This window comes from Neofelis nebulosa, chromosome 5 (assembly GCF_028018385.1).
Source record: "Neofelis nebulosa isolate mNeoNeb1 chromosome 5, mNeoNeb1.pri, whole genome shotgun sequence".
NCBI classification, from domain to species: Eukaryota; Metazoa; Chordata; class Mammalia; order Carnivora; family Felidae; genus Neofelis; species Neofelis nebulosa.
Genome location: NC_080786.1, coordinates 140,575,695 through 140,719,873, shown reverse-complemented (window position 1 = coordinate 140,719,873; position 144,179 = coordinate 140,575,695). Strand labels below are relative to the sequence as shown.

At 40.2% G+C, this 144,179-nt stretch overlaps 3 protein-coding genes across 7 annotated transcripts; 1 reads left to right on the top strand and 2 right to left on the bottom strand.

Annotated features, from left to right (window-relative positions):
- Nucleotides 1–23,559: 23,559 nt before the first annotated feature.
- On the bottom strand, nt 23,560–65,228 carry GABPA (GA binding protein transcription factor subunit alpha). Of its 2 annotated transcripts, none has more exons than XM_058731795.1 (10): nt 65,117–65,228; nt 57,756–57,858; nt 55,047–55,191; nt 50,923–51,007; nt 47,078–47,323; nt 37,447–37,641; nt 32,721–32,774; nt 31,645–31,785; nt 31,217–31,409; nt 23,560–27,174 (listed from the first exon to the last, which is right to left on the bottom strand). In XM_058731795.1, the coding sequence occupies exons 2-10, from the start codon at nt 57,830–57,832 to the stop codon at nt 26,946–26,948; spliced, it is 1,365 nt and encodes a 454-aa protein (XP_058587778.1). In that variant the 5' UTR covers nt 57,833–57,858; nt 65,117–65,228; the 3' UTR covers nt 23,560–26,945. The 2 variants fall into 2 exon arrangements, with proteins under 2 accessions (XP_058587778.1, XP_058587777.1); XM_058731794.1 differs by lacking the exon at nt 65,117–65,228 and adding an exon at nt 64,607–64,768.
- ATP5PF (ATP synthase peripheral stalk subunit F6) lies at nt 65,081–75,019 on the top strand. Of its 2 annotated transcripts, none has more exons than XM_058731797.1 (4): nt 65,081–65,198; nt 69,387–69,563; nt 74,157–74,281; nt 74,835–75,019. In XM_058731797.1, exons 2-4 carry the CDS (start codon nt 69,400–69,402, stop codon nt 74,870–74,872), a joined length of 327 nt encoding a protein of 108 aa, XP_058587780.1. In that variant the 5' UTR covers nt 65,081–65,198; nt 69,387–69,399; the 3' UTR covers nt 74,873–75,019. The 2 variants fall into 2 exon arrangements, with proteins under 2 accessions (XP_058587780.1, XP_058587781.1); XM_058731798.1 differs by lacking the exon at nt 65,081–65,198 and adding an exon at nt 65,204–65,331.
- Nucleotides 75,020–79,376: 4,357 nt separating this feature from the next.
- Nucleotides 79,377–141,137, bottom strand: JAM2 (junctional adhesion molecule 2). Of its 3 annotated transcripts, XR_009262271.1 has the most exons (11): nt 140,576–141,137; nt 106,482–106,547; nt 100,587–100,694; nt 98,180–98,332; nt 96,311–96,513; nt 94,352–94,451; nt 88,129–88,236; nt 86,194–86,209; nt 85,701–85,844; nt 83,534–83,576; nt 79,377–81,463 (listed from the first exon to the last, which is right to left on the bottom strand). XR_009262271.1 is itself a non-coding variant. In XM_058731793.1 (10 exons), exons 1-10 carry the CDS (start codon nt 140,640–140,642, stop codon nt 81,431–81,433), a joined length of 897 nt encoding a protein of 298 aa, XP_058587776.1. In that variant the 5' UTR covers nt 140,643–141,137; the 3' UTR covers nt 79,377–81,430. The 3 variants fall into 3 exon arrangements, 2 of the variants coding, with proteins under 2 accessions (XP_058587776.1, XP_058587775.1); XM_058731793.1 differs by lacking the exon at nt 85,701–85,844; XM_058731792.1 differs by lacking the exon at nt 86,194–86,209.
- Between the last annotated feature and the right edge of the window lie 3,042 nt (nt 141,138–144,179).

Below are 144,179 nucleotides of genomic sequence, written 5' to 3'. Positions count from 1 at the left end.
CTGGAAATTTTTCTGTTGAAGGCCGGACGTTATGTATCAGGTAATAAGACCTAAGTTATAAGGCTTTACAATGCGTTTTTTTTTTTTTTTCAACATTTTTTTTTTTTTTTTTTTTTTTTTTTTTATTTATTTTTGGGACAGAGAGAGACAGAGCATGAACGGGGGAGGGGCAGAGAGAGAGGGAGACACAGAATCGGAAACAGGCTCCAGGCTCCGAGCCATCAGCCCAGAGCCTGACGCGGGGCTCAAACTCACGGACCGCGAGATCGTGACCTGGCTGAAGTCGGACGCTTAACCGACTGCGCCACCCAGGCGCCCCATACAATGCGTTTTTTTAATGTTAATTTAAGAAATCGGGCTGCGTTTACTGTAACTGTAGGTGCTAATGGCTTCAGACTCCTCTAGTGTCCGTGTTTTTGTCTCCCCTGTTGATTTTGCGACCCCTTAAGAACTACTCCGTAGCCTGCAGCCTGCAGTTTTTTATTTTCTAAGAAAAGAATCAAAAGGAAATGCGAGGAATCAAAGACATTGTAACAGCAGTCCACTATTATGATACCTGAGCAGTGTCGGTGTGGTGATAAGGTGTGGGGGGCAGAGACGCATTCTTTAATCTCTGGATTAAATCCCAGCATTTCTGTCGGTCTCTGGGCTGTGACCTTCACAAACGTTTCTTATCTTCCCTCCTTAAGGGAGAAGTCTGGTGGTGGGTAGAGTGGCAGAGATGCCCTTCCCCAGTGGAGATAATGCTCTGGGGAAGTCTATTCCACAGAGTTCTCCTTTGTTATGGAGAATGCTCTGGGCCGTTTACAAAGGCTATTCTTTCTCTCCACTCGAGTCAGAGGGGATCTTTCCTGGCTCTTCATCATGAGAAGGTGATGGGACTCCTGAGGTAAAATGTAGGGAGGTTTTAGGGGGCACCTGGGTGGCTCAGTGGGTTAAGCATCCAATTTTGGCTCAGGTCATGATCTCTCAGTCCGTGAGTTCAAGCCCCACATTGGGCTCTGTGCTGACAGCTCAGAGCCTGGAGCCTGCCTCCGATTCTGTGTCTCCCTCTCTCTCTCTCTGCCCCTCCCCTGCTTGCGTTCTGTCTCTCTCTCAAAAATAAATAAACATTATTATTATTATTATTATTATTTTTAATGTAGGAAAGTCTTCGGTAAAATGTAGGAAAGGCCCCTTTTAGACTGGGCCTCAGGGGTTTCCAACCCTCAAGCTAAATCATCTGCAGCCTTCAGGAGTTGATCAAACTTGCGAGTTAAGTCTTCCTACTAGTTTATAGTTCCACCAAGTTTTGTTCCTTTTAAGCAGGTATTGGCGGTGACTCTGAATACAACTTGCCTCTCCACACTCTGCGTGGCCCTTCATCCACCCTGTAACTTCAACTCTCTGATGGAGCCAAGAAAAGCTGTGGCTTTTCAGTTTGTTCAGCCTTTTCTCATTGTGAACCCAGGAATGTCAACTTTCAAGCTCTTTACACGTTGGAACCGAAACCAGAAGGTCTCCAGGTATTTAATTTTCATTTTTCCATGCTAAATTCAAGAAGAAGATGCTGTGAATGTGACATAATATTCCCACCGTCGAGATTTATTCCCAAGTATAGGTAGAGATATTTTCAACTCGCTCTCGTGCCGTATCCAAAAAGAAGCATAAATATATCGTATCATATCAGAATGCACCGTTTTAGGCCAAGAATTTCATGCTCCCAGTGATTTGTTGATGTGACCGTCACATTTAGACTGCCACCACCATGCCAAAGGCTGTAGTGTTTTCTTTCCTCTCTGTGTTGAGTATCATTTGCTGAGGAAGTTTTTATGCATATGCTGACAGCTCTTAGCGTCATGAAATACTTTTGTGTGTTTTGTTAAGCTTTTTCCTACTGTGATGTAAAACCTTATTGTTACATCTCTTGTTTCATTTTCTGTGAACTTGGAAACTTAAAACTCCTTGTCTCATTGGAAAACAGACCCCGGAATTTTAAGACTTGAAAGAATTGGAACTGGTAATAAGGTACAACATTTACAGAAGCACCAACGACATCCGATGATTGAAATAAACAATATTTTGATGCAATGTTTTTTTTGTTTTTGTTTTTTTATTTATTTTTGAGACAGAGAGAGACAGAGCATGAACGGGGAGGGTCAGAGAGAGGGAGACACAGAATCCGAAACAGGCTCCAGGCTCTGAGCTGTCAGCACAGAGCCTGACGCGGGGCTCGAACTCACGGACCGCGAGATCATAACCTGAGCCGAAGTCGGCCACCCAACCGACTGAGCCACCCAGGCGCCCCGATGCAATGTTTTTTTAATGAATACAAAAAAATCCACGATGAACAAAATATAAAAAGTTTTAAATCACATCAAGACATCCGTGTCTTGTCTAACGATGGCAAAGCCTTCACACGTGGGGCAAGGGCAGAACCAGCTCTTTGTTTTCTCATTGCACAGTTGAGACAGGTTGCAGTCTTTAGTAAGACTTTACTCAAGGTTCAGGGTTATAGAAAGTCATTTCAATGCAATGGACAACAGTTTTCTTTTAGCTCTCAATGGATACTGCGGCTGCCAGAGCCCCTCGGACAAGAGTCACCCTTGTTGGATGCCTTGACCCAACGTGCATGGAGACAGGGAGTCTCATTCTCTGCTAGAGTACCCTTGAGCTGGTCTCCTGACGTTAGCATCCCATCCTACCAGCAGAAAACCCATACAACGGAGCCAGACTCCATCCACTTCCCCGCTGAGTCTTCCTCTAGATGGGTTTACATCCCAAGCCAATCTAACCCTGAATTATCAGTTTCCATTCCCTCCTGTAGAATGCACTTCTTCCTGGGATAATTAACGTGAGAATATCCCTTGCCTACAGGGCTTTAGATTTGTCATAGGGCCTCTGTAGGGAATTAACGTCAGAACACATGAGTACAACATCAGAACGTGTCTCCAAATATGGATGATTCTGTTTCAACAGCTCTGCAAACAGCAGTTCAGCAGCATAGTCTGGGCTGAATTCCATCCGGGCTGTTACTTCCCTCTTTGTGCGAGATGAAGACGGGGCTTCCCAGGGTTTTCACCAACATCACGTCTCAGCTCCTGATCACTGGCGAACAATTTCTCAAATGACAGAAGCAACAACACACACACACGTCCATAAAAACGAGTAGCAAATCATAGGCGTGTGCAGTTAAATTCAAGCAGAGAAATGTGATACACTGTCTACAAGTGCCCCCCTGTCTTAATTCCTCCCCCCACCACCCCCTCTCTTTCAATTATATTACACAGACCCTTCTACATCTTTAGGCGTTCCTTTTTGGTTTACGGTATCTGCTTAATCTACCCCTAGCCAAATAATCCCTTCTGGCGGTTTCCCCAGAATGGAGGCCTCGGTATATATTTAGATCTTCACTTCCTGCAATGTGTCTGCCAGTGTGATTAAGGTTTTGAAATACCACATTTTATTTATTTTTTTTTAAATTTTTTTTAACGTTTTTTTATTTATTTTTGAGACAGAGAGAGACAGAGCATGAACGGGGGAGGGGCAGAGAGAGAGGGAGACACAGAATCCGAAGCAGGCTCCAGGCTCTGAGCCATCAGCCCAGAGCCCGACGCGGGGCTCGAACTCATGGACCGCGAGATGGTGACCTGAGCTGAAGTCGGACGCTCAACCGACTGAGCCACCCAGGCGCCCCTGAAATACCACATTTTAGTTAGAGCACCACATTACAATTACTTTGTTCTCAGGGAGCCTGGGTGTCTCAGCTGGTTGAGCGTCCAACTCTTGATTTTGGTCAGGTCACGATCCCAGAGTCATGGGATTGAGCCCCGCATCAAGCCCCATGTTGTGAGCATGGAGCCTACTTAAGATTCTCTCTCTCTCTCTCTCTCTCTCTCTCTCTCTCTCTCTCTCCCTATCTCCCTCTCTAAAAAACCCAAAAAACAAAAACCAAAAATAAACCCACAATTACTTTGTTCTCTCTTCTGGCAGATCAGCATCAGTCACTAATAAAGATGTCAAGATTTTGCTGGTCCTAAAAACAAGGACATATCTATAAATGTTTGCTTTTAAAGTTGATTGTATTTAGTTTAAAGAATACTCCTTTATTCCTTGATTATTCTTTGAATAAAAAATTTTAATGTTTATTTATTTTTAAAAGAGAGAGAGAGAGAGAGAGACAGAGCATGGCAGGGGGCGGGGTGAGGGGAGGTAGAGAGAAGGGGAGACACAGAATCCAAAGCAGGCTCCAGGCTCTGAGCCGTCAGCATGGAGCCCAGTGTGGGGCTTGAACTCACAGACCATGGGATCATGACCTGAGCTGAAGTTGGACGCTTAACTGACTGAGCCACACAGGGGCCCCTATTCCTTGACTGTTCTTTAATAATGAATCTTTTATTAATTAAGAAATTATTTAACACTTAATCATTTATTACTGATTTATTATTTATTCTTTTTTCCCCGCTAATAAATTATTTCCTTTATTAAATTACGATAATAGTGAAGGGGAGCAGAATATACCATCCCAAAATATGCCACTTTGGCGTGATGGTTATTACAAATTAAAGTTACTTGAGAAATTGTCAGTGCAAAGACACTCTGACAATCCTTTGTCCCCCTGAGAGCAGGAAATAGATCTCCCCTCTGAAAGGTACCCACCCGCCCTCCCTGTACCCGGAGGGTAGAAGTCATTCTTATCATCAGAGGTAGACTTTAGGACTGAGAAGTCTGTGTAAGCAAACTTTGTTACTTCCTCACTAATTTACCACTCCAAGCCCAAATCCCTTTGTGTTGTCAATTCTTCACGCATTTATTGGGGTTTTGTGTGTGTGTGTGTGTGTGTGTGTGTATCTAAAAGAACATCAACTTCCTGCTGTGGTCACGTTTTTAGTCCCATATTTTTCTGGGGGCTCTCACATGTATGAAAATTACATCTGGCTTTTTTCCTGTTAAGCTGTCTTACTTCAATTTAATGATTAGGCCATCCAAAGAACCTAGAAAGGAAGAAAGGAAAACTTTTCCTTCCCTACAATATCATGTGTTGGTATTTTTAGACTCCTGACTTGGCCAAATGAAATGTCTGAAGCCGTGTGTCATCCACCTGGGATTACTGGTTTGTGGGTTTGTTCACCTTGTTTGCTGTGGGCTCGGCTATGTATCCCCACCCATTCATAGGCTGACCACTAGTCCTTCAAAATAAGGAGGATAGAATTTAGTCCTTCAAAATTTTAGTCTTTCAAAATAATACCTTTAAGGAGGTAGTTAAGTTAAACCGAGGTTATTAAAATGAAACCTGACCCAATATGACTGGTGTCCTCATGAGAGATTAGGACACAGACATGCAGACGTATAAAGGGAAGACTGTGCGAAGACACAGACAAGATGGCCATCCATCCGCCAAGAAGAGAGAGTCCTCAGAAGAATCCAACTCTGCTGACACACTGATCTTGGACTTCCAGCCTCCAGAACTGTAAATTAAATGTTTATGATACGAGAAGATAGGACTCATTAGGCAGAGAAGGAAAGGTTAGGACCTGAGGTCCCTGGGTGGGAAAAAAACACACACTTGGGAACAAGGCTGGGAGGGTCTGACCACAGCAAACCCCCTCCCGTGTATTAACGCAGCCCTAGCAAAATGAGATATTATTGTTTGTATTGTTTTTGTAATTTTATCCTACCATGAAATCTCAATCCTAGAGTCATTTCAATTTATTAGGGGGCAGTTTGGTAAGGGTATCACAAATGCTTCTTTTATACTGCTAGCACAAACAGACATTTAATCAAAATTTGTTGAAACCTACAGATACAGAGGAAATTCTCAGAAAGATCAGTGGGAAATTCTGGATTAAGAAAATAGCTCACCTGACTTCGGCTCAGGTCATGATCTCGCAGCTCGTGGGTTGGAGCCCGCGTGAGGCTCTGTGCTGACAGCTCAGAGCCAAGAGCCTGCTTCGGATTTTGTGTCTCCCTCTCTCTCTGCCCCTCCCCTGCTCACGATCCGTGTGTCTCTGTCTCTCAAAAATAAATCAACATTAAAAAAAAAAATACTTAAACACAGTTCCAACAGACAAATTGGCAACTGTCAGGCTACGAATACTAAACCCAAACTTGAAAAACGAGATTCATTTGGACAAAATTTGCTTTACAAGGACTATTTTCTTTCTAGATTTTATTCTGTGAACAGGAATCATCATTTCCTCTCATCTCTTTCCCATTCTCCACTTCACCTTTGTCATTATGACTGTCCCTCTTCCTTGGATTTTTCTCTCCTCCTCCATGTGATTAAGTTACTTCAGAGATCTTTTTCTAGGAACAAACTGTGTGTTCCTAGTATAATAGGAAAAGATAGGATTCAGTAGGCACAGAGGGAAAGATGTGGACCCGAGTTCCCTGGGTGGGAAAAAGCACACATTTGGGAACAATGCTGGGAGGGCCTGACAACAGCAAACCCCCTCTGGTGTAAGTTGCCTCTTAAGAATGTAACAGACCCCACAAACTCCCCCTCAGGTTTCCCTCAGGAATGTGACGAAAGACCTAACTAAAAATAAGTAGTTGACCGTAAAACATATGACCCACAAGGAACGATATGGCCACCCTTCGTGCAATGAAAATGAGCCAATCAGGAATGGACAACTCAGCACTTAGAGTTTTCCAGTCGATAAGGGTAAAACCTGAGAAGGAACAAGAGGGAAGGGAAGGTGGGGGGAGGGGGCAACCAGAACCTTATAAAACAAAGGCCTTTGCCTATAGTCCATGGGCATTCACTTTTGAATGTCCCTGCTCAGCAAAGAGAGCTTTCATACTATTCTTACTTTCTAATCTTACTCAATGACACTTTTTCCTGCTGCTTATTTTACTCTTTGTCCAGCTCTTTATTCTCTGAAACAGCAAGACAACGAATCCCGGGTATTGAGGTAAAAAAAATCTGACAATACTAGGAATCCCATTCAAGGTCCACATGTTAGAGTAGGCAGTTTAGGTTCTACGAGGATACGTGGAGGCCAGCAAAGGGGAAGTCACAGCCAGCTATGGGGAAAGTCACAGGCCTGTCCTGGTGGCACTCCACAGGAAGCCAATCACACCAGAGGGGCCTAAGATAGCGCCTGCCATGACAGGAAATCCCTGACCAAATAAGGAAGAACAGGCAGGAGACTCTGTTTCCAAGAAATCTCCACCTTGTGTGATGAGTATTTCACCTCCTAGCTAACTGTTAGAAGATAGAAACCCAAACCCCAGGGCACACAGCTCGAGGGCTCTCTCAAACTCACCCACTCTCTTATCTCTCTTATCTCCAGAGTGTACTTTTGCTTTCTTAAGCTTTCCTGTTTGTGTTGCTTATTTGTTGTGCTGTCTGTCCTGAATTCTTTCCCTTTTTTTAAAAAATTGTTTTAACAGGTATTTATTTTTGAGAGAGAGACACACACAGAGTGCAAGCGGGGGAGAAGCAGAGAGAGGGAGACATAGAACCCAAAGCAGGCTCCAGGCTCTGAGCTGTCAGCACAGAGCCTGACAAGGGGCTCAAACGCATGAACTGTGACATCATGACCTGAGCCAAAGTCGGACGTTTAACCGACTGAACCATCCAGGCGCGCCTGTCCTGAATTGTTTCTTATGACACCAAGAACCTTCTGCAACATTTTTTGGGCTGAGCAGAGTCAAGACCCTGGGGCCTAGAGTCTCCCTAGTTCACCAGCAATACGCTTGTAATCAAGTCCTAGTCAAGGGCATGAAAACCCTAGTCACCTATGTGGCTTTCAATCCATCTCATTGTTTCAGTGCCTGTTTTGTTTTTTGTTTTTTTAATAATTTATTATTTATTTATTTATTTATTTATTATTTTTATTTATTTTATTTTTATTTATTGATTTATTTTTATTATTTAATCTTACCCGCGGACCACTAGATCATGAGCTGAAGTCAGATGCTTAACCAACTAAGCCACCCAGGCGCCCCTCAGTGCCTGTTTTTAGAATACCTATGAGGGATTTAAGACACTGATTTTCTCCCATCTCTGCATCTGAGGACGGAGTGCCTTCCACATAAATCCCTGCCCCAGGCCTTCCCCTGAGGGCTATGACTTTACCAACAGAGGACTTCAGCAGGCAAAGCTGTGGATGACAAGGAAGGGCCACACCATCCCGACTTTCTCCAGCAGAATTCCACATACAGGCTGCGCTCCATGATCGTCATCATTACCGATTCATAAGATTTAAAACAGGAAAAGCAATTCTTAGTTGATGTGTTCAGTTCTGGCTTTACTACCAATGACATCTCGCAGTCTTGCCTTGAATTTCCTTCAGCATTGCAAAAACCACTGTCTTCACTGGGGTGGAGTAAATTGAATCTTTTTTTGTTTCTTTTCCAAATTGAATCTTAAACAGGTTCAGTTTCCTACTTTTGGACAGAAAGAAAACAATAAACCCAAACTTTTAAAAACCACACACACACACACACACACAAGAATAGCTATTCTTGTAAACAAGGCAAGATGCAACTTATTGTTGTCTTAATTGGAAAAACCACCTTTCACCTCAAGCATGACAACAGGAAATGGTCTAAAATGAGAATCTCCTTGAAAATCAAGGTCCCGTAAAGGCAGGTTTCGTCACGGAAAACATTCGTGTGACCTCGGCTCCCGCACTTTCCACTTGCGAATATCACAATATGCTCTGTGGGGAGTGTTAATGGATACATCTGTTTGCCTCCTTGCACAGCTGAATCGTGTCTGAAAACAGACATGTTCTTCCCATTTCAGAAAAATACCCAGTGAATGCTCGCTGATGAACGGTGGTGAGTTATGTAAGTTCCTTTACCTTGTCACTTAACACTGACACTGAGAGATGCAGGTGCCCCCAGACAGCTGCTGGAACTTAAGGACCTATTACTTACTTTGGAGCCATAAAGCGCCCAGGCAGTCATTTTTATCCCGAACTTCTGTTGATTTTCAGACACTCGGAATCATTACCACTCCTTTTAATAAACAAGGCTGTGCTGGCTTCCGACTTCCTTGGTTATCTGTCCTGTGGTCCTGCAGGGGACGGAGACACTATCCCAGACCATTGCCAGAAATACAGCCTTAAGGGGTCCATTTCCTTCTTTCTAAAGAGCATAGAAGCCGCAGTAAAGGGTGTAACCTGCTACCTCAATGCTTCTCTGCTTCGGTGGCAAAGATTTACCTGCTCGGTCATCACAAAGAGAAGCCGGTTCAGCAGCTTCCAAACTCATTACAGCTTTGTTCCTTATTTGCTGACTCAGATAAGATCAGACAAATGCTTCCCAAGAACTGAATTCTGATGTTTTGCCCCTCTCCCCATCCTCATTTTAGCAAATTTACCAAAATATACGCCTCCTCTTGGTTCAGTCACATTATTAGGTTTGTATTCTCTCCTCTCTACTGCTGTTACGCCAGATGTTTCAGATACCTTTGCCACAGTGACATCAACTGGAAATAGTTGGAACTGGACCCTCTAAGCATCACAGAAACCCCCAAATTCATATTTTTTCCTATCTTACTTAGAAATACTACTCACAAAAAAGTACTTCTCAAATAATCTCCGTATAAGTACCACAAAAAGAATCTCCACTGTTTTTCAAAAAAGGACTTTTCAAATTCCAATGTAAATAATAAAAATTATTTTTTATTACTATAAAAACGACCATGAGAACGAACTAGTCCATATTTTTGGCTCGCAACCTTGAGAAAACATACTAGCAATAATGAGTGATTTTATTTTATTTTTTAAATGTTTATTTTTTTTTATTTTAAGACAGAGAGAGCACAAGCAGGGGAGGGGTAGAGAGAAAGGAAGAGAGAATCCCAAGCAGGTTCTGGGCTGTCAGCGCAGAGCCTGACATGGGGCTTAAATTCACAAAACCGGGAGATCATGACCTGAGCAGAGATCAAGAGTTGGACCCAAACTGACTGATTCACCCGAGATGACTGATTTTTTTTTTAAATATAATTTGTTGTCAAATTGGCTTCCATACAACACCCAGTGCTCATCCCAACAGGTGCCCTCCTCAGTGCCCCCAAGATGAGTGATTCTTAAGCTCACCCTCATATTTTAAAAAAAGTAGAATTATACAAATTAGATGGCAATTAATACTTTTGGATAACTTTATATAATAGTCATTTATTATTAGGCAAACGTAATTTTGAAATCAGATTATAATAAAGTATCAACAATGCAAGAGAGCTACAAATATACATACATCTTGGGTCTTCTTGGTCTCCCAGGAATCTGCAACACAACTAGATAAAATCATTTACGGTGCAACTGGATAAAACCCACAAAATATAGGCTCTGTTAAGTGCCATAAAAGAATGCTAAAGTAATTTCTTTTTTTTTAGTGCTTGTTCATTTTTGAGAGTAAGAGCCTGAGTGGGGGAGGGGCAGAGAACGGGGAACAGAGGATCCAAAGCGGGCTCTGAGCTGACAGCAGTGAGCTGATGTGGGGCTGGAACTCACCAACCCTGAGATCATGACCTGAGCCAGAGTCAGACCCTCAACTGACTAAGCCAACCAGGAGCCCCAGAATGCTAAAAATAATTTAAAAGAAGAAAATCAATGGGAATGCAAACTGGTGAAGCCACTGTGGAAAACAGTATGGAGGTTCCTCAAAAAATTAAAAATAGAACTACCCTATGACCCAGCAATTGCACTACTAGGCATTTATCCAAGGGATACAGGTGTGCTGTTTCAAAGGGGTACATGCACCCCCATGTTTATAGCAGCGCTATCAACAGTAGCCAAAGTATGGAAAGAGCCCAAATGTCCATTGACGGATGAATGGATAAAGAAGATGTGGTGTGTAATACAATGGAGTATTACTCAGCAATCAAAAAAAATGAAATCTTGCCATTTGCAACTATGTGGATGGAACTAGAAGGTATTTTGCTAAGCAAAATTAGTCAGTCAGGAAAAGACAAATATGTGACTGGGACAAAACAGAAGAGACTCTTAAATATGGAGAACTAACAGAGGGTTACTGGAGGGGTTGTGGGAGGGGGGATGGGGCTAAATGGGTAAGGGGCTTTAAGGAATCTACTCCTGAAATCATTGTTGCACTATATGCTAACTAACTTAGATGTAAATTTTAAAAAAATAAATTAAATAAAAATTTAAAAAATAATAAAAGAAGAAAATCAATTAGCATTTTTACTTGGAATTTGAGGGCTAAGGTTTTTTGTTTTTTGTTTTTGTTTTTGTTTTCAATAATGTAATGAAGCAATGCTTTATTATGTTTAATTCCTGCTGGTATCTTTTTAATTTTTTTTAATGTTTATTTATTTGAGACAGAGAGCCCAGGCGGGGAAGGGGCTGAAAGAGAGGAGGACGGAGGATCTGAAAGCAGGCTGCATGCTGATACCGGCCAGCCCGGTGCAGGGCTCGAACTCACAACCGCGAGATCATGACCTGAGCTGAAGTCTGACGCTCAACCGACTGAGCCACCTGGCTGCCCCCTTACTGGTAATCTTGAACTTCATCCTGGAACGAGGCTTGCTTTTCAAGCTTTGTTATCTGGGACCAGGGCAAACCTAAGTAGCTAGCCTGAGAACTCCACTCCTGGATGAATTGAATTCCACCTCTATCTGGTGGAAGCACGTATGGCTGTATGTGAGCTCCTGTAGGGGGGCTCTCTCCTGGCCGTGGGGAGTCCCACATATGGGAGACCTGCCATTGTGCTCTGCACACTCCGGCTGCCTTGGCTTCCCGCTCTTCTCTCTCTGGGCTCCATGTCCCCCCACTGCGAGCTGCACGCTGGACTCAGTCCGTGCAGTAAACCGGGCCATCGTAGGGCTCATCTCATTTGAGCCCTCATCTCATTTCCTTCCCTGAGGATCCTGGTTCTGTGCTGCCTGGTTTTCAATGTCTGAAAAAGGTTTTACATTCCCCCACCCCCTGGTTTTGCATATGTTTATGGAGGGAAGATAGATCCAGTCCCGTGTCTTAGTCCATTTGGGCTGCCATAACAAAGGACCTCAGACTGGGTGGCTTCTAAACAACAAAAATTCATTCCTGAAGTTCTGGAGGCTGTAATTCCAAGATCAGGTGCCAGCAGGGCAGGGGGAGGGCCCTCTTCCAGACTGTCTTCACGTGCTGGAGGGTCCAGCGAGCTCTCTCTCAGGCCTCAGGTAGGTTATTAATCTCATTCATGGGGGCTCCTCCCTCATGACCTTCACCTCCTAATCTCATCACCTTGGGTCGTAGGATTTCAACACGTGAATTTCTGGAGGACTCAGACATTACCTCTTACTCCATTTTGACCGTGATTGAAAGTGCGAGTACAGTGATATAGTTTTAATGTAGAAAATGTGGAATATACAAATTTTTAAAAGTCATAATTCTCTCACCTAGAGATAACAAATGTTTGTATTTTAGTGAATTACTTAAACGTCATACACAGATATACTCAAATGTAGACACACACAAACACAATGTCAGCGGGGAGGCTTTCCACTCTTGAAGATTCAGTTACGTTTCTTGGCGGATTTGGTGCCTCCAAATCTACCTATTCAGTCCATTTGTACTGGAGACAGAATTGTGCAGGTGCAAGCAGGGGATAGTGAAGGGTATACAGCAAGGCCAACATCTTAGAATTCCACATTTGGAATCCATCTTGCTAAGAGATTCTGCAACTCAACCTTCCCAGACACCACACTCAGCTTTCCTCTTCTCCCTTATTTTCTGGGTCAACAGGAACAAAATTTTATCTTTTTTTCTTTTCTTTTTTTTTTTTTTTTCATTTTTTTTAGAGAGAGGGAGCTCGAGTGGGGGAAAGGAGCAGAGGGAGAAAGAGAGAGAATCTTAAGCAGGCTGCACGCTCAGCACAGAGCCCGAAGAGGGTCTCGATCTTACAACCCTGAGATCATGACTTGAGCCGAAATTAAGAGTCGGAGGCTCAACCGACTGAGCCACCTAGGCTCCCCCCCAAATTTTATCCTCATGTGGAACAGTTCAGCTCTCCTCAAACCCTACTTGTAGGCTCAGTTCTAGGTTTTCTTTCACATGCCCAAAGTCATGAAGATTCTGAAGAGAGTAAAAAGGTCTGGTGAGGAACAATATCCACATTTCTTAAAAGTTAGCTGTAGTGTAAATATCACATATACGTAAATGTACATGATTTACATATATAGCTGACCCTTGAATAATGTGGGTTTGGGGCGCCTGGGTGGCTCAGTCAGTTAAGCATCCAACTTCAGCTCAGGTCATGATCTCACAGTTTGTGAGTTCGAGCCCCACGTTGAGCTCTGTGCTGACAGCTCAGAGCCTAGAGCCTGCTTCGGATTCTGTGTCTCCCTCTCTCTCTGCCCCTCCCCTGCTTGTATGCTCTCTTTCTCTCTCTCTCAGAAATAATAAATAAACAAAGTTTATAAAAAAAAAAAAACAACAATGTGGGTTCGAACTGCATGGGTCCACTTATGCATGGGTTTTTTTCAGTAAATACAGTACAGTATTTTAAATGTAATTTCTCTTCCTTATGACTTTCTTAGTAACATCTTTAGTTTAGCTTCCTTTATTGTGAGAATACAGTATATGATACATATACAAATTATGTATTAATTGACTGCTTATGTTATCAGTAAGACTCTTGGTCAACAGCAGGCTGTAGTAAATATTTGAGGACTCAAAAGTTACACCAAGCCCTGCCTTTTTCAAGGGCCAACTGTACAGATGTACATATACCTCAAAGTGAAATATTTGAGTAGTAGGTCCTAACCTGTTTTCCCCCTTAATAAAATGTGCTTCATTTGCCCTATAATACGTAATGTCAGGTGTTTGTTTGTTTGTTTTGTTTTGTTTTGTTTTGTTTTGTTTTGTTTTTGAGAGAGAGAGGGAGGAAGAGGGAAAGAGAGAATCTTAAGCAGGCGGGCTCCATGCTTAAGCCCAGGACCCCAGGATCATAACCCTGGGATGGTCCTGGTCACTCAGGACCCCGGGATCATAACCAGAGCCAAAGTCAAGAGTTGGGCCCTCAACTTGACTGACCTACCCAGGTGCTCCATGCAGTATCATTAAGTTTTTTTAAATTTTTAAATTATTATTTATTTATTTATTTGAGAGAGAGAGAGCGCACCAGCAGGGGAGGGGTAGAGAAAGAGGGAGAGAGAGAATCCCAAGCAGACTCTGGGCTGTCAGCACAGAGCCCAATCCGGGGCTCGAACTGACAAACCTGTGAAATCATGATCTGAGCCAAAAGAAATCAAGAGTAGAACACTCAACCTACTGAGTCACCCAGACGCCCCTATGTAGCATCATTGTAAAAAAATTTTAATGGAGTGTATGTAACATTATGTTAATTTCAGGTGCAGAACATGATTCAATATTTGTACGTATTGCAAAGTGATCACCACAATGTCTCATCAACATTTGTCACCACACACAGTTACAAATTTTTTTCTCTCTTGTGATGAGAACTTTTGTGATACATTTCGTTAACAACTTTAAGATGTGCAACACAATATTAACTATAGTGGCCATGCTACGCATTGCTTCACAATGACTTACTTGTTTTGTAACTCAAAACTTGTATCTTTTGATCCCCATCACCAGTTTGACCACCCCTCACCCCCTGCCTCTGGCAACCACTAATCTGTATCTATGAGCTCGTTTCTTAGGGTTTTTGCTTTTGTTTTGTTTTTACATTTTTTAATTTTTAAATTTATTTTTCGGATTCCACACGTACATGAGATCATACGGTATTTGTCTTCATCATTTTTTGCAGATTGAATTTTTATGGGTTTCCATAATAAATGTAAACAGTACCCTTCTGAGAAATGTGGGTTATTTATAAATTTTTATAATTATAAAAAGACCGTAATAAATATTCGAAATTAAACAACATATTTTAAAACTGCCAAGGGTGCAAAGAGGAAATCATAAGAGAAGTTAGAATATATTTGAACTGAATTATAATGAAACTATAATGTTCTAAAATTTGTGTGATGCAGATAAAGCTGTGTTTAGGAGAAATGTTCAGCTTTATTTTTATTTTTTATTTTTTAGAGAGAGAGAGCATGAGCAGAGGGGTTGCTAAGAGATTCTGCAACTCAGAGGGAGAGAGAGAGAGAGAGAGAGAGAGGAAGAGTGAGAGAGAGACAGAGAGAATCTTAAGAGGGTTCCATGCTCAGTGCATAGAGCCCAACTTGGGGCTCGATCCCACAACCCTGGGATCATGACCTGAGCCAAAACCAAGAGTTGGATGCTCAAACGACTGAGCCACACAGGCACCCCAAGCTTTAAATATTTATGGTAAAAAAGTAATTAGTGTGTAAAATCAATAGACATAAGTTTCCATTCTAATAAACCAAAAGAGTATGATTATATTAAATCCAGACAAGAAGGAAAGCAATAAAGGTAAGAGTAATACATCAGTAAAGTAGAAAATAAATAGTAGAGAAAATTAATCAAGCCACAAAAATGATTCTTTGACAAGATTAATAATATTGACAAATCTCTAGTAACACCAGCCAAGAGAAAAGAGACAAACCCAGATTACCAATAACAAGAATGCAAGCAAGGTTATCACTATAGATTCTATAGACATTCAAAGAAAAATAGTATCTTTATGCCAACAATTTGACAACGTAGATGAAATTGACAAATTTCCTGAAGAAAAGATCAGCTTATCCTAAGTGACTCAAGATGAAATAAAAAATCTTAATTTTGCTAAGTGAAATAAGTCAGTCAGAGAAAGACAAATATTGTATGATTCCACTCATATGTGGAAGTTAAGAAACAAAACAAATGAACAAATGAAAAAGAGAGAGAGAGAGAGAGAGAGAGACCAGAAACCAACTCTTAACTATAGAGAGAAAGCTGATGGTTACCAGCAGAGGGGAAGTGGGAGGGGGGGTTGGGTGGGATAGGTGTTGGGGATTAAGAGTACACTTACCATGATGGACACTGAGGAAAGATGTATAGTATTATTGAATCACTACATGGTACATCTCATGTTAACTGTACTGGAATTAAAATCATAAACTTAATGTCTTCTCACAAAGACAACTCCAGGGCTAGATGATTTCAGTGGTGAATTCTATCAAATATTTAAGGAAGAAGTAATATCAATATTATCCAGAATTTAGAGAAGAAGGAAACCCTTTCAACTTATTTTATGGGGTCAGGATAAAATGGATAACCCAAGTCTGACAAGAAAATAATATTACAGGTGCATATCGTTATAGTTATAGAAACCGCCCCCCCGCAAAAAAAAAAAAAAAAAAACCAAAAAACCCTCAACAAAATACTAGTAAATTCAATACAGCAATGTATCAAAATGATGATATATCAGGATTATATAGTGGGATTAATTCCAGGAAAGCCAGATTGGTTTAACATTAAAAAAATTATTCAATATAACTTACCATATTAGAAGAGGCTCTTCCTGAAATCCACATTGAGTGTTAGGGGCTTGGACAATGGGGTTAGTAGTAGTGGGGGTGCAAGAGAGGGGATGGACGATATTAGTGATCAAATATTTACTGATAGATTGGATGTAAGAATGAGAAAAACAGAGGAATCAGGAAAATTTTGAGTCCTTCCTTTTGAGCAGTTGAGTGGATTGGGGTGCTATGTACTGAGAAGGGAAAAACTGAGCAGAAGTGAGTTGGAGAATTAAAACTCTCTCTTTTTTTTGACCCACAGTAAAGCCTTGGATTGTGAAGAACTTGTTCTGCAAGTGCTCCACAAGACAAGCAAACATTTCTAATGCCTTTTAACTTGATAAACAAGTGATGTCCTGCAATATGAATATTGTGTGATGCTGAACGTCACATGATCACAACTGAACTAACGGTTCTTCTCTCTCTCTCTCTCTCTCTCACGCACGCGTTGCGGGATTGTGGGTGATTGTTTCCCATGCTTGGATGCTCGGTCTCAGGCCGTGGGGTTTGGCAGAAATCAGTGATTTTTCAGAACGTTGGAAGGTGCCCGCAACTGGCACTGGCCAAGCCCCTATGGACAGTCCTTCGCTTTTCCATACAAGAGTAAGCTTAGGAATGCTTTGCTTCATTCTAGGTCAGGCTGCCTGCAGATAGAGACACTTTCCTCTGCTGCCTCATTGCCAGTTACATGAAATACAATATATGACAAGAGCTTATTAACACTGTACATGTAGTCAATGTCCATGCGAGCGTATACAATGGTCCCCATGCAGAAAAAGGTTGAAAAGAAAGGTGGTAAGAAGAAGGAGATGAGTAGAGTGGACGTTAAGAAGGAGATCACCAAGAAGCACGAACGAGGTATGTGAGTGGCTGAAATTGCAAGATTTTATAAGAAGTCTGCGTCTGTCTCTCATCTGCAGAGGAGGAGGAAAAGAAGGAGGAGGAATCCCTCATTTCAAATGAGATAATGGAGATGTGTTAAATGTGGAAAATAGTGCAAAATTTTGCAGAAAATCACCACCCGAATAAGGCTGTAGCATTGTGAGAGATGAATCTGTTTAACCACAATGCGATGTCACATTTCCGCGAAATCCTCAAAAGGAGGCAAACAAGTGCCATTGGATAGGTTCCTTGTTAAAGTTGTACAGAAAGAAGAAGATTCCATTGAGCCAATAGCAGGGATTCCCTTAGTGATAGTGAAAGTCATTCCACACAATAACCCTCCTCTCTCTTGTCTCCCTCACACCAGCCACAAAGGTTTTCAAAGGTAAATACAGGTGAATTTATTTTTCTTTACATTTTGTATTTTCTTCATTATTTTGTATTATATTACAGGATTGTAATCATTTTTATATGACTGTTTTTGGGTTCTGGAATGAATCATCTGAGTTTCCATTATTTCTTATGGGGAAATTTGCTTTGATATACAAGCGTTTTGGAATACAAGCATGTTTCTGGAACGAATTATGCTCACAGACCAAGGTTTTACTGTATTTAGATTAAAATGTTCTATTATATGTCCTTGTCAGCAGATGAAGATATTATTCTTGGATTCTGAGAGAGGTCAAGTGTAGATAATTGACATTTACTATCGCATAGATGGCTTAGATGGAAACGAAAGTATGTTTGAGGAGGAGAGAATGACCAATTCAGGACAATAAAGAACAATAAGATTTTTGACAGGCAGAGAACTGGGAAGAAAAGAAGGACAAAAAGAAAAAGCAGGTCAATTAGAACAGGGTGAAGAAATACTGTCCCTATCCACACTCCACCTCAAAAGAGACACTAAATTGATCTAGTTATCAGCTTTTGGGGAATAGAGAAAATATAGGAAGATTTACTCCAGGAAACTAGTATCCTGATTCTGGAGTAAAGATGTCTAAAGCACAACATTCACTCCTGATTTCTGGGATGCTTTTTAGTAGGCTGAGATAATCATTGACACTCAGAAGGAGTGAACACGGCTTCTGGCTTCCACGGTGTATCTCATTTACTCTGAATGGGTCCCACAAGGTGATACAAGTTCAACTACTTCTCATCTGAGAGAGAACACTCAGGATCATTCTGTTTCAAAGATTTTGCCAATGACTTGAAAACCAAATAGCCAAAGGACATTCCGATATCATCGCAAAGTGAAAATGTAGAAAATAACCTTACTTTTATTTTTCTTTGGGAAGATACGTGGCATTATTTATTTCTCAACAGGGATGAGAGGAGATCATTTTTACTCAGGAAATAAATAGGAGAGAATGTTTTCCCCAGCAGTATGAAAGTTTATCCAGTACATATCAGGGAATATGTCAGCCCTAAATCCACCCAGCTGAAAGATTTCACCTCTGAAAGCCTTTTGACTTCCTGTTTGCTAAATTCTCCTGAAACTTAACTGCTCTCAGACTTCACTGCTTTGCTTCGTTTGGTTCTCAGAATTTGACAAGAACTTGTCATAAGAATTTTGCTTGACAGCTGCTTTTTTTCAGCTTGTGGAACAAGAAAGGTGAGGATGAATTTTGAGTCCCTGAATAATGTCTTAGCAGGATGGGAATCCTGCCATTTCTGGAACTCGACACCAAAAATTTTGACTTAAAAAATACAATACCGCAGATTTGTCTAATCATCCCCTCTTTGCTTTTTTTTAAATTCCATTTCTTTTTTTTTTTTTTTTAATGTTTTTATTTATTTTTGAGACAGAGAGAGACAGAGCATGAGCAGGGGAGGGGCAGAGAGAGAGGGAGACACAGAATCCGAAGCAGGCTCCAGGCTCTGAGCTGTCAGCACAGAGCCTGATGCGGGGCTCGAACTCACAAACCACAAGATCATGACCTGATCCGAAGTTGGACGCTTAACCGACTTGAGCCATCCAGGCGCCCCCCGGAAAAAAAAATTTTTTTTAAGTGGATATGTACCTTAATCTTTTTCATTTTGTTTTTCTAACAATTCAGTTTTTAACTTCGTTGAGGTGTAATTTAGGTATCCTCATGCCTGCCATTTTATTTATTTATTTTTTTTTAATTTTTTTTTTTAACGTTTATTTATTTTTGAGACAGAGAGAGACAGAGCATGAACAGGGGAGGGGCAGAGAGAGAGGGAGACACAGAATCGGAAGCAGGCTCCAGGCTCTGAGCGGTCGGCACAGAGCCCGACGCGGGGCTCGAACTCACGGACTGTGAGATCGTGACCTGAGCTGAAGTCGGACGCCTAACCGACTGAGCCACCCAGGTGCCCCATGCCTGCCATTTTAAATGTACATTTAAATGAGTTTTTGGAGGGGCGCCTGGGTGGCTCAGTCGGTTAAGTGTCCGACTTCGGCTCAGGTCACGATCTCGCGGTCCGTGAGGTCACGATCTCGCGGTCCGTGAGGTCACGATCTCGCGGTCCGTGAGTTCGAGCCCCACGTCGGGCTCTGGGCTGATGGCTCAGAGCCTGGAGCCTGCTTCCGATTCTGTGTCTCCCTCTCTCTCTGCCTCTCCCCGTTCATGCTCTGTCTCTCTCTGTCTCAGAAATAATAAAATAAACATAAAAAAAAAAAATGAGTTTTTGGCAAATTTTTCCAGCCGTGGAATCATTGACAAAACATAATGTAGGGATATATTCATCACCCCTCAAAATTTCATTGTGCCCAATAAAGTTACCCTCATCCCCAGCCCTAGGTGGCCACTGATCTGCCTTCTGTCCTTAGAGATGAGATACTCCTTTCCTAGAGGGGCTCAGTTCTTTTTATTGCTGTCTGGGTATTCCACAATTTATTCAGTTCCCTGTCGACAGGCATTTGGATTGTTCACAGTTTGGGGCCATTATGAATAAAGTGCTGTAAACACGAGTATACAGTCCTTCAATAGGTATTCTGTTTAGATAACCGTTTCTGTTAGGTAAACACCTAGGATTGGAATTGCTGGCTTGGGACAAAAATGTGTCTACCTTTCCCAAAGAAGTGTGCTAGTTTACATTTTCACCAGCAATGTGCATACTTTCCACGGGGCCCATGCCACCGCCAGCACTTGGTGTCGTGAGACTTTTTAAATTTTCGACAATTTTAGCTTTCATACGCTTTGCTGGATGTGTGTATATCATTTTTTTTTTGGCGAAGTATTTGTTGAAACCTGTTGGCCATGAACTCTTATTAGGAGTTCTATAGTTTTGTGAAATAAGAACTTTGTAAGATTATGTTTTGCAATTATTTTTCCCAGTCTGTGTTTTGCCTTTTAAAATGATCTATCAAAAAACTGAGGTTTCAACAAACGGTGATGCAGTTGATTTTGCTGACCTAAAAAAAAAAAAATTATTTATTTTGAGAGAAACAGAGACAGGGAGAGAGGGAGCGAGAACCCCAAGCAGGCTCTGCCGTGTGACACAGAGCCTGATATATGACTTGAAATCAGGAACCGTGAGTTCATGACCTGAGTGGAAGCGGGACGCTTCAACTCCTGAGCCACCAGGTGCCCGATTTTACTGACTTTTTAATGCTTTTGCTTTTTCTATCTTATCTAAGAAATCTTTACCCCAAGATCATGAAAATTTCGTTTTATGTTTTAGAGTCTTGGTCTTTATATTTAGGTTGACGATCTGTTTCTTTATCCATCTGATGTTTACGTGTGATACGAGGTAGGGAGTGACACTCATTCTTCTCCATAAACATATCCAGTGTTCCAACATTTGTCGAAAAGACCATCCTTTCCCTATTGAATTACCTTGGCACCTTTGCTAAAAAATCAATTAACTATCTACATGTGAGTCTTTTTCTGGACTCTATTCTGTTCATTGGTCGTGTCTATTCCTATTTCAACACCACATCTTAATTACTGTAGCTTTTTTTTAAGTTTAGCAACATAAAACATTTTTTTTTTATTTATTTTTTTTTTTTTTAGAGAAAGGGAGTGAGAGCGGGAGAAAGAGACAGACAGACACAGAGAGACAGTGAGAGACAGAATCTTCAGTAGGCCCCACGCTCAGTGAAGAGCTTGACTTGGGACTCGATCCCACAACCCCGGGATCACAACCTGAGCGAAATCAAGAGTAGGATGCTCAACTGACTGAGCCACCCAGGCACCCCGAAGTGTGGTGTTAAATAGCAAATCTTTACATAATGCCACTACTCTAATTTCTTCTCAAAATTATTTTGGCTATTCTGGGTCATTTGCACTTACAAATAAATTTCACCATCAGCTCGTTTACAAAAAAAGACTCCTAGAATTTTGAGTTGAATTGCACTATTTATACACCAACTTAGGGACAGTTAACATTTACAAAATTAAGACTTCCAATTCACAATTACGGTATACCTCTCCATTCAGATTTTCATTAGTTTCTTAGCAGTTTCTGTGGTTTTCGTTGGATGAGTCTTGCACAAATTTTGTTACATTTGTCCCTAATTATTTCATGTTTTCAAAATACTATTGTAAATGGTAACTTTTAAATTTCAATTTCCAATTATTTGTTGGTAGCATGTAGAAATAACATTGAGTTTTGTACATTGACCTGGTACCATACCTTACTAAATTCATTGATTAATTCTAGTTGTTTTCATTAATTCTAATTGTTGTGGTGGTGGTTTTATAGTTCATTTTGAGAGAGGGAGAGAGAATCCCAAGCAGGCTCCGCACTATCAGGGTTCAATCCCAAGAACGGTGAGGTCATGACCTGAGCTGAAGTCGGATGCTAAACTGTCACCAAGGAGCCTCTAACTGTAGTTGTTTTGTTGTTGTTTTTTTTTAAAATCGGTATGCTTTCTCTTATTTTACAGGCTCTATCTCTTTGCCTTTTCACAAATCTTAGAAGGAAGACAAACTATTATGTATGAGGTTAGCATAAACCTGCAGCTGCAGGTTTTTCAGAGATATTGTATCAGGTTAAGGAAGTTCTCAATTCTAGTTTGTTCAGTTTTTATCAGGAGCAGATGTGAAATTTTACTGGATACTCTTCCTGCCTCTATTGAGATGATCAGGTTTGTCCCCCTGTATTGTGTAATATGGTGAGTTACATGGAATTATTAAATTCTTCTTGTGATTCGTTTTTCAAAAAAACATTTATATTGTGGTAAAGTAGACAATTTACCGTCTTGCCCACATGTCTGTGTACAGTTTGGTAATGTTAAGTATATTCATTCTTGTGTAACCAATATCCAGAAATTTTTCGTCTTACAAAGCTAAAAATTTATACCCTTTAAACAATTTCCCATGTCCTCCACCCCTCTACTCATGCATCTGAGAGTTTTATGTAAGAGTTTCGGTCTCTGACACACTGGAAATAAAAAAGTGGTCCTTCACCAGAGGTTTTTAAAATCAGTCTAAGTTAGTATTTTAAATCAGTTTGCTAGTAGTAAAAAACCTTTTAAACAAGTGGTTGGCTTGCAAATGAAGCTTTCGAGTCATACACACACACACACAAAGCCAGTGTTTTGAGAGAACAAATGCACCTAATTTTCCGATTATTTTCATGACTTCAAGCTTAGTAAAATTAGATTGTGTTTTAAAGCAGTTCATTTCACCAAGCCGTAATTTTTGAAGCATGTCAGAGTTTGGCTTGACCATAAATAACATACAGCACGTTTTTCCCTGAATCCTTTGATTCCGTATACTCTGGTCCTGGCTGAAGTGTCTTGTTGTTACACAGGCAACATAAACAGGTAATTCTTTTTAGTTTAAAAAAAAAAAATGGCTTACCGAGAACCTCTACCTGAAGAATCATTGGCTTGCCTTTTGACAATTACTAACACTCAGTGTCACCATTTCTTCTGTTGCTGTTCTAAACCAGTTTGGCTCTGTGGATGTGATTTCATCTATTTTCTCATGAAGACTAAACTCTAGGGGCATCTGAGTGGCTCCGTCGGTTGAGCAGCCGACTCAGGCTCAGGTCACGATCTCCTGGTTCGTGAGTTTGAGCCCGGCATCTGGCTGTGCACTGACAGCTGATGGTGTGGAGCCTGCTTGGGATTCTCTCTGCCCCTCCTCCTCCCCCACTCCTGCTCTTTCTCTCTCTCAAAATAACTAAATGAATAAACTTAAAAAATAAAGACTAAACTGTAACATCTAATTTTAGTTGTGGAGTCAGTTCTTCTCAAATCGATAGTTAAGTACATGGGACTCATGCACAATACAGCAGATGTAGACGGTCATATTTTCCTCCAACCCAATATTCCAGGAATTTGACAACCATTTTTTTTTTATGCAGGGAAAAAAACTTCCAAAAACACAGAAATATACTGTATAATAGTTTTATTTTTCTCATATTACTATTTTTACATTTTATGCACAAATATTTTATCTGAGTAAAAATAGAAAATAACTGTTTTATGTAAAATTACAAAAAAAATAAAACCCACAAAGAAATACATAATTGTTATTATGACCGTATAAGTGTCTTTATTTAAAGAGTAAAAATGTAGGCAAAAATCCTCCTTCCTTTTACAAAAGACTGAGAATATTTTTTTTTTTCTGGCAGCAAGTGAAATATCACTGAAATATCAATATTTTTACACCTTCTAGATGTGAAGACATCAAGTTAGTCACAGGTTGTTTGGTAATTATGAATCTTAAAACATTTTTGTGCTATTTCAAAGATACACTAGTTCTTTTTAAAAGGCGGTAGCATAAAACAATGAGTATGGAAAACAGCTGACCTCACCCAAAGTGATGGGAGGTACAGCCCTTGAAAGGAGTATCATACTCGAGTGTCCCCATTAATCGGGAGAGAAAAACAAGTACTTAACGGACACGGATGCACACACGCGAACATGTCGAGCCGGTCATTCCACGTGAAGGTCAACCACATGGCATTTCTGTTTAATGGGTCTGACTTTCCAGTATCAACACGCATTTTCCAACTTCGGGCTAGGTATGCATGAAAGTTGGCTCAGGGAGAACCTCATGCGGAAAACAAGTTTTAAAACAAAAACGGGCATTTCCTTATTTTTGTACTTAGAGGGTAGGAAAGATGGCCAATGATTCTTTCTTCCTTTAAGTATACTGTAAATTCTCCTATGGAAAATTTATTCATAAGAACAGCAAGGAGTGAATAACATGAATTCTATTTTCTCTTACGACACAAGTTATCTTTCAATAAAAGAAGAGACTACCTGGCTTTCTGATGATTTGTAACCTCAACACGGACGATGGGAACAATTTAGTATGTAAGTTGAGAAAAAGTCACTCGAGTTTCTTGACTCCACTGGGGAAATGAGTCTCATGACTTCACCTATGTTACAGTATACGAAGTGATGATGACAGGTGAAGAAGAAAGAAATAGCACCTGATCCTGTAGGAGAATGATCCTTGTTCAAGTGATAATGGGGAATAAAAACCGCCAAAGGAAGAAAAATGGGTAGGATGTATTTTTAAAAAAAAAAAAAGGAACCTGAGGACTTAGAGAAAAGAAGCAATAGTTTGACTTTAGGATCTAAAAGAACGTGGGTGTTCCTTGCCTTAAAATACACATACACAGATAATTGCAACATAGAGGAAGTCTGTCATCTTTGCTAAAACTTTAAAATAATGTCTCCGCAAAAGCATTTTAAATGTTAAAGTCAAAACTTTTAAGTTGCTGATAATATACCAGAAGAGTAAACTTTTTCATGGTTTTACAACTATAAGCAACGGGTCAACTCTCCAGACCAGAAGATGGGGCAAAACCTTTTTAGTGATCTATTTCTTACGTGAACCTGGAGCTCCTATACAGGACTTCCTGCTGTCATTCTACTCAGATACTCTTACAGTCGCCGTGCCCAAATTAAACTAATAGTTTGTCAGTCTCTTCTGTATGTGTTTATAAAAAGGTAAAAATAGAAGCTACAAGTTTTATTTTTTTCCGGCATCTACCGGGGGGCCTTAAATGACTTGATAATATAAAGGGACCGACATTACGCAGTCCTCCAGCCACAGCACTTCAAGTCACGATCTGAGGTGACCGGAAAAGAAGATCCTTCCTCTCCTGCTTGTTCCTAAATTCGCCTCCTGCTACGGCTCAACACAAACGACCATCTGGTTCTGGTGGCAGCGACTGCTAGCGATGCCTCCTCGACTCACTGCCACCGCCTTTCCTCCGGGTTAGACAAAAGCATCAGCTGAGCTTTTACAAAGCTGTTCAGGGAGATGGCCATAAAGGAAATGATGAGGGAGAAGGTGCATAAAGAAATATCTGAGAATCAATCTCCTGCTCTAAGAGGATTAAAAAGCTCTCTGCCAGTATCTCCTTTCATGATTCATGTTATCGCAGCCTTAAAACAAAAAACAAAAAGAAAAAAAGAAAGGAAACCAAGCAAAAAAGAAAGACATTTCTAGTGATTTCTGTTTAGTGTTGGATTGTGATGACGTTTTCATAGATATGGGGATCATTTAATTAAAAAATTTTTTTAAATGAGGTATTGTCTTTTAAGATACATTTCCTTTTGAATATCATCATGTATTCATATATGTGTACAGTTATACATACAACAAAATGGTCAATTGGACATGTATACAGATATATGGGTACTCACACATATATAATATTCAAAAGGAAAAAGTTAAATAGATGAGAAATTTGGTTTTGAGAGAAGACTTGCCTATACTGGAGGTCAGAATTTCCTTTTAAATGTACTGGCAGCTAGTTTGTTGTCGTCTCAAAAGGTAAGGTTAACTGCAGACTGATTTCAAGGCTTCCTTTGATCAGAAACACAATGCTCTATAAGCTGCTTTTGCATAATACACCTGCAGGCAGAATAGGCAATGAAAACAAAGAAACAAAGCAAGCCATACCAAACCAAACTAAACCACACTTTTATTTTCTGGCTGAGGTATACCTTTCCGGTTTTTTCAATCTCTGACAGGAAAAACAGAGATCATTTCAGGATTTTTGTAATAGTTGGTTTATTAGAATTAAATGCCTCTCTTAAAATAATTTAAATCCTGGCCTGACATTATGAATAATCTATACAGAAAATCCTTAAAATTAGCTGGAGTTAAGCCAGATTTCAACCTGGATCTCCTTCTTCGGCAGTGCTCTTCTGCCAGTCGACTTCTTATTGTCCTTTGCTTGCAAATATATAAACTATTTTAATAACTTGATGCTCTCAGTTTAGTAACTTATTAATATTATAGTTTTATTTGATATGAATATTTTAGCTCTGCTTGATTAGATGAAACAGGCACACATGCTGTAGCTGTGAAAAATTCCACTTTCTGGTTCTATGTAAAGCAACATCTAAAGCAGCAGAGAGGGGAAACAGTTATATTTTCAAAAATAGTTAAGCCAGACTGTTTCCTGGAGATACTTCATTCACTCTTCATCCTCAGATGCTACTGGCTATTTTTGGTAGGGCTAGACATTAATACTGACCAGTTTAGCTTTCCTGACTGTTACCAAACTATCCCACAATGAGCCTGACTTCACGCTGAAGACATTGTGGTGATCCTTAACATACACGTATTCTAAAATATATGCTTCAAAGTAAAAAGATCCAAATTCACAAGAGTATGAAACATTTATAAAAAAATCATGCATCAGATTGTACAGTCTAGAAATAAAAGAAGATTCAAATTCAGTAATAAAGGTAAGAGCAACACTTGCTCTAACGTTTAAGAAAGACCTTGGGCTCCCAGAAGGTCCGGGCTCAATTATCCTTTTCCGTTTGCAGAGAAGCAGTGGCCAGGGCGACCGCCGTGACCGGCTGGGCAATCCCGTGAAGCTGCATCTTCGCCAGTTTCTTCTGTTCACACTCCGTGACCAAGCGGTTCAACTCTGCCGCACTGTATCCGATAAGAGTCTTCAAGTCACAGACAAACTTGTACACAAATCTCTTGCCTTGGACTTTACAAATCATGTCCCCATCATAATAATACCTTTAAAAAGAGAAGGACACATTGGGACCATGTAAAAAATACAGAATTGGGACTTCTTACTTACGGTATTTCACAGATTCTTCCATAAACAGGAGCCGGGTAGAGTGTTGCGTCTACCCCAACAGCAATTAACATTGAAGTTACGGTCCAAGCAAACTTCAAAACACGACTTACTAAAATTTCAATGCTCAACAACACATTTCCACAATTACGATAAAATACTACTTTAAAAACAGACAATGTTAAACAAAACAAAAAACCGTGGGAGTGGTCACAGAACCTAAGAACAAGGGCCTGGAGTCAGAATGTCAAGATTCAAAACCCAGCGTCTCTACTTAACTACCTTTGTGATTTTGTGACCACAGAACTACCTTTGTGATTTTGTGACCACAGGAAAGCCAAATTTTCTCTAAGTTGTTTTTGTTTTTTAAAGTAGGCTCTGCACCCAATGGGGGGCTTGAACTCATGACCCTGAGATCCTAGAGTTGGATGTTGTACTGACTGAGCCAGCCAGGTGCCCCGCAAAGTTTTTATTCCCCATCTATACAATGAGGTTAAAAATAGTACTTACCCTCACAGAATTGTTGAGAATTAAAAGGATTAGCTTTGCAAAGTGCTTACTTGGCACACAATGACTGGCACATAGCCCTCCATAAAGTATAAGCTATGTCAATAATTAAGAACCCATATAATAAGAAGAAAATTTTAATATACATATTCAATGGATTGTGGGAATGTCCCCTTCTTTTCTGCATTGTACAAAATCCTTTGTGATGCAGCCATACCTTCACCATCACCATTTTAATACGTAAAGGCTCAACTTGGAGAGAAGTTCTCCGAATCTAACAGGGAGCCTCAAAAGTAGAAGTAAAAGGCCAGAAGAAAGACGGGATACAGAAAACCAGGAAAGAGGACATCATAAAGAAACAAGAGTTGCCTCTGTGGGAAACCCTCTAGAAGTCTAGCTTACTGCTGGTTTGTATGGAGATGGAAATAGAGCTAGATTTATACTCCGAAAAACAGACCTGATTTCCTGGCATGCGCTGCCAATTCCACTAACAGGGAAAAGGTAAGTCAAGACTTATCTGGGCGGGTGGAATGTGAAGGCTTTGTTTTAAAACTGCACTGCCCATCTGTACCAATCTGACAATGAGCAGTTATGAAAGGTATGACTAGTTGCCCAAATACCAGTGGTGTAAACTACCACAGCTGGCAGGATTTTATTACAGAAGTCGTTCAATTTAATCAGGAGTCCACTAGTGAAAAGGCGGATCTATATGCAGGAAATTAAGTCACTTTTCTTTAATTCCAGAAGAGCAAAAGTGTCACAGTCAGTCACGTTGACTCTCTCAGTAAGGAAGACCACACACTGGGTGGGCACAGTTCTTGTGTTTCCTTTTGTGCCAATCACGTTAATACAGAATTTAGATCTCAGCCCAAAAACCACCAACTTCCTGTCACCCAGTTTAAAACGAGATTCGTATTTCAGCTTCTCAAGAAAATTTCTACATAATACGTAAGGCTGTAACAGACACTTGAGAAAAAAGTAAAATAAAAGAAGAAAGTGGTTTTACATGTCAAGGAGAAAAACGGAGTTGGTATAATCTTCTGTCTCTTGGTAAGAACGGATAAAGAATACAAACACTAAATTTAATTTTACTTAACGTGTCTTTCAATCTACTAGACGCATCATACAACCACACCTAATAGCAAGCATCACATCTGTACCCTCTCTACAATGAAGTCGAAAGGTACACAATACCTGTATTTTCATGGATAGGATTTTTCTTAAACTTGTCTTTTTTTAACCTTTTAAATTGTGAACTATATTACATAAACAGAAAGCACACCCAAGTGAACAGCTCAGTGATTTATTTCAGTGAACACTCGCCTGTTAACTACAACCTAGGTCAGGAGACAGAACACTGCCAGCCCCCAGAATCCCTCCAAGGCCCTTCCCAGAAATCACCACCCCTCCTTTACTCTAAAAGGTAAACACAATCCAATCCTGTTGCATGATGATAATTCATGGCTTGTATTTACATTCTCATCACCCAAAAGTGCATCCCTAAACTCTGCAATTTAGTTTTTGTTTCTTGAACTTTACACTATAAATGTAATCATATACAGTCTTTTGGGTCTGATTCTTTGACTTTGCATTTGTATCAGCGCTTGTAGCTTTGTTCATTTTCTTGGATACACAGTCCACTCTCGTTTACCATAATTCATTTATTTACTCTCCTGCAGATGGATACTTGGTTTCTGGATATTATAAATAATGCTGCTATGAGCACGTGTGCGGACATATGCAGACGCTTCCGTTGGGTAAATATTTAGGAGAGAAACCGCTGGGTTCCAGGTTCCGTCCCTACCAAAAGTGCAGAAGCACCCCCGTGCTCACAACACCTGGTACCAGCGATCTTTTGAATTTCAGCCATTCGAAGATATGTGTTGTGCCATTTTATGGTGGTTTCCAACCAAGTTTCCCTGATTACGAATGAGGTTGTGCACCACGGCATATGGTCACTGGCCATTTGTATCATCTAAATTCTGAAGTGTTTATTTAAGTCTCTTGCCTATTTTTTCTCGTTTTCCTATCGACTTGCTACTTGGAACCGATTTCTAGTATAGTATAAGGAAGGGCTCAAGTTTCCCTTTGTCCATATGGATGGTCAACTGTCCTGGCTCTGCTGATTGAGAAGCAAGTCTTTCCCCCACTGCCATCTTTAAATCAAATCCTCTTATATACCTGGCTCTATGTGGGCTCTCCATTGTAGTAGCCTGCAGTCTGTTCGTCTCTCCGAGGCAAGCCATGCGCTGTCTTACTGTCGAAGCTTTCCAGCACTTCCCGCACTGCTCTCCTCCCTCACATGCCCTGCTTACTGCGCACTTTATGTTCCCATATATGTTTTACAATCAGCATGTCAAGTTCTACAAAGAAACTTATCCGGATGGTCTCTGCATTGAAACTTAATATCAATCTGGGGAGAACTGACATCTTAATGATTAATTCTAATACTTTATCTGTAATTTTGAAGGGACTTGTATATATACATTCATAGCAACCATCAAAAATGAAAGTTTTAATTCTAAGTATATGGAAAGGATCTTTAGATAGCTGGCAAAGTGTGTGAGACTAAATAAGTGATAAGCACATTGAAAAGAAAGCATTTTAGTTACTTAGGAATGCTATTTTGGAAAAGTAAATAATCCTGTAACAGTACTCACATGATCATGATCCTGTAACTGTGAATATTGATCTAACCACAATTTCCATGTAATTATGTAATGACAAGAGAGTGGAGAAAGTATGTGTGTGTGTGTGTGTGTGTGTGTGTGTGTAGTGATGGGAGGTAAATCATAATCTCTCAGTGTGAAATTCACAATGTTCAAGTGAATCATGAAGTAGCAGTAAAAGCATATTATTTAGAAATACAGAGGTAAATTGCAAAGCTATTTTACACTATATTCACTCTTCCAAAAAAAAGACAGTAATTCCATGATATTTCTATATATCCCACTTCTCAGTTACTTAAATGAACATACTGAATTTCCCACTGTAGTAAGCATAATTTCTGAAAGTAATTCTGTCAAAAAAATTCATACAAGTTATGGGATATTATAAATAATTTTATTCTATTCCAATTCAGTGTGAAGGTTGGATATTCAGAGTTAGGCAGGTTGAAGGGGAAGAAAAAATAGAGGAATGGGTCGACCTTTTACACCTAATTATAAAAAAGGGAAAATATCTGCATCTTTGCTAAACTTTACACTCAATTCACCTATGCAAATGGCAGCATCTTTATCTGTTAGGTAAATGACAGAAAACTCAGAGATTAAACAGTTAAACACATATATTCTTTTCAACCAGATAAAAACAAATAAGCTTGGAATCATCTTTTAAAGAAACTGTTCCTCAAAATTATCACTAAAGATCTTTGCAAAAAGTCATTTTTAACATAAATGTAAAACCTTTAGCTTTCTGGGGTCATTTTTTAGAAAGGTTTAATGTTAAAAAGAAAAAAAAAAAATCATCGCCTACCTTAATGCACGACTTAGTTTCTCATAGTTCATTGTAGGCTTATTTTTACGTTGTCCCCATTTTTGTGCAACCAGTTCAGGCTGATTTAGCTTAAACTCGCCTTCGTCACCAACCCAAGAAATGCAGTCTCGAGCATCCTTGTCAGTAAGAAGCTCTAGCAAAAACTGCCATAGTTGAATTTGGCCATTGTTTCCTACATGGACAAGAAGGACAAGTGCTGACCACAGTGCTATGAATTTAACAGCAGGCCAAAGACAACAAACAGATTCTCTGGGTCATTCCTTCCCAGCCATGCTAAAAATACATCTGTTTACAAATGCTGTTTAAATACTGCCAGGGAAATAGCATATTCACATTTTCATACAATGAAATGAAATACACATTAATTTGACAAATTTTAAAAATACCATTAGGTAATGCAAAAATACCTGTTCTGTTCCCAGGAGAACTTCTATCTTCTCCTGAAATCCTAGGAGCTCTCTGTACTTTAGCTGCCTTTGCACTACTATTTATGACTTTAATGGTCGTTGGTGTAGCAGACTGCACGGATGCTGGGATAATTTGCACAGCTGCAAAGAAAAACAAGGAGAAATTTTCTTCTCTTCCACAACAAGCAGTGAAAAAAATTACTGAAAGACACAGAATGCAGTTAGTTTTACTAATGCCCCTCTAATTAGCTCAACAAAAGGTCTCGTTTCAAAAAAGCCTTAATCCACAACAGTTTTGAACAAAATTACCAAAAAAGTTCCGGGGATAAGGTATGATGTTTGCTGTATGGTTTGAAATCTTAACTTGAGGAGTAAGTGTTGATCTTATTTGGAATTAACTTAGTGGTGTGTATATGTTAGGCAAAGAATTATGAAAACATTTGTTTTCAAAATATTTCTTCATTAACAACAGTGTGTCAAATGTTGGAGAAAATACGGACAAACGAGAACTCCCATGCACTGCTGGTGAGAGCAAACCCCTGCCCCCACTTTGAGAAAAGCTACAGTAATCCCTCATCAGGTGGGAAGCACAGAACTCCTGGGATAGAGAATCTCACACTCATTCTTACAAATACTCATTCAGTGCCAGTCACAGAGTTTTAAGAACAATATTTAACAGCAGTGAAAATGAATGAAATTACACCGCCAAGTATCGATATGGGTCTCATAACTGTCAAACAAAAAAGCAAGTTACAGAAGGATATGTACAGTTTATGATCATTTTACCAAAAAAGTTTAAATATGTGTAAAACAATACTATAAAGTGTGGTTACCTACTTGATAAAAATATAAAATATGCACAGAATAAGAAACACCAAATTCAGGACAGTCATTTAACGCGATATATAAAAGTTCTAATTCTTATGGTGTACATAAATGGTTATACTTCATTTCTTGGTATGTCTAAAATATTTCATCAAAAGTTTAAAAATTAATTTTTCTTTTTATTACCTTGCAGTGAATTAAAAAAAAAATTTGTGACAAATGGGCCACATGTTATGTGCATGAATACTCACGCTGATCAATTGTAACTATCTCATTCATCTGTTGTTCTTGGCTTGCCAACACATCTGAAGAACATACATAAAAATTTCTGTTTATATTTAAATCCAGAAAATCAAACTCAAGTTAGTAAAACCCACCCCAACCAACCAACCAAACAAAAAAGCAAAGCATTCAACAAAACTCATTGGCACAATAACCTAAGAAATACTTGATAGTCACTTTGCAAGGAAAAGATATTTTTAAGACAAGTAGCAGATGGAAAGCTCTAATTCTTTGAATGGTAAGAAAAGTTATTCAGAGAATCACGGTTTTCTAAACATACATATCTGTATCTATATCTCCTTCTGTATAAAACCATGTAAAACAGGGGACTCTTCAAGATCAGATCAAAGATGAGACTATATACACCACACTGAAATGGCTTAGATCTACATTCTTTAGATGTACATCCTCAGTCAAGATGACAGATCTTCATAATTTATTAATCTAACAGACTGGATAAAAGTTTTGAATAAGATTGCTTTAACTTTATAAAGGCTCCTTCTTAAAGATAGCTAAATTTTCAATAAAATTGTAGTGGTCCTAAAAGTCACAAGTGAATCAAATAATGTAATAATGGTTACAAATATAGCTCTCATATGAGAGTTACATTGTAAAAAGTCCTAATATAACCCTTTAGAGAACCATTCATCACTCATCTGTTGCTGTTCCCTACTCAAATGCTACCCTTTCTTTTTTTTAAAGATTTATTTATTTTTGAGAGAGAGAACGCACAAGCGGGGAAGCGGAAGAGAAAGAGGGGGACAGAGGATCTGAGGGGGGCTCTGCGCTGACAGCAGTGAGCCCAATGTGGGGGCTTGAGCTCACGAACGGCGAAATCATGACCTGAACTGAAATCGGACGCTCAACTGCCTGAACCACCCAGGCGCCCCCTATTCTTTATTTCTTAAACAAGAGTTCCTATTTCCCGGTCTCTAACACTTCAACCTATTTAGTGTCCATCATGGATTGGATTCTTTTCTCTTGAAATTGTTCCTACCAGCAATCGCCTGTGTACTGAGTGAGTCCTAGAGCCTGGGCGCCCAACGCAGCTCTACTTAGGGTACCATGCCAGGGCCCGGCTCCAGGCACACAGAACTGGGAAGCGCTGAGAAACTAAAAAGAAGTCTAAACCCTACCTGTCAGAAGGGAGCTTTCTTTGGGGGTCCTGAGTTTGGGGGATTATACAATTATATGGGACTGGCCTCGATAGATCTTCGTTCTGATCTTAGCCCTCACTTACTGGCTGTGTGACTTTGGTAAATTATTCAACCAACTTAAACATTAATTTCCTCATGTTTAAATGAGATATCCCCACCCATCACCTCACAAGGTTGTTATGAGGATTAAAGAAAACTGCTTTCAAATAGCACAATGCCGAGGGTGCCTGGGTGGCTCAGTTGGTTAAGTGTCTGACTTCGGCTCAGGTCATGACCTCGCAGTTTGTGGGTTCAAGCCCTGTGTCAAGCTCTGTGTAGACAGTGCAGAGCCTGCCTGGGACTTTCTCTTCCTCTCAGAGCTCCTCTCTGACTTGTGCTTTCTCTCTCTCAAAATAAATTAATAAACTTAAACAAACAAACAAAAAGCATAATGCACGAAACAAAGCTTAACTTTCCAGAAACTGAAGATGTTACTATTTCATCCAGATTCCTAGTTCTGAGCATTCTCCTCAAGAACTGTTGTCTCTCTTGAAGAAAAATCCGTGCCCTACATTTGTAGATTTCCCCCCAAATCTTATAAAGGCACCTTGAAGAAGCAAAGTGCTACTGAAACAGAAATTGTTCCATTTGTGGCTTAAATGAACACAGATGCCCTAGCCTAAAAAGAGGCAAAAGAAGGGCACCTGGGTGGCTCAGTCAGTTGAGTGTCTGACTCTTGATTTCAGCTCAGGTCATGATCTCACAAGTTCATGAAACTGAGCCCCACACTGGGCTCTGTGCTGACAGTGTGGAGCCACCTTGGGATTCCCCACCCACCTCCTACTCCCATGCTCTCTCTCTCTCTCAAAGATAAATAAATAAATATTTAAAAAATATATTAAAAAAAAAAAAAAAAGAGGCAAAACAGGGAGTCACCATCGCAAAACCCATGTGTTACCAACCTGTAAGATCAGCTTCTAAGCTCTGAGTCTCAGAATGGAGTTTGGTCTGTCTCCTGGGAACTCTCCAGATTAAGGCACAACACAGAGGAGGTTTTGAAAACTGGGTTCAAGACCACACAGACTACCTATCATATTCCTCTACTGTAGCCCTCAAATCCTGGCCACGTACAAAAGAATCATCCTAAGAGGCAGCGCTCTGGGTGAAATGAATCCGTTTTATGAAGAAACTTTAGACACTAAAGATACAAGGCAATTCTTTTTCCTAAAGGAGGTCCTCTGCAAACTGAGAGCTTTGGCTTTGGTGACAGCATTTCAAGAGGCTCTTCAAAAAGCTGTCAGTAATGGAATATTCCTAATTATCCTCGCCAGTACAGCAGGACTCGGATGAAGTTTCCATATGAACTGCAGGAAGGTGGGGGTGACCCAGGTGGAGAATCTAACATAAATGAAGAAGAAGCTCGATCTGTGCAGCACTGCTTCTTCTTGAAAGATCACGGAGGACGACTAGATGATAGATGCCGGGTTCGTAAGACATAGGCTATAGACTTCACGCTACAAGACGGGCCAGAGTACCTGACTGTGCTCAGAAAAGCCTGTTCTGGGAAATGAGTATTGTGAATTACAGAAAATCTGCCAGAAATAGCCTTTACACATCAGCCTACCAATCCCCCAATTCAGAACTGGGCATTAGGATCCCAAACCAGATGGGACCTTCCTTGCCAGGACAAAGCAAAGAACCATGGCCAGATAAGCAAGGAATTTGCAAGGTACTTATCTAAGCTGTGGGGATTTGTTACTTTTGAAAATAAAATTCCAGGGCAGAGTTTTTCTGAGGAAGACCTGTTCCACTTCAAGGAAATGAATGAACAGATACACGAGATTCCTCTACTCCCCATACCAGGAAAAGTCACTGAATGAGCTTTAAAGATTTTGGGAAGCACTAGGAGAACCAGACAGCCACAACAAAGTGCTGCCCTCGGGGAGAGAGAAAACCTGCCAATCTGAGAAAAATCAAACTGCAGTCTAAGCACCATCTTTGTCCTGTCCTAATCTTTAGAGTTCCTATATGAAAACATTTCAGTAAACATGACTCATATGCTAAAAATCTGAAACAATTCAAGAGTTTTCATTATTTATCTGAAAGGCACGGAGAAAAAAAACCGTGAAATCAAGGACAAAACTTCAACTAGAACATTTAATTTCTTTACCTATTAAGAAAAACTGGAAATAAACCCTGTAAATGTAATGAATGTAGTGAGTCAGTGTCATAGATACGTTTTCCCTCTAATATTTAAGAGATTCCATAAAAGAGACAAACTATAATCCGTGAAGGAAAAACCCTGTCTCCAGAGCTCATTTCTTACTCAGCAGTAGAGAATGCACCCCAGGCGGTCAATTACTATGTAAAATCCCTCCAACCTGAGCTGTTCTTTTACTGGGCACATAACAGAATAAACCCTACCAGGTACCTTTATACACCATTACAAAACCAAAGTCAGAGTTTGTCCTGTTCACCCATTCTGAAAAGTATGTGTGTCTGGCTAGCATCTCTGGCCTCTAAACTGGGTGTCAGGGAACAGGTTCCTGCTAAAATATTTTAACAGATAGTCACTGTTGGATTAAAGGGGATTAAGATGGATTAAAATTCAAACAAAATAATTTGCATTTACTTGAGCTTTTTGTTGGTCAGCCAAGTAGTTTCTAATTTCTGTATATAGTCACTTAATCATAATAATAATGTCTGTGGAGCCAACTTGGAAACACTTACAACCAGCTGCTTTCGATTCAAGATGGAGGGATGCACACTTACACTTCTTTCTTTTTTTTTTTTGTAAGGTTATTTATTTATTTATTTATTTATTTATTTATTTATTTATTTATTTTTGAGACAGAGCATGAACGGGGGAGGGGCAGAGAGAGAGGGAGACACAGAATCGGAAGCAGGCTCCAGGCTCTGAGCCATCAGCCCAGAGCCCGACGCGGTGCTCGAACTCACGGACCGCGAGATCGTGACCTGAGCTGAAGTCGGACGCTTAACCGACTGAGCCACCCAGGCGCCCCTACACTTCTTTCTCTTAAGATCCCATTCAATTAAAAGAAATTGTAGAAGATTTAATTCCACTAATGATGAAAAGAAACAGGGACGACATCTGTGGACAATCTTAAGTTTCTAGCAGATAAACAGTAAATGAAAGAACTGACGGATGAAATAAAAGTCAATGACTAAAATTTATGAAGAGAGCTAAGTATGCGGCACAGCATCTTAAGAACTGAGATTCTAGTGTTCACCAGCCTGGTTTTGGATCCTGGCCCTGCCACTCCCTAGCCTTGTACTGTCTAAGAGACAGTACAAGAGAGCTAAGAGAGCTGTCTAAGCCTCACTTTCCTATCTAAAAAATAGGGAAAGTAAGGATCTGTGGCATTAGAAGGATTAAATGAGATAATGCATATAAAGCTCCCAGCACAGCCTTATACAATTAAGTGTTAATTATTATTGCTATTATCTATGATCACAATGCACAATGAAGACAAAATTATAACGAAATAAAATTAAACTGAAGTTACAACGCAAATAGGTAATAACTTAAATTTTATACATTTTCGAAGAAGCTCCAGATGACTCCACAGAATTTCTCCCCGAGGGACTCGCTGAAAAAAATCTTCTTGGTTGAGACTGCATAATTCTCTTCCGGAAATGTTGAGTGTAGTAAGGTCTATATCAGTCATGCTGAATTCCTTCATTACCCAAACCACCCAATGCAGGACTTGGTCTGTGGACCACTGTATAGGATCTAAAGAGAAAAATATTACCATTAGCTTAGCTCTATCTCGACACTACATGAATTCATGGTTAATTTGTCAATACGTATAAATATATATACACACATATATATGGAGATAAAATCCAGACAGGTTTTTTTTTCCCCAAGTAAAGTATATAAACTCAAATAAAATTAAAAAAAAATTGTTTAAAGTTTATTTACTTTGAGAGAGAGAGAGGGGTGGGGGCACCGAGAAGGGGCAGAGGAAGGAGACAGAGAACCCCAAGCAGGCTCCGTGTTGTCAGTGCAGGGCCCGATGCGGGGTTCAATCTCATGAACTGTGAGATCGTGACCTGCCCAAGCTGTGATCCAGAGTCGGATGCTTAACCGACTGAGCCACCTTAGGTGCCCCCAAATAAATTTTAATGATGTATTTTCTCCTCAGCTCCTTTTGAATTTTTCAACCTAAATTTGTAATGACTTCATCTGGTTTTACATCTGTTAGTCTGGAGTTTTACTAAGAAAAACGGTATAAAATTGCTCTCTAATGGGTCAACTAGAAGAATAAAATATGTGATTACTTTAGAGAGAATGGAGTTAAGTTATTCAAGTTTCAAACATTATTTTGTAGCTGTGTACAATTTGGTGCACTGAAAAAAACCCCAAAAAATCCATAAGGGGCTTTTGAGGAGCTAAACTTATTCTCCAAAATGTGCACAACATAACCTTCCCTCCCTTTTGCTTCTTGTAAAAAGCTAGTGCTCCTGTATCTCTACCCTTTGGTGGCACTTACAACATGCAAATTGCATGTTTACTCAGCTGTCTTTCCCTGTAACACGTTAAGGTCTTGAATATAAGGGCTGTGTCTTGTAAACCACTGTATCTTCAGCGTTTACCACAATGCCTTATGCATAATTTGTTAAATCTATAAAAAGTAAATACAAATAAATTCATTTTCCCAATCATTTGTTATTATCTAATTGAATTCACAAATGAAAAGGATGGCCAACATGTACGAATATTTAATTGTTGTATCCCCGGCATCTAACAGAGTATTTTACCCATATAAATTTAATAAATACTGACTGAATTAATTTTGATACAGATACTTCTGCATGGAGAAGATGACCTATCCAAATAGCGTTGGTTACATGCCCTAAGCTGCAGGCTATTCAATAGGAATAAGTGGGGAAAAAAACATTTAGGTACTTATCAAGAGCCAATTTATAGTAAAAAATGAATCAAACATAATAGAGGATTGATAGTCACAGAACTGATTTTTTATTTGAAATTTTCACAAAGAGGTGAAGGGAGGAGGAGGGCAGTGAAGTTTTTTAATGTCTCTAAATGCACATGTTAAAAAAACACCACTAAAAGCAACTAGAGAGCAAAACCAAAAATCCAGGTATATTTACAAAAAAACGAGGTGACAAGCTATCCCCAGGAAAGCCCAAATACACACAGGTGAAGACAAAGCTATAACAGTCACAGACCTTCATGGTGTCAGTTATCTGTGCAGGAGACAGCAAAGCGGGGAGGAAGCAAAGGGACATGTGACCCATTCTTCATTCTGAGCACGAGAGAATTCGAACACAGCCAGGGAGTTCTTACTGAAAGCACGACAGGCCAAGCCAAAGCAGCAGCTCAACCAGTCCTGCCCAATCCAGTAACAGGTGAGCCCAAAGGTCTGAGGTAAAGGTGAAGGGGCTGGAGCAGTGTAGCATCTGTGAGCTCTAAAAACTGAGCCTGCGGATCACATCCAGGAGAGTGGACCACAATGAGGAGAAACCGGAGGGAATGGGATCGAAATTGAGTAGCATAGGAACACCAAGGAAAAAGAGAGAGGAGGTCCAGATAAAAGTGGAGTAAGGGAACAGGCAGGAACTGAGCAAGCAAGTGGCTCTTTTTTAAAGTTTTATTTATTTAAGTAATCTCTACAACCAACGTGGGGGCTTGAACACACGACCCCAAGATCAAGAGTCACATGCTCTTCTGACTGAGCCAGCCAGGGGCCCCTACTGGCTCTATTTTTTAATATTAATTGAAAATAACAGATGAAGGAGTTCTGGGAAGTTAGAGAAGCTATCCTGAAACACAACTCCCTTTAAAAATTCAAGTAACCTCATTTTACAAAAACATGAAGAAAGTGTCAAGATCAAAAAAGTTGGGGGAAAATAGGGGCGCCTGGGTGGCGCAGTCGGTTAAGCGTCCGACTTCAGCCAGGTCACGATCTCGCGGTCCGTGAGTTCGAGCCCCGCGTCAGGCTCTGGGCTGATGGCTCGGAGCCTGGAGCCTGTTTCCGATTCTGTGTCTCCCTCTCTCTCTGCCCCTCCCCCGTTCATGCTCTGTCTCTCTCTGTCCCAAAAATAAATAAAAAACGTTGAAAAAAAAAATTAAAAAAAAAAAAAAAAGTTGGGGGAAAATAGAAGTAGTCTGATTTGTTTTCTTAAATAACATTAGGACTTCTGTCCTACGTTAGGACTTCTTAACGTAACTAATTGTCCATGCATATTCGCCTGCTTATTTTCTCTAAGACCCTAGTAAAATTATAGTTAAGGATTTTTTAAAAGAAGTAAACTCACAGGACCATGAGTGGAAATGACAAATGGATGGGAGATTTTCAACTTATTTTTGAAGATCATAAGCAGAGTGAAAATCCAGTGAAGCAGGAGAAGCTATTACCTAATATATCTTTCAAGGAGGATATAGCAAGAAGAGTTTCTTGCCTGCAGAACCCCCTTATTGGCTCAGGTCATGGTGGCACCAGGTAGCAGAAGAGGTGTGCATGGTAAATGAGGGGACTGATTTCTTTCTTTATTTATTTTTAATATGAAATTTATTGTCAAACTCGTTTCCATACAACACCCAGTGCTCATCCCAACAGGTGCCCTCCTCAATGCCCATCACCCACCCTCCCGCCCTCCATCAACCCTCAGTTTATTCTCAGTTTTTAAGAGTCTCTTATGGTTTGGCTCCCCCCCTCTCTAACTTTTTATTTTTCCTTCCCCTCCCCCAGGGTCTTCTATTAAGTTTCTCAGGATCCACATGAGAGTGAAAACATGGTGTCTGTCTTTGTCCGTATGACTTATTTCACTTAGCATAACGCTCTCCAGTTCCATCCACATTGCTATAAAAGGCCATATTTCATTCTTTCTCATTGCCAAGTAGTATTCCATTGTGTACGTAAACCACAATTTCTTTATCCATTCATCAGTTGATGGACATTTGGGCTCTTTCCCTAACTTGGCTATTGGTGAAAGTGCTGCTATAAACATTGGGGTACAAGTGCCCCTAGGCATCAGCACTCCTGTATCCCTTGGGTAAATTCCAAGCAGTGCTATTGCTGGGGAATTAAAAGCAAAAATGAACTATTGGGACCTCATGAAGATAAAAATCTTCTGCACTGCAAAGGACACAATCATCAAAACTAAAAGGCAACTGACGGAATGGGAAAAGATATTTGCAAATGCCATATTGGACAAAGGGCTAGTATCCAAAATCTATAAAGAACTCACCAAACTCCACATCCGAAAAACAAATAATCCAGTGAAGAAATGGGCAGAAGACATGAATAGGCACTTCTCTAAAGAAGACATCCAGGGGGCGCCTGGGTGGCGCAGTCGGTTAAGCGTCCGACTTCAGCCAGGTCACGATCTCGCGGTCTGTGAGTTCGAGCCCCGCGTCAGGCTCTGGGCCGATGGCTTGGAGCCTGGAGCCTGTTTCCGATTCTGTGTCTCCCTCTCTCTCTGCCCCTCCCCCGTTCATGCTCTGTCTCTCTCTGTCCCAAAAATAAATAAAAAACGTTGAAAAAAAAAATTTAAAAAAAAAAAAAAAAAAGAAAAAGAAAAAGAAGAAAAAAAAAAAAAAAAAGAAGACATCCAGGGGCACCTGGGTGGCTCAGTCGGTTAAGCGTCTGATTTTGGCTCAGGTCATGATCTCACGGTTCGTGAGTTTGAGCCCCACATTGGGCTCTGTGCTGACAGCTCAGAGCCTGGGTCCTGCTTCAGACTCAGTGTCTCCCTCTCCCTCTGCCCTTCGCCCACTCATGCTCTGCCTCTCTCTGTCTCTCAAAAATAAACATTAAAAAAAAATTTTTTTTAAATAAAAATAAAAAAAAAAAAAAGAAGACATCCAGATGGCCAACAGGCACATGAAAAGATGCTCAACGTCGCTCCTCATCAGGGAAATACAAATCAGGGGACTGATTTTAAGTGTATGGTGGTGTCAGAACCTTCAGGGCCTCTCCTTCATTCTCAGGAGCCAACTGAACAGAAGCATCCCTCAACACACATGTCCATAACCCTTCCCCCACTCCCAGGAACACTTTAAGATCAGTGACAGACATTAAACAGATCTTGGGAGAACAGATCCCAGTAATAAAAGTCTACAAACTGAAGAGTGAGACCCTCTGCCCTTCCCTTTCCACTTCCACAATGCAGCATTCACATACAAGTCAACCATAAATCCTCACTGCAATGTTCTACCCCTGTTAGGTATTTGGCCAATTCTCCAGAAAAGTTAAAGAAACCCAGGAAAAAGAGCTATACATACTGGCACTTTCAAATCTTTTAATGAAATGACCAATACCCCATTTTACCTGTGTATGGTCAAGAAACCCTTTCCAGAGCTTCAAACTAATTAGCTTTAAAGTTATTCACTCTGGGGCGCCTGGGTGGCTCAGTCGGTTGAGCATCTGACTTCAGCTCAGGTCATGATCTCAGAGTTCATGAGTTCAAGCGCCACATCTGGCTCACTGTTGTCCGTGCAGAGCATGTTTGGATACTCTGTCTCCCACTCTCTCTGCCCCTCCCCCACTGACGCTATCTCAAAAATAAGTAAACATTAAAAAAAAGTTAGGGGTGCCTGGGTGGCTCAGTTGGTTGAGCATCCAACTTCTGCTCAGGTCATGATCTTGTGGTTCATGGGTTCAAGCCCCGCATCGGGCTCTGTGCTGACAGCTCAGAGCCTGGAGCCTGCTTCGGATTCTGTCTCCCTCTCTCTTTGCCCCTCTCCCATTCACCTCTGTCTCTCTCTCTCTCTTTCTCTCTCTCTCTCTCTCAAAATTAAACATTAAAAAAAAAGTTATTCACTCAATGAACAGATGAGCAGGAATAATCAGATATTTCAGTCTAAAAAAAAAACAAAAATAAACAGAAAAATAGAACCCAGAAAAGACAGAAATAATGCCATAACAAAATGGAAAACAAATTTTTACAAACCCCAACACAATGATGAAAATATTCAGAGAGGTAAGGGGCGCCTGGGTGGCGCAGTCGGTTAAGCGTCCGACTTCAGCCAGGTCACGATCTCGCGGTCCGTGAGTTCGAGCCCCGCGTCAGGCTCTGGGCTGATGGCTCGGAGCCTGGAGCCTGTTTCCGATTCTGTGTCTCCCTCTCTCTCTGCCCCTCCCCCGTTCATGCTCTGTCTCTCTCTGTCCCAAAAATAAATAAAAAATGTTGAAAAAAAAAATTTAAAAAAAAAAAAAAAAAAAAATATTCAGAGAGGTAAGAGAAAACATGATATCCATAATACTGAGCTCGGAATACTAAAATCAACAAACAAATATCAAGAGTCCTTGTAAAGTGAAAGTAACTCTCAGGACAGGTTGTTATATAAAGACAAGAAATTTGGCAAAGTTGTACAGACAGATACAGAAATGACAAGTGGAAGAGTAAAGACACAGAGGATCAGCCCATGAGATTGAATGGGAATTTCAGAGAAAAGAAAAGAAAAACACAGAAGGTAATTATCAAAAGACTAATACAGGAAAATTTCCCAGAACTGAAGGCTACAATTGTCTAGATCAGCAGCTGTCCAATAGAAATATAATGCAGGGTACTATGTAATTTAAAAATTTTCTAACAGCTACATTAAAAAATAAAGAAATTAGGTGAAATTTATTTTAACAATAATTTCATTTAATGAATCCAAATGTTATTTCAGCATGTAATCAACATAAACAATTTTACATTCTTCTCTTTTTTTTTTTTAAATTTTTTTTTTTCAACGTTTTTTATTTATTTTTGGGACAGAGAGAGACAGAGCATGAACGGGGGAGGGGCAGAGAGAGAGGGAGACACAGAACCGGAAGCAGGCTCCAGGCTCCGAGCCATCAGCCCAGAGCCTGACGCGGGGCTCGAACTCACGGATCGTGAGATCGTGACCTGGCTGAAGTCGGACGCTTAACCGACTGCGCCACCCAGGCGCCCCCATTCTTCTCTTTTTGTACCAGGTATTTTACACTTGTAGTACTAAAAAAAAATTTTTTTAATGTTTATTTTTGAGGGAGAGAGAAAGAGAGAGAGGAAGACACAGAATCTGAAGCAGGCTCCAAGCTGTCAGCACAGAGCCTGACATGGGGCTCGAACCTATGAACCATGAGATCATGACCTGAGCTGAAGTCGGATGCTCGACTGACTGAGCCACCCAGGTGCCCCAACACTTGTAATATTTTAAAATGTTAATATTTGACAATTTTGGGAGCCAAAAATGTGACTATCTTATCTTTCTTAATTATTCAAACAACTGAAAGAAAAAAAAATAAAAATAAATATAGTCATCTTTTTAATATTCTTGTTAAAAAAGGACAAGAATAAATACTTTTAGTCAGTTTGAACATCCCATTTGACCAGACTTCTAACTACTATAAATTCATTAATTTGAATTTCATCGACAGCTTTTAAATGTGAAATAGTAAACAAAACAAAAACAAAACAGCAGGAAAATAGTTAGAGTCCTGGAAAAATCTAAAAGTGAAGGGATTGTACATATATGAACAGGTGGTTCTAAGCTCCTGTCCAGATATAAAACTGATACGTATAAAACGAACTTTAAGGAACTGTCCAATGTGGACCAATATTTCAAAGAGATTTAAAGTAGCTACGACCAGTCAGCCATATTTCAATTTTGCACAGAATTAACAAGCAATTGCAAAATGACTACCCTTATGTGCAGAAAGAAACCTGAAACGATAGTTTCCTAAGAAAACAGTAATTACATTCCTAAAACTTTCCAGTTGCTAATGATTTTAGGAACAAAAAAAAAAACAATGATTTAAAAAAAATCTTCCTATACCTAAATAAATGTCAAGTGTTTGAAAAGAGCTTTATTCTAAGTAAGTAATACCCTTGGTTGGAACTTTGAGTCAAAGTTTATAATCTTGCTCTCTACAATTCATTTTTAAATGTTACTCTCCATAAAAGATTCTACTCCTTGGGGGAGGAGGCAAAATGGGTGACGGGCATTGAGGAGAGTACTTCTTGGGATGAGCACAGGGTGTTGTATGTAAGCAATGAATCACGGGAATCTACCCCCAAAACCAAAAGCACACTGTATACACTGTGTGTTAGCTACCCTGACGATAAATTAAAAAAAAAAAAAAAAAAAAAAAAGGATTCTACTCCCCAAAAGGTTCTTGTTGCAAGTCTAGCAAACCATAAAATATTATTTCAAATGTTTTTATGCTCCTTCTTTCCTTCTCAGCATCTCCCCTCTCAGGGGTGACTCAGTAACAAGAAAGTCAAGTACAACATCTATGCTGGCTTCTACACGTCAAAAATAGGTAAGAATACTGTCAACTACACCGTCTCTGAGGAACAGCTTGATCTCCTCCAAACTGGACTTACCTTCTTTTTTTTTTTTTTTTTTTTTTTTTTTTTAAATTTTTTTTTATTTTTGGGACAGAGAGAGACAGAGCATGAACGGGGGAGGGGCATAGAGAGAGGGAGACACAGAATCGGAAACAGGCTCCAGGCTCCGAGCCATCAGCCCAGAGCCTGACGCGGGGCTCGAACTCACGGACCGTGAGATCGTGACCTGGCTGAAGTCGGACGCTTAACCGACTGCGCCACCCAGGCGCCCCTGGACTTACCTTCTTATGTTGCAATTAAAAGTCCCTCTCGTGGCTTTCTTCATCTACCCTTTTCCAGCTAGTGCCATATCATTTTATCTACCAATACTCAGCTTATCAACAACTCTTAAACCTTCAATAACATTTACTTATTCTCTCAACACTCTTCCCACTTGCCCTCCCCATCAAAGGTTAATATTCAGTTTTTTCCATTTCCATGTCTATTTATTTCCTGTAACTCGTCTTTAACTCTACAGTTACTTTTTTTCTAAATCTACCAATAAACCTCTGATCACCAAATTTAACAGATACTACTCAGTTGGCATTTTTTTACTTTGCTGGCAGTGTGGAGATTCTTGCCCATCTAAAACTCTTTCTCAATTCCACAGTCACTATATACATTTCTTGTTTTCCTTCTATCTCTTCAGCCATTCTGTGTCTCCCTTCTTTTCTCCTCAAGCTGAAATTCTGACAAGCTCCAGGAACCAGTCTTTAACACTGTGTTCCTTTCCATTTTCTCTCTCTCCATCAGAGACTGCATATACTCTATGGCTTCAATATAAATTCAACACAGTGGAGTCCCAGAAAACATCTTTACCTCCAGTCCAAATCTTGTATACCTGAAAATACTTTCTGGTTACCTTTAGTTAAGTCGGTACTATTCAAAAGTAGAACCACTTTCCCTTGAAAAAAATCTTCCCAATACCAGACTTCCCCAACTCTCCCACTTAAGCTCCAGAGGGCATGGACTATCTTTCTTATGCACCATCAAAAGCCCAGCATTTAACATGATGCCTGGCATATGTAGTTCACTACACATGTAATGAAGATGTCACCAATTCTCATCAATATCATGATTACCCTATATGCACCCAAGCTTGAGAAGTTGCATCAGTACTTGAATCTCTCCTCTCTACCCTCACACAATCCATGAGTCAGCTGCTCAGCCCCATCACTATTTTCATTCATTTCTTTCCCCAGAAATTATCAAGTTTAAGCTGACCTAGACATTATCACCTAGCCACAACTCAACTATAACATGCCTCTGTTTTCCCTTCATCCGGTCTCTATGTGCACCAACATATGCCATGCACTCCCACCATGTGGTCACGTCCATCAATCAAAACAGTTCTATACTGTTAAGAGTTAACTCCACCAAACCTCACTACTCCTGAATACTCACTCCCATGTCTAACTTTTGCACATGTGTTTCCTGTCTGGTCTGCCCTTCTCTGTCCATCAGTTTCTTTGTCTGTAATAAACCTTTTCCCAGTTTCCACACAGGCCACTGTGATCCCTTGAGACTGTGACAGCATATTCCCTTTATATATGTAAGTTACAGCTTAAAACCATGCTACCTTTTATGGCAACTATTTCCTTTCACTTAGCTTCTCTGTCTTCAACTACATTATGAACACCTTGAAGGCAGATTTTATTTCTTTGTATTCCCAACATCTGCAAAAATATTTGTCCAAAGGGGATAAAAAAAATACGGAAAACGATATTCTTCCTAAATATTCTACATTTAAAATAGATTATAACTTACTCACCCTAGTATCTTCTATGTCAAGCTTAATTCCTATTATACTACTAGCACATAATTAAGTATTTTATTACCATAAGGTATCCCGAGGCGTTCTTGCTCTTTCCTGTAACCTTCCAGTGCGGCAGCCCATCTTGTCACTTGTTCTGAGGTTTCATCTGAAATAGTTGTGATGTGTTTTGTGCCATCAAGAGTTATTACTTGAGCTTCTTCAACAAGATGTGCTTCTGCTTCAGCATGGTGGGCATCTGGATCAATAACTACTTCAACTGTTTCCGCCGGTTTAACAATTTCAAGGATGTTTAGCTTAGGCTCAATTCCTTAAGAATGAATAAAAAAAAAGTAAATTCAAATGGATACATAAAAGTCACTAAAAAATCATTAGCTTAGTTTATGCGCTCTCAAATGGTAGAGCAAATACTCTCTTGTAGACATAAATACAATTATTCAATGGAACTTTAGTACATAACAGTATTGTGTCAAGACTAATTTCCTGATTTTGATAATTGTAATGTCATGCAAAAGAATTCCTTGTTTTCAGAAAACACATACACTGATGTATTTAGGGACAGAAAAAGATCATGTATGCAACACGTATTCTTCTTTTTTATGTTTGTTTATTTATTTATTTTTTAATGTTTATTTATTTTTGAGAGAGGGAAACAGAGCGTGAGCGAGGGAGGGACAGAGAGAGAGGGGGAGACACAGAATCCAAGGCATGCTCCAGGCTCTGAGCTGTCAGCACAGAGCCTGACGTGGGGCTCGAACTGATGAACAGTGAGATCATGACCTGAGCTGAAGTCAGACACCAAATGACTGAGCCACCCAGGCACCCCACGTTTATATATTTTTGAGAGACAGAGACAGAGCGTGAGCAGGCGAGGGGCACAGAGAGAGGGCAACACAGAATCCGAAGCAGCCTCCACGCTCTGAGATGTCAGCACAGAGCCTGACATGGGGCTTAAACCCATGAGCTGTGAGATCAGACTTAAGCTGAAGTTGGATGCTTAAATGACTGAGCCACCCAGGCACCCCCTGCAACTTATTCTTAAACAGGGCAAAAAAGATAACAAGGGGACAGGTGGACGGAGAACAAAGCAAATGAAATAAAAGTTAACATTTGGGGAATCTAGATAAAGGACATCCAGGAATTCTTTTACTCCTCTTGTAACATTTTTGTTTTTTATTTTTTTTTTAATGTTTATTTTCAAGAGAGAGAGAGAGAGAGAGAGAGAGAGGCAGGGAGGGAGGAGCGGGGGAGGGGCAAGAGAGAGGGACACACAGAATCCGAAAGCAGGCTCCAGGCTCTGAGCTGACAGCACAGAGCCCTACGTGGGGCTCGATCTCAGCTGAAATCTAACGCTTACCTGACTGAGCCACCCAGGCACCCCTGCAACTTTTCTACTAAGTCTAAGATAATTTAACACCATCACCACCACCACTACTACCACCACACGCACAGCTACTTATAAACATTTACTAGAAAGAAAAAGTACCAATATGGATTAGAAAATAAAAACTAGACTAGGGAGAATATAAAGGAGTAGCTACTCACCTGCAGAATTTGTAGAAGTCCTTCTAAGCAAACTAAGATTATTTACTGACTGATTTTCTTTTAAATTTTTTTTATGTTTATTTTTGAGAGAGAGAGAGAGAGACAGAGCACAAGCATGGGAGGAGCAGAGAGGGAGACACAGAATCCAAAGCAGGCTCCAGGCTCTGAGCCGTCAGCAAAGAGCCCGATGCGGGGCTCAAACTCACAAACCGTGAGATCATGACCTGAGCTGAAGTCGGACGCTTAACTGACTGAGCCACCCAGGCGCTCCTGACTGCTCTTCTTTTCAAGGGTCAAAGTACATGTGTTAAAAATGAATTGGCATTGAGTTTGCTAAATACACATTATTAACTTCTGATTTCCATTTTCAATTGAATGAAAAAAAAAAATACCCCAAATTCTTAAGATATTCAAAACAGAATAAACTAGGCCTTTATAAAATCATCTCAGATACTTCTGTTATGATGACAGCTCTAAGAAACTATCATATTACTTAACAGCTACTGTTTGGTCATTGCATCTGTTACAATCTATATCAAATTTAATCAAAGTATATTTGAAAGAAAAAACAAAAGTCAACTTTAAAGTTGAAAACCTTGAAACCTCTTTGAAAACCAACTCTATAATAAACTGTATTGCTTATCATTCATTTTCTGATACAAAGATAAGTCAGTTTTCAAATATACATGAGAAAAAGAACTAGAATTTTTGAAAAAAAATTTCCTAAAATTAATCTCTAATCCTCCATTCAAATTTCATCAAGTCAACTCTCCCTACGCTTGCAAGAAGTCACTAGGCTTTTAAAGAAAACAAAGAATTTTTGGGAATGCAAGCTGGTACAGCCACTCTGGAAAACAGTATGGAGGTTCTTCAGAAAAATAAAAATAGAACTACCCTACGACCCAGCAATTGCACTACTAGGCATTTATCCAAGGGATACAGGTGTGCTGTTTCAAAGGGACACATGCACCCCCTTGTTTATAGCAGCACTATCAACAATAGCCAAAATATGGAAAGAGCCCAAATGTCCATCGATGGATGAATGGATAAAGAAGATGTGACACACACACACACACACACACACACACACACACACACACAATGGAGTATTACTTGGCAATCAAAAAGAATGAATTCTTACCATTTGCAACTACGTGGATGGAACTGGAGGGTATTATACTAAGTGAAATTAGTCAGAGAAAGACAAAAATCATATGACTTCACTCATATGAAGACTTTAAGAAACAAAACAGATGAACATAAGGGAAGGGAAACAAAAATCATATAAAAACAGGGAGGGGGACAAAACAGAAGAGACTCATAAATATGGAGAACAAACTGAGCATTGCTGGAGGGGTTGTGGGAGGGGGGATGGGTTAAATGGGTAGGGGGCATTAAGGAATTTACTCTTGAAATCATTGCTTCACTATATGCTAACTAATTTGGATGTAAATTTTAAAAAATAAAAAATAAAACAAGTTAAAAATAAAAAAAAGAAGAAAACAAAGAATTTCTTTCTTACTGCCAACGATGGTCATTCTGGGGGAAACTGTAGATCAGGAGATAGCTACCATTTTCATAGTTTGAGAATACTTTGATTTGTGAAATGTGATTATAAGCAATACATTATGTTCAAACATTTAAATTAGTCTAAAACTGTGGTCAGAACTCCCAACAAGCCACATTTTTAAAAACCAAAATTCAACCTACCCAAAATGGTTTCCTACTTTTCTAACTTTTGTACTTAAACAAGATTAGTAAAATACTGGGTTGGATATAGGTGACTGAGTCACTCTATATCTTTTGCAAATTCCTCTCTCTGTGCTAAACTGTAGAGACTAGATTTCCTTGGAGCTACGGTTCCAGTTGGGATTCAGGTTGTAGAATCACTGGCATAAGCCTGCTATTAGGAAATGAGTAAAGAAGGGACAAGCAGGCACATGACATCCACGTTTTTGGCTAATGTGGATCACTGTGGGGGCAGCATGGTTCTAAGTTGACAGCTATAGTGGTGGCTTTTAGATCTGGCATTTTCCAGATCATGGCAGGGCAACAGCTTCCTTGGCAATCCAGTTCTGCAGTGTGGCTAAACTGTTCTGAGAAAATCAACCAGAACGTGTATTTCCACCTTTCTCTACTTTACAATATATTCTTCTCTGAGTAAACTAGTAGAATATGTTATACTATCTACTTCACCCTGACAGATATAATAATTAAACCAAAGACAGGAATATGAGACTATAACATCACATAAAGTAATTCAGACAACCACCTAAAACACCTCAAACTTGTAAAACTGAGTTCTCTCATATTTAAAAAAAACACAAACTAGACTTTAAAGTAACAACATTAAAAGCAGCTTACCTTGGTAAGAAATTACCTGTACACTAAGTTGTACAGTTCCATCTGTCTTTACTCCTTGGTCAAACAAACTTCGTTCTGGATCCAGCTGAACATGGGAAAATGATAAAGGCAAATTTTAGTTCAGTCATCTGGTTTAATATAAATGGATGTACCAAACAGGACTTAATTACTGAGGCATACTAATGGAATTATAAGAACACATCTAATTAGCCAAGTTGTCATATCACTTAATTCTTTGTCGAAATTAAAAATATTTTAACCACCATGGTAGTAATTAAAGACAACATAAATTAACCAAATGTATTTGAGGTGGTGGTTTTCTCTAGCTCTGGAGTTTAGGATTTTAAATAATGTCAAAAGGCATTATTACTGTTTATTCTGCATATATATTTAAAGTAGAAGATAATACAATTTTCCTGTCATAAATAAAGAAGGGTGTTTAATTAGTGGGGAGATTTATATAAATCTATTAACATAATTTTTGCCAAGTCCCCTGAATTACCAATGCCACACATTTAAGATCAAGGTTAACTCTAAATCTCTGGCAATACAGTTAATAAAGTTAAAGGACTTATGAGCTCACACCTGACCTAGCTTTGATATCTTCCACAATAAGTCTATATCCTTTCGGTATTAGTGCTTTTATCCTTCACCTCGCCTAACAGCCAATGCATTTCACACAATGGGAAATTGATGACAAAATGTAAGGTTCTGTCTTCCAGACATTCTGTCACCATTTTAAAAGCACACTAGCACTATAATTATCTTGAATAATGTATACATCTGTGTGTCTGCATTCCACGCAGCTGGAGGCACAAAGCTCCTCCCATTCCCCTTCCCAAGAATTCAGTCAATGCTGTAGTCATGGTACAAACACATTTTCTAATATTAAAAAAGCAGTCATACAAATAAAACCTAAAATCTTAAATGACTTTAGGTCTAAATGCGAACACAGACAAAACACTCTGTATAACCCTGCAGAAAGACAGGTCAAACATGGTAGTTTCACTCCTTAAAAGAAGTCTCTCTGCTTAACGCTCTGTTAAAAACTCTCCCGATACCCAGATTCCTCCTCTCTGCGGTAGGCACGGGTATGATCCAGCAGAAGCTACAGCATGTGGAACTCTTGACGGTGAACTCTCACACAGTACTGTATATCCTAGCTAGTTCACATACTCCTCAAAGGAGCACAACTCTGCCACTCCCCATCAGCGTTCAAGTCCACATTCATCTGAAAATACAAAAGCATCACCACAAGCAGCAAGCATTCTGACTCCAGATGCATGTGGTTAATTGTTATGAAGATGAGAAGCTGCTATCCTCACATTCTTTTTAAGAGAGAAAGGGAGACAGGGAGGACTGCAAAAGGCTTTAGATACTACGGTAGCTCTGAATTCTGTGATGCTACGAATGATGCATATTTCCAATATTATTCAACTAATATTTACTGAGAACTTCTGATACTTTGGGTACTTTGCAGGTAATACTTTCATTTTGGTTAGGTCAGGTATGATTAAAAAAAAAAACAATAAATGTTAGAGCTGAAAGACAAGAGATCAAGTCCAGATTACCCTTTATTTTAGAGGTAAAGCCCAGTGACACTAAGTTAATACAAACTTTTTTAAAAGTCTGCCTTAAACAAGTAGAGTTTGGAGTCACATAGGCCTGTGGTCAAATTCCAATGTACCTCTTTGTAGCTATGCATTGGGCAAATTTTTAACTTCTTTAAATTTCAGTTTCTACATCTGTAGAATCTAATTAAGAATATGCTAATTTGGGGTCTACTAGATGGCTAGTTGGTTGAACATCTGATGCTTGATTTCGACTCCGGTCATGATCCTAGGGTCATGGGATCGACACCTGTGATGGGTCCCGTGTTGGGTATGGAGCTTGCTTAAGGTTCTCTCTCTCCCCAACTCTGTCCCTCTCCTTACTCCTGCTCTCTCTAAAATTTAAAAAAAAAATGCTGATTTCAAAAACTGATGTGAATGTTAAATGATATAATGTAGAAGTGTCCTGCAATTATTATTTTTTAAAGTTTATTTATTTTGAGAGAGACATTTTTGACATTTAAGTCTTCTCTTGGAGAGAGAATAAATTAGCACAGTCTTTTTGGAAGGTAATCTGGTATTTAGTGTCTACTAATATTGAATGTGAAATACCTAGTAGCTCACCTCAATAAATTGTTATAAATTGACACAGAGACACCAAGAATAGGGGAGAGGCAGAGAGAGAAGAAGAAAAAGAGAATCCCAAGCAGGCTCCATGCTGTCGGCACAGAGCCCAAAGTGAGGTTCAATCCCATGATCTTCCACAACTGCGAGATCACGACCTGAGCCAAAATCAAGAGTTGGGTGACTAACTGACTGAGCCACCCAGACACCCCTGCAATTATGTTTTCATTCAAGGTAAACTGCCCATACAGTTCCATTTCACCAATTTTTAATGGCTGTCTTAAATGCCAATCTACAGAAGTTATTTATCCAAGTCCGTTTTTGGAACATTTGAGTTATTTTCAGTTTCTGCACAACAATGCAATGAATATCTCAGATGTATAACTGTTCACCTAGGTGAGGATTTCTGTAAGAACAGTTTATTGAGGTGAGCTACTAGGTATTTCACATTCAACATTAATAGACACTAAATGCCAGACTACCTTCCAAAAAGACTGTGCTAATTTATTCTCTCCAAGAGAAGAAAAGACTTAAATGTCAAAAATTCTAATATTATTAGACTCACATACATTCTCTAATTCTAGAAGAGCAAGATCCTTGTCCCTTTCAACATTCACTAGATTTACTGAAAGGAAAAGATAAAAGTATGGTTGAGTGGCAAGTGAAATGCACAAATTTCATCTAAACATTTCAACTTATTCTACATCAAAATACATGCTCTGTCTCTCTCTGTCCCAAAAATAAATTAAAAAAAAAAAAAAAAAAAAAAGTTGTAAAAATAATAGACAGGGGTGCCTGGGTGGCTCAGATGGTGGAGCATCAGATTCTTGGTTTCGGTTCAGGTCATGATCCTACGGTTTATGAGGTTGAGCCCCACATCGGGCTCTGCACTGACAATGCAGAGCCTGTTTGGCATTCTCTCTCTCTTCCCCTCCCGCGCACTCTCTTTCAAAATAATAAACTTAAAAAAAAAAAAAATAGACATACGATTATTTGAATTTCTAAAAAACTAAGGTAAAAGTCCTACAACACATGGAGTACCTACGTCATAAGGCAAACAAAGGGGAGAAGAGATTCAACAAACCAAATAATCCCAAAAAGGACACCATTTGTATTCATATAAATTAGCATACAAAAACAGTATAAAACTCTAATACTTACTCTTATATTCAAGGAAGGTCTGGAGAAACTATTTGAGCAATTCTATCTAAGCCACTACCTTTTATACACGAAAATACTACCTTTCTTGAAAGAATACCATAAAATACGACTATGAATATGCTGAAAACATAATATACTGTTAAAATACTACCACAGGTAAAATCCTATTGCAATAAACTCTAAGAAATATATACACTGGTACTTAAGTTCTTATCCGAAATGCATTGCTGGAGCAAATAAATATGGAAGGGAATATAAAAATCATTTAGGCAATTTTTTTCTTTTTGAAGATAAGGAAACTAATGCACAAAGAAGCTAAAAGCTAGTTAGAAACAGGATGTGAGGAGGGCACACTGCAGGTTCCAACGTCAATGTGCTTCTCACTCCTTTATGTTTAGGCTTTGATTCATATGTATTTGAACTTATTTTATATTTGTGAAAGTAAAAAGCAAATGTTTCGTTTAGTACTCAATCTTTTAAATGCAATTTTGAATGGAGAGAATTTTGCTGGAATAACTTTTACTCCTAAATGCTTAAATTTTGTAAAACAGGTCAAATTTAGTTATAATGACTATAGCTGTACAGATAAAAGGCTAACAAGAAAACATTTCTGGGACGCCTGGCTGGCTCAAGTTGGTAGATCATGCAACTATTGATCTGGGGTTCTAAGTTTGAGCCCCACCTTGGGTGTAACAATTACTTAAAAAAAAAAAAATTCTAATGCAGACTTAAATGCTGAAACATAAATCTAAAAAAAAAAAAAAACAAAACCAAAACTTTTTTTTTTACCTGGATATCTTGCAGGCAAATTTCATGAGCATCCAAAGAACACTGTAGTCTTGGTTCTAGCAGTTTCTTTAAATTGCCTATTGGCTCATTGATGTCTATAGCCTGGCTTACACATTCAGCCGGAGTGTAGGTTTGTTCTACAATGCTAAATGTTAAAGGACATAATTGTTAACATTTTTACCCTGGATATTAAAGTAACAATACGCTCAAACCAAAACTCAATATCAAAACACATTTCTGGTCTTTGAAACTCATTTCTGCATAGACACCATTCATAGTGGTAGGCTTGTCACCAACTAGTGTTGCCAAATTGAATACTGAATTGCAGAGAAATGTGAGCTTGAAATGTGAAGATACAGTCTTGCAGACGTATCTCTCTAGGTATATAAATGTCCATACGTATGTATACATATAGAAATACTACATATACAATATTTACAGGGAAATGTTTGCATTATGTTACATTTTCAAGTCATTTTGAAAAATTTAGTCCCAGAATGGAAGGTAAAAGTCTCCTTAAAATTTGTATGCCATCTCTACTAGTCAATTTCCTTTCCCAACATAAATGTAAATAATAAGGTTCGAAAATGTAAGTTACATAAAATACTTCTGATTTAACCTGAGAACTACTGGTTATAATCAGCATAATTCCACATTAAAAAAAATTACATTCCTGCTTTAAAGCTTTCTGAGGCTCCTCCGTATTGTTATTTCATACTTTGAATTTTATGAAATCGTAAGTTCCATGAGAGTAAAATCTTGGCAAACAATTCTACATACTTTTTGAAATCCTTATATGGTGTCGAATAGAAGACACACATCAAATAATATCTGCTAAATTAGTGAATCTGGAGTTCAACGAAGTTTCACAGCATATTTAATATGATTTGAATCTTATTTGCATCATGTATTTAAAAATTTGTCCAGTTCCATTTTCACATAAATTCCAAGTATAATGTGATATATGCATGATATTCCTAAATATCACTTCCTAGTGTACATAACCCGAATTTCTTCTAAAACTTTAACAAAAGTTCATAATAGAACACTCATGATTAAAAACAAAGATTATTTTTAAATACTAGTAAACTATTACTATTATTTTTATTAACGTAAAACAATTGGGTCTTTTGGCCAAGTATTTCTAACAAATTCCTTAGCTATAGCACAATAGGCTATCTTCTCCTTTTTCTGTAACAATCATTCTTTAAAAGAAATGTCACTTAGATTTTAAAGACCCACTTTATGTGAGCTCAACATTTAAAAAATTTTTAAATATTTTGTTGATACTACTTAAACTTTGGAAAGTTTCATGCAAAACTGAGTTTCTCTTGAAAAACTGAGAATGTTCTCATATCCCTGGACCTAAATTCCTGCACAACAACAATGTACAGACGACAGCTTCATAGCAATAACTGCTCCTTTACAGCTACTCCCCTGGTCAATGTAGTAGCTATCGATTTCTTACAAGAGACATCTGCAGAGATTTTCTATAAAGGGCCAAACAGTAAACACTTTAGGTTATGTGGGCCATTTGTGTGTGTTACATAAACGTAAATATACGCAAGTCAGGCTCCAAGAGCCCAAATGATCCTCACTCACCTCCTAATAATCTACCTTTTAGTAGTTACCTTCCACACTGTTTGGAGGTTGGACTGTGTGACCAAAAGACTAAGACAGAAGTGATATATCACCTCTTAGGTAATTTAGAGACTACAATGTCTATCTTGGAAAGCACTATGTCAGACCATTTGTGGTTTTTTTAATTTACATCCAAGTAGTTAGCATATAGTGCAACAATGATTTCAGGAGTAGATTCCTTAATGCCCCTTACTCATTTAGCCCATCCCCCCTCCCACAACCCTCCAGTAACCCTCTGTTTGCTCTCTGTATTTAAGAGTCTCTTATGGTTTTGGCAGACCATTTATTTTAGGGGGAGCCAGCTTCCACGTCATGAGTAGCCACAGAGAAAGCCCACGTGGGTCAGGAAGTGAGTGGTCCTGCCACATGCCACATGAGTGATCTTGGAAGCAAATATGCTCGCCCCAGTCAACTTTTCAGATGACAGTGGCCCAGAGTGACAAACAGCTTAACTATAAGGTCATGATATACCCTGAGCCAGAACCATCCAGCTAAATTGCTTCCAGGTTCTTGACTCTGAGAACCTGCAATAATAAATGCTGCACGTTTCAAGTAGCTAAGTCTTGGAGTAATTTGTGACATAAACAAATGTACATATACACACACACGTATCTGATAATTAAAGGAAGAGAAAATAGCATAATCAAACATGCTGGAAAGCTCTATTAAAAATTTCAGTTTTAAATTTCAGCTCTACTCTCAATGCTCAGCATCCTTGTCAACCTTAGTAATTCTGTCCATTCAATACAGAATTGTTCTAAACCTTTTTATTCCACAGAAGTCCTCTACTCTTCAGTTCCTTTTACTTTCAATGTATTATGTCATCTGCTTTACAGAGAAAAGTAGGGACCCATTATCAGCTGTATTTATTACTAACTTTAGTTGAAAACTGTCTCTCCCTCCCAGCTACAAAGCCATTAAGTCAAAGGTAAAAAAGCAATACATTATCTCCCCAAAATGCTAAGGTCATTTGGGAAAAAAAAGCCTCTCCCCACCAAAAACTATGGCTTGATTTTTAAGTAGGTATGCTGAGAATTATAAAAAGTAGTAAATTCAGAAAATACCAACCTTTCTTCTGTGCACTCTGGTTTCTCTGTCCCATCAATCTCAATTTCTATCAGCTCCTCTGCTTCTCTTTTAGTCATGGTTAGAGTATTTCAATAGGTCAGTCCTGCAAGAGTTAAGGCAGAAATGCTACACAAAAAGCAGAAATCCAATTTAAATAAAAGCAGAGGGTAAGCAGAAGAGGAGGAAGTAATCTTCGCACATAAAAGAAAATCCACAACGATTATTTATATTAACCTGACATGACTTCATCATTCCACTGTATTTATTGGGATGTTTTCTGGCCCAAACTCTCGGTCAATAAACTCATCCAAGTTTCTTCAAAATCAAGTGAAAGGTTTGTCAATTCTATTATAGCAACTCAGTCTTAATAACAGATTCAAACCTGTACCCTAAAAATTAACATGGAGATGAACCATAGTTGTTCAGCTAAAAGCTATACATTAGTAGCAGAACTTACAGCAAAGCATTATAATGACAGAGTGATGTAGATTAAAGTTCATTACAGCTAGCATTTGTGTTACAAATTACAGGTCTTATAAAGGTCAGTACAGCATTCTAAAATAGCAAAATAAAATAGCAAATCATTACAGATAGGCACATTATTGTCCTGATTCTATGTTATAATCTTGAGATTTTTTTTAGATGTGCTTTTATGTATTTTAAACAAAGCACTAATTTCAATTTTTATTTCTCTCATGTAAAATTATTACCTGCTGCTTTAAACTATCATTGATACAAAACCATTATAATTTTAAAAATGCTAAGTAATGCATAAGAGAGCTATATATATTGATACTTCTTCGTGGCCATTTCTGAGGTATTAATGCTGTTAAGTTCCAGGTTCTGTTACTATCTCACCGGAGATCAATGAATTTGTCTTTGGACTCCATATACAGTCCAGAGTAGTTTTCTAAGTTTACTATCATATCTAAAAGGCACTTCTAAGTGTCTTTGACTTACAAGGAAATGGTCCATTAAATTTGGTATTCTAATATCTGCAAGAGTCTCCCACTTAGAAGACTTGACAAAATGAATTTAAATATTCATTCCAAATAATAACCACGATTTATGGAGCGCAGGGCACAAGCATTCAAATGCTTTAGAATCTTCACAACAGGACAATGTTATTTTGAGTATATATGAGTACACACACACACACACACACACACGTCCTCGCATGACAACCATCCAGAGGTCAGTGATGCTTAGCTGCTTGTGGCTCCACGAGACACTTTAGGTGTAACAGCCTAAGTCCATATTCTTCCATATTCCCAAACCACAAACAAAACCGTGGTTTGTTCAAAGACAGGCTCTATATCGCAAATGCACACGAGTACGAGAACCACCACCATCTCTAAGCTGGAATACTGCCACAACCCCTGCTAACACGTTTCCCCCTTCCTGTGCCCTTGCTCTCACTACCGTCCGTTCTCAGTCAGTACAACAGCCAGTGAGCCTCTTTAAACTGTACACTCCTGGGGCGCCTGGGTGGCTCAGTCGGTTGAGCGTCCGACTTCAGCTCAGGTCATGAGCTCATGTTTCAGGAGCTCGAGCCCCACGTCAGGCTCTGTGCTGACAGCTCAGAGCCTGGAGCCTGCTTTGGATTCTGTGTCTCCCTCTCTCTGGTCACGCTCTATCTCTCTCCCTCAAAAATAAACATAAAAAAATTTTTTTTTTAAACTGTAGCACTCCTTTGATCAATACCAGTCACAGTAGAACCTAAACACTTCACAGTGGCCAGCAAGGCCCTACCAGATCTACCCCCAGCCCCACCCCATTACTGCTCCAATTCTTGCTGCTACAGCCTTTGCTCCTGCTATTCTGTCTGGCTGGCACCTATTTCCCCCACATGTCCTCCGGGCTAAATCCCTCACCTCTTTGATGTCTCTGCTCAAATCTCCTTTTCCCAATGAGGTATACCCTGACTACCCCCATTTAATTCTGTAATCGGCCTTCTCCATACCCCTTTCTTCTTTCTTGTTGTCTGCAGCACCTAACATACTTTATTATGAATTTCTGTATTCACTGTCTTTCTTTCTCCATTCTATTATCATCAAAGCACAAAGACCATATTGTCCAAGTGACTCCAGGAACGTAAATTGGTTTGTCTAGACGAGGGACTTTGTCTAGCTTCTTGAGGTGGGAAGAGTTTTGCCAGGTTTCAACTTCTCAAGGGACCAAAGTCTCTGTGAGAGGCACAATAACCCCAAACCTGTGACTATATGAAGTTACATGGCAAAGGGGAATTAGGGTTACTAATCAGCTGATCTTAAAACAGAGATTATCCTGGCTTATCTAGTTGGGCCCAACAAAATCTCAAGAGTCCTTAAAAATGGAAGAGGGAATCTGAAGAGATCCAGAATGATTCAAAGGGAGAAAGACTCAGGGGTCAGTTATGACTGACTGGCTTTGATGATGGAGGCAAGGCGCCACAAGCTAAGAACACAGGCAGCCTCTAGAAGATGAAAAAAGAAACACATTGTCTCCTGAAATCTCTAGAAGAAACACAGTTCTGCCCACATCTGATTTTAGGCCAGAAAGACCCATTTCAGACTTGATTTCCAGAACAGCATATAAGTAATTGATGGTATATTTAAGCCACTACCTGTGTAGTAATTTGTCACACAGTAGAAGAAAATGGTCTTTTTTCCCACTTTAGAAGGAGTGTAACTCTCCTTTAGGCCCACCATCTCTAACAGCTGGGGCTGGTTTTCTGACAAGTTAGTCTCTAGCTAGTACCTAAATCTAGACTGACTGGTGTAAGATAATCTGATTTTCCCCACATTATCAAGGTTGCTCTCACATCTGCCCTATAAGGAAGAATAAGGGGATGAGTTCTCCACTTGAATAGGTACACAACATGTACACCCAGCACACTGACTTGGCCCCAGGTGACTTTTGTTTGGGATGGTTTAAAGATTAAGGCCTTTTCTTGTTGACTTCGGACTAATTAAGTTTTCCGTTCTCCCCACAAAGCCTGCCCCGTAACTGATGCTATATATAAAATTGTGGAATTCAAACTGAGCACTATAGCAAAATAGGTGATGAGCCAGTAGGCACCTACCTGATAGGATAACTGAAGCTCCCAGGGCAAGAGTATTTGTTTACACACGTATACAAAGTACAGTACTGGGAACGGTGCCTCACCCTTAGCAGGCATTCCATTAATATGTGTTGAAAAAGCAAATGCTATAAGGACTATTACACATCATATAAAATTGACTCCAGATGTCTAAAAGGCTTACACACGAAAGGTAAAACTATAAAGCTAATAGAAGAAAATGGTGGCGAACGTTTTGCAGTCTAAGGATAGAAAGGATTTCTTAAATAAAATCCCAAACACATTAACCATAAGGTGACAAACTGATGGATTTGATTGCATAAAAATTAAGATTTATGTTCAACAGTCAGGCTACAGAGTAGGAAAATATACTTCCAGTGTTCAAAAGTGGCAAGGGACTGGGGCGCCTGGGTGGCTCCGTCGGTTGGGCGTCCAACTTCGGCTCAGGCATGATCTCACAGTTTGTGAGTTCGAGCCCCACATTGGGCTCTGTGCTGACAGCTTGGAGCCTGGAGCCTGGAGCCTGCTGTGGATTCTGTGATTCCCTCTCTCTCTGCCCCTCCCCCACTCGCACTCTGTCTCTCTCAAAAATAAATAAAAACGTTAAAAAAAATTTTTTTTTTTAAAGTGACAAGGGACTAATAATTGGAATATTAGAAAATGAATTCCTTGAATTGATAACAAAAAAATCAGGAAAAATCAGAAGACCAAAGCATGTTAAGAAAAGGAAATTCACATGAAAAGAAAACTGGTGAAGGATATGAAGAAATGCTCAAATTCAAATCATCCAAAATGCAATTTAAAATAAAGAATTATCACTTTATACCACGTGCTGGTGTATGTATGGCAAAACTTAGAATGTTGACTACAGAAAATAGTAGGGACATGAGGACACGAAAATCCTCTACCTCTGTATGGACAGGTGTAGCCGTTCTGGAGAAAAATCTAGCAGCACTTGCTCAACTTAAGTATGCTTATATTTACGACCCAGTAATACTGCCCTTAGATAAGCACTACAGATATTCTCACACGGATTGATAATAGGATGTCCAGGGCAGCGTTGTTGCTGATAGCCAGAAGCTGAAGCCAATAGGAGTATCCATTGTAAAAAAGCAGCACATGCTAGGAAACTTTATTAGCACAGAGAAACAACAAAATAATGTTTACACACACAATCACAAAGCTGTTCCATATAGGAAAAAGCAAGAATAAGGTTTATAGCAGAACGACACTTAAAAAGATCACTTACGTTTTGTTTTCAGGGCTTACATTTATTGCTCACTTTCACCTCCATTACTTACTTATTTATTTATTATTAGTTTTTTAATCAGGAGGCTCCACACCTAACGTGGGGGTTGAACTCAGGACCCAGAGATCAAGAGTCGCATGCTCTACCAACTGAGCCAGCCATGAGCCTCTCCATTAGCCAACTTGGCAAAAGAATTAGAAAACAAGTGAAATTTCTGGGAACTATGGAAAAATAGAAATGAAGAAGTAACCAGAGGCTGAGAAATGGCCCTACAGGCTTCACAGCAGGGATACCTGGGGTTGGACTTAAAACAAGCACTAAAACAGGGAGGTGTTTAAAAGTAATTTATCCTGTGAGCTTCCAAAAAAGTTATAGATCAGTGCCCACAAGGTGCCAAATAAAGCAAAAAATGAGCACACTTTATGTGTTTTCGGAAAAAATCACATTACTCATGAATTGATCTCAGAATTGATCCCTTTCTCTCTCACTCCAGGCTAGAGAAACAGTGGTGAGGTTTGGGAAATGATCCAAATCTTTGATATCACTGCTTGAGCTTACCTCTTTTTCTGGAACCAATTCTCCACAATTTTATGTCAATACTTAAGAAAATGAGGAAGAGAGCATTACTTGGTGCCTCTCCCCATGAGGGCTTCCCCCCAAAACCCTGTTTCTCCTAGATTAAATCTAACCTGGAGTTCAGAACACTTCACAAAATGGATACAAACTAACTTCAAAAATTCCTAGAAAGGCTAGTTTTCTTTAAAATACAGTTATGAATGGGACACCTAGGTGGCTCAATCGGTTAAGGGTCTGACTTCAGCTAGGGTCACAGTCTCTCTCAGTTTGTGGGTTCCGGCCATTCGTTGGGCTCTGTGCTGACAGCTCGGAGCCTGGAGCCTGCTTCAGGTTCTGTGTCTTCCTCTCTCTGCCCCTGCCCTGCTCGTGCTCAGTATCTCTCTCTCTCAAAAATAAACATTAAAAAAATTTTTTTAAAAAATACAGTTATGTTTAATATTCTCTTTTGGGGTCACAGATAAATTTGAGGATTGTATTTCTTCATTGGAATGCATTGCTGCTTTACAGAATTTAAGAAAATTTTGCCCAATAAAGGAAAATAAATAAAGGATAAAATAAATAGAAGTATGGTGTGGCAGGACCTGCAAGGATGACAGCACATTTCCCCAAGCTAACAAACACTTTTAAGTATCAGAGGAAATTAAAAGACATTTTGAAAAATAAAGTCAACGGTTAAGAAAAAACAAAACACATGCATCTGTGTGTGTAGAGAGTAAGAAAGCAAGTATGGAGAAAGGCTAACACTTGGTGACCACCCACCCCCACCCCCGCCTGGGGAGGTTTTCACTGCATAATTTCCAGGAATGCAGATTTGAAGTTTTACAAACAGAAGTTGGAGAGGGAGTAAACTCAACAGTTTTAATTTAGTAGTCAGCCTCCCCATAACTCAGCTCTCATAACTCATCTCAATTTAACATCTAGCTCCTTGTTACTTCGAGACTATGTATCTCTCATGACATGCATACAATTTCAGGTAAAATTGCCTTAAGTCCACCTAGTGCCAGACTATGTCTAAAAAAACAAACAAAACCAAAAAAAACTTCGAAAGCCTGGGTCAAATCCTGATACACACAAGTTGTTCCCCTAAAGTTGCTGTTTACGACTTGATCAGTTTCTCCTTAAGCTTAAAATCACACAGGACCTAGGAATGTTATCACTGCTCAGCTCTTTGCTCCCGGGAACGTTTCTAAATCTCCTCCCACGAGTCAGACCTAGAATTCCTGCTAGTGAAACTCACTAATGGAAACTATGAAGTGGGCAGTATTTCTAAATCACTACTCATCATCTTGCAAGGCAGTATCAGGCACTGTTTGGCTGTTAACCAAAGCAAGTCAGGATTCCCTAATACACTGCAAACACGTACGGCTTATTTTCTAGTACACGAAATACTAAAAATGTTGGCAAACTACATTAACCCATTGTTTTCCCCTTTTCTCACTTCCCCATTTCTAAAATAGATCCCTACGGACATCATATACAGTAATAAATGGCTTTGATGCTATTGTAGGGCAGTTCTAGAAAGATAACTGGAGTTGAAGTGTTGGCGCAACGCTGGGTCGGCGAGGAGACTGGTTGAGAACATTCCTCTGAAATCCCGGGGGCGTCAGGGTCTCGTCCCGACCTCGGCGACTGCGGACCGCCACGGACGGCGGACTGGCGAGGACGGGACAGCAGGGGAAGAGAGCAACGAAAGGTGACACGGGTAGCCCGGGGCCCGAGGGCGCGCGGCTTCCCTGGGCCCCGCGCCGCGCGCACCTCCCCTCCGCTCCCCGCACTGCCTCACCCGCCCCTCCCCACCCGGCTCCCTCAAGTCTCCACGAACGGAAATGGGAGTCACAGCGCCGGGGACCAGCGGAAACAAAACACAGAGGCGGCCGCGGGGGGGCCGCTGTGGGTGAGAAGGCCCCGGAACGAGGCCGGCCCGCGCGGGCCCGCGCTCCCTTCCTCCCCCGCGGCCGCACTCACCCGCTCCGGAATCGGCCCCGTCGCCCCCACCCGCGCTCCAGAGCCGGCTGAGAACAGCAGGGGCGCGGGCTCCACGTGCAGCGCTTCTCCCAGTAAGACCCGCCGCTCCTGCGACTCGAAGTGTAAGGCCCCTGGGCCTTTCCCGCGGAATCGGCGCTGAGAAACTCCAACCCCCCTCCCGCCTCCCAGGCACCCCCGGGTCCAGGACTACAACTCCCAGCAGGTTGCGCGAAACGAACGCCCGAGGCAACGGATGCTCACGAGGCACAAGAATGCCCAACGCCCCAATCCGTTTTGTTTTACATTCTCACTTTCCGGGCAAAACCATACACCTCAACAACCACAAAGAACAGGATGCTGACTTGGGTCCGGGAGGACTGAACTAGGGGACAGGCCAACCAAAGTGCGCATGCGTACACTACAAGGATTCCAGGAGGGAAAAAGACAGCAGGTCAAGTTAGGCGAAGGAAAGATGGCGGAGGCTTCGCCAAGGGACCCGGAAGCACTTACCCTCCACTTCCTCCTCCTGTTTGGCTTCTGTCTCACCTAGAGCTGTCCGGTCGCAGACCGCCTCCGAGACGTTTCCTGTCCGGTGAGTGTCGACCGACTGAAACGGCGGCCCATAATGCATTGCGATGGCGGGTAGGCGGGTGGGGGTGGAGCCAGGGCCGGAAGTAGAACGGTGGCGGCAGCGGAGGCCCCGGCAGCTCGGGACTGAGTGCAAGGTGACTGGGAGGGTTGCTAGACTAGCTTGGCCTCTTGGGACTCAGATTCTGGGTTTCTTCTTGGGGCCTGGGCCGCCTATTATCTCTGTCCTTCAGGAGTATAGAGCAGCCTGGTGTCACAGGCACCTTTACCGTCTGGCCCAGGGTCACTGTTGACCTCGGCGCCCTTAGGTTTTGAAGTTTGCGGTAGATTCCGGCGTGGTCATCCCTGCTCTGAGGGTAAACCGGGGTGGTACGCTAGGCAAGGAGGCCAGGGGTTCCCGGACCCGCGGCTCAGCTGGGGCAGCTCAAGGTCATTCCCACGGGACAGGTCTGCGGCCAGGCCTGCCCTACCGGGGCGCGCAGGAGGTCGTGCCCAACTATTGAAAGCAGAATGCGCACCATAGGAGGGAAAGGGGTGACGGTAATCTTAAAAGTTCGCATCCCACCTGAAAATACTGATAGTGCTGAAACGTGGCTAGGCAGCTTTGTTTTACACTCTCATTTTCCTGCACAATCCTACACCTCACCCCCAAGAAACAATACGCTGACTGGGGTAGAAGGGGGTTCTTGAGTTAGGGGTGAGGCCAAAGTTCGCAAGCGAACAAAACAAGGTTTCCAGGAGGGCGAAAGAGAACGGGTCAGGTTAGGCGGGTTGTGGATTGACTTTAGGAATATGCACGGAATGGGCCGCGAAAGTACTAACCTAGGCTGGTCAGTCATCTCTGTAAACTGGAGAACCCTGCACCGTCTCACCACAAGGCCTCTTCTCATGTGTACCCTTTCTTGCTGTTGCCTTCCCCAGTCTTTCTATGTCAAATCCCAGTCACAGTTTCGGGGGGGGGGGGGCGATCGTACTTGAATAGAGAACTTACCACACTTGGTATTTTACACCTATTTGTGTAATAACATGTGTCTTCTGCGTGACGGTGGACTGGCAGTGGACACTCATATATTACTCAGTGAAAAAATAAAAGGGAGTAAAAGAGAAAGAACAAGTTTTGATAGTGAGGTTATGTGTTCAGTTTTTAGACAGGTTGAATTTGATGGTCCCGTAGGACTTAGGAAAGGAAAAGACCTGTTGAATGGGTAGGTTTAGGGTTCAGAAAAAACGACTAAAATTAGAGGTGTGATTTGGGAATCGTTAATACTTAGATGACAGAGGGGTCCCTGGCTGGCTCAGTTGGTGCAGCGTGCAACTCTTCATCTCCAGGTCTGAGTTCAAGCGCCACATTGGGCGTAGAGCTTACTTAAATAAAATACTTAGATGATAGAAATTGAAAAAATGAAAACAGACTTTACCTAATAGGAATAACACGATTTTTGCCATCGGAGTTAGAGCAAATTGACTGTGGAGATATGGGCAGTGTAATAACTTTTCTTTGACGTAGTTTTATTTTCTGTAAAGGAGGGATAAGGACACTTTCCCCTAATTGTTAATAGTGTTTTCCTAAGGGTTGAAGAGGAGAATATATATGGAAATACTTTGCAAAGTATTTTGGGATGAACCAATGTTAGGTGACCTTATTGCTGAGTATTAAGCATGTCCTTAAATTGCTATAAGGGAAAATAGCACCTTGAATTGCATGATTTTCTAAAAAAAAAAAAAAATTTATTTTTTGAGAGAACACAGGCTCCTTGAACCGGGGAGGGGCAGGGAGAGGCAGAGAGAGAAAGAGAGAGTGAGAGAGAGAGGAAGAGAGAATGAATCCCAAGTAGGCTCAGTGCTGATACTACGAACTGGGAGATCGTGACCTGAGCTGAAGTCAAGAGTCAGACGTTCAACCGACTGAGCCACCCAGGCACCCTGAGTTGCACAATTTTTAAAATAGATCTGTGTCCACTTAGATTCTACCGTGTAACCTTGGGCCAGATACTTAATCTCTAAGCCTCAGTTTATGTGTATGTAAAATGGGAATGGTAATATGTAGCACTTTGAGGTTATGTGTTGTTTGCTTTGAGTCTTCTTAAGTATTTTTCTCTGATGGGGTATAAGGGGTGATGTATGGTGAATTTCTCCAAATAGTTTGCTTTCGGGGCAGGTGAAGGATATTTTGTTGATTATGGGAGTTCTTTTGGTAGTTTTTATGTGCGATTCCAGGGCTTCTCAGCCTTTGCATTATTGACATTTTGGACCAGATAATTCTTTGTTGTGGGATGGCTGTTATTTTGTTTTGGTTTTTATAGGATGTTTAGCAACATCCCTGGCCTTTACCCACCGGAGGCCAGTAATACCCCGGTCGGGACAACCAAAAATGTCTTCAGACATTGCCAGTAATCCCTTGAGGTATACTGCTGTCCCTACTCAAGAACTACTGTGTTACTCTACGGTCTTCTAGCTGAGTGCTTCTCAAACTGTCAGTAGTAGAGGACCATTTTGCCCCTAACCCTGTGGCTTCCTTTGAAAACTACAATAAAAGTTACTGTAAAAGTTAGATGAAAGAACATACAGTGAAGACACCCAAAATACAAACTGATTTTTTATTATTCAACAGATCTATGTGACTCTGTCAAATTGTTATAAAAGTTTCTAAATCGTTATTAATGATTTTTGTTACGATAGACCAGTAACACAATTTGTATACTATTGCTGGCCCACAGACCACACTTTGAGCACTTTAATAGAAGTTCATCATCAAGATGACAGTGATCATGGTTATTAATAGGTAATTTTGGAGGCTCATGGGACTCAGGTTAGCATGGCAGGTTTCATTTTATCTGTAAGATTCAGAAATTTTAACCAGGCTGTATTGAGATGTGAATCTTGGATCCCCATTTCAACATAGGGTTTAGTAAACTCTGTTTAATAGACATCTTCTTTCTCAATCTGAGGGAAATTTCTTCTAATTATTTGTGGCTTTCTTATCTATTTCTTTTGGAATTCTTGTTTGCATTTATTTCTTGTAATTTGGAAATTTTTTTGGCATTTGATCTTTCAGGGTACTAAATTAGGTCTCAACTGAAATCATCTTCTGTTTTACCTGCTGAAATGCTTAAAAAAAATTTTTTTTTAATGTTTGTTTTTGAGAGAGAGAGAGTTGAGTTGAGTGGGGGAGGGGCAGAGAGACAGAGACACAGAATCTGAAGCAGGCTCCAGGCTCTGAGCTGTCAACACAGCACGATGCAGGGCTCAAACCCACGAACCCGCAAGATCATGACCTGAGGCGAAGTCGGACACAACCGACAGAGCCACCCAGATGCCCTTATTTGCTGAAATGTTTTAGTTAGAAAATCATATATTTTAGTTTCAGGAGCTCTAAAGACTTGGAAATCTTTAAGTCCTTATTTTTCTTTCTTTTTATTTTTTAAAAAATGCTTCTTTATTTTTGAGAGCCTGATGTGGGGCTCAAACCCACGAACTGTGAGATCATGACCTGAGCCAAAATCAAGAGCCAGACTCTCAAACGACTGAGCCACCCAGGCACCCCTTTCATTCTGTTTTATTGATTAGGTTGTACTGTTTGATTTTCTCTCTCTTACTGGTGGGCTTCCTTGGGCTGGTTCTTTTGAACTTAGATTTGGCTGTTACAGTATTCTTGAATGCCTGGAATCCTACAGTTGGAATAGGCAGAACACTTTCCCCTGCTATGGGGCCTGTGTCTCCGTGCTCAGCTCCCTTTTGGTCTTCTGAGGGGGCTCGGGGTAACCTGGCACATTAATCTGGGGGCCAGTGTTCTTTTCTGCCTGAGATGGGCAGTTATCTAACATGCTACCTTGACTATGCTCATTCTTGACCTGTGGTCCAAGACCAAGTTTATGGAGAAGAAATACCTCATCCTAGATTTTGTGCTTTCTTTCTGCATCTAACCCAGCACACAGGCCTGAGTTGTTTCTAACTGCCCCTAGGTCCCGGGGCCTTTTGGTTAAGAAGCAAAAAAACTTGCGGTGGGGAGTGGAGAGGGGGAAGGGAGCTCTGGTCAGGTGACTGTTCTTAGCATTCAGCAAATTCTGGTGTGATTTATGATTGACTTCTGTAACAATTAGTAGAATTAGATTCCCACTATATAATATACTTAGATGTGTTTTACAATTATGTACATTTTAAAGTATGTTAATACTCTCGTGCTTGTTTTCAGTACTAGAATCACCATGATTCTCCAGAGGCTCTTCAGGTTCTCCTCTCTCATGCGGTCCATGGTCTCAGTGCATCTGAGGAGGAACATCGGTGTTACAGCAGTGGCATTTAATAAGGAACTTGATCCTGTACAGAAACTCTTCGTGGATAAGATTAGAGAATACAAAACTAAGCGACAGTAAGTGGGTAGATAACCACCTATGGTGTAAATATAAATATTCAAGATATATGTAAGTTGTGAGATGGGGAAAAGAAATTACTAGGTGTTTGAAACTGTTAAGACCTTCACTGAGCTGATTGCTGACATAGAGGTTCATTAGGCGCTCCAAAAGAAGATAAAGATCTTGATTCTTTTTTTTAAAGTCCCAAATTTTATCTTATATGAGTTCCAAGGGAGAATTCCATTATATCTATTGTCATTTTAATGTTTATTTTTGAGAGAGAGAGAGAGAAAGAGACAGAGCATGAGCGGTAGAGGGGCAGAGAGAGAGGGAGGGAGGGAGGGAGACACACAGACATAGAATTAGAAGCTGGCTCCAGGCTCCGAGCTGTCAGCACAGAGCCCGACGCGGGGCCCAAACTCACAAACTGCAAGATCATGACCTGAGCTGAAGTCAGACACCCAACCGACTGAGCCACCCAGGCACCCCTCTATTGTCATTTTAGATGTATTGTCATTATAATGTCATTTATTATAAACTAGAGCCAATTCTTAGAAGTCTATAGGATCTTGGAAATCATTTAGGAACTATATTTGAAAAAATTGAGTCCCTTAGACATTAATTAGCCTAAGGTCATAAAACTAATTGTAGGAAAAACATATTATCGAAATATCCTAACTATCAATTTAGTGCCCTTTCTTTGACATCATGATTTGGGGGGGAAATGTATGAACCCAGCATTTTTTTCTTTAATGCTATTTCCATAGTTCTGTATTTCTGGGAATGTCAAAGGTCAAGAGGGAAGTGGCATAAAGCAAAGTCCAGGATAAACACAGTTACGGAACCACACAGCTTTGGAGGTGAATGATGACCTTAGCCATCATCAGATTCAACCCCCAATCTTATGAAAAGCGATACAGAGCAGTTTGGTGTTCATTTTATTTAGTTGTCTACCATGTGCAAAGCACTGGGCTATTAACTGTGGTAGGCCGCAGAAGGAAGCCATACTGCATTTCCATAATATTCTTGAAATCTGATGGGGTGGAAAGCTTGTAGGAATGTATAAGGTGATCTATGAGGAAAAATGGGTTAGATACTAACATAGTGACACATTCAGTGTTTGGGGACTTCATAGAAAGGAATGTTCCTTTCTTGCTGGAGGCAGCATTTGAGATCTTTAAAAAAAAGTGTTTTTTTTTTTTAACATTGTTCATTTTTTGAGAGACAGAGACAGTACAAGTGGGGGAAGGACAGAGAGAGAGGGAGACACAGAATCGGAAGCAGGGTTCAGGCTCTGAGCTGTCAGCACAGAGCCCGACGTGGGGCTCGAACCCACATACCGTGAGATCATGACCTGAGCCGAACAACCGACTGAACCACCCAGGTGCCCCTGAGATCTTTTATCCCTTTTAAGAATGTGGACAGCCATGGATCAGCCCTTCAGTTTAAAACTGTGAAGAACTTACTCACATGATTTTGTTTATAGCTTCAAAGGGTTCTCAAAACCAAGAAAGGCTATCAGTATATATCTCTACCTCTGGTTATGAACAATTGGTGTGAAGGTTGCACAGATAAATGGGAGGGGGACAAGGATATATTTTAGGAAGAAAGAGTGGTGTGAGCTAAAGCATGAAAACTGAAACGACCAGGTCGGTTTGAGAAATTGTGTAATGCTGCTCCCCAGGACCGTAGAGTGTATGAGGAGAGTGGGGAGCAGTAAGGGTGAGAATGGGGTCGGAATGAGGGGATTATGAGAGGCCTCGATTATAGATGGGCAGGTAAAGTATTAGATGATAGGCATTTATGAGGAGTTAAAGGTTTTTGAGCAGGATGGTGGGATGAAACAAGGTTACTCTGTATTAGGAAGATAATTTTAATCAGAGTATTAGGAAGGTTGGAATGATAGAGAAGACAGACAGACATGGTAGGAAACTTGTAACAGTCCAAGCATTGGATTGACAAGGTTGATGAGAACCTTGTCTTTACAGCAGTGGGAACATAAAAGTGACAGTCGAGACACTGAGGGACTGAGAACTGGGTCTTGGTTATCTGGTGGAGAGAGAGAGGAGAAGGAACAGTTAAAGAGCCCTGAGACTTTGAGACTGGGCAACTAACAAAAAAGGTTTTGTTCTTACCACAGCTAAGGATGGAGAGAGCTAAAGGATTAAAATGAAGACATTGTTAAGAAATTCTCACGACAGTCTTATAGATCTTATCCCCTTATTACATGTTAGAAAAGCAAGGCTAAAGGAGAAAAATTTGTCTAAAATCACACTATTCAGTAAGCAGGTGTGCAGGATCCGTTGACACTCATTTGAGTGTCTCCTGTCCAGAGGTAGTGTGGCATCTTAGTATTGATGCTGTTTGCACTCCAATTGTCCTTAAAAAGCCTGTCCAATAAGAAGTCAATCCTGAGGCGTACTCTTTTTTTTTTAAGTAAGCTCTGCGCCCAAAGGAGGCTTGAATTCAGGACCCTCAAGAGGGGAGGGTGAGCTCCAGGTGGAGCTCAGACATGCTCCACCGTCTGAGCCAGCTAGGTGCCCCTGGGATGTACTCTGAATCTAAGGGGACTCTAGTTCATTCATTTGTGCAAATTGTGTGGGAAAACGTTCTGCACACGGACTCTGACCTGGAATGCAGCTCTGAAACTTATTAGCACTTGGGCCTGGGGCAGGTTATTCAAATGCTATACCTTATTTGTACGTAACATGGGGGTGATAATAGCAGCACGTCTTTCAGAGGATGTTATAAAAATGAAGTGATTCAGTAACTTAGCATGCCTAGTATTTTTTACATGAAATAAACAAGTATCCTTTGAGTGTCTGCTTTGTCCAGGTCGCCATGCTAGATCCTGGGGATATAATAATAAGATGGGCTGGGAGACATACTCAGTTGAGGAGGTAGATGAGATCTGGCCTCTTTCTATCATAGGAATCCACATGAAAGTTCTCTAGCAGCCATCATCTGTCAGTAACCAGAATATTGGTGAGACTGGCTGGATGTACTCAAAGCACTGTCTGAAACTTGTAGCTCCCGGAGTTAGAAGACAGTCATTAAAGTGTCGGGTTGAAGACTCCACTGTCTATTTCATTAGCCATTGTCCACATGTGCCTATTGAAATCTAATTAATTGCAGTTAAGTGTAAATACAAATTCAGGTCCTTAGTTACATTTCTAGTGCTCACTAGCCACATATGGCTAGTGGCCACCTTAATTAGCGCAGATACAATTCATTACGGAAGGTTCTATTGCATGTGCTGATGTAGACGAAAACTGAGTCCATGAGAACAGGCATCATTAACAAGTTCTTAAATTAGAGCTGTCTCTGGAAAAACACAAAACAAAAAAACCAGAGTTGTCTGTGTATTTTTCGCGGAAATTCTGTAACATAAGGCCCTCTACTTTGATCATAGGCATATGTAAAAATATCATTACCCTTAATGGAGTTCTCACTTACGAAGTTTTTGTTTATTATGTTGTTCATGATAGGCGGGCAGTAACATGACAAACACAGAATTTCTGCAAAGAATTAATTACATCTAATTGGCCCCACTGCTGGTCTTGATGCTATATTTATCTTCCCAAAGCACAACTGTAATTTTGTCATTTTATTGCTTAACACATAAAATACACACCCCCCCGCCTTAACCTTCCAGGCCTCCCATGACCTGAGTCCTGCTGGCTTTTCCATCTAGATGGCTGATTCTCCCCAGACAGCCAGTTTTTTATTACCTCCACTCTTTGCTTTTTCAGTCTTAGAATGTCTGAAATTAAAATCTGACCCAAACGCATCATTTGTCACAAATGCCACCTTTGTAAAATGAAACTTTTTTCCAATTAGCTCCGCAAAAATGCTCTCTCCTCAACTTGAGTAGCTGTTTGATAAGCCATGTCTTTGAAGCTTATCAATAACTCTCTTATAGCACGGATGTTTCTAAACATTTTTTTTCCCCTAAATGGCAAAATCTCTGAGGGTAAGAAATATTTGCAGCTTTGTTAGGCCCATATTATAGAGACTTAAAGTTACTAAGACCTTTTAAAAGACGTTTAGTGGTGGCTGAATTAAATCGGATAATAATAATAATAGCACTTATTGGCCACTATGTCACCTCACTGTGGGCCAGGTACTGTTAAGTGGTACATGTACATTATCTCTGTAATTCTCGTCACACCATCATTAGGTAGGGCCCTCAGTTTTAGATGCGGAAACTAAAGTTTAGAGTGTTTCATGCCTTGCTTCAGTTTATGTAGTTTCAATAAACTGTAGAGCTGACATTGAAACAGAAGTAGTCATTGACTCAGGGAACCCATGGACTTAGCCATTATATCTTATCACAACTTAGACCTCAAGAGATTATGACTTGATAAACATCCTTGATACTCTGACCTTGAATGTTAGAAGTTTGTTTGAAGTTGCCTCATTTATGTGATGCCTCATCATTATAGAAGTTTGAATTGAAATTCAAGCGGAAATGCTTTGTTTCAGAAGCTACGTTTTTCCCTATATGATGACTTTTAAAAGGTCTATTGAAACTTGATGGTAAAAAGTAATTTTGGTTTTGTAAACTAGTGCATAAGAAGAGTTTTTACTTGTTCATTTGCCCACAACAGGGCATCCGGAGGACCTGTTGATACTGGCCCAGAGTATCAGCAAGAGCTGGAGAGAGAGCTTTTTAAGCTTAAGCAGATGTATGGTAAAGCAGACATGAATACTTTCCCTAACTTCAATTTTGAAGGTAAGTGTCTTCAATCATGGATTCATTCTTGGGGGAGATTTGTTTTAAGTCGAGACTATTTATGCCTTATACTTGGGTTGTTTAGAGGATTAAATGACGATCACACGTAAATTTATTAGGACAGTGACATTTGCCTGAGAAGCTCTCGTACAAATGCTTGCCATCGGTCTAGGAGATTATGTAACAGGTCAAATGGTGGGGATTTGAAATCAAACTCCCTAATCTTGAATCGTGACACTATCACCTATGAAGTGTGTGCTCTTGGATAGTTAACTGGTGACTGTTTCCCATCTGACATTCGGGGAGAATTCTAATACCTCTCTCGTGGTTGTTGTAATTAAATGACATAAAATATGTGAAGTCAGTTAATAGCCTGGTTTATAGTAAGTGCTTAATAAATCATTATCAATTGTAATAGTTCTATGTAGGTGTTAAAAAACCATAGAGACTAAAAAAAAAATCAAAAAATTGATCAGTTAAATATTGAAGCCTTCTAGATAATGCATTTTATTGCAATATAGCTAAGCGTGGACCTTTTTGTTCCTTTTCTTAGATCCCAAATTTGAAGTCATCGACAAACCCCAGTCCTGAAGAAATAGTGTAAAATGTATTTGGTAATTTGTCCTAGATTAGTTGTACAACTGGTTGGAAGTATCGGGACAAACATACATTTCTCAACTGTCAAATGTGTTCTTTTAATTCTGATTCCAAATAAATTATTTGGTGATGTTGAATGTACATTTGAGTGTATTGAATTCTGTGTTTCAGCATTGTTTTTAAATCTGCCCGGTTGGCTCTAATGAAACAGGTGGAGATCTTGGGTCAGTTGGCCACAACTTGCCCACAACCTGCCAGACTCCTCTCGGTGTGCAGGGCTCGCCTTTTTTTTTTTTTTTTTTTTTTTTTAACGTTTATTTATTTTTGAGACAGAGAGAGACAGAGCATGAACGGGGGAGGGTCACAGAGAGAGGGAGACACAGAATCTGAAACAGGCTCCAGGCTCTGAGCTGTCAGCACAGAGCCTGACGCGGGGCTCGAACCCACCGACCGCGAGATCGTGACCTGAGCCGAAGTCGGACGCTTAACCGACCAAGCCACCCAGGTGCCCCGCAGGGCTCGCCTTTTACTAGTGGAGACTTCCCGCCTCAGGGGGCCGCCCTGACCTAAGAAATGTTTGCCACAGAAGGATGTTACATCCGTTCCCAGAATATAAAGAAAAGGCTTGTAAACCTTTTATCATAACTTTTCCAGGAAATTCAAGTTAAGCTTGAATACGCACGGGAACATTCATTGTGTTTTAACTACCATCTCCTCAAACGTTAAATGCTTTTATCCCAACAGCCAGGTCCCTCCTCTTCCCTTGCAGTTTATGATCGTAGATCTATTACTGTGCTACACAGATGGAGGAAGGAAAGCTGGGAGCAGGTGGGGGTTCTACAAAGGAACCTCCTTGGAAAGAGTAAGCTGTATGGTGTTGTTTTGCCCAAGCGATGGGAGACCCAGCAAGTAGGCGGCATAACAGGCACATCAAGATTTCAGTTAGCGTAGCTGGCTCTTGAGGAAATGATTTTTTTTTTTTTGTCAAAAGGAAATCAGCTGTGCCTTTTTATATCTGACAATCTGACTTGTGTCAGTAAATATGGATCTTAATAAACCTTTAAAGGCTTTTTTTGTTTGTTTTTTGGTACCGATTTTAAATATAATTTTATTTAAGACATTGTATTTTCCACTTAAAAAATACAGTGCTTACAAAGTGCAATGTTTATTTCCTTTCCCTGGGCACATAGTCCATATTCAAGTATCAAGAATGACCGGTTTATTTACTATGGCAACTCGACTTTATAATAGCCATGGAATTTGCTACAAATTTGGGTCCTTCAAATGTTGTGTGTGGAACATGCCTTGTCTGGGCCCAGAGAAGGCAGCACCAGATGGGGGAGCTGCACCACCAGGGAAGCCTCCAGGCATTCCTCCCACGTGCCCCTTGCGCTTTGGTACAGCTTTGTAACCATGGGGTTGCAGACTTTCTCCAGCTCTTTCTGCTGATAAAGGTTTTTGTTTTTGTTTTTTAAATATGAAGTCAAAAGTCAGCCTTCCTTATGAGGTTAGCTCACTCAAAAAGAGGAATAGATTTTTACTGTGGGTGCCATTCTAGCTGGAGTCAAACCTGCTCAGGACTACCTTTTCCAAAAGACCTGCAAACATTTCCTAGTGATGCAGGTGTGATTAAACTAGTAAGATGTGTGGAATCGGAATTGGGGAGGGTAAAGTATTAGGAAGAAGAGCCCCAGTTTCTTCAAATGCTGCTAAGCAGTGACAGTTCAGTTGACCTCCTTTTATTTAAATAACTGCAGACACTGAAACAATTCAAAGTTTTTTTTATGGCGCTATTTAAAGGTAACTGAGGAAGCAGAGTTGCTCAGGTTCTTCTCTAACCTCCCCTGAAGCACCTCCACCCACCTGCGACAGGCAAGCTGCCTGACTCTGAGGTGCAGAGGCCCGTCTAGAGGGGCCTGATCCTTTTCAGCACCTGCTTCGTCTCCCTTTCCTCACTCTGCCACTCAGGTTAGTTGTATTTTACTTTTTACAATTTCACACCTACTTTCTCATACACGTTTGAGAGAGCAGAGCATGAGCAGGGAAGGGGCAGAGAGAATCCCAAGCTGGCTCTGCACTGTCAGCACAGAGCCCGATGTGGGGTTCGATCTCACAAGCTGGGCTATGATCATGACCTGAGCCTAAATCAGGAGTTGTTTGCTCAACCAACTGAGCCACCCAGATACCCCTCATATTTTTAAAAATCTGTCCTGCAACTATTTGGAGTTTGCTTCAACATCCCAATCTCTTCATTCATTATGTAAACATAAGGATTCGAGGCTGTAAGAATACTGCATTAAGTACCCTACTCCCAGGCCCTACATCATAGGGCGTTTATTGCTAACTTTTGGCCAGGGAAGTACGCTCTTTTTCCCAGCTGAATGCTACAGTGGTGCTTTGAGTCAGATGTTAAAGGCCTCATCTTCCTCAGAGCCCCTTCCTCTTTCTGGTGAGGCTGCCCCAACCCTGCAAACTCCAGCCTTTATCTGTCACTTCAGTCTGCCAGTACACTCCTTATCCTGTACTTACTACCTGAGATGTTTATCACAAATGACCTCAGCCTTCTAGGTTTTCGTGTTGAAAGTAACTTTTCTTCTCCCATGCCTGGTGTCACAGGTTGAAGTGTGTTCCCCTAAAATTCATTTATGGAAGTCCTAACCCCCAGCACCTCCGGATGTGATTGTATTTGGAGATAGGACTTTTAGATGGGATTAAGTTAAAGTTAGGCCCTTTGGGTGGGCCTGAATCCACTCCTGACTACCATCCTTTTCAAAAGAGGGAATTTGAGTTGAAGAAAGGTACAAAGAACTGGAAAGGGACACATGTCTTATCTAGTGTTACTTCTTTTTTTTTTTTTTAAGTTTATTTATTTTGAGAGAGAATGTGAGCAGGGGATGGGCAGTGACTGGGAGAGGGAATCCCAAGCAGGCCCCATGGTCTCAGCATGGAGCCTGATGCAGAGCTCGAACCCATGAACCGTGAGATCATGACTTGAGCTGAAACCAAGAGTCAGATGCTTAAACAACTGAGCCACCCAGGTGCCCCTCTAGTGTTACCTTTAATGATAACCAAAGAAGACTTCTGTTCTAGGCAATTTTTGCTTATTTAAATCCATTTAGTGTGGGATTTTTTTGTCTTTGTTACTAGTTCTCTGCTGCTGCCCTTGCTTTAGCAGAGCCTATAAATGCTGGCTCTCTCTGGTTAGGGGCTGCATGTATAAATTCTTGGGGGCCTCTTTGGGCCAGGAGGTCTTCCTGTTGTACAGATTACCTAAGTGGGAGGTCTGTTTCAACTCCACCTCTTCCAAACTCCCCTCTGTTCCCCATCCCAGTGGGACAGTCTTATTTCAGATGTTTGACCTCAGTAAGACACTGGCAAGAAGGCACAAGGCCAATTACTTTAGATGATGCCTCTGCTTGAGTACAGGAAACTTACCATTCTTGTCCTAAGAATGATCTGGGGAAACAGGTCCTTCACCATCTCCTGCTGTCTCCTTTGATACCTTTTGCCAACTCTTTCACCCTGCTCAAAAAAGCTATTTCCTTTTTGGCAGGCACTTACAATTTGCAATTTGCAAAATTTGGGAATAGGCAAGACAGAAAAAGGTTATGAGCTGTGAGACTGGGGAGGGGTGAACTAGCCAGAGATTACTAAGGGTGAAGAGAGGGTGTGGCATGAGAGAAGTAAGAATCTAAAAGAAAGTATGTTGGGGGCAAGAGAAAAAACATCTTGTATGAAACATCCTGGATCAGATGGACCTGTGTTTCTTAGACCATGAGCCCTTACTTCCCTTTGTGAACTTGGCAGACTGACTCTTGAGTTTGTTTCCTGGTCTGCAAATGACCACATGATCCGCTTTATAATACCATTGAGATGAATGAGATTGTATACACCTGCACCTCCATCCACCCCCACTTCACATGTATAAAATGTTTAATAGTTCTGACTTTTTATTTGCAAGGTATTTTCTTTTTCCCCCAACATTTGGGAAGTTGGCAGGCACCCAGAAGAAAGATGAAATTCTAATCTTAAGCAGCTGAAGAGCTAACCTTGTAGCTACAGATGGTAAGAGGGCATAGTTTCCCCAGGTTTTATTGAACGATAGGTGGATGACTTTTCCCCTGCACCGGTTAAATGGGCCTAAAAAGTTGAACAAGTTCAGCTATTTTTATTAACATAGACTTTAATCAAACAAAACCACTCATGAGGTGAAGGAAATTCTTCGCAAAGTTATACTAAAAAACAATCGTTCCAGATTTAGTTAGGTTAAACCCCTAGCTAAAAATAAATTAAATCTAGTTACAATAACAACAACGATAATTAAAACCAAGCAAAACTTGCTATTAGAGATTTTAGAGCCCTCATCCTTATAGAACACAATTTCACTGCAGGAAAAGAAAATCAAAACTCTCTATGAATTATAATGAGGTTTTACCTCAATATTATAATATTGTTAATATTCAAGTTCCTCAAAAGCAAATGGAAACACAAGTCCAGATATAGGTGGATATACTTTTAATAAATGGAAAACGAGTGCTCAACATTATGTCCTTTGTGTGGGAGCAAGCATCCTGTACACAATGACTTACTTAGCTATGTACAATATATTAAGATAATGTATAATATATATTTGACTCAGAGACTGTTATATGTTAACACTTTATAAGATGAATCTTCTAGCCAAATGGCTCAGCAGCTTTCATGCGTTAGTAAGGCACTGCATGTTTTCCCCCACAATCTGTGTCATTTAAATTGAAGAAGTTGATCTTGTGTGCTGGTAGGTATGCCTGAAGAGCCATCTTTGAGACTCACATACACTCTTGGACCCCTGGCCATGCAACAAGAAAGCATTCCTCATACCAAACCAAATCAAAGCATGGGCGACATTTAGCTTAATTTATTTTTTATTTTTATTTTTTTTGGCAAAAGCTTATAGATAGGTGTTTTTCTCATGCTTCAGCACCAGGCGTTGGGAAAGTATGCGTGTGGGCCCAGTCCTGTCTATGCCTGCTGTTTTTGTAAATTAAGTTTTGTGGGAACACAAACGTGCCATTTATTATTGTCTACGGCTGCTTTTGTGCTACCAAGGTGGAGTCGAGTAGTTGTAACAGGCACCATAAAACCAGTATGGCTTAAAATATCTACTATCTGGCCCGTTATAGGAAATATTGCAAGGAGTCTGGTGAGAAGCATCCAATGCCACAGAAGAGTGGGGGGCAAGGCACAGTCTGACAACAGACATCTTCCCAGTGACCTGGTGTGGTATCCAGGTACCATTTGTTGGCCCAGTGAATCCTGGGATTTGCTTTGTCTATTGGGGGAAAAATGGATTCCTTTAAAAGTAGCTTAACCATGTTCAAAGTTGTCAAAGTTTGTAAGCTTTTCATCCAGGTTTGCCCAGAACTGGAAATGCCCTACCCATATTTTATTTTCAAGATAAATTGAATAATCACAGTAAGTTATAGAAGATTATGCTTTTTAACACAGCCTAGTTACTCTTACATGGATCATTGGAATTTTCACTTTGTAACACTAGCTTGGACACCGTGGAGAAACCAGATGATTGGACCCATTTTTCATTTCATTTGTTAGACAACTCTTTCTCCTCTCTGTATCTCTGGCTCTTCAATAAGCAGGACTGGATCTGATTATTAATTCTGGACTTGACCCAGCCCAGAATTTCACTGCATGATTATCAGAGACAAATATGAAGTCCCCATCATGCAGAGAAGGGTGCCTGCCTGCAAGGTTATGTGTGTGGGGTCCAGTGGCGAGGTCTGATGTCAAGTTCACTGATGATCTTCAAAGCGGTCTTAGGAGAAGGAAACAGCAACAAGCAACTCAAGTGAAAGAAGACATTTGGGTTTGGGTTCGACTCTCAAAGTTACATTTAATGAAGAAATCAATGACATCAGGTGAGTGAGCTCTGGTCATTAGGTATTTCTTCGTGTTGTTTTTGGTTCTCAGAAATAAAAATAAACACCAAGTGCAAATCCTTGGGAATAAGACCCACTCCTGCTACCTCCCTTCTGTGAATAGATTAGTGATAAATGAGCAGTGGAATAAAGATTGTATTAGGGGAGAAAAGAGGATTCTGGTAGAAATAAGACCAGAGGTTCTTTTTGCATCTGTCAAAGTGTTTTAGAGTGCATCTGTCTTAGAGTGTTTTCTGAACCCTCTAAATCAGACTCTTGTACAGAAAGTGGATACAGTTTATATTTTCATGCTCTGTGGGTTCATTTCACAATCGAACTTCCTCCAGAAGGTAGGGCATTTAACATCTCATAAACCCCAGAATACTATAAAGTATTGTGATTCTTTTAACTTTGTCCAGACACAAGAAGCCAGACCATATTTTATTTAGGTGCTGACAGAACTATTTGTTTAAAATAACAATTTCAAGTAATTTAGCGATCATAAAAATTAGAATGAAATACCAATTTAATCTCCTCATGTACCTCCTTGCAAATGTAAGACAAAGCAGAGATTTAAATCTTTTAATAGCTTGGTGTAACAACTGTGGTTTTGGTATATCTCAAAGGTGGCATTATTTTAAATTATAAAAGATTTTGTATGCTTGAAATCCTAGGAAAAGGAAAAAAAAACAAGTTTAAGTATAATGTATTCATTCATATTTAAAGAAATAAGTACATTTTATGAGTATAAAGCTACATGCACTATGAGAATCTTACAGGTACAACCCAGCATATATTTAACTAACTCTATTTTGCGGGGAATTAAATAAATACTAGGAGACAAGATCTTTGAAACTTTGCCTAAAGAGTAAGGAAGTAAATGTGGGAGTTAGAGCAGGAGAAATCTTATTTGCTATGGGTATACTACTGGTAGCGACAGGGTGGAGGTTGGGTGCTGCTTAGCATTCTATAATGCACAGTACAGCCCCCCCAGCAAAGACTTCTACAAAATTGTAAGATTTCATTATAGAAGAATTCATAGAAGAAATTACAAATATAATGGGGCACGTGGGTGGCTCAGTCAGCTAAGTGTCCAACTTTTGATTTTGGCTCAGGTCATGATCCCACAGTTCATGAATTCGAGCCCTGTGTTGGGCTCTGTGGTGACAGTGCGGAGCCTGCTTGGGATTCTCTCTCTCTCGCTCTCTCAAAATAAATAAATAAAGCTTAAAAAAAAATTACAACATAAGAATTATAAGAAACTGTCAGTAATGCCAAGACCAAGAAATTCTGCTCTGGGGCAAATCGGAGGCTCGACAATTGGAGGCTCGACTTCTCAGTGGATGAGGGCAACTGAGAGGAAGACAGTGAAAAAAATAAAATGTTTTTGCTCTTCTGACTACACCACAAAGTATCTTTTAAAAAAACCTTTTTTTAATGTTTATTTTATTTTTGAGAGAGACAGAGCATGAGTGGGGGAGGGGCGGAGAGAGAGGGAGACACAGAATCCGAAGCAGGCTCCAGGCTCCCAGCTGTCAGCACAGAGCCTGACGTGGGGCTCGAATCCATGAACTGTGAGATCATGACCTGAGCCAAAATCGGACGCCCAATTGACTGAGCCACCCAGGTGCCCCACAAAGTGTCTCTTACTGTTTGGTAGGATGCGATTATTTCATTCCACATTTAAGGAGTATTTTCTAGAAATTATAGGAGTTACATATTGCTTTCTATAAATATGGAGTTATAGACTGCTTATCTACTAATGAAAATATGATTTTGGCGTAGTAAACTACAAATAAAGTGACTTCTTTTTTTTTTTTTTTTTTTTTAATTTTTTTTTAACGTTTATTTATTTTTGAGACAGAGAGAGACAGAGCATGAATGGGGGAGGGTCAGAGAGAGGGAGACACAGAATCCGAAACAGGCTCCGGGCTCTGAGCTGTCAGCACAGGGGCCCGATGCGGGGCTCGAACTCACGGACCGCGAGATCGTGACCTGAGCCGAAGTCAGCGCTCAACCGACTGAGCCACCCAGGCGCCCCTAAAGTGACTTCTATGATGGAGTTTGGAGTAGACGATTTTAGCAAATCAAATTTTGACAGAAAACAAGAATCCATGCAGCAGGACGTGGGTCATAAAGTTGAGTGTATCTCAACTTTCTCCTCAGGGATTTCCTCAGGGATTTCTAGAATGTGCCTTTCAGTAATAGCAGAGGATCTTCCATATCCATAAATTTTCCAACTTCTCTGTATAACCAAAGGAGAGTCCTGGAATCACAGATCTGTTGGAAGCCATCTGCTGAGGCAAGCTGACAAGAGTCAAGGTCCCTGAATCCAGTGCTACCACTGTAATCCTATGAGAACTTGTGTCTTAATGTTCTTATCTATGAAATGGACCTGATAATACCAGACTTAATGATGCTAAGAAGGCTGACTAATAATAGCAAACATCATGAAAGAAAATTATGGTATGGCAAAGCCCCGACTGGTCTACAAACGCTGGGCAACTTTATCATACCGTCCTAGACAGAGGATGGAAACTAACATTTACTCAGCTCCCTCTAAAGACCAGTAATAATAAATAAATAAATAAATAAATAAATAAATAAATAAATACCAGTAATAGACACTAGCACAAACTATATTAAGAGTCAAAATTCATCATTTCTGTACAATCACTTCACTTCCCTGCCCCATTTCCCAAACACATCTGGTCTATAAATATGCTTTAAACATACTCACATTTTCACTCATTGTGGTGGCTTTAGATGCAGAATTACTTCTCCTGTTTATAGAATATAAAAGACAGTATTAAAAAAAAAAAAAAGGCCAGCAATCCCAACTGAATTTCTTCCGTTTGTAGACAAATTTCACAGAGAAAGCCGTGCAGCAAGGGATTGGCCCGGGAAACCCTAGGTATCTCATTGTAGCCCTAGGACTAAAGATTTCTGTGGATTATGCGAACAGAAACTTACTCACTTTTAACTTACCAATTTTTTAACATTTAGCATTTTGAAAGCTTGATCAATTATCATCAAAGTTCACTTTTTCCCATGGGAAGAAAGCTTTACACAGTAACTAGGGTTCTAGTCATCTGTTGTAGGCTGAACTGTATGCCCCTCAAAAATTCATGCTAAAGTCCCAGCTACCAGTACCTCAAAATGTGACTGTATTTGGAGATAGAGACTTTAAAATGGTAATTAAATTCAAATAAGGTCATTAGGGTGGGCCCTAATCCAATATGGCTGGCGGCCTTATAGGAAGAGTAAATTTAGACACAAACACAGGCAGACAGAAGACAATGTGAAGACAGAGAGAAGACTATCTATAAGCCAAGGAGAGAGGTCTGAAAGAGATCCTTCCCTTGTCGTCCTCAGAAGGAACCAACCTTGCTGTCACCTTGATCTGGATCCCTAGCCTCCAGAAGTGTAAGAAAACAAATTTCTGTTTAAGCCACTCAGTCTGTGGCACTTCGTTACGGCAGCCCTAGCAAATTAATATAACATCCAATTCGTTATCCCCAAAATTTTGAGGGTGATGGATTTGACAAACGGCAAAAACGTATCTAGGAGAAAAGATATTGCCTCCAAGATTCCTACCTGCGTTAACAAAGACATCGTGATTGAAGAAAAGAATTACCTTCTCGCCATAGCAATGCCAGCCTTTCCCCTTGTATAAGATGATGCTGTCCAAAACCTCCAATTACTTTCTACCTTATTCAATAAAAGTGGAAGTCCCTACAATTGCCTAGGGTGGAATGCAGAGTGGCTATATCATCAGGCAATCTGTTTTCTGAACTTTTCCCCTTTGCTACTGCTATCCCTGATAACTTGGAGGTCATCTTGGACTTGTAGTGGGATATTATTAGACAGAGACCAGGGTTGAGTAGGAAGTCTGGGAACAGGAAATCAAAGGCAGCTAAGTCTTCAAAATGACTTAGAAGATGAGCAAGTATCTGAGGCCACGCAGCTGAGAGTAGAGGGGAATGACCATAGATCTGGGTTGGGTCTGCCATTTCCACGTACACAGAACGGACCGTCACAAATCAAGTGCACGTAAACTTGGTCATCTCTGATTCCTAGATTTCTAATCCTAGTTAACATATGTCCCCCAAACTCCAGGTTTATACATTCTGTTACTTACTAATATCTCTTTTTGGAAGCTTAGTAGGCATCTCAAATATGAAAATTCCAAAACATTTAGACCTTCCCATCTAAGCCCCCCAAACCTGCTCCCCCTGAAGTCTTGCACATTTCAGCAAATGGTAACTCTATTCTTCTCAGATCCTTGGAGCTATCTTTGATTTTTCTTTTTCTCCCATATCCACATCCAGCAAATCAGTAAATTGTTTAAAATATATCCAGAATCCTATCATTTCTCAACATCTCCAACACCATCGCTTTGGAACCAGCCACCATTTTCTCTCGGCTAGATTACTGGGTAGTTTCCTAACTGGTCTCCCTGCTTCCTCCACTCTATGTCACCTTATAGTTTATTCCTCACAGAACAGCTAACGTGAGCTTCTAAGAATTAAGTAACAGGATACTACTCCCTCATTCAAACCTTCCAGCGACTTCCCATCTTACTCAGAATCAAAGTCAAACTCCTCACAACTGCCCGGAAGGGGCTCCATGTAATCTGGCCTCCATTACTCTTGTGCATCCCCTCTCTCCATTGTCCTCAATTTGTTTCAGCCACACCAATCCCCTCGATATGCCTCAGATACTCCAGGCAAGCCGGGCCTCAAGACCTTTCCATCCGTTCTTTCTCCTCTGCTTGAATGCTCTTCTCATGGGTATCAGACAGATTTCTGCTCCTTCGGGTCTTTCTCAAATATCACTTCATCAGTGAGGCCCTTCCTAACCACCCTAAAGGACAGTCTCCACTCCCACCCTGTGCATTCTCTTACCCGCTTTAGTTTTCGCCATAATACTATGACAATCTGACAAACTGCAGAGTTTACATTTGTGTGTATTGTCCATCTTTTTCAATGTAAGCTCCGTGAGGCAGAGAGTTATTTGGTCTGTTTTGTTCACTGCCGTATTGCCATTCCCTAGGACAGGGTTGGGCACAAAATAAGTATTCAATTAAATGTGAAAATGCTGTTAAGTAAAAACTTATTTGAAAATTTTCAATTTAGCAAAATACAGCAAATATATTTTCCAAAGTAGTACTACGGAAATGCCTACAGGGGCAAATTAGTGACTACATTTCTTCTCTAGGTAATTGAGCAACATTGACAGATAGGCATGAGGCATGAGGTGGGATGTATTTCTTGATAAGTATGAGTCACTTCCATAGGATACTTCACAACCAACTTTTCATGTTTGACTTGAAACAGATGATTAACAGAAAATTAGTTGAGGTGGGGGAAAGGCATGCATTTAAGAAAGTATACTTACTGGAACGAGGTCTCTTCTACAAAAGAATAAGTGTATATCATTAATGCAAGAGTTAATATGGTATGATGCAGATTAATATATTAATATATTAACATAATATATGTTAATATATTAATATAAAAGTGAGTTTAGGCTTAATTTCTTTTTCTCAATCTTGATTCTCTCTTGTTATATCCGTACTTTCTAACCAAGGTTGGCAAACATTTTCTGTAAAGGGCCACTAGGCAAATATTTAAGCTTTGTAGGCCAATAGGTAAAACTGAGGATATTATGTAGGTACTTGTATAATAAGAGAGAACAAGTTTCCAAAAATTCTTATTAATAAAACTCAACATATAAAAATAATCAAAGTCTTAAGTATAGGTCTATTAATCGGAAGACTAGAATTCTTCTTTGGGGAGGGAATAACATTTCTCTTAATTAAGATTCAAAGTTAGTGTTCCTTGTTATCAAACAGATTGCAAATGTTCATTTGTAAAAACCATTTTTAGCTTGTGGGCCACAGAAAAACAGGTGGCAGGCAGGATATGGTCCACAGGTCATAGTTTGCCAATTCTTATCGGAAATGCAAGCAAGTTTAAGAAAATGATCCTCTTGCATAGGTTGTGGAGTAATATTCTTCACTAATGAATTCGTAATACCCAAGGAGAATCTTTAATTATTTTAAGAAAAATGTATTCACCAAGCCTCCAATAAAAACCTTCAGACAGATACTTTTTACAAGTGGAGATAAAGATGGCAAGAATTCTGGAGTAATCTTATCTGTCTGTACTTTCACTGGTGGCCAGCAGGGGGACTCAGCTGGATCCCATGCAGAAAGTTACATTTACACTAGTCTAAGACTGGAGCACTAAGGAAAAGAGCTATTAATTCACAGAGCAGTTATTCTTAATTATAGGGAACATTCTTGAAACAATGCTCATGGAAACATTTTATGACATAGTATCTATTTATAGGTTAAGTTTTGTGTTGCATAAAATGTTTTTTAAACCTAAATTCTAAAATTAATGTTCACTGTGAAACAATGGGTCTAAAACTTGCTTATGCTATAAATGTACTCTTCTGTTAAAAAAAACTCTGCTTTCTACACTATTGCCAATGGACGCGATGAAGTTCTACAGCTTTTGAGCTCTCAGATAATTTTAAAGACCGGGAGTTGAGAAATATGTTAAGAGAATAAAACATTATTTTTTTCATAATTCATATTATAATCACTCATATCAAACATATTTTATCATCAAATGGGGGTGTGGAGTTATAAAAAGTCTAAACTTGAAGAAGTAAAAACTATGTGGGGCACTTAGGTGGCTCAGTAAGTGGTTAAACGCCCAACTCTTGATTTTCACTCAGGTCATGACTTCATGGTTCCTGAGATCAATCCTGGCATCAGGCTCTGCACTGACACTGGGGGGCCTGCTAGAGAGTCTCTCTCTTTGCCCCTCCCCCACTTGTTTTTATTGAATAATTCTCTTGTATATACAGTGGTGCTAAATTTGATATTCCACATTCCACTGTTCGACGCTGATAGACTATTTCACTGAAACTTCTTATGATAAAAGTGGAAATCAATTTACATCTTGAGATATGTAATTCCTAACGTAAAGAGATCTTAAATACATGTAAATATACTGGAAATATCCATGGATGTTGACTATCTCCCAGTAAGTGCTGTGGCATTACGCCACTCCAGGGCGCCTCTCACATATTCTGTGGTGTTTCCTGAATGTTCCGATGAGGCAGCTCTGCCTTTTGTCCCTATGTTTGCCAAAGTGCTTCATAACTCACCTACATGTCATGTTGAACATTTTCTTCTGCAGAAAAACCAATGAAAAATAGTATCTAGGGTTTGTTAGAACTAATTGGGAGAAACAATGTCTCATAAGAAAACTATATCCACCGGAAGTTGTCTAGCAAAGAAGGGTGAAATCCACTTACTTGAAAAGTAGCCTTTTCTCTGAGCATAGCACACACCAAGGCCACAAACAGAAATCACAAAGGCCACACCTACTACAGCTGCTATGATGCCACGTATGTTGAGATCGTCTGGAATGCAAAACAAACCATGCATGAATTTGGGTCAAACAGACAGACAGATGTAGTTATTGAATTGAAAAAAAAAAATCACAAAAGCTCCCTTTGGCTTCTATACCATAAACATGGATAGTTTCATGCTGTTAAAGCCTGTTCAATTGACTCACTTCCAGGACAATATTCAAAATTGCTTGAAAATATTAACAGAATTAAGTTTTGAGGGGCACCTGGGTGACTCAGTCGGTTAAGCAGCTAACTCTTCGTTTCAGCTTAGGTCATGATCTCACTGTTCGTGGGATTGAGCCCCACCTCAGGGTCTGTGAAGGGCCCGCTTGGGATTCTCTCTCTCCCTCTCTCTCTGCCCCTCCCTCTCTTGTGCACACAATCTCTCTCTCAAAATAAATACACTTAAAAAAAAAAAAGAATTGGGGTGCCTGGGTGACTCAGTCGGTTGGGCATCTGACTTCAGCTCAGGTCATGATCTCACAGTTTGTGAGTTCGAGCCCTGCATTGGGCTCTGTGCTGGCAGCTTGGAGCCTGGAGCCTGCTTCAGATTCTGTGTCTCTCTCTCTCTCTCTCTCTCTCTCTCTCTCTGCCCCTCCTCCGCCCACACCCTGTCTCTCTCTCTCCCTCTCTCTCAAATAAACATTAAACAAATTTTTTAAATAAAAAAAATTAAGTTTTGCAAGAATCTTACATTTAAAGAAATTCTAGCTTCAGAAATAATACGTATGGTATATTCTCTTGCAGTCATTTGCAGAGGTAAAACTTCAAAAGATTAAATATCACACTGGAAGTGACCTTCAAAGTTCAGTGAATTCAAGTATTACACCACCACATACCCCCCAAATTCTACTTAAAATTCTTCTACATCATCATCTGTGTCAATTTCACCAATGCCAGAAAACTCAATCAGCTCCAAAGAAAGCTGTGCCACTGTTGTTCTATAAAACTAAGAATCAATAACATCTCTCTTGAATTTAATGAGGCTTGTGTGTGTGTCCATATACACATATACACATATACACATCCACCTACATATATGCCATTAAGCTGTCATCCCATTAGGTTTAAAATGAACTAAACTCCCCAAGACTTTTTCCTGTTGTTATTAAGTCATCTTCCCTCTAACCTAACAACTGGATTTTTTGGAACTCACTTTGAAATCACTACCATTGTTACCAACCTGCGAGGCTTTTTCAGATTCTGTTGTCCAAGAATTAGATTATTAACCTTTCAAGATTAATATTTATGTAATTGGGAACTGCCTCAAAAATACCCTCATTCAAGTAATTAATAAAATGATGATTATGATTTTGTTAGGGAAAGAACTATGGAAGAGGCTATTACACAACCCCCTTCATATAATAGGATCTATTACACCCTCTGGGTATGGGATCCAACTATGTGTGAATCCGTCTAAATATTTAATTTGGATCACATTTCTCCAGCTCGTCCATAAGGATTTCATGAGCCTCCCTCCTCTGTCATTTGGGTACTGCCTGTGTATTGATTAATATGTAGATAACCTATACATTTTAAAGGAACAATTCCTCAAAGGGTTCTTGTTTTTAAAAGCAAGTATTAATTAGCATGTGATTAAATAACTTGGAGAAAATTTTAGGTAGCATTTTCTCAACAGTAATTTTAGATATTTAAAAGCACAACACATTTTGGGAAAGATTTTTTTAAAAGAAACATTATTTAAGTGAGTATGCTTATCATAAAACTCTCTGGTCTCAAATTTTTTTTTTTAATTTTTATTTATTTTTGAGAGAGAGAGAGAGAGAGAAAACGTAAGCAGGGGAGGGACAAAGAGAGAGGGAGACACAGAATCTGAAGCAGGCTCCAGGCTCTGAGCTGTCTGCACAGAGCCTGACGCGGGGCTCAAACTCTCTAACCGTGAGACTGTGACCTGAGCCGAAGTCGGCCACTTAACCAACTGAGCCACCCAGGCACCCCACAAAATTTTTTTCTAATGCCAAGTGTTATTAATTTTCTCATATATCTCCGAAATGTTAACTGATTGTTTTAAGAAAGAAAACTGGATACACCTTTTGAAAGGCTGAGTAATTTGACCAGAATAGAAGGCATTAATTATTGCTTGGTATAAACTCAATTCATTTTTAGGGTCAGCTGGCTGGCTCAATTGGTAGAGCATGTGACTCTTGATCTCAGGGTTGTAAGTTCGAGCCCCATGTTGGGTGTAGAGATTACTTAAAAGTAAAATCTTAAACCAACAAACAAAACAACAACTCAGGGGCACCTTGGTGGCTCAGTTGGTTAAGCATCTGACTTTGGCTTAGGTCATGATCTCACGGTTCATGAGTTCAAGCCCCACTTTGGGCTCTGTGCTGGCAGCTCAGAGCCTGGAGCCTGCTTTGAATTCTGTGTTTCCCTCCCTTTCTCTGCCCTCCCCCTCTAAAAAAATTTTAAAAAATAAACTCAGTTCAATTTTGCTTAAGTATTCAGAGGTCAATGAGATCCAGCTATTTATTTACTTAAAACAATAGAGGAGGGGTGCCTGGGTGGCTCAGTCAGTTAAGCATCCGACTCTTGATATTGGCTCAGGTCATGATCTCATGGTTCGTGGGTTTGAGCCCAAAGTCGGGCTTTGTGCTAACAGCAAGGAGCCTGGTTGGGATTTTCTCTCTCCTCTCTCGCTGCCCCTTCCTTTCAAAAATAAATAAACTTTAAAAACAAAATAATCTTTATAAAAATAGCAGAGAGGCAATATCCACAGTATTCATAGTCTTTTTTTCTTTTTTTTTAAGTTTATTTATTTATTTATTTAGAGAGAAATAAATTTATTTAGTGAGACAGAGGGAGAGAGAGAATCCCAAGCAGAGCTTGACGTGGGCCTCAAACTCACAAACTGTGAGATCATGACCTGAGCTGAAGTCAGACGCTTAACTGACAGGTACCCTACAATATTCATAAACTAAGGCAAAATGAAATTAATAGGGGAAAAAATCCACAATAATCATAATCTAAGGCAAATTGGTAACTAAATGAAACTCCTTAGAACCAAACTGTATCTACTATTTTCTTTGCAGTAGTCAAAGAATGTGGTATCTGTGGAGTTTTCAACCTCAAGGTTATTATCTGACAAAAATCTGTCTTACAGTTTGACAGTGAATTTGACATCTAACAACGACAAAAAAAAATGTCTTCTCCTGTAAGACACAGTATAAATTTTATTTTATTTTTTTTTAGTGAAATGGAAGGAGTCTTGTAAGTTAGAGGTAAGATGTTCTCATGCCATTTGCCATGTACTGCGAGACTGAGAACAAGTTCTAAAGCCGCCTTATGTCTTACTATCGAGAAAATGTAACACACACAAATCTATTGTGTTCTTTCTTTGAGAAAAAAAAAAAAAAAAGTCCAGTATGAAAGGAAGGTATCATTATTCTCACTAAAAGGAAAGGAGCCAAACTGTTAAAATACTAAGTGGGAGTGGGGTCTTGTGGAGTTTTACAGGGGCAGCTTGGGAATGATCACCAGACCCATGATTTACCTTCTTTCTGAACTTCAAAAAGAGCTTCTTTAAAGCAGTTAACAGATTCTGTTTGGGGTTACAAGTTACTACCGATGGTTTACCAAAAAAACCTTTGATATGTGATTTCATGAATTCTTACGGATTTCAAAAGATACACATTCCAAACCAAGGGCATGAAACACCCAGGATCAATGGATGAGCATTAAACAAACTAAATTTTAACTTGTAAGCTAACTTATACCAGAAAGAGGAGATAATGGGAAAATCCTAGTGAAATTATAGTGGTGATACTAGAAAACACCAACTACTGAATTTCATCTAGTATGTATTTATTTACTCCAGGCCAGGGAAAAACATTCACTAGTCCATTAAAACCATGCCTTCGCGGATATGATTTCTTAAGGTGAGACTACATTAGGCACTGAAATTAAATGGGACCATGTAAAGAAAAAAAACTAAAACAGTAATACTGCAGGGGGAATAAGGCTACCGTAAAAAACATGAGGATAGTATGTGAATGAATGAAGTTAGGGAAACACTGTACTAATGCATTAATTTGAAACATGTTCTGATAAATTTTTCTAATGATAACTCCAAAGCAGCACTAAGAGGGATACTTTCTTTTTTTTTTTTTCTTTTTTTTAATGTTTATTTTTATTTTTAAGAGAGAGAGAGACAGAGCATGAGCAGGGCCAGGGCAGAGAGAGAGAGACAGACAGACAGAATCCAAAGCAGGCTCCAGGCTCTGAGCTGTCGGCACAGAGCTCTACGCAGGGCTTGAACTCACAAACCGCGAGACTATGACCTGGGCTGAAGTGGGACGCTTAACTGACTAAGCCACCCAGGCGCCCCAAGAGGGATGCTTTCTGATATTTTAAGCAAACACTTATGTTTGACTATTACCATCAACACTTGGAGTGAATTTGGTAGATAATAAGTATCTCTGAATTTCAAAAAGATACTTGTGGAAATTAGAATACCCTATTGAGTTTCTTATACGTTAGGGTATCCTGACCTCTAACAAGATCGTATTTTCTTTAAAAGACAATGCCAAGAATTTAACCGCACATAAACAACACAAATTAGTGTGCATGTATCTGCATATCTCCGAGCACACCGAAAAAGCAAATTTCTGACCTCACAAAGATGAAGACAAGCTCCTGAACCCAGGGGAGCCATGGGTATTCAGCTTCAGGGTGCAGCCCTCCTGAGTGACCTTTCACCCCGCAGGTGCAACCTCCAGCTACCCCCCTCCATTACACAACCATTTGCAAAACACAGGACTTTCACAAAGGGAGGACTGAACCAAATTATTAAAAATAAAATGAAAGTAAATATCTGCTCTGGAACTCATATAATCTGAAAAGATTCCCGAGTACTAATTTTTTGAATTCTAAGAAGCTTACGTTGTGAAATATGGCAGGTATGTTTTATAGCAAATAGGGATTCATGACTACATTTAACATGTCTCATTTTTTTAAATTTAAATCAAAGTTAGTTAACATACAGCATGATAATGGTTTCAGGAGTAGAATGTAGTGATTCATCACGTACATACAACACCCGTGTACATCCCTAAAGTGCCCTCCTTAATGCCCATCGCCCATACAGCCCATCCCCCCCCCACACACACACACTCCAGCAACTCTCAGTTTGTTCTTTGTAAGATCTCTTATGGTTTGCCTTGAGAGCCTACTCTGGTAAGTAAAGCACTGTATTTTAGGAGATTGAAAAAAATTACCAATAATAATCTGATAACAACAACTAAAATAGCCAACAATCTGCCAGTGCTATTTCAATAACCCTTTGAGTTTTTTTTGTTTAAAAAATTTTTTTTAACGTTTATTTTATTTATTTTTGAGACAGAGAGAGACAGAGCATGAACGGGGGAGGGTCAGAGAGAGGGAGACACAGAATCCGAAGCAGGCTCCAGGCTCTGAGCTGTCAGCACAGAGCCCGACGCGGGGCTCAAACTCACAGACCGCGAGATCATGACCTGAGCCGAAGTCAGATGCTTAACTGACTGAGCCACCCAGGCGCCCCTGTTTTGTGTTTTTTTAAAGTAAGCTCTACTCCCAACATGGGACTTGAACTCACGACCCCAAGATCAAGAGTCTCATGTACTGACTGAGCCAGCCAGGCACCCCCTCAAATACTGATTATTTGAATCTTCATAATAACCCTATGAAGACAGCGTGTTACTACTTCCATCTTGGGGAAGCTGAGGCTAAATAATTTGCCCAAGAATATGTAGCTAGGAAGTGATGGAGCTAGGAAGTGATGGAGCTAGAAATCCAACACCATACCGAATCCTTGACCCTGCGCAATTTATAACAGTCACAGTGTTTGTTTGAAAAAGGCCGCCTGGACAAGCATATTTTTAAAACAATTATCTGAAAAATTAAGAAACTTCAACAGTATAATGCTAAACATGCTTGGCTTGTTTGGGAGACGAACTAAGAACAGAATGTGTGCTTTTTGCAACACATCATGTCCAAGCGAATTTTAAACACTCCGTCTGGCTTATCTTTCCAATCACTCGGCCCGATCCTACCCCTTGCTCCTTCTCCCCAAGCACTCGTGCGTTCTGGCTGCCAACCACTGCTCCTCCCAGTATCTCATGCTTACCTACTTGCATTCGCTTCGCGTGACACCTGCGACGTCCCACGGAATTATGGGCCTCACAGAAATATTCTCCACTGTCTAGTTTTGAAACAGTGTTAAATTGCTATTTGCGGAAGGAAAACAAACATATATGTTAAGCAATAAATCTCTAAGTAGACTCCTAAAGTAACCGCATCCCTTGAATTTTAGCCATCAGTAGGCCTTTCCTTTTTTACCACCTAGGCCTTTATACCTTTACCGCGAATTCAAAAATCTGCCATGACTTCCAGGCGTAATTAGCCAGGCTTCCTGTTTATTTTGCCAGAGAAGGACTTAAATATATACGGGGAAGTGTCTTTGTTTTGTGATACTGCAGAGGCGGTATGGTTAAGAAGGCAGTGGGCATTTTTCAAAGTTTACAGCACATGGTACTATGACGTTTTGTCAGTATTTCTAAGTCCTGGGACGTACCACTCGGAAAGGCAGGCCTCCTTGGTCTGAAAGGGCTAATGCAGTTTTCTCAGCCATGAGTGAGTTCGCCGCAGCAGCAAACAATCAACACTTCCTCTAAAGGGCCAGAACTCCTACCAGGAAGTAGCTTAGGGCCTAGGAAAATCCTAATAGGTGTAGCTTACAGGGTTACAAATCCTCTCCGTTGTAGAATTCTTGAAAATTCTGAAAGAATAAAGGGCTAACCTTTGCTCCTTCTACTCTCTGCCACAATAACTGAAAGGTAAGACTTTGGTATTATAGGCTTCGTAGTTTTTATTAGTGGATTTATTCCCTTTGTGAATTTCTGGAAGGAAGGAAGGAAGGAAGGAAGGAAGGAAGGAAGGAAGGAAGGAAGGCAGGCAAGGAGGGAGAGAGGGAAGGAAGGGAAGGAGGGAGGGAATGCGGTGGGTCCTGAACATCTTAAAGGATCCTGCCAGTGCAGAGGGTGAGAGGGGTACTCAGAATCATTCTTTCGGTGCCCTCCTGGTCACACCCTCAATACTGCAGTGGTCACTGTGGACTGCATCCATGAGAGCCACGGATCTCTAAGGAGCACCTCCTCATTGTCTTAGATCCTCATGCAATACATGTTCCTAAAAACCAGGCTTTTGATCCACGAACTCCCTTTTCTCTCTCCCTTTCCATCACCCACCACCTACACATCGCCCTTTTTTTCTGTATACTTCAACATGATAGGACAGAAAGCTTCTCCTCGTGTATTTCACTTTATGAAATCATCTCTCACTGTCCCCAAAGCCAGACTATAAAAATATTCACCAAGAATGTAAGGCCAAGGGTAAGTATTAACAACAAGTTAGACTAAAACCATAGAAGATTTACTGGTGCATAAGTAGTAATTGAAAGGAAGTCATTATCATCCATCCACTGGAGTCTTTGTTGCTTATTTCTCAGGAAATAACCCATCCTTGTCCTGCCCTGGTGCCTCCCTTTGACATCATAAGATATTTCAAGGGTTGAGGCTAAGTGGGGAAGGTGAATCTGTATCATTTCAAACTCACCTTGAGGCTTTTATCACCTGCTCTGAGAAAAAATAAATTTGAAAAGTAAATATAGCGAAGTGTGACGGCAGGTCTTCTGCCCAAGTTCTCAGTGTATAAAATTCATCGGACCTGCTGACTGAGCCCGCTGCCGCTGCAAGGGCTGGAGTGTGGCCCTCCTCAAGGAGCCACAGCCAACAATATGCTTTATTATTTCCCAGAGGATCTGGTATTTAAATGTTACGGTGCGCGTGTAGATTGAAGGAACGAACCTTTTGACAGTTGTTAAAATTATTATTATTAGTTCTTTGTATTGCCTTCCCATCTCCTTTTCCATCACTTCCGTGGGCATGTGCCATCTGTCCGGCACCCCCCTCCCTCTCTCCACTTAAGCAATGGTTATCAGCCCTCTATTCTCCATCATTTTAGTTCTAATAATTTTTCTTCTCCAAATACAAGACTGCTATTAGGCCAATGCTTATCATGACCTTACCAGAGTCCCAGATTTTGTATTCATTGTATATGAGCTGTTGCTGCCTTGGGGGCCACGTCTTGGATTCTCTAACAAATTGACGCCATCTTTAAACCACGTGTACTCAGGAGCTGGATTCCCTTCTTTGTCGTGACATCGCAGCTCTACCACAGTTCCACTCAGAGCAGAGCTGGGGACGTTACACAACGGAACTGCTGGAGCCACTGAAGGATGGAAGTCAAACGGCACTGGTTATTTATAAGCTAAACGAGAATTTTAACAGCCAGGTAAAGATGGGTTTATTGGACCCCTGGGATAGAGACTGCCTACTTGTTCAAGAGATCCCTTTCCTTTCTTCATGGGGACACAGCTAGACCACGTTTGCCAGGCCCCTTGCAGCCAGATGGAGTCACATGCATGAGTTCTGGCCAATGGCATGTGGGAAAAGTGATATATGCCATTTCTAGACCTGATTCTAGACCATAAACACTAATCTAGGTACTACTTCGAAGAGATTTTGGAGCTGTAACTAAGGTCCCAAATCTACTGTCTTTTAAAATAGGGAGATAACATAGATGGGTCTGACCTAATTGCATGACCCCTTGAAAAGTCATTTTCTCTGGTTGGTCACAGAAGGGAAAGTCAGAGATTCAAAGCACAGGAAGGATTCAACATGATTTTGTCAGACTCTAGGTGGAGAGGGCCACGTGGCAAGAGACGTGGCGCCTCCAGGAGCCGAGTGTGGCCCTCAGCTCACAGCCAGCATGGAATGGAGACTTCAGTAGTGCAGCCACAGGAACTGAAATCTGCCAACAATAGTGAGCTTGGCAGTGGGCATCTCTGCGGAGCCTCCAGGCAAGAACTCAGCCCAGCTGACTCCCTGATTTCATCCTTGTGATACCCTAGGCAGAGAGCACAGCCTTACCTCCTGGACTTCTCTGAGCTACAGAACTGTGAACTCGTAAGTGGCTGGTGTTTTAAGCTGCTAGGCTTGTGATCATTTGTTCTGTAGCAATGGAAGACTGATGTACCAGCTGAATCTCCTGCAAGGTTTTCTGAATTAAATTTCTACTATACTGGTGCATCGCTAGCATTTTAGGAAGACCCTGGGTTGTATAGAAAAAGGAAGAGGAGTTATTTGACTCTCTGTGATCAACAGTTTATATTAATATCTATGGAGAAGAAAAGACCATGTTCCTCCACTAACTGTCGGCATGAGCTATTAGGATCTATCGATGAGTCTCAGAGTAACTAAATATATTGGCTTTGGAGTTAATTCCACCAGGGTCCGAATCCTGGTCCAGACACTAATTGGCTGTGTAGACTTGGGAAATCATTTAGCTTCTATTTTCTCATCTATAAAACTGAAGTTGTCAGTGAAGATTAAGTAAAATTACATATGTGAAAGAGCCTAACACATACTAGTTGCACGGTAAACGCACGGCAAATGCACGGTAAATGCACGGTAAATGCACGGTAAATTTCCCCTCTTTACCAAATAACCTCTAACTCTTTCTCTGGCCTACTTTTTCGTTTTATTGCTTTTCCATCATCTCATGTGATAGGATTTTATGTGGTAAGAGATATACCACATATACTGAAAGGTACTGGAAAATAAACTCTTAGGGGAACTGCTCCTATGTACAGGATAAGGCCATTAAGATTCACCTTAATCTTAAATGATAAGAGATCTTGTCAGAAAAAATTAGTCAGAGTAAAATTTCAGCAGCAAATGAGGTGACGAGGAAATACAGCCAAGATTTTGCAGGAAAGGTGGTGATTTCTAGAACTTTCCTGACTGGGGCCCCAGGTTGCCTCATTGCCCCAGGGCTGGGGGATGAGGGAGGGAGGGTGGACAACAGTAATCCCACAGATACAAGCGCATCATACCTAGTACTTCCAGAGTAACCGTATCTTCTTCCAGGTTTTGGCCTTTCTTAGATGGGGCACTAATTTCACAACGATATTTCCCAGCATCATTTCTTGTAACATTTTTGATCCGTATACTGAAATCTATCATCTCGGCTCGATATTTAAAATCACCTTTTAGAAAAAGAAGACAATGACATTAATAAGAATGCAACTAACTTTCCCTATACTACCTTCCTCAAGTCACCTCGCTTTTATTCTATTTGTGCCTCTAAGCACTGAATTATTTTGAGGCAAATTATTTTATTTTATTTTATTTTATTTTATTTTATTTTATTTTTTGAGGCAAATTATTTTAGCATGTCATCTATTATTATCAATGCTTTAAAAGCTCATTACATATTCAACAGGAAAAACAGGAAGTGGAAAGAAGTGTATAATAAATTAAAAATTAAAAATAAAGCCCCACTAGGGGCGCCTGGGTGGCTCAGTCAGTTAAGCGTCTGACTTCAGCTCAGGTCATAATCTCACGGTTTGTGGGTTTGAGCCCCGCATCAGGCTCTGTGCTCACAGCTCAGAGCCTGGAGCATGCTTCGGATTCTGTGTCTCCCTCTCTCTTTCTCTGGCCCTCTACTTCTCACACTCTGTCTCTCTGTCTCTCAAAAATAAATAAACACTAAAAAACAAATAAAAAAAAATAAAGCGCCAGTTAAAGGTAGTTGTATTTACCCTCTACCCGCTCCCCTCCCCATAAGCCTAAGTCTTAACTCCTTAGGCTTGTTAGTGATGGCCTAGCTTTCTAGACGGTGATATGGACATAGGGTAACATGACAACGACTGAGCAATGACCCTCCACCTCACTTCCACACCATCCCTTCCTCCTTTCTCTCAAGAGTCTAATCTACTGAGCCAGCAAGAACAATCGCATTTTACATCCTTTACAAATGAGCTGAGACATGAAGGGTCCAGGGTCTCCACGGACTTCGCCTTCTTCTGTTCTCTGTCCTGTTTTGGGGGTGTTGTGTTCTAGGTCTCAGTCATTGTTGGTTTCATCTCATACTTACAAAACATATTCTCTTTCACCATACACAAAAATAAACTCAAAATGGATTAAACCTAAATGTGAGACCTGAAACCATAAAAATCCTCGAAGAGAGCATAGGCAGTAATCTTTCTGACAGCAGTCATAACAACATTTTTCTAGACAGATCTCCTGAGGCAAGAGAAATAACAGCAAAAATAAACTATTGGGACTACATCAAAATAAAAAGTTTCTTCAATGAAGGAAACAATTAACAAAATTAAAAGGCAGCCTATGGAATGGACGAAGATATCTGCAAATTATATATTTGCTAAAGGGTTAGGATCCAAAATATATAAAGCACTGATATGACTCAATACCCCAAAACAAATAATCCAATTAAAAAATGGGCGGAAGACATGAACAGACATTTCTCCCAAGAAGACATACAGATGCCCAAAAGACACATGGAAAGATGCTCAACATCACGCCTCATCAAGGCAAATCAAAACTACAGTGAGATATCACTTCATACCGGTCAAATGGCTAACATCAAAAACACAACAAACAACAAGTGTTGGTGAAGTTATAGAGAAAAAGGAACCCTTGTACACTGCTTGTGGGGATGCAAACTGGTGCAGCTATTGTGGAAAACTGTATGGAAGTTCCTCAAAAATTAAAAATAGAACTACCATATGGACCAGGAATCGTACCCCTGGGTATTTACACAAAAGATACAAAAATTCTAATTCAAAGCGGTAACACACACCCCTATGTTTATTGCAGCGCAATTTACAATAGTCAAATTATGGAAGCAGCCTAAGTGTCCATCAATAGATGTATGGATAAAGAAGATGAGGTATATATACAAAATGGAATATTACTCAGCCATAAAAAGAATGAAATCTTGCCATTTGCAATAACATGGATAGAGCTGGAGGCTATTACCCTAAAAGAAATAAATCAGTCAGAGGAAGACAAACGCCGTATGATTTTCACTCATATGTGGAACTTAAGAAACAAATGAGCAAAGGGAAAAAAAAAAAAACAACAGAGAGAGAGAGAGAGAGAGAAAGAGAGAGAGACAAACCAAGAAAAAGACTCTTAATTGTAGAGAACAAACTTATGGTTACCAGAGGGGAGATGGGTAGGGGAATGGGGGAAATATGGCATAGGGATTAAAGAGTATCGTTATCATGATGAACATAAAATAAAAAGAAAAGAAAAGAAAATGAAATGAAATGAAATGAAATAAAGTAAAATGAAATAAAATGAAATAAAATAAAATGATAAAAACCCCCACATTGTCCATAATTAGCCCTGTCCTGTTTTTATTTGTAAATTAAAGAATCTGGGCTACATTTGGTGTTCTCTTGCTCTCGCCTCCTCAAGTCTACAGCATCTTACCTTGAAGAGACTGTTGGTAGTAGACAAAGGAGACACTCCGGCCCAGTTTCTTCCACTCTAACCTGGAGGACATGGTCTTCTTTGCATATTTGCAGGCTAGTATAACCTCTAGGAACAACAACAAAAATACTTGTTTTCTAATTGTTCCTATGAATTTATATTTTACTTAAGTAAATTGTTAAACAGCCTCCAGCTATTCCCATTCATTCATTCATTCGCTCATAAATCACTTCAACAGACTCCATGATGAACCTGAGAGCATTACAGCTCTTCTCCATAATAATTGCACAACACTATGTTACTCACCCTACTTCTTGAGCCTCGGTTACCATCTGTAAAATGAGACCGTATTTCCTAGAGTTGAAGTGAGTCCTCAAATACAAGAATATATGCAAAACACACATGCCTGGACATAGTAAGTAATGTGAAAATGGCACTCATGGTCAACGATTTATCTCACTATTCCCAGTCTCAGTCATCAAGGTTACAGTTTGGTAGAAGAGGCAAACAAGATCATGTAATTTTGATCCATTGTGATAAGTGCCATGAGTGCCATGGAGGTTAACAGAGAGGGTGCTTCGCACCTAGTGCCTAAGAAAGGCTCCCAGTCCAGCCTGTGGAATCCACAAACATTCCATCAACAAGCTACAATCTCATTCAGGTTCCTTTTTTGATAACCCTCTCTATGGATGTATTAATACAAACCCAGTATGGACTTCTACTAAATCATGGATTCCCATTCTTTATCCAGATAAATTATGAAATGATTCAGTCTTGGCATCAAGTTTAACTGCCTCCCTGTAGTTCATTTCAGTTACTTTATTACAGGAAATTTACTGCAGTCACATCTTTAAAGAATTCCTGGAACCTTGAAGGAACCCCCACTTAACTGTCCAAACAAGATCACCAAGGTGGGGAGAAATCCTGTGTCTGCTTTGAGTTACCAAAGGAAACTCTGCTTGTAAATATTTTTAAGGCACATTTCAATCAGGCAATCTAGAGTGTCACCTTCATATTTCTGAGATTTTTTTCCCCCACGATGCATCTAGTTTGACCCCAAAACACCAATCTTTGACTAGAAGAGACATTATGTTAAAATCCTTTCCATATCTCTGATTTTGATGTAGGAGATTGAATGCCATTTTAAAAAAGAATTCAGGATATTACATGATATGGTAGATTAGAAAGCAATTCTTGTACTATCCCAGGTTTATTAATATACACACAAATATGGACAAAAAGCCTGTAGGAATATGTATGAAAATATTAACCCAGCGGTGATTTTTGTGAGATAGGATTATGACTTTTCTTTTTGTTATATGTAGCTTCTAATTTTTCTTTTAGTTTTACACATGTTGTTAGGATAAAAGGTAATGGAAAAAAGAAAACAGAACAGAGAAAAGAAAGGCGGCGGGGGGGAAGCCCACAAAATTTGCTATCAGAAGTTTTTAGAGCAGGTTTACATTACGAAGAGACATCGTTTTACAGGCATGTTTACAACTATGCCACAAAGACAAATGTGTGCTGAGGGACTTGTCTGAGGAAACATGGTTCTGTTCTGTTGATTAAGGAGAATGGGTGGTGACTTTCCGGAGTCTTGAGTTTTAGATAGGTTTCCTTCCCGTATTTTGTTGAGTTTCCAACAATTAAACACACACCCACACTCATTTTTAGCCCACACGCCTACATCTTAGGAATAAATTTGTATTCAGTCACACTGCTCATATATTTCATATACTTAACTAGACACACACGCACACATACACACACACGGCTCTTTTTACCAAGAAAATCTGACTTCTCTCCTCGCTGCTCCATGGAAAACCTCTGCAGAAATTATATTCAAAAATGAAACCAATGGATTGCCTAAATACAGTGACACCACTCCAGCTTCACTCCAATGACCATGTAAGATGTGGAGGAATGTTCTCTCCAATTGGTCCAACTATTGAGTACTTACTGGGTGTCCACCTTTGTTCCTGAGCTATATCAGTGAGCAAAACAAAGATCCCTGTTCTTTTGGGTCTTGCAATTTGCAGGGGGAATCAGGTACGTAAGAAATATCATAAAGTGAATTAAATACCACATTAGGAGGCAAGGAGCGCTATAGAAATAGAGTAAATCAGAATAGAGACTGAGTGCTATGGAAATAAAATTGAGTAGATCAGGAATGTTGGGGTGCAGTAAAAAGAAAAAGAGAAATGGAGTAGTCAGAGTTCAACTCAATTAGAGAGTGACATTTGACCAAAGACTTAAAAAAAGAAATTAGAATTCTTTAGAATTTAAATACAAATTTCCTAGAATTCGAAACTGGAATTCATCATGTGTTTCTTCGGGAGTATTCCAAGCAAGGCAATGGCCGGTGCCTAGATCTGAAGGTGCCAACACCATGACCTCCAGAACTGTGAGAAACACTAAGTCAAATGGAACCATGGCGTCAACATCTGAGGATAAAGAGCCAAATGAATGGAGAAGCTAACTACCACAGGCTCTCCTATCTCTTTGCAGCTAAAATACAGCACTTACGATCAGAATAATTCTGTAGGTAGCCCTCAGGGTTATTAAACCCTAATGTAGTAGTTTAAGGCACGGACTTCGGAGTTGGAGCTCTCCCATATACAATGTGTGCGATGTTGGGCAAATTACTTAACTCTTTTTGAACGTTATATTCGCATTTGTATAAAGGAAAAAAAAATGATGGTATTAATCTTACGAAGTTATTGTGAAGATTACATGAGGTAATATACTTATACACTTGGGTATGTACTTATATATACTAATATGCTTGAAGTAATATACTTATATAGTTGGTACACAGCAGGTGCCCCCTCAATGGTTATAACTGCTTTCACTCACGAGAAACGTCTTGTCATTGTAGTTGAAGTACGCCTTGACGTGATAGAAACCCATGCTTTCTACAACCCAAATTTACCTAAAAAAATCACTCGAATTTGAACTAAAATGTTATCTCAGTTGTAGACAGCAAAAAATAGGATACAGACATAAATCATATTTTCCCAAAGCGAGGCATACTGAAGCATACAAATGTACCATGTTTTTTATTTTTTTTATTTTATTTTTTTTAATATATGAAATTTATTGTCAAATTGGTTTCCATACAACACCCAGTGCTCATCCCAAAAGGTGCCCTCCTCAATACCCATCACCCACCCTCCCCTCCCTCCCACCCCCCATCAACCCTCAGTTTGTTCTCAGTTTTTAACAGTCTGTACCATGTTTTTTAAATAAGATGATCATTTCATTTCCAAAAACATGTCTCTCTTGATTCGAGGAAAGAGATTTCTTTGTTTAGAAAAACTATTAGCAATAACTATTTTCATGTAGCAAAACAGCCACTTTTAGGAATCATATCGATAGAAAGCACTGTGGGTTTTAGTTTTTCTAGGATTCTGTACTGCCACTTATCTTCTGACTTTATTCTCTGTGCTCAAGTTAAAAAATCATCAGAATCTGATGTAACGCAAAAACAGAATCGATGCTACCAAAGCAGTTCTGAAGACTTATGAAGAAATTACTTCTGTGAGAAAAAGGCGTTCTATTAAACTGATTTATAGCTCTCAGGATTGGACACTCTGCATAAAGGCTGCTTATATAATTTATAAGCCTAGCAAAGCTGCCCTCACTTCAGTCTTGCTCTGTTCTTGGCACCGCTATGGGAAGTGACACAAAACAGCAGTACCGAAAAGAAAGAATTAATTCATGATTTTTTGACATCGGAGAGACAAGAAACAAAAAATGAATGAGGTGGAAAGTACCTACACAGAGACATAAATTACAAAATATTTTAGACTTGAACTGAAATTAAGTTACTGCATAAGATATCCTGCAACTAAAATGTGGATGAAGATAGAAATTTATTTTTGCCTTTAAGGAGAGCTAGGTTGGAATGACTGGAGCACATATGAAATCGAATCAAAGTACAATTCTTAGGTAAAAGGAGCAAAGGGGAAACAAAACAATAGAAAATGCTTACTTGGGGGTAAGACTAACATTTGATTGCAATACATCATAGAAGGATTTTTTATATTGAAAATAGAACACGCATTAAAAAGTAATGTAAATAGTACAAGATTTTATTTGGAGCAATGGAAATTTTTGCAACTAGACAGAAGTGGTTGTTACACAACATTGTGCATGTACTAAATGCTACTGAATCACTCATTCGAATGTGAATTTCACCTCAATACATTTTAAGTTTATTTATTTTGAGAGAGAGAGAAAGAGAGACAGGAAGGGAGCAGGCAAGGGGCAGAGAGAAAGGGAGAGAGAGAATCCCAAGCAGGCTCCACACTGTCAGTGCAGAGCCCAACACAGGGCTTGAACTCACGAACTGTGAGATCATGACCTGAGCCGAGATCAAAAGTTGGATGCCTAACTGATTGAGCCACCCAGGCACCCCTCATCTCAGTACATTTGTTGAAAAGTAATGTAAGACTGAAGAATATAATTTTGGCGACCTCACTGAGATATCATGCCATAGGGCCTGGGCAGAAGCGGGGGCAGGGACATATATTCATGGTACCCAGCTGGTTCCAACAGTAAGAACCTCCAGGAAAGTACAAAGTAGGACGGTTCACTTCCTTTGTCCCTCACAGAATCCTGGCCCATCTTCTCTTCTCTTTTGGCCTTTCTTGTCAACTTTTTGACATCTTGTCCAGCCCTGTTTATCCTCCAAAGCCCTAACTTACCCCCAGTCATTAATTTGCCCTTCCCACTTCTTTCCACTTAAAACTAATTCATGATAAAGAAGAAGTGTTTTGTTAGCTTAATCATATAAAATATTAGGACTTTTGAAAGAACTCAGTTGACTGAAATAGTTATTTAAGTGGTTTGTTATCAACTGATGTGTTACTTTTGAATGGCAGGCTGGTGGTTACGATAGCACATTTTTACTGCACAAGCTTAGGTAACACTATGTGCCAGGCACTGCGCAAATACTAGTTAAATACTAATCTACTTAGTTCCTCCCCACCCAGTTCTCTTCTTCAATCTTTGTCTCTTTCCTTCAAACCTGTCTCTCCACACTCCAGGAACCTAAGACGTGCCTGAAGAAGAGGGATCAGACACATTTGAAACTTGTTTCTTAAATGTTTACAATCTCGGGCCTAAACAAGCAGCACACTTAGGAAATAGTAATTCTTCTGTCTGCCTAGTATTATTGTGTTCTAGGCAAAAGAGCCTTCAGAAAAGTAGCAGGTAGTCAATATTTGAAGTAAACTTATAAAGCCCTTATAGAGCTTTGAACTTTTTTTTTTTAATTGTGGTTAAATACACATAACCTCTGCCATCTTAATAACCTTTAACTTTTGGCCACCTTAATGATTTTTAATTTTTCAGTAGTGTTAAGTACATTCACATTGTTAAGCAACCAATCTCTAGAACTTTTTATCTTGCAAAAGTGAAACTTTATACCCATTAAACACCAACTCCCTGTTATAAATGTGCTTGACAGGACAAAATCATAACAAAATGGTACCCCCAAGTAGGCTATATTAGTGTCATCTTAAATGCGTTAAGTAGAGTGGGGTTTGCGGTGTTAATTTCCATTTGCCATATCCAGCCGGCTGGAAACTTTGCAAGACCTCCAGATCTTTGCAAGATCTACCAGTTTCACAAATTAGATTTGCTTTGTTGCAGATAATTTACCCAACAAGAGGCCTTCTTTGTACATCAGGTCTTTCATCAAATGTCCAAAATTTCCATTGAGGAGGTGGAGAAAGAAGTCTCAAGTGGAAATAGCACAGAGTGGCATGTTGGAAGGAAGGGTCAGTATGAGGCAAGGCAAAGGGTCCCAACAAATAGAAAAATAACATCATACGCATCATACTTTTGAGGTAAACAACCCAGCCCGTGAAAATCAGTAAGTTACTCTACCTTGATACTCTATTGCTGTGACTACTTGATGGCCTTTTGGGGCAGACGATCCATAGGCCTTATGATCTGAAAGATTAAAACAGGTAAGACAATTAAAACAGCACCAAAGGCCACTTGCGACTATCTGAATGGAATGGAACAATAAGGAAAAATGGCCTAAAGTTTGATGACTGCTTCACCCATTCGTAACACATAGGTGTTAAAGTATCAAAATAAGAAAAACGAAGCCAAACCGTGTATGTCTCTTCCATTTTTTTGTACTGTGCTTTTCTGCTTTTCTTTCACAAAGCCAAACCCATGAATCTATTAGGGCTCCATGACAGACAACACAATCTCTTAACAAAGCCTGATTGTTAAACAGGTGTTTTTGCCCTTAATTTAGCTTAGCATGCAATATACTTACTGCCTAAGATAGTGTCCCTTTAAGATAAAAGCTAATTGTTTAAGGGTTTAAGTTGCTTTACAAACTTGTCCCTTGATTATACCTATATTATATAGAAATAGGTCATTTAACGTATTTTGTACTATGAAACATATATATAATATATACTGCATATAAATTTTATATACACAATTTTGATGAAAAATGCAAGCAGAATATCTTTATTTTTTCCCCAAACATTTCAATGTTTTTCCACGATTGGTCTATAGGATTGAAATGACTGACCAGTTATGGTGGCTCATGTGATCTAATAATAATAATAATAATAATAATAATATGATGATGATGATGATGATGGTGTATCATCACTTTCATAAACCTACACAGAAATTTTCATTTTAAAAAGAGCTTTTACTTTTTTTTTATTTGATACAATTCAACATTCAAAACGACTTGGTGTGGTAGGCATGATTAAGACTTCAACAACAAAGTAGTAGAACCAGGAATTAAAATTTTTTTTTAATGTTTATTTATTTTCAAGAGAGAGAGAGAGAGAGAGAGAGAGAGAGAGAGAGCATGCGCGCGCGCACGGGTGGGGGAAGGGCAGAGAGCGAGGGAGACAGAATCTGAAGCAGGCTCCAGGCTCTGAGCGGTCAGCACAAAACATGACGCGGGGCTCGAACCCACGAACCACGAGATCATGACCTGGGCTGCAGTCGTCTAACCGACTGAGCCACCCAGGCACCCCAAAACTTTTTTTTATATTTATTTTTGAGACAGAGAGAGAGAGGGAGAAAGAGAGAGAGAGAGAGAGAGAGAGAGCATGAGTGGGGGAGGGGCAGAGAGAGAGGGAGGCACAGAATCCGAACCAGGCTCCAGGCTCCGAGCTGTCAGCACAGAGCCCGATGCAGGGCTGGAACCCACAAACCGTGAGATCATGACCCGAGCTGAAGTTGGACGCTTAACCGACTGAGCCATCCAGGCGCCCCTAGAATTTCTTAACTATGAAATAATTTACTACATTTCTGCGAAGGAAGAAAAAATGTTTCCTAAAACATGCCATCTTTGATTTATCCATCTATATGTACATTGGCATGTAAATTAATCTTCCCTGTGTTCGGTTTCATCACTCCTAAGGAATACATGCTATTTTGGATAACTTTCTTTCTTTTTCTCTCTCTTAGAAGCCTGGACAGCAAATATAACTGTGAAATTAAAACTCTCAGAAACCTACAGCCCTCAAATGTCTAGCTCTCCTGTCTAACACTGTATAACTATTCAGGTTCTATATCTCTAAATTGCAAACATCTTTGTTAGGCAAGTCAGCAAAGGTGGTGTCTATGAGAAGAATGTAGAATTGAGCTGGTCCTTTTTATTGGCATTTGTAAATATATATATATATATATATATATATATATATATATATATACATATATACACACACACATATATATATACACAAATATATATATATATATACATATATACACACACACATATATATATACACAAATATATATATATATATACATATATACACACACACATATATATACACAAATATATATATATATATATATATATGCGTGTATATATATATTTTTTTTTTTTAAAGATTTTTATTTTTAAGTAAACTCTACACCCAACATAGGGCTTGAACTCACAACCCCAAGATCAAAAGTCACACACTCCATTGACTAAGCCAGCCAGGTGCCCCCACAGTTGTAAATATATTTATATACAGCAGACTTATGTGGCTCAGTCTTAGGCTTCAGGTCACCAAAGAATGATCTCATAATATCACTTTTGCTTGTATAGTAATAAAAAAAAAAATGAAGGGGTCCAAGCAATCTTTTTAAGTGTCTCCCTTTTCCCTTTTCCATATATGTCTGTCACATACCCAGAATATGTGCCATAGTCCTCTGAACCCCACTGTCACCCCTATTTGCCTTCCTTTTCCAGTTTCTCCTCTCCTTCCCCAACTTTGTTTTGTAGATTCCAAAGGGAGGATCCAGATCTCCAGAGATCATCGGGAGGGAAGACCCTAAGCTGGCCAAGCTCAAAGAGTCGGGATCTCATACGTTCCTGCTGCATGATCGCGGACTGTTTTTCCAGTGATTCTGATTCCAAACCATTTTTCTGTGACACTTTCAAAGCTCACTCGGAAAAAGCCTCTTTTCTCCGTTAGCAGTGGGTAAATTAGTGCCCTCAGAGAAGTTCTGATTGTGACAGGCATTTCTTGTGATTTTTGAACTATTTTAGTACCTTTTTTAGACAAAACAATGAAGATTTCTATTCCCTAGAAGCCAGTTGAGGGAGAAATCTGGGCAAAAGAGAAAAAGAAAATCTTTGTTCCCTCCACATCATCACATCTTTGAACTTTTCAAACACTGCACTGCCTACTGAGAAAGTTTATTTTCTTCAGCAGGCTTAGATCTGCTTTCATTTGAGGCGAATGTTAGTCTCATCTGAGATCGGAAGATTTAGCCCTGGGCTCAATTGTTTTCCCCTCTTCTCAATCCCAGTTTCCTATTTGCTAAAACATCCTTTGAGAAAGATTTCTTAAATTTTCAAAAATCGCTTGAAAAGTCCGATGGAAAAGTAGCAGCGGTGAACTTCAGAAACGTGATCAATTTCTTCAGAACTTGTATATGTATACATACGAATAGGAAAAAAAAGTGTCCCAGATACTAAGAAAGAGAGGATTGACTGAATGGGAAAAACGATGAAGGCCAAACAAATTATCAAGGGGATTAGTTTTAGTAAATTAATAAATAGATGCTACTTCTTGATACCTGAATCTTTATTTCTGCGATTTTAAGTGATGTCTTCTAGGTACCTTGCTTCCTCTGGTTCTATTTACTTCTAGGCTTGCTTTTATTTAAGTAAAAATATCAAAAATGTGTGGTCATCTATGATGAACTTATTTAAACAGAAAGCTGTGAATCTTAAAAGAAATCATTATAAGATTTCTGTCTTGTTTCAAGCCTTTCTGGTCTTGGAATTCAGTTGTGTTTTGTTTGTTGTTGGTGGTGGTGGTGTTTAACTTGAACCCGGTAACTTTATGAAAACAAACGTTGGGTTTTATACCAACATTTTACTAACAGACTTTAGGAAGAGTCTCTGTTGGCTGTTTTCTTGAACTGATTTTTATTTTTTCTTCACTTTTCCAGAATGAGTTTAAAAAGAAAACAAACAAAAAATTGTCCTGTAGGTCTGCTGGCTGAGGTCAACAATTGTTTTAAAGTTAGCTACAAAACATCTCTAATAGTTTTTGGATCTGTTCCAAAATCACTGGCAGAAGTTCATAAAATGAGGTTAAGAGAGAATTATTTCCATAATTGTTAACAACTCCAAGTCAAGTAATCCCTAACCAAATGAAACCTTTTATGTTTCTTTTCTCCCAACTCTAAAAATAAAATTTCTTACACTATCGCTCATCTAAAATACTCTTGTGTGACTAAGAATAATCTAGTATGATTAAGAATAAATATTTATATTTATGCCACAATTTAAAATTTTACTATAGAAGTATTTTTAAAGTAACACTTTGGGGGCGCCTGTGAGGCTCAGTTGGTTAAGCATCCAACTCTCCTCCATGGCTCAGGTCATGATCTCACAGTTCATGAGTTTGAACTTCAGGTGGGCTCCAAGCACAGAGCGTGCTTGGGATTCTCTCTCCCTCCCCTCATTCTCTCTCTCTCTCTCTCTCTCTCTCTCTCTCTCTCTCTCTCTCTCGCACACATAAATAAACTTAAGAAAAAAGAAAGTAACACTTTTAATTGGACATGGTTATGAAAAATTGATGTGTCACAGAGGTTTTTTTTTGCTTTAAGAGTACACTATAGAGAGTACCAAGCAAGTTCTTTAAAAACTGTGGATATTAGTTATTTCATAAGTTTTCAAAAATGAAAATAAAGTGTGGCTTTAACAGTCACTAATATACAATCATTGTGCTAATGAATATTGAAAAGATGCATGGGGCTAGTGGTAATAGATAAAATAATACCATCCAGTATTTATTATAGATTAGTGTATTTATAAGGTAGAAATAACCCAATGAAGTAGGAATTAGGAGTTAGATAATATACTTATCTATCTCACTATCGTGCAAGGGGGGAGAGGATGAGAGGATCAGGGAGAGGGGGAGAGGGAAGGGGAGGGAGAGAGAGACGCACACAAACAGACGTGTCCTAGTCTCTCTAACTGGACATTCTGGCCCTTCCCTTTGACGAGACCTTGACATCCTATATGCAGAGAAAGGGAAATCATGCCAAAGTATAAGGAAAAATAAAAGATGTGACTTTTGACTATGAATAAATTTTCCCCTTAAGAACCTAGCATCTAAATAAGATGCGACTCCACTGTGTTAATATCCTCATTTGACAGATGTGACGATTGAGAGAGGTCCTTGCTCAAGGTCACAATGTTAGAAAGCAGAGAAGCAAAGATGTGCAGTTTCTTCTAGTTAGTGTGGCTGCACAGACCTTTCCCCCTCCTCTCATTCTCAAATCAGCACAAGGCATTGTGAGAAAGTCATGTAAAACTGGATTCTGTGAGAAGCTCTGCAGATGGCTTCACATCCATTTTCTTCCCTTTTTTTTTTTTAAAGTTTATTTATTTTGAGAGAGAGTGTGAGCAGGGGAGGGGCAGAGAGAGGGAGGGAGAGAGAATCTCAAGCAGGCTCCGTGCTGTCAGCACAGAGCCCGACACAGGGTTCCATCTCACAAACCGTGAGATCATGATCTGAGCCGAAATTAAGAGTCAGACGCTTAACGGACGGAGCCAGCCAGCACCCCCACACTCATTTTCAATCTTTAGGGTTGTAAAGATATTGTTCTGAAATATAACAAATTGTCGTTTTAACAGAGCAAGTGTTAACAGGCAAATATTTATGATGAATGAATAATTTGAATAAACCTTGTATATTTATTATATACTCCACTAAAGTTTTATGCCCTCTCCTCGTTTCTGTTTTTTTAATCACTTGAGTATAAAAAGAATGATTGGTGCTTCAGAATTGAGTATATAGTTGTTTTCATATAAGTTATATGCTTTAGCATATTTAGGGAAACTTTCAGGGCATTCTGTTACCAAAACCACTGAATGATTAAATTTGGGGGGGGGGGGTGATATTAGATAGAGATGAAGTAAATTAACTTCCTACAGTAAAATAAATTCTCAAAAAATGTTTAAAATGTTCTTCAAGCCCATCTTGCAATGTTTAATGGTGGCCTGTGATATTGGAAAGCCATCAACTGGCTGAATTTCTCACTAGGTACTCCCCATTAGGACATGAAAGAAACCATTTTAGGATTCTGAGATCTTTCTTTAATATTCCCCAAGTGACAATCCCAGTCAAACACAGTATGTTCACCAATGGCATTAACCATAGATTTAAAAATTTTTTTAATGTTTTTTTTGAGAGGGAGAGAGACAGAGGAGAGGAGGGGTGGGGGCAGAGAGAGAAGGAGACACAGAATCGAAGGAGGCTCCAGGCTCTGAGCTGTCAGCACAGAGCTCGACGCAGGGCTTGAACTCACAGACGGCGAGATCATGACCTGGGCTGAAGTCAGGTGCTCAACCGACTGAGCCACCCAGGCGCCCGTAACCATAGATTTTAGATAGACGACAACAGTCAACTGAACTCCAGTAGGCTCTCAAGGTTAAGATGAAGAAATGCCAGGGTGCCTGGGTGGCTCAGTCAGTGAAGTGTCCGATTCCTGATTTCGGCTCAGGTCATGATCTCATGGTTTGCGGGATGGAGCCCCGCATGGGGCTCTACAGTGACATCACTGAGCCTGCTTGGGATTCCCTCTCTCTGCATCTCTCCCTCTCTCAAAATAAATAAATAAACATTAAAAAAAAAGATGGAGATGTTAATATGAGTCACATACTCAATGGAAGGTATGGATGTCGACCATTCTATGTTCTGATCGGTTCTCCCCAAGATTAAGGTGCCAGGAAGCCTACATCTTTGTAAAAGTAAGATAAATTGTTACTAAAGATGTCAGCTATCAAAATAGTCACATGGTGTAAAGGCAAAGAACATTAAAATGGGAGAGGTCAAGAAAATAAACCTGAGTGTCTCTCTTAATTGACTCATGTGATCAGGATTGTGTCTCAGGCACATCCTTTTGTTAGAGATGGTGCATCAAGCTTTGAGAGCTTGATGACATTTTAACTTAACATTATTCATTGCCCTTTGATCTGAAATTGTAGTCACTAACTCCTAACTTGCAGTATGGCTTTTCACGATTCAAAGTACAGAACTACCACCAATATCTGATAGTTATATTCCTAAGCAGAAATGGACAATACTAGTATAATTGTCAAATAAATAATTTTTGAGAGCAGGTATTGTAAATCATTTCTCCAGAGTTCGGATCAGCTCTGGGCAAAGAGAGCTAAAGCCACGTTTCTGAATCTGGGTTCTGCATCACCGAAGTGTGTGAGTCTGGGAATCCCTGCCCCAAATGTCCTAACAGCTGATACACACAGATCACTCAGTGGCTGACTGGGTCAGGGGACAGTGAGATGGTTATTCGGCGGTCATTTGACGTGTATAAAGCCACTTAAGCAACATATGCGAGCAGAACTATACCATCTACTAAGCTCTTTCCACCCTGACCCTACTTAGATGCTTGTTTTAAACTCGCTGGACCTCCAGAGTCTTACTTCTCCGCTTTACTGAATGAATTTGGGGAATCACTTTGATGCATCCAATGTTTTCATGTTTTGAAAGCACAACCATGCAGTAGTGAGTACGAATTAAGTTTTACAGGGATTAGCACAGAATGCCGAAAATATTCTCTAATATTTCTAACCTGTCAAGTTTATAGCCTGCAAATAAAGTTACCTTTGCGTTTCTTTTTTTATGTTTTTTAATTTAATTTTTTATTTTTCAAAATTTACATCCAAATTAGTTAGCATCTAGTGCAACAATGATTTCAGGAGTAGATTCCTTAGTGCCCCTTCCCCATTTAGCCCATCCCCTCTCCCACAACCCCTCCAGTAACCCTCAGTTTGTTCTCCATATTTATGAGTCTCTTCTGTTTTGTCCCCCTCCCTGTTTTTATATGATTTTTCTTTCCCTTCCCTTATGTTCATCTGTTTTGTCTCTTAAAGTCCTCATAAGAGTGAAGTCATATGATTTTTGTCTTTCTCTAATTTCACTTAGCAGAATACCTTCAAGTTCCATCCACGTAGTTGCAAATGGCAAGACTTCATTCTTTTTGATTGCCGAGTAATACTCCATTGTATATATAAACCACATCTTCTTTATCCATTCATCCATCGATGGACATTTGGGCTCTCTCCATACTTTGGCTATTGTTGATAGTGCTGCTATAAACATGGGGTGCGTGTGTCCCTTCGAAATAGGACACCTGTATCCCGTGGATAAATGCGTAGTAGTGCAATTGCTGGGTCGTAGGGTAGTCCTATTTTTAGTTTTTTGAGCAACCTCCACACTGTTTTCCAGAGTGGCTGCACCAGCTTGCATTCCCATACATTTCTTAAATGAAGACAGAGCACTGCTAATGTTGAAATCGTTCTCTGAGTTATGAGATTTACAAATAATGAATAAATGCATCAAGGGAGGCCAGACGTGAATTGAACAAGGCTTAAGCTTTGGGGCCCTCCCTCGCAATAGCACCTCCGAGGCCCTGGGTGGGAAGGCCTAGCAATGGGTGTACATTCTGTAAAACTTGCAAGGACAAGATTTTTTTTTTCTTGGTACAATTTTTCTTAGCGAGGGCTCTAATAATGCATCTTTGCACAGAATTATGGGCTTCTCCATATTGAGTTTACTTAGCTTTCTAGACTTGACTACCTATAATAAAGAAAGCGATCTCCAGAAATCATTGTCTGATAGTTCAACCTTTAAAGCACTAAGGATTTTATATGGTCAACAACTTAGTGCACCCCTGCCCTGTCCCTCTGTCTCAACTTTCATTTCTTAAAATATGGGGGTTGCATGAATCTTATTTTTCATCTCTTCTGCTGGATGATGATTCTTAAAAGCTTTAGCCCTTACAGGGCATACATATGCTATTAATTAAATTCTATTACCATAAACACTTGCAGAAGAGATTTGAAAACTAAGGGAAACCCTCCCAATTTTTATTGTTGCTTCATGTTTCCTTTCATTAGTCTTCAGGAAGCCAGAGGAACAAGAACCATTTATTCTGAAATGCAGAACATGGAAACAATGGTTTGGCATTGCTTAACTGTCATATTTTACCACTGTTAGGTAAGACTCCTCAGAATTAAGTACCCTGATTTCTCAGGTGCTTTACATCTTTACATCCAGGGCCTATAATCCCCCCCCCCTTTTTTTTTTAGGTAAAGACAGTTCTCTCACTCATTATTTTCATTTTGAAACTGGCTCTACACATCCAACAGTGAGCTAACACCAAAACATACCTTTTAAGGTCAGTCAACTAGACCAGTCAACTAGGAAATGGTTTAATGAAAGTTTGTGTCATGGATTGAATGTGTCCGTCCCCCCCCCCCACTCCCAAAATTAGTGCGTTGAAATCCTAACGCCCAATATGGTGGGATCAGGAAGCGGGGCTTTGGGGATGAGTAGGTCATGAGGACGAAGACTTCCCAACTGGGAATAGTGCCCTTATGAGAGAGACCCCAGAGATGCCCATCTCAGCCACGTGAGGACCCAACAGGAAGGTGGCAGTGTCTAACCAGGAAGCAGGCTCTCACCAGACACCGGATCTGCCACCACCTTGGTCATGGAATTTCTAGCCTCCAGAACCACGAGAAATAGAGGTTTGTTTCTGAGCCACCCGGTCTACGGTGTCTTCCCTCTTGCAGCCTGAACTAAGACAATCTGTCGACGTTCAAATCAGAGCTGCGTCCTGAGCTGCTCAGGACATGAGCAGGTACCATTCAAGATCCTATTTTTGAAACTTATTCAGATGAAGCAGTTAAAAATGGACAAAGGTATCTGTGCACAAATAGGGTGTAGAAGTCTAATTGCCGCAACAATATTCAGGTGAAACGGTTGTTTGATATCTTGTGTAGCGTGGGGATGACTGGATTTGTGACAGAATCAACCAGATAGTTTCAATGTAGAGGCAATCTTAGCACTTCATTTTTTGATGAGGTGCTATCAGAACTGACTTCTCATCCAATGGGATAAAGAGCGAAATACACCAGCGCCATTTTCAACAGCTTGGCTTTTTGACTAAACTGTTGATTATCTGAAATCAAACAAAGAGCAACATTCAAGCCCAGATGGCTGAGGAAAGGGTTGTCTGTTTAAAGGTGGCAGCCCAAGGCTTGATTACAGATGAGGACAGAATAAATCCTTGTCTTCAGGAAATCACAACTAACAGAGATAAAATGAGACCTAACTGGCTTTGAAACCCAGTGCTGTGAATTACTGGTCACACCGCCTTGGGCAAGCTACAGCCTTAACCTTGTAAACCTGTTTCCATTTTCGTAAAATGAAGCTAGTGGTGCCTTCCCTCATTGGTTATAAGATTAAATAAAGTATGTAATTGCTTAGCCCACCTCCTGGCACACAGTGGACGCTCTACACATGTTTGCTTCTTACCTCGCCCCTCTCACTTGACTGCTTTTTATCCAATGTGGCGATGCGAGTTCAGTGCATTACAAATGATTCCGAGGATTGCATGGATGGATTGCAAAAACAGTGAATGAATTGGTAGGGTTATATTTTTTCTTCCTTTTTAAATGATTAGCATGATGTCCTCATTGCAGTGGCCCCTCAGAGTGGTGGGAAGTCCTGTGTTTAAATTCTACCTCCTCTTTATGCTTGCTGTGACATATTTGGGACAGCTATAGCCTCTTTGGGCTGCAAAACATGACGCATGACTTATGATGATGAAACCTTCCCTAACTACTTTCACTGACACAAGTCACCACACCCTTCACCTTGGTAACACCTTCTACTCTTAGCATCCAGGACAACACGCCTCCCTGCTTTTCCTTCTCACAAGTCTTATTCTTGGTCCTCTCCTCTTCTCTATGCTTCTTCATTAATACTGTGATCCAGACTCATGGCATCAAAACACCCCCAGATCCTAACAATTCCCAAGTATATGTGTCCAGTCTGGATCTCTGCTGAACTCTGGACTTGGATTCAAATGCCTATTTATCTTTGCCACTGGAAGGCTTAACAGCCATTTCAAACACTATGTCCAACCCTCATCTTTCTCTCTAAACCTACCTCACTTATCTCACCTCAGATGATGGCAACTCTATTATTCCAATTGCTCTGGCCAAAAAGTTTGCACTTGTCCTTAATGAGTCCCGTTGCTATAGCCCATGTCCAATTCACCAGCAAATCCTATTAGCTCTACCTTCAACATGCATCCAGAGCTATTTCTTACTACCGCCACTCCTACCACCTGCTCTGAGCACCATACTCTCTGCCTGGACCACTGCAACAGACTCCTGACTGGTCTTCTACTCTATCCTGGCCCTCTCAGATCTAATGTCAGCACATCCACTAGAGTGAGCTGTTAAAATGCTAAGTCGGATCACGGCACTCTTGCTCAAAACCTTGGACCAGTTCTCCATTTTCCCCAGACTAATGGTAGAAGCCCTTACACTGGCCTGGAAACCCTACACAGTCTGGTCTCACTTCCTTTCAACCTCCTCTCCTCAATTCTTCCCTCCCTCTGGCCTCCCGGTTCATCCTCAAAACAGGCCAGGTTTAGGCTGCTCCCTCTGCCCCAAAGGCTCTTCCTTCAGATGTCGACTGTGTTCAAAGGACACCTCCTTATTGAAGGCTACTCTGGGCATCCTATTCAATATTGCAACCCCACCTTTATCTGGCCTTTTTCCTTCCAAACTTCCTGATTTCCTTTATCCTGCTTTGATGTTTCTTTTTCCCATCGTACCTATCACCTTCTAACATACTATATAATGTACTGAGGCACTGAAGGCAGGGACCTTTATTTTCCTACCTGTATCCCAAGGGTCAAGAAGTGTTTGATATGTAGTAAACACTAAGTAAATATTTGCCAAATGAATGGAAACAAAGTTAATTTATGGGGGGAATGAAAATGGAATATAAAGAGCTATGCTTAATTTTTTTAATTAAGAGATGTGCTGCACAAGATTGATCTGTGAAAGATTTTGAAGCAGCTAATTGTGAAATTAAAAACACTTTATCACAATGGAATAATTTTCACATTATGCTGCAGCAAAAAATAATGCTGTAATGGTAGTAGTATATAATAGGTAGTATATAGGAATAGTTACCTAAAGTGTGATTTTAAAAGGCACAAATCACCGTTTTTGTTTTTAGAAATATGTTTTAAAAATGTATAATTTAGTAAAAAAAAATTCTAATTTTAATAACACAAGATGAGAAGTTTTAGTTTTTTAATTTTTTTTTAAATTTTTTTTTCAACGTTTTTTATTTATTTTTGGGACAGAGAGAGACAGAGCATGAACGGGGGAGGGGCAGAGAGAGAGGGAGACACAGAATCGGAAACAGGCTCCAGGCTCCGAGCCATCAGCCCAGAGCCTGACGCGGGGCTCGAACTCACGGACCGCGAGATCGTGACCTGGCTGAAGTCGGACGCTTAACCGACTGCGCCACCCAGGCGCCCCTAGTTTTTTAATTTTTAAAAAAATGTTTATTTATTTTTGGGAGAGCAAGAGACCACGTGAGCAGGGGAGGGGCAGAGAGAGACAGACACACACACACACACACACACACACACACACAGAGAATCCACTGGTTCCAGGCTCTGATCTGTCAGCACAGAGCCTGACGTGGGGCTCAAACTCATGAACTACAAGATCATGACCTGAGCTGAAGTCGGACACTTAACAGACCTGGGTGCCCTGAGAAGTTTTATTTTTTAAAGTAAAATTATTTGCTTTAAAACTTTTGACATATAATTTAAAATAACATTGTGATGGTTAATTTTGTGTTAATTTGGACGGGCCAGAATGTCCAGATATGTGGTCAGAGATTATTCTAGATGTTTCTGTGAAGGATGAAATTAACACTTCAATGGAGAGTTTTCGAGTCAAGCAGCTTGCCCTTCATAATGTGGGTGGGCTTCATCCAATGAGTTGGACTGACCTCCCCTGAGCAAGAGGACAGCCGGCAGACAGCCACTGGACTTGGCTCTTCCAAGTGGCTCTTCCAGTGTTAGCTCTTCCTAAGTCTCCAGCCTGCTGGCCACTCTGCAGATTTTAGACTTGTTGGTGGCCTCCTTAATCGCACAAGTCAAGTCCTCAAAATAAATCTTTTTATTTATATACACATCCTCTTGGTTCTGTTTCTCTGAAGAACTCTAATACCAGAATCATAATGAATTACAGTGATATATTAATTTGGGGGTGTCTACTTTAATACAAGTGTGCTTTGTATCTTAGCAGTTCTTTTCGGAGGTTCAGCAATGTACTGTAATATTTTAGAATGTTCCATAGTCATTTATGTTCCAAGAAGAGTGACCTAGAATAAACACCCTGCTCTGAGCCATGTCTATATCCTCAAGGACAATGAGTAGTCTTCCTTATCTTTTCACACAGCCTTCACTTGGAGAGGAGGTGGGCACAGGAGTGGAAGCTCAGCCTCCTCTCCATTAAAATTCTCTCCAATCTTCAAGGCCTCTCCTAAGTCTCACCACCTCTAGCAAGTTCTCCTGTCAGAGCTGTAGGTAACATCTTGACTACCCATGGAACTTTCCTTCCCCATCCACTAAGAGAAAGTTAAATAGCATTTATAATTTGTCATAGTGGATGGCTTTTGTGACACCGTTCTCTCCTGGTTCTCTTCTCTGACACCCCTTTCCTGTCTCCTCTCCCTCAGACTGGGCACTGACTTTTAGCATTTTGGAGAAGGATGAAGGTTCCATGGTCATGAAAGTTTGAGAAAATTCCATTAATGAGTTAAACAGGGGGGTACTTGGCTGGTTCAGTCAGTACAACATGCGATTCTTGATCTTGATCTTGATCTTGGTGAGTTCAAGCCCCATGTTGGGTGTAGAGATTACTTAAAAATAAAATCTTTTATTAGATTTTTTTTAAGTAGGTTCCACACTTGGTGGAGCCCCAACATGGGGCTTGAAATCACAATCCTGAGATCAAGACCTGAGCAAAGATCAAGAGTTGGATATTCAACCCACCGAGCCACCCAGGCACCCCATAAGTAAAATCTTAAAAAAATTAAAATTCTTCATTGTGGGAGATATTAGAGTCTTTACGCTAGGAAGCATTGTGACTCTCCAAGAGGAAGCGTAATTTAGAGCATGAGCACTGGAGTAGAATAAGAGAGAAAAAAGCCCAAGAAAAACTCCTATAAAAGAGAAGAGAATCAGAGAAACAAGAAAAACTGGGGCAGAATGATGTCATGGAAGTCAGGGATGGGCAGACTTTCAAGGAGGGAGAGTCAACAATGTTGGATGTTCCAGAGGGTCAAGTAAGGTTTTGACTGAAAGTAAGCTGTGAATTTAGAGACTAGTAAATCGTTGGCAATACAGTGATAGCGAGTTCAATGGCATGAGAAAGGAAGTCTGCAGTGGGCTGAACAGTCAGTAAAAAAACAGAGACCAATAGAGATCACCGATTCCAGAACTTTATTACAGAATCATGGTGAGTATTTTTCCCCACTGAAATTGTAGAAACTTGAACATGTGTGTAACCCATGATGAGAGAGCTGGCAATGAAAATAAGGTGAAGGTATATGAGGGAGGATGGAACAAAGGACCCAAGGAGACTCTCATGAGCAAAAGAAACTAGCTTTCAACAGGAGGGAGGGCTCTTTGGTTCAGGAGGGAAATTACGAAGGATGAGTAATGAATGTGCACAAGTTTGTAATTCATCTGCCTCACTCCTGCATGAGGTAGTTTCTTCTTCTTTTTTTTGTTACAAAAATTTTTTAATTTTATTTATTTTTGAGAGAGAGAGGGAGAGAGCACAGGTGTGCGCAAGCAAATGGGGGAGGGGCAGAAGGAGAGAGGGAGACACAGAATCCAAAGCAGGCTCCAGGCTCTGAGCTGTCAGCACAGAGCCCAATACAGGGCTCGAACTCACGAACCTCAGGAACCGCGAGATCATGGCTTGAACCGAAGTGAGACGCTTAACCAACTGAGCCACCCAGGCACCCCATGAGGTAGCTTCTTAAAATACAATCTGATCCTACCTAGCTTCCTTCAGCGGCTTCCCCTTGACTTCAGGATCAATGCCAAATTCCCTTAAATAGCCTTTCAGAACTGGCTTGTCTTTCCAGCCTCCCCCTCAATCGCTGACCCCCCCCCCGAACAAACCCCATGTTCAAGTCCCCCCATCTCCCATAGGGCTCCCACACTCCTTGAACACCACATTTGCAATGTCCATCCTCTCTTCCTGGAGTCCCCTCTCTCCAATACTCCTCTGACAAATGGTGAACTTCTGTGGATAACTCAATGTCCCACTCAAATGTCATGAAAGGTAAAGCCTTCCCCAGCCCCTTCGATCCTTCAGTGCATAGTCAGCCCTCCCTCTAACTGACACAGCACTTTTTATAAGCCTTTATTACTTTTTTATTACAAACTCTCTTTTACATATCAGTTTCTTCCATTGAATAGTGTTAGGAACATGATGATGTTAGGAACTGTTGACATGTTTGTATCTACATCATACAATAAGAGATAATTAAATGTCTGTTGTAAACAAAACTGAACGTGTCTTGTCTTCAAATGAGATGTACACACTTCTTTTTTTTACTGTATTTTATATATAGTATAACTATATTTATAAATAGCATAAAATATATTTTAAATATAGTATAGGGGCACCCGGCTGGCTCAGTTGGTGGAGCGTGTGACTCTTGATCTTGGGGTTTTGGGTTTGAGCCCCACCCTGGGTGTGTAGATTACTTAAAAATAAAATCTTAAAAAAAAATAATATATATATATATATATATATATATATATATACAGTATAAACAACATATTTTTGTAATTTAGCATACCACCTGGCATACTAGACCCATAAATATTAGTTGATTTAAAATATAGTATTAGGCTTTAGTTATATTTTAACAATTCTTTGATAATATTAAAGGTTTATAGCCTCTTTGCACAAAAATCTACAAGGAATTTTCACACTGCAGAAATCTAAACTACCCTCACCATGACTACATATAAAAGGAAAAAATGACAAACATTTTAGTGAAATGTGTGTGCTTGTACACATAGGTATTCTTCAGTGCATTCTGCAGAGTCATTTTAACATTTTTCTCCCATTTAACTTTTTTTCTCACATCAGCTAAGAATGAACCTTAGAAAGGGAAAAGCTAAAAATAGAATATATAATAAATTTCCTGTCTTCAACTGACACAAACTGAAGAATTTACTGTAGTAATGAAATACATGTAATTTGCATCCATTTATTTTAATTGGTTGGTTTTCAGCACTACCAGAAGCTCTTTTTCTAATAAATTTTTGATGCCCTTCACTATCCTGAAACAATTTATGGGTAATATAACATTTTATATGTTCATATATATATGTTGTGTGTGTATATATATATATATATATAGTTATATATATATAGTTATATATATATAGTTATACACACACATATATGCATACATCAAATTTGGAAAACTAAATATAATGTTCTTTTAATGTCAAAGAGAAATAAAAAGAAAATTTATAGTAAAATAATACATATTTCAACGATAAATGTTTGTACACAAATACACTAGAACGACACAATGATGAAGAATTCAGATATCAGCCTGTACTTATAATGTTACATTGGATTTAGGAGAAAAAAAACCAGAAGCCATTCCAAATGGTACAGGAAAATGAAGAAAAGGCTTACTGTGGACACTGGAATAGAAGCGTGTATATTTATTTATGTAAGAAGGTTGTGCAAAAAACAATTTTGTTTACAGCTAAATTAGTGTTAGTTATAGGCTCAGATGGTCATAAAGTCCTCACTTATAGGGACATTCAGTGAGACTTGGGAGAGAGTCCCTGCAGGGGGAGGCACACAAGGAAATTCTTTATTTTACCACATTGTCTGGCACACGGAGATTTATCAGCTCTGGTCCCTGCCCAGCAGATGTATAGCACCCAGCCACTCTTGTGACAAATAGGTCCCCCGGAACCCCCACAACACTCCCTGGGGCAGTGAGGCCCCTCCTGTTGGTAGCTCCCCCATTGAATTCCTTGGACACACTTTCAGCTAACAGAAACTTGGAAGCTTTGCATTACAAACTGAGTGTTCTCCACTGAGCTGAGGGAACGTGGCTTATAAAGTTAATTTTTTAAGGGCCTGCGATTTCCCGTGTCCCACTGGTGGTACTTGTTCACACAGGAAAATTACGAAGGAGGTTTTGAAGAGGACACGGGATTTACTGAGGCCTTTTGGGTACAGTTTGGTGGCTTTTCAATGCTGTTATTTTCTATCCCACCTCTTGAGTTTCAATCACTCACTGCCAAATCTAAGCCCAATATAATTCTTCCTACTCACAATATGCTGGTTTCAAAGGATAGCATTTTTAGCTAAGACACATTTAACCAATTTTGATGATTTAACTGAGATAATTGATGTCTCTTAAGTCTTCTTATCTGTCAAGAATAGTAAGCCTAAAGATATTTCTTTCCTTTTTTTTAGGCATGCACTCCCACGCCCTTAAATGTTTTTAGAGCTCTCTGCCCCAAATCTTTAATAAAAATCTTTGACAAGCAAACACATCGTGTGATCATAACCCACTTTTCTTTACCTTCGAAGATGTAACACAGAGACTCATGTTAATTAAGCTGCAAGTGCCTGAAGCCTAATTAGGAATCCTGGACTCAACATTCTGAAAGAGTCCCACATATTTTCTGACTGATCCTGCTCCCATGGAAACTAAAGTTGGGAAGTAGTAAAAGCCAGAAGAAATTACAAAATGGTACCACAGAAATTAGCTAAAGGAGTTATTCTTCATTTCAAAATAAAGGGAAAAAAAAAATCCTTGTTTCCTATCATCAGGTAGCACATGGTAATTTAAAAGGCAATACATATAAGAAATTTAGGAAGGGCGTGATATATGAAAATATTTATTTTTGCTTATGACAACATTAATGTTTTTCTTTTAATATCAACTTTTAGAAAGCAAGCCAGAAAATTATGGGGACTTTTTCTATTTCCCTTGTAAATGATCTGTGTTGCCGTAGTGTGACTAAATTTGATAATAAATCCCTCAACGATATTGAATGATCTCATGTTTGAGTATTTTTTCCCATTTAGGTAAACAATATTTTTCAGATCATGAAATATGTATTACAGGCTTATGGCTTACCCTTCAGGTGAATATCGCTTTGAATTCAATTTGAGTTGCAAATGCAGAAGGCATTTGTATATGTTAAGAGACAACTAGGCTACAAATATACTAAATGTGAGAAAGCATTTTAATACCATATTATGATATTGAAGCCATTAACCATGGTCTAAATGGAGGACTCAAATTCTTTTCTTTTCTTTCTTTAATTTTTTTTTTAAATGTTTTTCTTTATTTTTGAGAGAGACAGAAACAGAATGCGAGTGGGTTAGGGGCAGAGAGAGAGGGAGGCACAGAATCCGAAGCAGGCTCCAGGCTCTGAGCTGTCAGTACAGAGCCCCACGCGGGGCTCGAACTCACGATCTGTGAGATCATGACCTGAGCAGAAGTCAGATGCTCAACCGACTGAGCCACCCAGGCACCCCTCGAATTATTTTCTTATTATGACAAAAAACATCAGCCATTTTTGCAGTGCCCCTGCAGGATACTGTATGCTGAGTCTAAATCTGTACATGGGAGAGGGCCCCCCTCTTTTGTCCTTGGGACTTTATAGTGCCAAAGTGAACACCAGAAAAGAGCGCCTTCAATGGCGCCTTCAAAGAGCGCCTTCAAAATCTCCTCAATCCTTTACCTTTCCTTAGACTTTCCAGTATCCTCATCCCCTACATGGAAAAACAAGGGATCTGGAGTCAGCAGTTCCAATTTCTTCAAGTTCTGCCTCTGTGTGTCCCTAAAAATATTCTGAGCCTCTGCTTCTCATTTATGAAGACTTGATAAAAAATAGTTCTAGGATAGCTCGCAAGAACAATAACAGGAAAATCAAGTAATGTAATTCCTGTGAAGTGTTTTGTCAATCGTAATTCCATTCAAATGCTAATTTTTTCTTTTTTAATCCTTCAGGTTAGCCAAGACTTCACTCTGATCTCCCTTCGTTCTTTCTGGCCTCCAGATAATAACCGACTTGGCAAAATTCCTCCCCGCTTCCATGACTTCCACGACGCTGGTGCTGTTGGCTGTCTATTATTATTTCCCAGGGGCACTTTTTCTTCATTGTCTCTGCTCTTTTATATTCTTTAACGGAGCGTGTTCTCAGGAGTTCAGTCCTTTGGCCCTACTCATCAGCCTCCATGTATTCTCCCAGAGAATGTCTTCTCCCTGAGTGAATTGAACGTTCTGTTTTTGTTTGCCACTTAAGTACAGGGGATAGGTACAGATGATTTACACTTTAATCCTCTTTCCAATGCTCTATAGAGGCATTTTTAGTTGCATATTTTGTTGCCTCTTGATATATACAAAATAATCATTCCTTCTTGGTTTAAATACTATGGTTTTGCTGGTTCTTCAAATTTACAAATTGAAATTACTGTTTTGATTCCTTTGATGTCTCCCTCTATTTAATCAGCCACTAAATCTTACCAACTTCTAATTTCCAAGCCTTCTGGATTTAACTCTTCCTAAACAGTGTTGACAGGTACTACCTTAATCCTGTACCCCATCACCTCATGCTTGGGCTATGGTCACCTCTTTCCTTCTAAGTCTATCCTATATATAAGGCTCAAAATTATTGTTTACCTTAAATACCATTTTTTTTTGTATATTGCTTTAACCGTCAAAACTTCCAGCAACTTCCTAATAACTACTGCATCAAACAGAGACTTTAGGCATAATATATAATCGACTTCACATATACAAAGCCGTTTCTTGCTTCTTTTCAGAACAAGCTCTGTGTTCTATCCAATAAGAACCGTGAAAAAGGCAGTTTAGACGAAAACATATTCTCAATGCCATACAAAATAATTTTATCATCTAAGTATGGTCCGTTTTTTTTGCATTTGAAAACAAAATATTAAATTATAAAGAACTCTAATCATCATTAAATCAAACCTCCTCATTTCACAAATAAGGAAAACAAGATGCAAAAAAAAAAGTTTTCTAAAGCCTTATCATAACCAAGACCAGAACTGACACCACCTTAGTTCTTTGCACCCCCAAGCTCCATTTTATTTAGACCATACTTTTTGCTTCCTTGTAAACATGTGACATTTCTGGTTTAAAGTATAAGGGGGTCCTTTGACCCTCCAGTAGAGACTTTTCACCTGGACATTTAACTGATGAATCCAACAAGGTACCAAAGTCAAACATACTCAGAATTCTAATTTATAAAATTGAACAATTTAAAAAGTGAAGGTGATTCTGCCCACCATCCCAGTCAGGGGAAATGTGACTCATATTCTTTCAGGTAAAAGATGAGAATCCGTTGTGCTCTGAGAAAACAATGTATATTCAACACACTCACTGGTGAGATAACTCGGCTGTCCAAAAGCAGTGTTTCTGTATCCCATTTCCAAAGTTATTTGTCCTTTTATTTTCTAATAGTAAGAAATAAATTTTCTCAAACATTCCAGCCCTTGAAATGAAAAAGTCTTACTTTTTTTTTTTTTAATGTTTGAGAGAGAGAAAGAGAGAGCACATGCACTCAGAGGAGGGGCAGAGAGAGAAGGAGAGCGAGAATCCCAAGCAGGCTCTGCAACGTCAGCACAGAGCCTGATGTGGGGCTCAAACTCACCCATTGTGAGATCGTGACATGAGCTAAAATCAAGAGTCTGATGCGTAATGGATGGAGCCACTCCCAGTAAAGGCTTGTCTTAACTGATCTCATCATTACTCGGCAGATTTCAGTTATCTCACCACCAAAGACAGCAGTTGAATGTACGGGAAGGCACGAGCAAGGGAGACATGACCTGTTTGTTCACATAAGGAGGGCTCTAAATAAATATAAATTCTGTTCGAGGACTGAACGCGGGCTTCCTTCCACTCTAAACCTAAGAGGTTTGTAGGGGATGGGAGGTGAAGTGAAAGTCCCGCCTCTATTTCCTCTTGCTCATGAATTCGTGGTGTATCTGGAGTAAGTGTTATCCTGCATAGAAACAGCTTCTGACATAAAGGGCTACAATGAGAGTGTGCATACGCTGCCGACACAGGCTCTGGGCTGCCCGTAATGCCTCTACTTCTTTCATTCTTCCCCCATAACCAGAGTCTTCTCTAGAGAAATCGTTAGAGCTTTGGAGTCCTCAAGGTTCCAGGCACCATGGGAAATTAAGTCCTACCAGGAACTCATTGGGAGCTTGATATTACATTATTAATGAGACGGATTTGAACATGAAATGAATATTTTAGAAAGCGTGAGCAATTCCGAAATGCGCTTGAGTTGGTACATTAAATGCTGGATATGCCCTTACCCCATAAAAAAGACTGTTGTTCAGAAGAGCCAGAGGGTTCACAAAGGAGGCTTGATTGGACCGCCCTCCATTAAATAAATGCAAGGGGAAAATTTTACGTTTTTAGGAATTTAATCAACTCTTTTTTACATTCACCTCTCTTGCCATCAGTCTATGGCTGTGACATGCATTCATCTATTGGGTACTTTTACATTTTAGGGAATAAAATATTAAAGTCCCTTTCAAAGGAAATGCACTGAAAGGTTCATGCTACATTATGAAGAAAAATGTAGCTGTTATGCAGATTTACTAATGGATTTTGCCATATAACCCAGGATCTTGGAGTTCAGTTAATGACAGGGTGTTTTGTTTGTGTTAAGGCATTTTATTTTTCTGTTTGTGTGAAATAGACTAACTAAAGAGGGGGCTATTCAGACAGAATTTGGGTTTCTTATACTGACTAGCTAAGGTATAGAGCTTAAGAGAGCATATATTTCAGATATTTCAAGTAGACTCTGGTCTATTTATTCTTTCATTAAACCAGTAGACTTTAAGGTGGATTGTCCAACAAAACCCAGGTGAAGAAAATAAATACTGGATTTTTTATATATTTATCACACTCTTTTTTCTGTTTTTATGGGTTTAGTTTTTTTAGTATGACAAATTTTCTTTTTTTTTTAAGTTTATTTTTTTTCAGAGAGAGCACACGTGAGGGTGTGAGTAGAGAGAACACACGTGAGGGGCAGAGAACGAGGGAGAGAGAGAATCCCAAGCAGGCTTTGCACTGTCAGTACAGAGCTCAACCCGGGGCTTGAACTCACGAACTGTTGAGATCATGACCCGAGCTGAAATCAAGAGTCAGATGCTTAACCAACCGAGCCACCCAGGCACCCTTAAAGATTTATTTGTTTAAGTAATCTATACACCTAACATGGGGCTCGATCTCACAACCCTGAGATCAAGAATCTCACGCTTTACCAACTGAGCCACCCAGGCACCCCTACAACAAATTTGCAAATAGACACAAAAGTAGAGCGAACAGAACGATAAACTCCATATATTCCTAATTTTGGTTCAACAGTTGTAAAGACTGCCACATTTACTTCATCTATCCTTTTTGTCGTTGAGAGTTTTAAAGCAAATCACACATATCAATCACTTTTCTTTATTATTTTAGTAGTATCGATACAAATTAAAGACATATAGCTATGATAACATTAAATAACAAATTATAATTCATTCCTTAATATAATCTAATACCTCACCCTAGTCCAATTCCCCTAATATCTTGCTTGAATTGGGATCCGCATTTCAGTATTACACTTGCCTCCTGGGCTCTTTGTCTCATCTTGTTTTTAATCTAGAGTTAACCTGCCCTTTTCTCCCTTCTGCCTTTATTTTTTCCTTCCATGACATTGACTTGTCATGGAAAGCTGGTCAGTTATTCTATAGAACCACCCACTTTCTAAGTTTATCCATATCTTTAATTTGTGTATCTACCTTCCTGTAAAGAGATGTTAGCTTGGTTAGAGGCTTGATCCAAATAAAGGTCAATTATTCTTATTATTCTTATTTTTTTTTGAGGGGATGAGCATAAACACTACATGGGGAACGCTATGTGCCTCCTGTTGTATCATACGATGTTTGAATGTCCTACTTTTAATGATGTTAAGATTAGTCAGTAGTTTCAGGTGATAACAGACTGGTCCTTCCATAGCCTCCCAGTAGTGGGGTTGATGAGTCAGAGTAGACATGTAATTTTTGTATGAATTGCTGAATTCCTCTCCATAGCAGATTAATCACTACACAGCCCATCAGCAGCGAGAGTCCCTGTTTGCACACAGCTTCAATAGTAGAGTATGCAGATGAGTTCTGTGTTTTTGCTAATCTGGCAGCGAAGAGACGTTATCTCTGTGACAGTTTAATTTGCATTTAAGTGATGTTGAGGGCAGCGTTGTATTTGAAGAACTATTACAATTTTTCTTCTGGGAACTCTCTGGGGTTTGTGTTGTATGTGCACCATTTTTCTATTTTGTTCTTTATATTTTTATTTTCTTTCCATATATAGGGCTTGTTCGTACATCAGTGACAATACTATTTGGTTGAGATTTAAATTGCAGACATCTTTTTTAATTTTTTTTAACGTTTATTTATTTTTGAGACAGAGAGAGACAGAGCATGAACAGGGGAGGATCGGAGAGAGAGGGAGACACAGAATCTGAAACGGGCTCCAGGCTCCGAGCCATCAGCCCAGAGCCTGACGCGGGGCTCGAACTCACGGACCGCGAGATCGTGACCTGAGCCGAAGTCGGACACCCAACCGACTGAGCCACCCAGGCGCCCCATGCAGACATCTTTTTTTAATCAGTCATTTGTCTTTTGACTTGTGTATGTTATTTTTTTTCATGCAGATGCTCTTTTGATATATATTTTATAGAAAAATGTACCCATGCTTTTGGTTTTTTTTTTGGGGGGGGGGGTGAGTTTATTACTCACTTACATTTAGATCTTTGATCCATTCGGACTTTATCTTCATGCACAGTGTCAGGATCAGATCCATTTTCCCTCGAATGGCTACCCAATCATAATGATATTTGTTAAGCATTCTCTATGGTTTGAGATGCTAGTATTTTATATACATAAATAGAAAGATAGGTCTCACATCTATACTAAATTTCCAATGAACTTGGGCCAACTTATATTCTGTTCTATTAGTCTGTGAGTCTAGTCAGTACCAGTCTCACAGAGTTTTAATGATAGAGGTTTTATCATATCAAGCAAGGGCTGTAATACGGGGCCATTACCACCTCATTTCTGCCCCAAGACGTTACTACTTATTTTTCATTATCTCATTTGTTTTTTTTACTTTACATATGTTTTATAATTAGCATAATATATTGATACAGAAATACATGTATATAATCCATTACTAAAAATGTATGTTGGGGCACATGCTCTTTTTAAGAGAAGTAGGGCATGGAATAAAAAAAAAAGTCTAGGGCCAGTGTTCCAGGCAGTGTTTTTCAAACATTTCAACATGCTCATTAGATTTCATGGGGGCGAGTAGCGCAAAGAGCTGAATTTCTTAGGATGCATCGAATCTTAGCATTTGCAATGAGACGATACCCTTGGACCTTCTTGATGAATCATCTGGATCCAGAAAAAAAATTTTTTCCCTGCTAATGAGCAGGTGTCAAAATCCCACAAGAAGATATAATTACTGGAGAAGAATGCCTAGGAAAGTCATCTTTGGTTTGGAAATAAAGATAACGTTATAAGGCCCCCTCTCTTTTATCAAACTTTTACCTACTGTGGGACATGGGTTGCTATGATATCAATTGTGGCAGAGGGATTGGACCGTGAGGGGAAAAAACTGGACCCTTATCCCAGAGAGTATTTTTACCACTCTCTAATATCCTGTATTGTGTTTTATCTCAGGCAACTTGTGAGGAGGTATTCTTTTATTCATCTGAGCTTTTAGTCAATGCTTACTAATCCAAGAGGAGCTTATATGGGTTTTTTTTTTTCTTCTTACAATACAAGGAGGCATCAGGCAATCAGTAAAATGTCTTAAAACTCCCTAAGGCAGACCAGTCTGTATATTACCTTGTAACTCTAAACTCTAGGGAAACCATATTAACAGGGGAGGAGGGAGTTCTAAGAGCAGTAAAATTATGCATTCATTAGGAAATACTCATTTTACATATGTCTTGCAACTTTTGTTATTAAAATGTTATTCTAGGGGCACCTTGGTGGCTCAGTCTGTTAAGCGTCAAACTCTTGGTTTCAGCTCAGATCATGATCTCATGGTCATGAGACTGAGTCCTGTGTCAGGCTCCAAGCGGAGTGTGGAGCTTGCTTAAGATTCTCTCTCTCTCTCTCTCTCTCTCTTTCTCTCTCTCTCTCTCTCTGCCTGTCTCTCCTGCTTGCACTCGCTCTGTCTCTCAAAAAAATTTTTAAAAAATTGTTAAATGTAATTTTAGGAAGGTAAGAAACAAATAAACATTACATTTGAGGTTACTTACTTACATTCAACTAATTACTAGAGAACCATTAGGTGTCAGGCACGATTCTAGGTGCTAGAGACACAAAGATGTGTTCTCTCTGGCCTTAAGAAACTCACATCCAGAGAGAAGCACATGTAAACATGGTAAGGGTCCAGCCCAGTAAGTACCATAAGAGAACCAGGAACACACTAATATCACCGGGAATGGGGAATTGAGGAGGGTTAAGAGAACAAGGAAGGGGCTTAGACCTTCAGGGAGGAGTTGCATTTGGCACACGGAGAAAATTTCAACAATGACAACAGAAGAGCAGAGAAGATGGCTGGGAAGGAGAAACACTGTATCTAAAATGGCATAGTTCACTCCCTTACACACACAGGACACAAAAGCACCTGACTTGTTCTGGGACCAAAAGTATTGCACGGAGCCAAAGGGCAACAATCCATGGCTCCAATCAGCTTATGTAGAATTTTTATCCTATCTTTTAAGACATAGCCAACTGCGTGTTTAGATTATTGGACAGACACTCAAGTTACTATTCATGCGACTGTGGGAATTCTGACTTCTGATTAGAATCCATTCCTATTTGAAAGTGCCTCTCGAGCCTTTTTTAAAACATGAGCACAATACTGCCTTTTCAAATTTAGCACTTTCCCAGTAGTTCAACGTGTTCCCTTTTTATTTGTGGTCATTACTTCTTCTTTGGTCTCCTTTAAAAATAGCACCAGTTTGCACTTGTCTGTAAGTCTTAGCTGGTGCTGGTGTTGGTTTTCTCTGGGCGTTGGCCTTTACACTTTTCTTTGGACTTTTTCATTGCATCTGAGTTGGAATTTCTCCCTTCCTAGGTTTCGTCACTGGTCTGGGAATTTATCTCACTCTGTTTTGTTCTATTCACTTTGTTTCACTATTTACTTTTGTTGGTTTGCTGTATTTTACCTTAAGGATTTTTTTTTTTTTTTAATACCTTAAGGATTTTAAAGGCCTCTGCAAGATGCTGTCACGAGTCCTGTTTGTGACAAGTTGCTTTGGGTTGTGGCTTCATTACTAGTAAAAATAAAGCTTTGCAGGAAGTCACAGAATATCATACATAATATGATTTGGTTTGTTGGAAGGACAGAACAAGAAGCACAGTAAATTTTTATTTATCTTTATTTTTTTATTAAATTTTTTTAACATTTATTTATTTTTGAGAGACAGAACACAGCATGGGTGGGGGAGGCACAGAGAGAGAGGGAGACACAGGATCCGAAGCAGGCTCCAGGCTCCGAGCTGTCAGCACAGAGCCCAACATGGAGCGTGAACCCACAAACCGTGAGGCCATGACCTGTGTCAAAGTCAGAGGCTTAACTGACTGAGCCACCCAGGTACCCCTAAATTTTGAGTCTTTATTTTTAAAGAAACTATACAGGTATGCTCATATATGCTAGAACTATATTTTTCCCCCAAGTTTTCTGAAACTATATGCCAAAAACTTAAGAGTGGGTTATCTGTGAGGAGTGGAATAGAAGGCCAGGGGTGGGGGGCTGGAGAGTTATTTTTCACCTTATAACCTTTCTGTACTGTTTGAACTTACCATATACATACACTGTTTTTAATGAAACGTGTAAGTAAATGCATTCAACAGTGATCTATTTTTGTCTTTGATTATGGCCATAATAATGTATTTAGCAAGTTTTTAGAGTGTGGGCAAAGCTAAAACTAAAAACCAAAAACAAGGGACTGTTTTGACAAAATGAGAGTGAGTGAACTAGAAACACCCAGAATAATGGAGTAAGCCCAGGTCAGGCTTTTTCACTCTTTGCCATTATAAAAACAACTCAGTCCCAAACCGTCCCTGTAAAAAATGTTGAAAACTGAAACAGAACAGAAAATCTAATGGAACAAATAAAACCTTGATGCCGTTGACATAAGAAAGAAAGAGAGAAAAGCAAAAGTTTTCAGTTAAGCACTAAAACTCCTATCTGTTAAGATCACAAGGCTTCCTGCTCAGGGCTGTTTGACCCAAGACCATGCAGAGCTAAGAGGGTAGCTCTTGAAACACCTTCATGGGACCAGGTGCAGGAGCTCTTTGCTTCTCTGTTCAGAAAATGTAGGAAGAATTCAAACTACAGAACATTTCCAATCCACTCACCGGCCTAAAGGTCCCAAGAGTAGGATTTTGTGGTCCTGTTACCAGGCATTCATGTGAGCACACACATTCTCTCCCTCTCTCTCTCCCCACCCCTACCTCTCTCTTTCTGTGTCTCCGACACATACGTGCACACCCTCACATACTTACTAACACAGAAGGCTACTCCTCTCCCTATCAAATGCAATCCAGTCACCTGTCTAAGGATGGCAACATAGGAAATACGTAAGACGATACTGAAGGAAGACAAACCCAGGGGTGGGAAAGAGAATAATACTGAAAAATGATAAATAGTAGCCCCCAAAGCTACTGTTTCATGCTTAGATGTTAGGGGCTGAACAGAAACTTAGAAACATTTGCAGCACATACAATTTTTAAAAATTCCTTAAAAACCAATGAACAATTTTTTCTCAAATCCCTGATTAAATTCAATTAACTACATCTCAGATATAAAACAATTTTCTGTGGGTGTGTGGGTTCGGCTTTTGGCTTTGTCCAGCAAAGCCGAGGACAGCAGAAAGAATTACTCAAGACTCCATGCAAGTCAAGAGAGGTGAGAGGGAGGCTAAGAGAAGTCTCCCCAAGCTGCTCTCAAGCTCCCATATTTATTAGGCATACATCAAAGGGAAGACATTGCGTAATATGTCAGTGGCTACGTGCCCGAAAGAACGTATGGGAAGCGCGTGCTTCCCAAGACTACAAAAGAGCAGATGCCGAAAGCAGGGTGGAGAACAAGATAAGATATTCCATAGATAACACAGTCTAAGGAATTCATGAGTACAGGTAAGACCTGACTTCTATATATCATTGACTAGATACTGGTCAGCTGTTTTCAGTAGGGCCAGAAAGCAGTGTAATATGTTCCCTATAATTTCCTTAACCAGGACCTAGCTGTTTGATTTCCCACGTGGGTGAATGTAAATGTCTAATTATATATGTGCACATATAGGGGCGCCTGGGTGGCTCAGTCGGTTGAGCATCCGACTTCAGCTCAGGTCATGATCTCATGGTTCATGAGTTCAAGCCCCACATCGGGCTCTTTGCTGATGGCTCAGAGCCTGGAGCGTGTTTCGGATTCTGTGTCTCCCTCTCTCTCTGCTCCTCCCCCACTTGTCTCTGTCACTCAAAAATAAATTAATTATATATATATATATATATATATATATATATATATATGCATGTATAGATTTCAATAAGCCATATCAAGGAAATACTTAGGATGTGATAGCCTGGACCACTCTACTAACATCTCACTGGGTTCCTCACCTCAACTTCCCATCCATCCACCCTGCCCATTCTCATTACTCCATCCAATATGTTCTCTTTGAAATGCAAATCTAACTGATATTCAGTGATTAAAAACCTTCAGTGGGCTTCTCCTAGTTTTGAGGATAAATTCAAACATCCTAAATCTGTCCCACAAGGCCCTCCGCCACCTGGGTGCTGCCTTTTGCCCTCTCCTCTACTCCACCTTCTAGCCATAAGGGACTTCTTCCATTCCTGCTTGCTCTTGCCCAAGTACCTCTGGGCAACATCGTTCCCTCCGAATCTGAAGTGGTCTCCACCCCCACTTTGACTTGCCTAGCATGTTCTTTTCATGGAGATAGGTATACAGATATACAGTCCTATTAGACAGGACTCTCATATATACAGGAAATCCATTATAAACAATAACATGAATATTTAACTCCACTGCCTCCAAATGTCAATACTAACAGGACCATTTTTCTAACGTGTGCTATACGTGTGTACACATTTCATTCTCCCTATGCCTCTAGGACGTAAGTCTATTACTGGGATTATCGCCAGTACAGATGGGTAAAGTGACACACACAGAAATCAAATAACTTGTACAAGGTCATACAGTTAGTTAGTAACTGAACATAGAGCTCAGCCTCAGAGTGCATGGTCACTACTGCTATAATACGTGATCTGAAATATGACTCAAAAAACACAATTCTATATCACGATGAATTATAATTTAAAGGTAACTGTTACAGGGGCTCCTGGGTGGCTCAGTGGGTTAAGCGTCCGACTTTGGCTCTGGTCATGATCTCGTGGTCTGTGAGTTCGAGCCCCGCGTCGGGCTCTGTGCTGACGGCTCAGAGCCTGGAGCCTGCTTCGGATTTTTTGTCTCCCTCTCTCTCTACCCCTCCCCCACTTGCACTCTCTCTCTCTCTCTCAAAAATAAATAAACATTAAAACCATTTAAAAAAATAATAAAGGTAAGAGTTACAGTTGTCCCATGGGATCTAGAACATTCTTGGCTACAGCGCTGATTGCACTGCTTCTGTGCACTTCGTAATTTTGGTTGGTGCGATGGCCTCCCAGAGATGTCTACATCCTAATCCCAGGAACCTATACACGTGTTATTTTACATGGTAAATAGGATTTAAGATTGTAGATGGAATTAAAGTTGCTAACCAGCTAACTTTGGGATGGATAGATTATCCTGGATTACCTAGGTGGGCCCAATGTAATTATGAGGGTCCTTTTAAGTGGAAGAGGGAGGCTGAGAGACAGAACCAGATTGGTGGCAGCCTGGCACCGCTGGCTTTGAGGCTGAAGGAATGGGACGATGAGGCGGTGGCCTCTAGAAGCTGGAAAAACACCTTGGAAGCTGATTCTCCCCTAGAACCTCCAGAAGATAGCTGCCCTTTGCGTACTTTGATTTTACTTTTTTTTTCTTTTTTTAGTGTTTGTTTATTTTTGAGAGAGAGGGAGAGAAATGGAGTGTGACTAGGGGGTGGGGGGAGAGAGGGAGACACAGAATCCGAAGCAGGCTCCAGGCTCCGAGCTGTCAGCACAGAGCCCGACATGGGGCTCGAACTCATGACCTGTGCAGTCATAACCTGAGCTGCAGTTGGACTGATGCTTAACTGACTGAGCCACCCAGGCGCCCCAAGCATAATGTGATTTTCGCCAAGTGACACCTATTTCAGACTTCTGGTGTCCAGAACTTTAAGGTAATAAGTCCGTGTTGTATTAAATCTGTGGTAATTTGTTTCTGCAACAATAGGAAACTAACACAGTTGGGTTGTTTTTCTGAGTCCCAGTCATGTTAAGAGTAACCCCTCCCAAGAAAACAGTACCCGGTTTTAAGTTTTCTTTCTCTGCTTTTGCCAAAGTAAGCACTTGACCTACATCCTGGCCCCCTTTTCCCCTCCTCGACTTTATCTTCCTCAAAGCATCAATCTGGCAACACAGGAGTACTGAGTCAGCAGTGCTATGGGATGAAAAGGTTATTTTAAATAATGGCCTTTACAGAGATCTTCTGGTCCAACTTCGACAAACAGAGCAGCGCTAGCTTGCATAGTTCAAAACATCTTCTCTACCAGCAAGGCCAGCAGGACGAAACCAAAGTGATAGAAAATGGGTAGAGCAAACATACGTAAATTCACACAGACTCCTCTCATTAAACTGCTCCGGGGGAAAGATAAAGGAGTGTTCTCAGCCAAGGGGAACTCACGGTTCTCTTTATGCTAACTTTTTGTTTTAGACTTATTTTTGAATGCCATTTGTGTCTGAGTCTTAAACCGGTCATCAGGTCTACCAGCAAGCCCAGTTTGACTGTTACGTTCATCAAATAATTAAGACCATGCCTGGATGGAGCCAGTTCTCCCCCCCAAATGGATTGTGCTTTGTTCTTAACAATGTTTATAGAGGGCAGGATTTTCCTGGCACTGGATCCCTGGTGTGCTGTTTTGGGTAAGTCCCACCCCTGGGGCAGAACCTTGTGATTTTGCAGAAGATCCAGATTTCTCCCTGCTCCACAGTCCTCATCAGTTGATGAGAGATTACAGACTCACAGGCCAAGTGGCCTGGCTTTGGTTCCAGTCCAGATTTGAGGACCGACTGCTACCAGCCATGTAGTGTTAAGAACAGCACATTGCTCTCATTCACATTTGACTCCTTGGCTTAGATGTCGCCTGGGAGAAATCTGAGATGTCACCTACTTAGAATTAGAATTAGGGCTTCATGATGTATATCAGAATCGTTAATTCCACCCATACATTTCTTTCACTTATTCCACCTCATTCTCTTCAGAGCTGGTCAACAGGTATCTATTTACGCTTACTATTAGCCAGGCACTGTGCTCAGCATTGCACATATACAGTGGTGTGCAAACATGAAGAAATTCTTCCCCTCGTGGAGTTCCCATTTTAATGGTAAAGAAAAATACAGTTCCACTAAACACACAAATAAATGTCCATATATCAACAGGTACACCGAAATCATAGTTTAAATAACAGCAGCAACCACAAAAATCTTCTAGACTACTAAGAAAGAGATGAAAATACGGGCAAATAGAAATGAAAGAATGGAATAAGTGTGATATTATATATATAATAGGATCAAGGATAAAAGGGTGGTACAGTTATATTTGGGGTGGATATTAAGAAGATGAGTATATAATTAGAGCATAAGAAATCCACAAAGTCTTTTCCTGAATGAAGACAGCGGAAAGGGTTCAGTGCTTGGATTCAAAAAGAAAGAGAGAAGTCCAATAATCTATGGAATAAATCCTCAGATCCTCAAATCCCAGCTTCATTTCTTTTCAGCCTCCATAAGTGAGCTTTCCTGAGCCTTGGGGGTCATTATCTGTAAGTTGAAGATATGTTCAGTCTTGTGCATTTTTGAGAACTTAAAAAAAGAATATTCAAGAAAGTCCCTAGAACAGTGGCTGATATATACATAGCCTGTAATACCCAGTTTTGGGATCTGGACATGAAACCTGAATGGATAAACCACAAACAGGATTGTGGAGTGAAACCTGGCCCTGAAGAAGACTCTTGTTTTTCAACAACACTGACAGCACGTTGGTTTCTAACAGTTCTCCACTAAAAGGAACCAGGGCTCCTGAGAGAAATGGCTCATCCTAGGACTAGAGCAGGAAATACACATGATCAGCATGAAGCATTTTGTGTTGCCAGAAAGTGAGGAAGCACTAAAAACAAACAAAAATGCACATATACATTTATACAACGAGAGGGTTATGTCCAAGGATACAGAAACCACCGGAAGAACTCCCAATGGCCAAAGCTGGAAGAATGTTAGCACTAAAATAAATACAATCATATTAGACTGTAATCCAAAGTATAAAATAAATATTCACAAGCCCATACTGCTATAGAAATCATGAGAAAACATCAGAAAAATACCCACTAAGGGCCATTCTACAAAGTACTTCACCAGTACTCCTCCAACTTGACAAGGTAAAAAAAAGGTAAGTCTGAGGAATTATCACAGCCAAGAGCCTAAGGAGACATGACTCTACTAAGTGTAATATGGTATCCTGCATGAGATCCTGCAATAAAAAAGGACATTAGATAAGAATGAAAGAAATCTGAATAAAGTGTGGACTTTAGTTAATAATAATGTGTCAAAATTCTTTCATTAATTATGACAAACGTAATGGACTAATGTAAAATATTAATAAAAGGAGAAAGTGGGTGTGGTATGTATGGGAAATCTCCATACTATCTTCACAATATTTGTTTAAATCAACTGTTATAAAATAACAAAATTAATTTTAAAAAAAAGACAAAGAAATGAAAACATTCTTGCAATGCCAGACTTTTAGGCATCCTAGGAACGATATAGAAAAGATCCCCCCACACACCCAAATTATTCCTCCACTGGAGTCAGGGTGAGAAGAGCCAATGGTTAGATTTAATCAAAGCCTGGAGAAGAGGTTATTCCTCCCATTTGATCACTGAATAAGAAGGAGCAGAGTAAAACCATTTGGTCTTTTTTCAATTAGTGACAATTTTTAAAGTCAGTCTTGTTTTAATTTGAAATTTAGGACCATCAACAAAATATGTATCTTTCCCAGCAGTTTTGTTACAGTTGCCCCACTGTGTGTCTTTGCTGCCTTTCTTCATCACTGCATTTCTTTTGTGTGTTCAACCTGATACCAATTGATATTTCAAAATTGCATAATGGTTTTATTGTGAAGCCTTGACTCCCCGGTTTGATTTTCTATAATATAGGTCAGCGCACCCCGTTCCCTGAGACAACTTGTGCCTTCCTCCCCCAGGAACAAAGCTCACGTCACGTCGAGTTCAGGAATACTCACTTTGGCAGTAAGAGCGTGAGAAAAAAGTCACTGTATTATGGTATTAGACACTTATCCGGCGGGTTATTTTAAATACTATATTACCAGAACTTGAATAGCAACAATAACCCATTCTGTTAAAAAAAAAAAAAAAAAAGAGGAAAAAAAAATAAAACAAAGTAAAAGGAGGATTGCTTAAGTGCTTCAGATCTATTGCAATTTCGTCCATTTTCCTAAAAAGTTAAGGCGAAGAAAACAAAATAATAGGAAACGTTCCCAGGATTTTAAATCTCATGAGCTCAGAATCCGTGCAAATCCTGTTTAGAACCACCCCGTGAAATTGGCTTTGGGACGTCCCCCCGCTACTCGTTCATTCAGCTTCTGAATCTTTCTAACAATCATTCCGCTGGAAGTCCCCTGAGGACACAGCAGCTGGCTGGAATCCCCAGACCAGACTTCCCTAACCGAATGCAGAAGTGCAGGTGGGAGGATAAAAGGAATTCTGGCTCAGCAGTCACGAACTCCCCTCATCCGCTGCCCCGCAAGGGCACTGCGTCGCACCCGTGCGGTCGGGAGCCTCGGAAACCCGAGAAAGACTCTGACCCTACCCCCTTCTCTGGTCCTGAGGAGTGTGGCCAGCGCCTGCCTCCCTGTGATGCCATCTTGAGATCTCAGCATCTTAGAAGTAGCGCTTGAGTTTTGCGTTCTGTTCGCGTCCCTGGGTCTCTGAAAACTTACCCCAACTTTGCAAGAAGCCTGCTGGTGTGGACTCTTAATGTTCTTGAACCAGAACTGACAAAATCGGAGGCTACCGACCGCGGATGCCCGCCCTCCCCCTCCCCCCGTCCCCGCGCCGGCCCGCACCCCGATTCCCGCTCGCCCGGGTGCCAAGCCAAACGGCCCCCGCGGCACACGCGCGCGGCCCGGGGCGCCAGAGACAGCCGTCGGCGCGCGCCGCGTCCCGGGGCTGGAGGTCCGGGTGGGGGGAACGGTCCCAGCACGCGCGGGCGGAAGGGTGGAGGTACCCCAGCAACTTACAGCCCAGGGCGACCACCAGGTAGCGCAGCAGCAGCAGGAGGAGGCGGTGGCGGCTCCTCCTCGCCATCTTCTCGGGGTCCGAGCTGGCTGAGCCTCGGAAGCCGAGGGTCCCGGCGGCCGGAGCGCGGGAGGGCCCGGGCTGGGGGGTGGGGGTGAGGGGCCGGGCGGGGGCTGAACTTCTGGGGCAGGAGAGGAGAGACCGGCTCCGGGGAGACCAGGGGAGCGGTGGGCGGACCCCAATGGATGTCAGTTTCCCCCTGCCGGGGGCGCCTTCTCAGCCGGCCGCCTAGGGGCAGGTCTGGCTTGGCCGGGGACTGGGAGGGGGGGGGGGGGGGTCTGGGCTGTTCCTTTTGTGGGGTGGAGGGTGGGAGCGGGAGGGCAGTGGATGCCGGGCGAGGTGTGGGCTGGGTCCTAATGAGGGGGCAGAAGGAGGCGAGGAGCGGAAGGGAAGCCCCGGCGGGCGTCCCCCCGCCCCCGCGCCGCCGGGATTGATCGGCTTTGTGTCTGGTCCGGCGCGGGGGCTGCCAGCTGTCCCCGGGGTGAGGAGCCGAGGGCGGGGGGGCGGGAGGCGCGGGCGGCGGGCGCTCGGGCGGGGGTGGGGGGAGGCGGCGGTGGAGGGCAACTCCGCCCGCCTCGCTCCAACTCCTTTCTTCCCTCTCCTTGGCACAAAACTTTTCGGGTTTTCAGCCTAGGGGTGGAGATTTTTGGAAAATTTCTGTCCAACGGGCGAAGCTGCGGGGGGGCGGCGGCGCTGCCGGGAGATGGGATCCGCCGGCTCCGCCTTGGACGCGAGAGGGGAAAAAAAAGAAGAAAAAAAAAAAAAAAAGCAATGAGGACTCACGCTGGAAGGCAGGGCTCCGATTTTAGCAAGAGCCTTGGCCCCTTCTCAGCTTAGTAAGCTTTGTGCTCTTTGGAGAGTTAAGGTGTGTTTTGTGTTCTTTGCTTTTCACGTGTCAGAGTTGGAAGTTCATCTAACGGTGTGAAATATTTATTATGTTTCTTTTCTTTCCAGTTACATAACTGCTGCCTGTGGAGTTTTCCACATGTTAAAACTCTACAGCTGCCCTTTGTCAGGTTTATTTTTGGTCTACTGTGCTTTTAAAAGGGAAACCCATTATGAATGCTCTGTTGCCTGCTTTAAAATTGACCTGCACTTATACTGCACACACTCCAAGGGCTAAACAGACAATTTTTCTATTTGCTCCCAGGGACCAAAAATGTCTGGTGCATTCAAGAATAGTGACAGGTCTGGAAAAAGGCCATTCCCAAGAGAAGAAATTGTGATACATCAGTTTTTCAAAGGTAGAATAATGGATAAAGTTCTGAATAGAAGACAGTTGATTTAGTGGTGTGCACATGAAGAATTTAGCTCACTGGACAAAGGCGACCAGAGTTTAGATATGCGGAGCTGTGAGGAATGAGACCTCCCTGCTGTTTCCTTGGTGACAGGGATGGAAGCTTCATACTCAAGGCAGGAGACGGGCAGAGGACCCAGAAAGTCAAAATGGCAAAAACGTAAGAGCTACACTCCAGTCAAGCAAGGAGAGAGGACACAGATTTAACAACACACTTTTATGCCAGTTTTCTGGGCAGTGACCAGAAAAATATAATGCTTTACAAGAGTTGTTGGCATTCTCTTTTCTTGTTCTTGCCACTATGGATCTCTTTTGCTCCTCCCTAAAGACACACACCAAAAGGCATACTTTTTTTTTTTTTTTTCTGCGACATCTAGGTGAATAAGTGATTCACTCAGTTGTCATCAGTTAAAGCATTTGTCAAATAGCTAGTGTGTTGGATGCTGGGGTACAATGATGAACAAGACTGAGTCTTTGCTACTAACGAGCTCACGGTCTTGAGAGAGAAAGTCCCATCTGGAAAGATTTCTAATATCACATAAGTGTTGTGGGAGAACAGAAAATAATAACAGCACTTTTTACTGAGTGCTTTCTCAGTGGGGGAGTCTGGCTAGTGCCACACTGAATCCCCCAACAACTCCGTAAGGGAGAAAATGTTATCATTCCCACTTTGCAGATGAAAACTGGACTGCTAGATGCCAATGGCTTGTTCAAGGTCAAGAATAAGGGGGATGTTCCTCTACTGAAGGGTGTGTGCAGGGCTTTATAAGATATGAAAAATTGTAGTTGTTGAAAGGAAGAAAATAAGCAAATGGCATTCTAGGTAGAGAAAAGAGCAAGATGAAAAGCTGGAAAATTCTGGCTTGTTTAGGTAAAGCAATGTTCTACAGTGCCAGCGGAAGTGGCGAGAACTGAAAAGACGGTTGGATTATGAGAGTCATTCAGTGCCATACTACAGACTCTGGACCTTATCCTGCAGTTAAAGAGCTTTTTGAAAGCACTAGAGTAGGATATGAAAAGAAGAAAAAAAAAATCATGTTTTAAAACTGTGCTATCCCATATGGCAGCCTCCAGATCCATGTAGCTGTGTCGATTTGGATTCAGTCAAATTTAAAATTCAAGTCTCCGGTCACGCTAGCCATGTTTGATGTTCTCAATAGGAACATAGGGGGTAATGGCTAATCTATTGGCCAGTGCAGACATGGAGCATTTCCATCAGTGCAGGAAGTTTTACAAGACATTGCTGCCTTAGAATGATGACTGGTATGGAAATGTAAAGTGGATTAGAGATCAGAGAATCAGGAGGTTAGATAATTCTGAAAACTATTGCAATATTCTGAGAAAGAGCTGAGGCATGAGGTAAATGATCACAGTGGGGGAAGTAAAGAAGCAAGTAGATTCAAATGATATTTCACAAACCTGGTTAGCAGGATTGTCATGGATTAGGTATGGGGATGAGAAGGGGGAGAGGGTAACTGAGATTTTTAGCCTGGGTTGGTGTATGCGTTTGTTATAAATAGCACATTAACTGAATAAGAAACATAGGGAGTATACATAGTTCCAGCAGATTTGGAATGAGTTGACTGATTTGCTAGAATTGCTCACAGAATTCAAGGAAACTTACTGACTTACTGTCCTCTGTTTATTAAGAAGGATGCAACCAAACAGCCAGATGAAGAGATACATAGGGTGAGGTGTGGAAGGGTCCTGAGCACAGGAGCTTTTACCTCATGGAGTTGGGGGACACCGTCCTCCTGGTATATGGATACATTCGCTAACCTGGAAGATGTCTGATCCCTGTAGTTTAGGGGTTTTTATGGAGGTTTTGTTAGGTAGGTATGACTAAAGAAATCATTTGCCATTGATGATTAACTCAATCTCCAGCCCCTCACCCCTCTGGAGGTGTGAGGCGGGGCTGAAAGTTCTAACCCTCTAATCATGCCCAGGTCCTTCTGGTGACCAGCCCCCAATCTGAAGCTATCTAGGAGCCCCCAGCCACTAGACATCTCATTAGCATTCAAAAGACACTCACCGTTCCAGAGATCCCAAGGGACTTAGAAGCTTTTGTGTTAGGAAACTGGGACTAAGATCAAATATCATAACAAAAGATGCTGCTATCAGCCCATCACTCGGGAAATTACAAGCATTTTAGGAGCTCTGTACAGGAATCAGGGATGGAGACCAAATATATATGTCTTATTATATCACAATATCACACTATACAGTCTAGTAATTATGCTTCTTGGAAT

Bases quoted from the DNA above. Each gene is read 5' to 3' on its own strand.
- GABPA (XM_058731795.1), bottom strand. From the start codon at position 57,832: ATGACTAAAAGAGAAGCAGAGGAGCTGATAGAAATTGAGATTGATGGG. The intron at 37,642-47,077 runs GTAATAAAATAC...TTTTCTCTTTAG, and splicing joins ACGCCTCGGGATACCTTATG to ATCCTATACAGTGGTCCACA. The intron at 31,786-32,720 runs GTGAGTATTCAT...TTTTCTTTGCAG, and splicing joins GATAGTTACAATTGATCAGC to CTGTGCAAATTATCCCAGCA.
- ATP5PF (XM_058731797.1), top strand. From the start codon at position 69,400: ATGATTCTCCAGAGGCTCTTCAGGTTCTCCTCTCTCATGCGGTCCATG. The intron at 69,564-74,156 runs GTAAGTGGGTAG...TGCCCACAACAG, and splicing joins GAATACAAAACTAAGCGACA to GGCATCCGGAGGACCTGTTG. The intron at 74,282-74,834 runs GTAAGTGTCTTC...TCCTTTTCTTAG, and splicing joins CCCTAACTTCAATTTTGAAG to ATCCCAAATTTGAAGTCATC.
- JAM2 (XM_058731792.1), bottom strand. From the start codon at position 140,642: ATGGCGAGGAGGAGCCGCCACCGCCTCCTCCTGCTGCTGCTGCGCTAC. The intron at 106,548-140,575 runs GTAAGTTGCTGG...TTAATCTTTCAG, and splicing joins CCTGGTGGTCGCCCTGGGCT to ATCATAAGGCCTATGGATCG. The intron at 98,333-100,586 runs GTAAGATGCTGT...TTTTTCTAAAAG, and splicing joins CTACCAACAGTCTCTTCAAG to GTGATTTTAAATATCGAGCC.